At 43.0% G+C, this 144179-nt stretch overlaps 1 protein-coding gene across 1 annotated transcript; it reads left to right on the top strand.

The window, feature by feature from the left end:
• The first annotated feature begins 55650 nt into the window (after nucleotides 1–55650).
• LRP12 (LDL receptor related protein 12) lies at nucleotides 55651–132457 on the top strand. Its single transcript, XM_056522563.1, has 8 exons — nucleotides 55651–55857; nucleotides 73947–74027; nucleotides 112290–112346; nucleotides 114121–114256; nucleotides 115783–115985; nucleotides 121329–122421; nucleotides 128613–128745; nucleotides 129929–132457. Exons 2-8 carry the CDS (start codon nucleotides 73958–73960, stop codon nucleotides 130775–130777), a joined length of 2541 nt encoding a protein of 846 aa, XP_056378538.1. The 5' UTR covers nucleotides 55651–55857; nucleotides 73947–73957; the 3' UTR covers nucleotides 130778–132457.
• The last annotated feature ends 11722 nt before the right edge of the window (nucleotides 132458–144179 follow it).

Raw genomic sequence — 144179 nt, 5'->3', positions numbered from 1 at the left:
CGGCACAGAAGAGAAGTAAATGCAATCAACAACATTCTGAGCTATCTTGCAAGAGCAGTGCAGCTTAGGCTAGGTTCACATTTCTGTTTGCATCCGCCCCGATAAAGGGGTAATCCGCCCCTAGACATCTTATCCCCTATTTAAAGGATCTCCCTGCTGCACCGGGTATTCGTTTAGAGCATCTGGTGCAGCGCTGGAGGCTCGTGATGTCACATCCCTACCCCGCTCGTGATGTCACGGCCACGCTCTCTCAACGCAAGCCTATGGGATAGCTGTCACGCCCCCTCCCATAGACTTGCATTGAGCAGGCACGGTCGTGATGTCACGAGCCTCCTCCCCGCATCACCAGTCATGCGGCATGGGGCGAACTACGCTCCGTGCACAAGTTGTCTGGGGTGCCGCAGTGCTCCAGCGACGGGACCCCCCGATCAGATATGTTATCCCCTATCCTTCGGATAAGGAATTAGATGTCTAGGGGAAGAGTACCCCTTTAATCTCTTGGGGACCAAGCCCATTTTGACCTTGAGGACCAGACATTTTTTTGCAATTCTGACCACTCTCACTTTAAGCATTAATAACTCTGGGATGCTTTTACCTTTCATTCTGATTCTGAGAATGTTTTTTCGTGACATATTCTACTTTATGTTAGTGGTAAATTTTCATCGATACTTGAATCATTTCTTGGTAAAAAATTCCAAAATTTCATGAAAATATTTTTATAATTTTGAAACTCTCTGCTTGTAAGGAAATACCAAATAAATTATGTATTGATTCACATTCAATATGTCTACTTTATGTTGGCATCATAAAGTTGACATGTTTTTACTTTTGGAAGACATCAGAGGGCTTCAAAGTTTTCAAGTAAATTTCAAAATCTGAATTTTTCAGGGACCAGTTCAGTTTTGAAGTGAATTTGAGGGTCTTTATGTTAGAAATAACCCATTATGGACCCCATTATGAAAACTGCACCCCTCAGAGTATTCAAAATGACATTCAGAAAGTTTGTTGACCCTTTGTTTCACAGGTGTTTCACAGGAATAGCAGCAAAGTAGAGGCAAAAATTCTAAATCTTCATTTTTTACACTAACATGTTCTTGCAGACTCATATTTTTTTATTTTATAAGGGGTAAAAGAAGAAAAAGTCCCCCAAAATTGGTATCCCAATTTCTATCGAGTAAGGAAATACCTCATATGTGGATGTTCTGCGGGTGCACTAGAGGGCTCAGAAGAGAAGGAGCGACAATGGGATTTTGGAGAGCGACTTTTACTGAAATTACATAAACAGGGACGAATTGCTAACTCCTAAAAACCAAGGGAGGAAAAAACATCAGAAGAATAAAAAATGCATTGTCTTTCCCTTTGCCAACTCCCCAATTAATCATCTGATCAGGAAAAGCATATTCGATAACTGGTTCTATTTTGAAAATGATGAAGAATTGGAAGAGGAAGCAAAGGAAAAATCTGTCATTACATTCAGAAAATCTACCACAATAGGAGACATAATCAAAAAGCATAATAAAAAGCGCCAAGGTGAGGGTGACCGCTGGCGGACAAAAATGACACCAAAAGGAAATTTCACCTGCAGGAATTGCAAATTTTGTAAATTCAACCTGTCCAAAAGAAACTTTTCTATAGGGGGTGTCAATATTTTTGTCAACCAGCTCATCACCTGTCAATCCACTCACATAGTGTATTGCTTAATATGTCCATGTAAGAAATTTTACACAGGAAAAACTAAGCGCAAATTGAATGCACGTGTGAGAGAACATCTCTATTCTCTCCGATCAGGCAAGGGGTCGCCTCGCTTTATCGCCCATATGAATGAATGTCATGGCGGTAACAGCGAGGGTCTCAAATTTGCCGGTCTTGAAAGAATAGAGAACATTCCCGCAGGCACAGATAAACACGCCTACCTATTACGCCGTGAGGCGTTCTGGATCATTAGGCTTAAAGCTATGGGTCCGACGGGAATGAATGACAAACAAGATCTGTCAGCTTTTCTGTGAATCGGCTACCTTCGCAAGGTGGTTTTGTTTTAAGTATTTGACATATACTGTCGTTTTTTTTTTTAATGGTTTGTGTTTTTTTATTGTATGCACTATATGTATGTGTTTACGGTCACCACGCCCCCTACCTGTTTTAAGACTGTATAAATACTTACCCACCTGAGTAGGTAGGCGTACACCTTATTGGCCGGAAGAAGCGTCAACCCGTGACGCGAAACTAGTCGCCTCTGGTGGTGTGTCCCCGCGTCTTGATAGCAGCTGCTCTCGCTCCCCACGTGTAGTGACCGTATTTTATCTTCCACTTTGCCGGTGTGAATAAAGGACAAGAATTTATATACTGCTACCGGATGGTGAGTGCGACATCTTAATTCTTCGTATAAATACAGAGATTTGTAAATTACTTCTATTAAAAAAATCTTAATCCTTCCAGTACTTATTAGCTGCTGAATACTACGGAGGAAATTATTTTCTTTTCAGAACACAGAGCTCTCTGCTGACATCATGACCACAGTGCTCTCTGCTGACACCTCTGTCCATTTTAAGAACTGTCCAGAGTAGGAGAAAATCTCCATAGAAAACATATGCTGCTCTGGACAGTTCCTAAAATGGACAGAGATGTCAGCAGAGAGCACCGTGGTCATGATGTCAGCAGAGAGCTCTTTGTTCCAAAAAGAAAAGAATTTCCTCTGTAGTATTCAGCAGCTAATACTGGAAGGATTAAGATTTTTTAATAGAAGTAATTTACAAATCTGTTTAACTTTCTGGCACCAGTTGATTAAAAAAAAAGTTTTCCACTGGAGTACCCCTTTAAACACAAAAGGGACAAACCTATTCCAAACCACATGCATAGCCACCACACCGAAAACCCCTGGGCTATATCATTCCAGGCGATTGAGGTACTTAAAACAGATCAGAGAGGTGGAGATGTGGATAAACTACTCCTACAGAAGGAGGCAAAATGGATCTACCGCCTCCGCTCTGTAGCCCCAAGAGAGCTAAATGAAAGGTTATCCTTCTGCTCATTTAATCATACATGTGTCTAAAAATCTTATATGTGTCTGGTAGATTCAATATCCAGTTCAAAAAGTTCTTACTAATTGTTAGTACATCATTCCGTCCCTTTATATTGACAATCTTGCCATATGCTAATCCAATTATTTGGCTATCCCATTTTATCATGGAATCCATGATGAGTTTGATCTCGTCCCTTTTGATCTAAAAATATTAGGATTATCAGTCAGTATACGGTCAATTATATATGGGGTGTTATTATGCCCTCTATAGGTGGATAAGGTACATTAAATTGATCAAATTGCACTAATACTGTGGATTTGTTCCCGCTGTGACTATCAAGTCACATTTATCTATTATATCTTTGTTAGTCCATAGCACCTAAGTGCTGAGCATCTCCATTGTGCATATTATGGATTTTCTATGCAATCATCTACTAGAACGCATAGCGTTCCACCTGACGGCTGGTTACCATAGCATGCGCTTTATTTACTTTTTGCACATTACATCTGCTGGTGCTGTCATAGGCGATTGTCTATCTGAGCCTGATGCCTTTCACTTATGCATCGGAAGTGGGCGCCTCCTCCATGCGCATAACCTCTACCGATTGGAATGCGCATATTATTGCATGAGTCACATAGTGACCACCTATTGGCTCCTGGTGAGTTCCACTAAAGTCTGGGAAGTGTGCGCTCCAACTATGCGCATCACTTCCGCTGTGTGGAACGCTTAACACCAGCACGAGATGGGCGGCGTCCACCTCCGGGCGCTAAGTGTCTGTGAATGGCGCCGGTCACAGTGCTTATCTAACACAGTCACTTAGACTGCAAACTTTTCCCTTTTGCACTTCATGTTATGCATTTAGTCAACAAGAGAGGAAGTCAGCTTCTCCTGATCGAAGCGCCCGGCAGTCTCCACAAACAGTATGCAGGAAAAAAGGCAGGAGCCAGCACTATGAGTCTTCAGGTTTATTCGAGGTAAAAACAAGGAGCAGGATAGTTACACATACCAGCACACCGGGAAGAAAGTGACGCGTTTCAAGTCACGTGACCCTTCGTCAGACTTACGAAGGGTCACGTGACCTGAAACGCGTCACTTTCTTCCCACTGTGCGGGTATGTGTTACTATCCTACTCCTTGTTTTTACCTTGAATAACCTCAAGACTCATAGCGCTGGCTACTGCCTTTTTTCCTGCATTATGCATTTAGTGTTTGACCATCCTAATAGTGTGAAGATGTTGAAGTATATAACCTCAACATCACACACTTATCTATAAGGGAACTGCCCATATCTATTATATATATGTTAACCTGTTAAGGACGTAGGGCGTACCTGTATGCCCTATGCCCGGTCCCGGTGTTTAAAACGGGGTCAAGCCGTGACCCCGCATCACACCAGGTCGGTCCCAGCTGCTATTCATAGCCAGGACCCTGGGCTAACAGCGCGTGGCATCAATCTTTGTGCCGCGCGCTGTTAACCCTTCAGATGTGGCGATCAAACTTGACCGCTGCGTCTGAAAATGAAAGTAAACGCTTCCCGGCAGCTCAGTCGGGCTGATCGGGACATCGCGATAAAATCGCGATGTCCCGATCAGCTAGGACGCAAGCGGAGGTCCCCTTACCTGTCTCCGCGGCGTCCGATCGGGGTTTGATTGCTCCTGGCCTGAGCTACAGACTTGAGCAATCGAGCCCCTATCTCACTGATCCGTGCAAAGCTATGCCTTTGCAGGGATCAGCATAAGAGATCAGTTTGCGCAGTGCTATAGCTCCCTATGGGAGCTAGAACACTGCAAAAAAAGTTAACAAGGGTTTAACCCCTTCCCTAATAAAAGTTTGAATCACCCCCCTTTTCCCATTAAAAAAACTGTGTAAATAAAAATAAACATATGTGATTTCACCTCATGTGGAAATGTCCGAACTATAAAAATATATCGTTAATTAAATCGCACGGTCAATGGCGTACGCGCAGAAAAAAATCCAATAGCGTATTTTTGGTCACTTTTTAGATCATGAAAAAATGAATAAAAAGCGATCAAAAAGTCTAATCAATACAAAAATGGTACCGATAAAAACTTCAGAACACGGCGCAAAAAAATGTGTCCTCATACACGGAAAAATAAAAAAGCTTTAGGGGTTAGAAAATGAGAATTTTTAACATATAAATTTTCCTGCATGTAGTTATTATTTTTTCCGAAGTACGACAATATCCAACCTATATAAGTAGGGTATCATTTTAACCGTATGGACCTACTGAAAAATGCACTGCTTAGAAACGGAAGCCCCCAAAAGTTACAAAATGGCATTTTTTCTTGAATTTTGTCGCACAATGAATTTTTTTCCGTTTCACCGTGGATTTTTGGGTAAAATGACTAATGTCACTGCAAAGTAGAATTGGTGGCGCAAAAATAAGTCATCATATGGAATTTTATGTGCAAAATTGAAAGCGTTATGATTTTTAGAAGGTGATGAGGAAAAAATGAAAATGGAAAAACCCTGTGTCCTTAAGGGGTTAAGTGCTATTGTCCCCTTCACTGCAGCTATCCTCTATACAGGTACCTCAAGCATTCAATATTCTAGTAACTGCATCATTTTGCTGCTTTATTTATTTTCATTCAGTTATTTCCCAGCCATTTATTCATTTTATTATTGGTCATAGTGGATATTCTATACTTATAGATCATTTTATTTTTAATTCTAGCTGTTCCCCAGTATCTTATATCTGATGGGCTAATCGGCCATATTATAAGGGGAACATGCGGTATATCCTACAGACTCTTCTCTTGAATATATAAGTTTGGTAAGAACATCACTAAAGAGTGCTCGGCTATGTATTGTGAGGGGTTGAATTGTCCATCTAAGACTGGGTTCACACCACGTTTTGTTAAATACGGTTCCAGTATACGGCTGGGAGGAAGGGGGCGGGGCTTAATCACGGCGCCTGCACTCAGCCGTATTCAGGAACCGTATTTAATGTATGTCTATGAGTCGACCGGAGTGAACCGCAGCCTCCAGTTGGCTTCGTTTTCGTCCGTACGCGGTTTCCCGACCGCAGGCAAAAACGTGGTCGACTGCATTTTTTTTTGCCTACGGTCGGGAAACCGCATACGGCCGAAAGCCAAGCCGACCGGAGGCTGCAGTTCACTCTGGTCGGCTCATAGACATACATTAAATACGGTTCCCGAATACGGCTGAGTGCGGGCGCCACGATTAAGCCCCGTCCCCTTCCTCCCAGCCGTATACGGGAACCGTATTTAACAAAACGTGGTGTGAACCCAGCCTAAGCCATATTTTTGTTTTTATACAGCCATCTAATTTGGGGGTACTATCGCATTACTGTCTCCAGATAATCCATTTCCAATAATAAGGTAGAGGCTTATGCATTTTTTTACAGTTCTTTACTGTTATTGCATTTAAATCATCAGTAAAGTGAATGGTATTCTCCTAATTTTATTTTAGGACACCACTGTTGATGCATAAATACTACAGTATTCATCCAATGCCATCCTTATTACATCCGACAAGCGAGCACATTATAAGAAACTGCTGGATATAAATTGTTCTACTTTACTGTGCATATATTTATCTTTTTATGCATGCGAGACAGATAATTTGGTGTTATCATTATACCTCCATTTTTTCTATGCATACACCTCAACATGATTGTTGACGACTGATCATGACCGTGTCTTGACTATGACCGACAGTGACTGTGTTATCAAATTTTTATTTTTTTTATTTTTTTTTTCTTTCACCTCAAGCACATTTTATTGTTTTTGTATAATCTGTAATATGTTCAGAATTTCACCTTCACCCCTGATGAACCCATCTGAAACATATGGGAGAAGCGCGTAAGATTCGATGGTCCCGATCAGCCCGACTGAGTTGCCGGGAAGCTTTTACTTTCACTTTAGAGGCGGTGATCAACTTTGATCGCCGCGTCTAAAGAGTTAATACCGATGAGAAATTTGTACATAATAACCCCACTTGATAATTACCTTAGAGTGGCTATTGTATGCCCTTTTCCCCATTCACACTTATAGTACTTTCTCACCAGCACTGTGAATGTTTACATGGTGTGTTCAATAAAAAAAATGGTAAGAATAAATTCTTTTTTTGTGTGTTCTTAGTTTACGCAGACTGTGATTGTCTATTGTTGTGACTTAGATGAAGATCAGATCACATTTTATGACATATTTGTGCAGAAATCCATATAATTCCAAAGGGTTCACATACTCTTGTTTGTTACTATGTAATGGCTAAGGCTGGGTTCACACTACGTTTTCTCCCATACGGGAGCGCATACGGCAGGGGGGAGCTGAAACCTCGTGCTCCCGTATGTCATTCATTTCAATGAGCCGGCCGGAGTGAAACGTTCGGTCCGGTCGGATCATTTTTGCGCCGTATGCGCTTTTACAACCGGTCCTAAAACCGTGGTTGACCACAGTTTTAGGTCCGGGGAAAAAGGGCATACAGCGCAAAAATGAGCCGACCGGACCAAACGTTTCACTCCGGCCGGCTCATTGAAATGAATGACATACGGGAGCGCATAGAAAGGCATACGGGAGCGCGAGGTTTCAGCTCCCCCCTGCTGTGTGCGCTCCCGTATGGGAGAAAACGTAGTGTGAACCCAGCCTAATTTTGTCTGTACATGTGCCCCCTGTATTGTGTTGCGGAATATATTGGTGCTATATTAATAATGGTTATAATTATTATTAGATAATTTCCTAATATATCTCCCAGTCTATTTCCAAACCAGACATAATAAAGTAATGAGTTGTTTACTTGGCTTTATCCTCTACTAATTATAAACTCAATTTCATACTGTATACAATTTATTGTGAGCCAGGTTTTTACCTTATTGCTCATCTCTTTAATGCCTGAGGGTTTGAATTGGAGAAATCCATTTAGTAAAAGCAAGACCAAAACCCGTGCACACAATATCACAATGGACATGGTTGTTTCCCAGACTAAATATTTTTGGAATACCTCTGCAACCCAATGCACCTACGAAATAAACAATCTGAGCCGAGAAGTGATTTATTAAATTGCATCCATTTCCAGGATGTGATTTTACATTATTAAAACCTGATTTCTGAGCATTTATAAGGCTCCGAGTCAGCCAAGTTACTGCTGCCATGTTTAGTCGTCGTAATAATCTTGTCTAAATTAAAGTCAATCAAAGCTGTTTAATTAGGAGTGTGTGGTGGAGGAGCAGAGCCATGCAGGGGAGGACGGAGCAGGCGCTGCATACTTTACAACCTAGGGGACAATGCTCGTTGTCGGATGATGATGCCCTTTCTTGTAGATTACACTTGTTCAAAAAAAGGTTGGAAGTTTAGCAAAAATAAGTCTTCATTAACGTATTAAAGGGGTACTCCACTAAAAAAACTGGTGCCAGATCGTTAAACAGATTTGTAAATTACTTCTATTTAAAAATCTTAACCCTTCCAGTACTTATCAGCTGCTGTATGTTCCAGAGGAAGTTATTTTCTCTTTGAATTTCCCTTCTGTCTGACCACAGTGCTCTTTGCTGACACCTCTGTCCATTTTAGGAACTGTCCAGAGTAGGAGCAATTCCCCATAGCAAACCTCTCCTGCTCTGGACAGTTCCTGACATGGACAGAGGTGTCAGCAGAGAGCACTCTGGTCAGACAGAAAAGAAATTCAAAGAGAAAAGAACTTCCTGTGGCGCATATAGCAGCTGATAAGTACTGGAAGAATTACGTTTTTTAAATAGAAGTAATTTTCAAATCTGTTTAACTTTCTGGCACCAGTTGATTCAAAAAATGTTTTCCAGGCGAGCAGGATAGGTTTGCTATGGGGATTTTCTCCTGCTCTGGACAGTTCCTGACATAAACAGAGATGTCAGCAAAGAGCACTGTGGTCAGACAGAAAAGAAATTAAAAAAGAAAAGGACTTCCCGTTGAGCATACAGCAGCTGATAAGTACTGGAAGGATTACGATTTTTAAATATAAGAAGTTTACAAATCTGTTTAACTTTCTGGTACCAGTTGATTTAAATAAATAAAAAAATAGTTTTCCACCGGAGTACCCCTTTCAGGTACGTTCACATGTACAGGATCTGCATATTTTGTGCAGCTAATTTTACTACTCATTAACTTCAATGGGTAGCAATATCAGTTGCAGAAAATATACAGCAAAAAATATGCACCAGATCCTGTACATGTGAACATATTCTTAAAGGCAATCACACATGGTGTATGTTTTCCACCTTAAGTCAGACAGGGACAGTGTGTGATAAGTTAGCAGCAAAGAGGCCGGGCTACCTCCTGTTTTCCTAAGACTATAGTCATGGTCCACGATGCAAATAGGCCTTGACACACAGTGTGTAAGGCTGCTCAGTGTCAAACGGTGAGGCTGAATGAATAACGCCTTACACTCACTCAGTGTTCAGGAGAAGGGACTCCTATCTCTTGACAGGAGTCCCTGCCCCTGTATTATTCCAAATTGACCTTTGAATCTGAATCAAATTCAAATTTTGGGAGATTCACTCCTCTGTAGAAAACATGTTCCTGTGCAGTGCAGCATTACACCAACCTGCACCAATCCTTACATTTTATCTTTGAGTTTTTCAGACCCAATCTCAGCACCCTAAAGATACTCAGCCTAGCCACTGTGGGCAGAACCCATAGGGAAGCCAATCTTAAGACTTGATAACCTACCCACATATATTATGTCACAGCACCATCTCATGTTTACAGCTGTGATACAGCACCTATAAAAGTATATAGGACTCTATTGTATAATGTGGAGTTTTAGCTCAGTAGAAATGGGCAAAGGTCAGGATACAGCAGTTTGAGACTATATCACTATATTGTAAAACAGTGACAGGAACGGGTATTAGGAGTTGCTATATTTCCCCAAGGTACCTGTCATATGTAGCAACCTGGTTTTAGGAACTGCATATCTCATCCAGGGAAAGCTGGGTGAGATATGGGAAGTCCAGGAATAGTGTGAAATCCCAAGCAGACTTTAGCTGCCAAGGGACATTTAGTAAAGTCTGTTTGCAGCCTGAATTTTTATAGAATGATTGGCAGGTTTGGTAGTGGGGCCAACCATTCCCTTCCTGGCCAATCCAGGTTTTCAGTGTGGCCCACATTTGCACAGGTGCTGTAGACAGCTGGTTAGTGAGCTTTAAAACAAGTTGTAACTCAGTCTGCAGTAAGAGGCTGCTAGCCTCTTGTTGGACACCTTAATGTTTACTGTTTACTGGTAGGACATCACCAGTATAGCCGGGGAACATTCTGTTCAGTAGGTACTTTGACAACTGGGATTTATTTAGTATATTATGCCATACGCTAAAATGCTGTACTGTGTTTTATGCTCAAGAATAAAAACAGGCGAAGCCCTTTTCAAACATTGCTTCTGTGTCACAGCCTATGACTGCTCTTTTGCCACTATTTGCCTTGCTCTACAGAGCTAATCTCACCATGTTATAAATACATATACTTGAAAAAGGTAGCGTGAGGCTACGGAAACATTGTGTTTGATCACCATGGAATAAATCACCGATTGTTTCATTTGGATCTACCTGTGTGCTGCATTTATCCTGGATATATATATATATATATATATATATATATATATATATATATATATATCTATATAGATATACAGTGGAGATCAAAAGTTTGGGCACCCCAGGTAAAAATTTGTATTAATGTGCATAAAGAAGCCAAAGAAAGATGGAAAAATCTCCAAAAGGCATCAAATTACAGATTAGACATTCTTATAATATGTCAACAAAAGTTAGATTTTATTTCCATCATTTACACTTTCAAAATAACAGAAAAAAAATGGTGTCTGCAAAAGTTTGGGCACCCTGCAGAGTTAATATCTTGTACTGACCCCTTTGGCAAGTATCACAGCTTGTAAATGCTTTTTGTAGCCAGCCAAGAGTCTTTCAATTCTTGTTTGAGGTATCTTTGCCCATTCTTCCTTACAAAAGTCTTCCAGTTCTTTGAAATTTCTGGGCTGTCTGTCACGCACTGCTCTTTTAAGGTCTATCTAGATTGTCAATTATGTTGGGGTCAGGAGATTGTGAAGGCCATGGCAAAACCTTCAGTTCACGCCTCTTGATGTAATCCCGCGCGGATTTCGAGGTGTGTTTAGAATCATTATCCATTTGTAGAAGCCATCCTCTCTTTAACTTCAGCTTTTTCACAGATGACATCAAGTTAGCATCCAAAATTTGCTGAAATTTTATTGAATCCATTTTTCCTTCTACTCGTGAAATGTTCCCTATACCACTGGCTGCAATACAACCCCAAAGCATGATTGATCCACCCCCATGCTTAACAGTTGGACAGAGGTTCTTTTCATTAAATTCTGTTCCCCTTCTTCTCCAAACGTACCTTTGCTCATTCCGGCCAAAAAGTTCAATTTTAACCTCATCGGTCCAGAGAACTTGTTTCCAAAATACATCAGGCTTGTCTATATGTTCATTTGCAAAGTTCCAATGCTGATTTTTGTGGTGAGGACGTAGAAGAGGTTTTTTTCTGATGACTCTTCCATGAAGACCATATTTGTACAAGTATCTCTTTATAGTGGAATAGTGTCCCACAACTCCAGTGTCTGCCAGATCTTTCTGGAGGAATTGTGCAGTCAAACGTGGGTTTTGAATTGTTTTTCTCACAATCCTGCGAGCTGTTCTGTGACTTCTGTCTGATATTTTTCTTGGTCTTCCAGATCTTGCTTTAACTTCCACTGTTCCTGATGACTGCCATTTCTTAAATACATTCAGAACAGAGGATATTGACATCTGAAAACATTTTGCTATCTTCTTATAGCCTTCTCCAGCTTTGTGAGCGTCAACTATTTTCAGTTTCAGATTTCTAGACAACTGCTTAGAAGAACCCATTCTGCAGGGTGCCCAAACTTTTGCAGACGCCATTTATTTGTTTTCTGTTATTTTGAAAGTGTAAATGATGGAAATAAAATCTAACTTTTGTTGACATATTATAAGAATGTCTAATCTGTAATTTGATGCCTTTTGTAGATTTTCCATCTTTCCTTGGCTTCTTTATGCACATTAATACGAATTTTTACCTGGGGTGCCCAAACTTTTGATCCCCACTGTATATATATATATATATATATATATATATACCTCCAAGCGAAAGAGCCAGCAAAGACCCCCTCTGTAAGTGCACGTGGTCAGCCAACTGGCAGGTCAGCAGTCCATAAATGTGCAATCTCCACCACAGCACAAATAATCAGAGGTCCAGGATCAAGTGGAAAGGCTTCCAAGTTTATTCACACCATAAATGTGATAGCGGTGCAACGTTTCGGCAAACTGCCTTTGTCAAGCATACAAATCATACAAAATGCAAAACTTAAATACATCAAGGTGCTTCCTGATAGGTTTACAAACAGCTGTGATACATTGTGATTAATGATTCCATCCAACCCTCTAAAGGTAATTGGTTCTCATGTGTGACATCATCACAACAAACAATGACTGCTGCAATAAAGTGCATATTCTCACTCTAGTGACCATACAATAGTTAATAAATGAATAGGGGGGAGTGTACATGGCATCAGAGTCAAGACTAGCTCTATTGATTATCAATAGCTGTCATATCAGTACTTACGATCGTTCCGTCCCTCCATGTGTCTATATGTTTGTAAACAATTGTATTGCGGCTGCGCGAGATCGCGCCTGCCGCGGCTCTCATATCGCAAGTTCCACTGTTACTATGCGCATGCGTGAACCCATGTAACACGGACACTATGGTTACCACAGACGCTTGCTAATGCGGCTGCGCAAAAGCCGCAGAGGGATACGCTCTTCTTTCGGTACAATACCGGGTCGTGTGTTCCCAACCCAATGCACATGCGTCAAGTCAAGGCGCAGCGCATAGGGCTCCAGGTTACCAACACTGATTAAACCTAGTGAAGTACGGGGAGTAGTAATCTATAAATAAATAACATAGCAGCGTGTGTGTCAATATAAAAGTACAAAAGATACAAAAGATCTTTTGTACTTTTATATTGACACACACGCTGCTATGTTATTTATTTATAGATTACTACTCCCCGTACTTCACTAGGTTTAATCAGTGTTGGTAACCTGGAGCCCTATGCGCTGCGCCTTGACTTGACGCATGTGCATTGGGTTGGGAACACACGACCCGGTATTGTACCGAAAGAAGAGCGTATCCCTCTGCGGCTTTTGCGCAGCCGCATTAGCAAGCGTCTGTGGTAACCATAGTGTCCGTGTTACATGGGTTCACGCATGCGCATAGTAACAGTGGAACTTGCGATATGAGAGCCGCGGCAGGCGCGATCTCGCGCAGCCGCAATACAATTGTTTACAAACATATAGACACATGGAGGGACGGAACGATCGTAAGTACTGATATGACAGCTATTGATAATCAATAGAGCTAGTCTTGACTCTGATGCCATGTACACTCCCCCCTATTCATTTATTAACTATTGTATGGTCACTAGAGTGAGAATATGCACTTTATTGCAGCAGTCATTGTTTGTTGTGATGATGTCACACATGAGAACCAATTACCTTTAGAGGGTTGGATGGAATCATTAATCACAATGTATCACAGCTGTTTGTAAACCTATCAGGAAGCACCTTGATGTATTTAAGTTTTGCATTTTGTATGATTTGTATGCTTGACAAAGGCAGTTTGCCGAAACGTTGCACCGCTATCACATTTATGGTGTGAATAAACTTGGAAGCCTTTCCACTTGATCCTGGACCTCTGATTATTTGTGCTGTGGTGGAGATTGCACATTTATATATATATATATATATATATATATATACACACACACCTTAATACCTATGTAAGGACCAACAGTCTCCTTGCTGGCACTTATACACATGGCCCTATTGCAGCTCTGTAAACCTTTAACCTCTTCAGGACGCAGGGCTTATGGATATGCCCTGCATTCCGAGTCCTTAGGGACGCAGGGCGTATCCATACGCCCGTGGGAATTCCGGTCCCCACCGCTAGCCGGTTGGGGACCGGAGCCGGATGCCTGCTGAAATCGTTCAGCAGGCATCGCGGCATATCGCCCAGGGGGGTCATGATGACCCCCCCCCCCTATGTCGGCGATGGCCGCAGATCGCTGGACAATTCATCCCAGCGATCTGCGGCGGATTCCGGGTCAATCGGGTCTCCAGTGACCCGGTGACCCAGAATTACAGGCTGTTCCGAACAGCCATAGCCAGCAAACGGGACGACCAATCCCGCAACCCGCTCCGCCCCTCTTCCGGAGGACGTGAACGGGTGCGGGAAGAGGACCCCGGCAGCTGGGGACCCCGATCTCCGGCGTCCCTGTTTGGATCGGGGCCCCAGGAGCGGCGGCGGCGAGGGACTGACCTGCAGCGTGGATCAGCAGTTGGAGCTGAGTGACAGCCTCCTGCTGTTGCTTTGCAACAGCTAGCAGCATGCAAAAAGGGCATGCTGGGAGCTGTAGTTATGCAACAGCAGGAGGCAGACCACCACAACTCCCAGCATTCCCTTATGGGCATGCTGGGATTTATAGTTTTGCAACAGCTGGAGGCACATTTTTTCTATGGAAAAATGTACCTTCAGCTGTTGAATAACTACAACTCCCAGCTTGCACAAACAGCTAAAGTGCATGATGGGAGTTGTAGTGGTGCATCTGCTGGTTGCATAACTACAACTCCCAGCATGCCCGTTGGCTGTCGGTGACTGCTGAGAGTTGTAGTTTTGCAACAGCTGAAGGCACATTGGTTGTGAAACTCAGAGTTTTTTTTTACCTAACTCAGTGTTTCACGACCGGTGTGCCTCCATCTGTTGCAAACTACAACTCCCAGCATGCACCATACATGCTGGGAGTTGTAGTTTTGCAACAGCTGGAGGCACACTGGTTGTGAAACACTGAGTTAGGTCACAAACTCAGTGATACATAACCAGTGTGCCTACAGCTGTTGCAAAACTAAAACTCTCAGCATGTACAGTCTGTCAGCGCATGCTGGGAGTTGTAGTTTTGCAACAGCTGGATGTGACTACTCCTCTTCTGAGACCTGTAGTGCGCCAGCAGAGTACTTTTCACCCCCATATTGGGTGTTTTCTGAATCGGGAGAAATTGGGCTTCAAATTTTGGGGGGTATTTTCTGCTTTTTAGGTAAAGTCTTTTTTTTTTTTACATTTGCAAAAGTCATGAAACACCTGTGGGGTATTAAGGTTTACTTTATCCCATGTTACATTCCCCAAGGGGTCTAGTTTCCAAAATGGTATGCCATGTGTTTGTTTTTTTGCTGTTTTGACACCCTAGGGGCTTCCTAAAGGTGACATGCCCTCCAAAAACCATTTCAGAAAAAATGTTCTCTCCAAAATCCCCTTGTTGCTCCTTCCCTTCTGAGCCCTATACTGCGGCCGCCGAACAATTAACATAGACATATGAGGTATGTGCTTACTCGAGAGAAATTGGGCTACAAATACAAGTAAAAATGTTCTCCTTTTAACCCTTGCAAAAATTCAAAAATTGGGTCTACAAGAACATGCGAGTGTAAAGAATGAAGATTTTGAATTTTCTCCTTCACTTTGCTGCTTTTCCTGTGAAACACCTAAAGGGTTAATACACTTACTGAATGTCATTTTGAATACTTTGGGGGGTGCAGTTTTTATAATGGGTTTTTTTATGGGGTATTTCTAATATGAAGACCCTTCAAATCCACTTCAAAAATGAACTGGTCCCTGAAAAATATCGAGTTTGAAAATTTTGTGAAAAATTGGAAAATTGCTGCTGAACTTTGAAGCCCTCTGGTGTCTTCCATAAGTAAAAACTCATAAATTTTATGATGCAAACATAAAGTAGACATATTGTATATGTGAATAAAAAAAAATGTTTGTAATATCCATTTTCCTTACAAGCAGAGAGCTTCAAAGTTAGAAAAATGCAAAATTTTCTTTTTTTTCATCAAATTTGGGGATTTTTCAACAAGAAAGGATGCAAGTTACCATAAAACCATTTTACCACTATGTTAAAGTAGAATATGTCACGAAAAACCAATCTCGGTTTCAGAATGATAAGTAAAAGCATTCCAGAGTTATTAATGTTTAAAGTGACAGTGGTCAGAAGTGCAAAAAACGGCTGAGTCCTTAAAGGGTACCTCTCATCAAATAAACTTTTGATATATTTTAGATTAATGAATGTTGAATAACTTTCCAATAGCATGTTAATGAAAAATATGCTTCTTTCTATTGTATTTTTCCCGATCAGTCCTGTCAGCAAGCATTTCTTACTCATGCTGGAGTCCTAAACACTCAGAGCTGCCAGCCTGCTTTGTTCACAGCCAAACAGGCTGTGAACAAAGCAGTCTGGCAGCTCTGAGTGTTCTCCTTTGTGAACAAAGCAGACTGGCAGCTCGTAATGTTTAGGACTCCAGCATGAGTCTGAAATGCTTGCTGCCAGGACTGGTAGGGAGACCCCTAGTGGTCATTTCTTCAAAGTGGAAAATTAAATAGAAAGAAGCATATTTTTTAATAACATGTAATTGGAAAGTTATTCTGCATACATTAATCTATAATATATCAAAAGTTTTTTTGATCAGAGGTACCCTTTAAGGTGAAAAAGGGCTAAGTCCTTAAGGGGTTAAGCTGTACAGAATATAAACTTCTTTAGTGCTCTACTATACACAGATGCAGAAATGTAGCATGCTTTCAGCACTTAAAACCCCAGTCATCAGATAGTATCACCAGGAAAAGTAGCATGACAGCATCATTTCAGCAAATATAGTATTAGCGTGCATTCACACATACCACATCCGCTGCGGATTTAATGCTGCGGATGTTCTGTAGATTTACTGATGCAGATTTGTTAAATCATTGCAAATAAATAGATGAACACGGCATCAAATCCATAGCAGATACAATACGTGTAAATGTCACTTAAACAGCACCCTTTCTAGTGAATGCATGAGCATGTAACACTACTATTCACGTAGCCATATAGTCCACTCCACATGGTCTAATGCAGTGGTCTCTAAACTGTGGACCTCCAGCTGGTTCAAAACTACAAATCCCAGCATGCTAGGTTTTGTAGTTTTGCAACGGCTGGACAGAAACAGTTTGTAGACCTAGGGGGGGATTTATCAAAACCTGTGCAGAGGAAAACTTGCCCAGTTGCCCATAGCAACCAATCAGATCGCTTCTTTCATTTTTCACAGGCCTTCATAAAAATGAAAGAAGCGATCTGGTTGGTTGCTATGGACAACTGGGCAAGTTTTCCTCTGCACAGGATTTGATAAATCTCCCCCCTAGACTTTAATGGATTATACAGATATTGCTGTCCTGATATAATCACCCTTAGGGTACATTCACACGGCCGGATTGCCTGAGGAATTTCCGCAGAAAATCTGCAGTGGATTTTGCAACCATTGACTTCAATGGGTCTGCAGAAAATCCGCAATAGAGGTAGATTTGCAGATTTTCCTTCGGACCCAAGTCAATGGTAGCAAAATCTGTTGCAGATTTTCCGCAACAAATACGCTGTGGAAATTCCGCAGGTAATCCGCCCATGTGAACGTACCCTTAAGCTGTTTTTGGATCATCCTAATGTCACCATGAGTTTGGTGACAGACTCAGCACTAGTATGTGTATTAGGCCCCTTTCACACTACAAAATTACTCTGTTTTAAAGATAGCTGTTTTAACCCGTTATAGCCCGTTGTTTTGTGACGGAAGATAGTAACATGCATGCACTGTTTCTCCCGTTACGATCTTCTGTCACAAAATAATGGCCGTTATTAATAACGGGCTATGACGGGTTAAAATGGCTATTAGAAAAATCCCATGAACTATAATGGGATTTTTTTACTGCCGTTTTCAGCTGATTTTCAGACGGAACTTCGTACAGATCTTTAAAACGGAGTAATTTTGTAGAGTGAAAGAAGCCGTACAGACACGTATATGGTTCTAAAATGAGTTTTTCTCCCATACATTCAGCGCTATTACTTGGAAGAACTTAAAAATAAACATAAAAAATCAGCCACATTTAAACCATCTTATCATTAAGACTTTCGATGTTGCAAGAAAACTTCCCTTTACTCAATACCAGGAAACCACTAAATAACAGACTAGTTCTCTATTTACTACATCAATTACTGTAACTTCCTTACCTCTTACTTTAGAATACAAATTACCAAGAAATCACGCTGTGTTTTTTTATTTACCGTATATACTCGAGTATAAGCCGAGTTTTTCAGCACGATTTTTCGTGCTGAAAACACCCCCCTCAGCTTATACTCGAGTGAACTCCCCCACCCGCAGTGGTCTTCAACCTGCGGACTTCCAGAGGTTTCAAAACTACAACTCCCAGCAAGCCAGGGCAGCCATCGGCTGTCCGGGCTTGCTGGGAGTTGTAGTTTTGAAACCTCCGGAGGTCCGCAGGTTGAAGACCACTGCGGCCTTCAACATCATCCAGCCCCCTCTCACCCCCTTTAGTTCTGAGTACTCACCTCCGCTCGGCGCTGGTCCGGTCCTGCAGGGCTGTCCGGTAAGGAGGTGGTCCGGTGAGGAGGTGGTCCGGGCTGCTATCTTCACCGGGGAGGCCTCTTCTAAGCGCTTCGGGCCCGGCCTCAGAATAGTCACGTTGCCTTGACAACGACGCAGATGCGTCGTTGTCAAGGCAACGGCTCTATTCCGGGCCGGAAGCGCTTAGAAGAGGCCTCCCCGGTGAAGATAGCAGCCCGGACCACCTCCTCACCGGACCACCTCCTTACCGGACAGCCCTGCAGGACCGGACCAGCGCCGAGCGGAGGTGAGTACTCAGAACTAAAGGGGGTGAGAGGGGGCTGGATGATGTTGAAGGCCACAGTGGTCTTCAACCTGCGGACCTACGGAGGTTTCAAAACTACAACTCCCAGCAAGCCCGGACAGCCGATGGCTGCCCGGGCTTGCTGGGAGTTGTAGTTTTGAAACCTCTGGAGGTCCGCATGTTGAAGGCCGCAGTGGTCTTCAACCTGCGGACCTCCGGAGGTTTCAAAACTACAACTCCCAGCAAGCCCGGACAGCCGATGGCTGCCCGGGCTTGCTGGGAGTTGTAGTTTTGAAACCTCTGGAGGTCCGCATGTTGAAGGCCGCAGTGGTCTTCAACCTGCGGACCTCCGGAGGTTTCAAAACTACAACTCCCAGCAAGGCCGGACAGCCGATGGCTGCCCGGGCTTGCTGGGAGTTGTAGTTTTGAAACCTCTGGAGGTCCGCAGTTTGAAGACCACTGAGGGCGAATGATGAGAAGAGGATGATGAAGGGGGGGTGTGGGGATGATGAAGGGGGGTGGGGATGATGAAGGGGGGGGGGTGTGGGATGATGACAAGGGGATGATGAAGGGGGGATGTGTGGGATGATGACAAGGGGATGATGAAGGGGGGATGTGTGGGATAAGGGGATGTGTGGGATGATGACAAGGGGATGATGAAGGGGGGATGTGTGGGATAAGGGGATGTGTGGGATGATGACAAGGGGATGATGAAGGGGGGATGTGTGGGATGATGACAAGGGGATGATGAGGATGTTAATGACGGGTCTGGATGATGACAGGGGGGGATGAGGTATTTCCCACCCTAGGCTTATACTCGAGTCAATAACTTTTCCTGGGATTTTGGGTTGAAATTAGGGGTCTCGGCTTATACTCGGGTCGGCTTATACTCGAGTATATACGGTAGTAAAATCAAACATGTCATTGGTTTTTACTTCCTATTTGTTTTGATCTTAAGCCATTTAGTTTTCCTAAAACATCCCTTGTGTTGTAGTCTGTATTAACATGGCTGTAATTAGGGCTTAAGTCCTGCAGTAATGCATGGGAACGGAGTTCCTGCACGTTTTCCCACAGCAGGAACACTGGGGGAGATTTATGAAAACCTGCCCGAAGGAAAAATTGCTGAGTTACCCATAGAAACCAATCAGATCGCTTCTTTCATTTTTGAAAAGGCCTCTGAAAAATGAAAGAAGCGATCTGATTGGTTGCTATGGGCAACTCAGCAACTTTTCCTCTTTACAGGTTTTAATAAATCTCCCCCACTGTTCCCATTGTTACGCCGAGCGCTCCGGGTCCCCGCTCCTCCCCGGAGCGCTCGCTTCACTCTCCCCGCTGCAGCGCTCCGGTCACATCCTCTGACCCGGGGCGCTGCGATTCCGCTGCCAGCCGGGATGCGATTCGCGATGCGGGTAGCGCCCGCTCGCGATGCGCACCCCGGCTCCCGTACCTGACTCGCTCCCCGTCTGTCCTGTCCCGGCGCGCGCGGCCCCGCTCCCTAGGGCGCGCGCGCGCCGGGTCTCTGCGATTTAAAGGGCCACTGCGCCGCTGATTGGCGCAGTGGTTCCAATTAGTGTGTTCACCTGTGCACTTCCCTATATCACCTCACTTCCCCTGCACTCCCTTGCCGGATCTTGTTGCCATTGTGCCAGTGAAAGCGTTCCTTGTGTGTTCCTAGCCTGTGTTCCAGACCTTCTGCCGTTGCCCCTGACTACGATCCTTGCTGCCTGCCCCGACCTTCTGCTACGTCCGACCTTGCTTCTGCCTATTCCCTTGTACCGCGCCTATCTTCAGCAGCCAGAGAGGTGAGCCGTTGCTAGTGGATACGACCTGGTCACTACCGCCGCAGCAAGACCATCCCGCTTTGCGGCGGGCTCTGGTGAAAACCAGTAGTGGCTTAGAACCGGTCCACTAGCACGGTCCACGCCAATCCCTCTCTGGCACAGAGGATCCACTACCTGCCAGCCGGCATCGTGACAGTAGATCCGGCCATGGATCCCGCTGAAGTTCCTCTGCCAGTTGTCGCTGACCTCACCACGGTGGTCGCCCAGCAGTCACAACAGATAGCGCAACAAGGCCAACAGCTGTCTCAACTGACCGTTATGCTTCAACAGTTACTACCACAGCTTCAGCAGTCATCTCCTCCGCCAGCTCCTGCACCTCCTCCGCAGCGAGTGGCCGCTCCTGGGCTACGCCTATCCTTGCCGGATAAATTTGATGGGGACTCTAAGTTTTGCCGTGGCTTTCTTTCCCAATGTTCCCTGCATCTGGAGATGATGTCGGACCTGTTTCCCACTGAAAGGTCTAAGGTGGCTTTCGTAGTCAGCCTTCTGTCCGGAAAAGCCCTGTCATGGGCCACACCGCTCTGGGACCGCAATGACCCCGTCACTGCCTCTGTACACTCCTTCTTCTCGGAAATCCGAAGTGTCTTTGAGGAACCTGCCCGAGCCTCTTCTGCTGAGACTGCCCTGTTGAACCTGGTCCAGGGTAATTCTTCCGTTGGCGAGTATGCCGTACAATTCCGTACTCTTGCTTCAGAATTGTCCTGGAATAATGAGGCCCTCTGCGCGACCTTCAAAAAAGGCCTATCCAGCAACATTAAAGATGTTCTGGCCGCACGAGAAATTCCTGCTAATCTACATGAACTTATTCACCTAGCCACTCGCATTGACATGCGTTTTTCCGAAAGGCGTCAGGAACTCCGCCAAGATATGGACTCTGTTCGCACAAGGCGTTTCTTCTCCTCGGCTCCTCTCTCCTCTGGTCCCCTGCAATCTGTTCCTGTGCCTCCCGCCGTGGAGGCTATGCAGGTCGACCGGTCTCGCCTGACACCTCAAGAGAGGACACGACGCCGTATGGAGAACCTCTGCCTGTACTGTGCTAGTACCGAACACTTCCTGAGGGATTGTCCTATCCGTCCTCCCCGCCTGGAAAGACGTACGCTGACTCCGCACAAAGGTGAGACGGTCCTTGATGTCTACTCTGCTTCTCCACGTCTTACTGTGCCTGTGCGGATGTCTGCCTCTGCCTTCTCCTTCTCTACTGTGGCCTTCTTGGACTCTGGATCTGCAGGAAATTTTATTTTGGCCTCTCTCGTCAACAGGTTCAACATCCCAGTGACCAGTCTCGCCAGACCCCTCTACATCAATTGTGTAAATAATGAAAGATTGGACTGTACCATACGTTTCCGCACGGAGCCCCTTCTTATGAGCATCGGATCTCATCACGAGAGGATTGAACTTTTGGTCCTTCCCAATTGCACCTCGGAAATTCTCCTTGGACTTCCCTGGCTTCAACTTCATTCCCCAACCCTGGATTGGTCCACTGGGGAGATCAAGAGTTGGGGGTCCTCTTGTTCCAAGAACTGTCTAAAACCGGTTCCCAGTAACCCTTGCCGTAACTCTGTGGTTCCTCCAGTAACCGGTCTCCCTAAGGCCTATATGGACTTCGCGGATGTTTTCTGCAAAAAACAAGCTGAGACTCTACCTCCTCACAGGCCTTATGATTGTCCTATCGACCTCCTCCCGGGTACTACTCCACCCCGGGGCAGAATTTATCCTCTCTCTGCCCCAGAGACTCTTGCCATGTCTGAATACGTCCAGGAGAATCTAAAAAAGGGCTTTATCCGTAAATCCTCCTCTCCTGCCGGAGCCGGATTTTTCTTTGTGTCCAAAAAAGATGGCTCCCTACGTCCCTGCATTGACTACCGCGGTCTTAATAAAATCACGGTTAAGAACCGCTATCCCTTACCCCTCATCTCTGAACTCTTTGATCGCCTCCAAGGTGCCCACATCTTTACTAAATTGGACTTAAGAGGCGCCTATAACCTCATCCGCATCAGAGAGGGGGATGAGTGGAAAACGGCATTTAACACCAGAGATGGACACTTTGAGTATCTGGTCATGCCCTTTGGCCTGTGCAACGCCCCTGCCGTCTTCCAAGACTTTGTCAATGAAATTTTTCGTGATCTGTTATACTCCTGTGTTGTTGTATATCTGGACGATATCCTAATTTTTTCTGCCAATCTAGAAGAACACCGCCAGCATGTCCGTATGGTTCTTCAGAGACTTCGTGACAATCAACTCTATGCCAAAATTGAGAAATGTCTGTTTGAATGCCAATCTCTTCCTTTTCTAGGATATTTGGTCTCTGGCCAGGGACTACGGATGGATCCAGACAAACTCTCTGCCGTCTTAGATTGGCCACGCCCCTCCGGACTCCGTGCTATCCAACGCTTTTTGGGGTTCGCCAATTACTACAGGCAATTTATTCCACATTTTTCTACCATTGTGGCTCCTATCGTGGCTTTAACCAAAAAAAATGCTGATCCCAAGTCCTGGCCTCCTCAAGCAGAAGACGCCTTTAAACGACTCAAGTCTGCCTTTTCTTCGGCTCCCGTCCTCTCCAGACCTGACCCTTCCAAACCCTTCCTATTGGAGGTTGATGCCTCCTCAGTGGGAGCTGGAGCTGTTCTTCTACAAAAAAATTCTTCCGGGCATGCTGTCACTTGTGGTTTTTTCTCTAGGACCTTCTCTCCAGCGGAGAGGAACTACTCCATCGGGGATCGAGAGCTTCTAGCCATTAAATTAGCACTTGAGGAATGGAGGCATCTGCTGGAGGGATCAAGTTTTCCTGTTATTATCTACACCGACCACAAGAACCTCTCCTACCTCCAGTCTGCCCAACGGCTGAATCCTCGCCAGGCCCGGTGGTCTCTGTTCTTTGCCCGATTTAATTTTGAGATTCACTTTCGTCCTGCCGATAAGAACATTAGGGCCGATGCCCTCTCTCGTTCCTCGGATGCCTCAGAAGTTGAACTCTCTCCGCAACACATCATTCCACCTGACTGCCTGATCTCCACTTCTCCTGCCTCCATCAGGCAGACTCCTCCAGGAAAGACCTTTGTTTCTCCACGCCAACGCCTCGGAATCCTCAAATGGGGTCACTCCTCCCATCTCGCAGGTCATGCGGGCATCAAGAAATCTGTGCAACTCATCTCCCGCTTCTATTGGTGGCCGACTCTGGAGACGGATGTTGTGGACTTTGTGCGAGCCTGCACTATCTGTGCCCGGGATAAGACTCCTCGCCAGAAGCCCGCTGGTTTTCTTCATCCTCTGCCTGTCCCCGAACAGCCTTGGTCTCTGATTGGTATGGATTTTATTACTGATTTACCCCCTTCCCGTGGCAACACTGTTATTTGGGTGGTCGTTGATCGATTCTCCAAAATGGCACATTTCATCCCTCTTCCTGGTCTTCCTTCTGCGCCTCAGTTGGCTAAACAATTTTTTGTACACATTTTTCGTCTTCACGGGTTGCCTACGCAGATTGTCTCGGATAGAGGCGTCCAATTCGTGTCTAAATTCTGGAGGGCTCTCTGTAAACAACTCAAGATTAAATTAAATTTTTCTTCTGCATATCATCCCCAGTCCAATGGACAAGTAGAAAGAATTAACCAGATCTTGGGTGATTATTTGCGACATTTTGTTTCCTCCCGCCAGGATGACTGGGCAGATCTCCTCCCATGGGCCGAATTCTCGTATAACTTCAGGGTCTCTGAATCTTCCTCCAAATCCCCATTTTTCGTGGTGTACGGCCGTCACCCTCTTCCCCCCTTCCCTACCCCCTTGCCCTCTGGTCTGCCCGCTGTGGATGAAATTTCTCGTGACCTTTCCATTATATGGAAAGAGACCCAAAATTCTCTCTTACAGGCTTCTTCACGCATGAAGAGGTTCGCGGATAAGAAAAGAAGAGCTCCTCCCGTTTTTTCCCCTGGAGACAAGGTATGGCTCTCCGCTAAATATGTCCGCTTCCGTGTCCCTAGCTACAAGTTGGGACCACGTTATCTTGGTCCTTTCAAAATTTTGTGTCAAATCAATCCTGTCTCTTATAAACTTCTTCTTCCTCCTTCTCTTCGTATCCCTAATGCCTTTCACGTCTCTCTTCTCAAACCACTCATCCTCAACCGTTTTTCTCCCAAATCTGTTCCTCCCACTCCTGTTTCCGGCTCCTCGGACATCTTCGCTGTCAAAGAAATCTTAGCTTCCAAAAAGGTCAGAGGGAAAACTTTTTTTTTAGTGGACTGGGAGGGTTGTGGTCCTGAAGAGAGATCCTGGGAACCTGAGGACAACATCCTAGACAAAAGTCTGCTCCTCAGGTTCTCAGGCTCTAAGAAGAGGGGGAGACCCAAGGGGGGGGGTACTGTTACGCCGAGCGCTCCGGGTCCCCGCTCCTCCCCGGAGCGCTCGCTTCACTCTCCCCGCTGCAGCGCTCCGGTCACATCCTCTGACCCGGGGCGCTGCGATTCCGCTGCCAGCCGGGATGCGATTCGCGATGCGGGTAGCGCCCGCTCGCGATGCGCACCCCGGCTCCCGTACCTGACTCGCTCCCCGTCTGTCCTGTCCCGGCGCGCGCGGCCCCGCTCCCTAGGGCGCGCGCGCGCCGGGTCTCTGCGATTTAAAGGGCCACTGCGCCGCTGATTGGCGCAGTGGTTCCAATTAGTGTGTTCACCTGTGCACTTCCCTATATCACCTCACTTCCCCTGCACTCCCTTGCCGGATCTTGTTGCCATTGTGCCAGTGAAAGCGTTCCTTGTGTGTTCCTAGCCTGTGTTCCAGACCTTCTGCCGTTGCCCCTGACTACGATCCTTGCTGCCTGCCCCGACCTTCTGCTACGTCCGACCTTGCTTCTGCCTATTCCCTTGTACCGCGCCTATCTTCAGCAGCCAGAGAGGTGAGCCGTTGCTAGTGGATACGACCTGGTCACTACCGCCGCAGCAAGACCATCCCGCTTTGCGGCGGGCTCTGGTGAAAACCAGTAGTGGCTTAGAACCGGTCCACTAGCACGGTCCACGCCAATCCCTCTCTGGCACAGAGGATCCACTACCTGCCAGCCGGCATCGTGACACCCATTAGCAGGAATCTGCAGGATCAGGATGATTTTTTCCCAGGACTTGCCCCCCGGCTGTAATAAAGATGCATTTTGGCTTCCATATTATGGCTGCAGTAGTCGTACCTACTGCAGTTCTACTGATCTAAGCTTTGGTCGCCATGGGATTCTAAGAAATGACACCTGATGTTGTATTTATATGTAATTTCTTTTTCTTTCAAACAAAACATTTATATTTTCCATTTTCAAATTTACAAATAGAAAGCTATGGAAAACTTCAAACAAATAAATAGTGATATAACTATCATAAAGATAATGAAGCAGGAGACTTCCGGTCCCGGAACTGCCATGAGAGGACGCGGGTAACTGCTCTCCCCAGCCTGCCTTCCCCTGTACTGGCAATTTACCTGCCTTTTGTTGCCTAATGCACCATGTGACATCCCGCCTCACCTCTTCATCGTTTGGACATTTCCTACGTCGCGGTCAGAAGGCAGCCAAAAATCATAGTGCAGTATAAACTACCTGTTACACCCATGAGTCTCCTAGTGAACCACCAAACCTTTTTCAATTTTTTACATAAACATGAAGAATGACATTTCATTTGATCCATCCCTCCACTCTCAATTACTTTTATCACCAAAACATGTTTTTATCATTGTCTCTTCTTCTAAAATAAAACTTAATTGTGCAGCAATATAGTAGAGTTAAAAATAAGGGATACCCAGCCCCCCTTCACTAACTGGGGGGTCCAGAAAGACTTGCTTTATCCTCACCCGTTTCCTCCCCCATATCAAGTCATTAATTATTCTTTCTATTCCTTTTTGTTTACAAACTTATGAATATAACTTGGAGAAGTTTCCTTTATCCTGGTTGACCTCCATGTCTGTCCTAAACATCCATCATTGTCCCTCTACCTCGGATGGACTTGTGAAGATGGGACTTCATGAAGACTGTCACCAAATATTTCCCCTCCTCCTTTTTACTGCTTTCTTGTATGATTTATTTTTGCCTGTTTTTTTGGCATTATCTTTTATGCCATTTGTTTTCTTTTTCTCTGTTGTAAAAATTTTGAAAAAACTTTATTTAATAAAATAAGCAATTATAATTTTTTTTTTATGTATCTTTAAAGGGGTACTCCGGCCCTGAGACATCTTATCCCCTATCCAAAGGATAGGGGATAAGATGTCTCACCGCGGGGGTCCCGCTGCTGGGGACCCCCATAATTTGGTATTTGCCACGCACCTGTTTGAGCTACACGCCGCGGTAACAGCTCACAAACTGCCGGGTGTTGACCACGGGGCCGGAGTATCGTGACGTCACGACTGCGCTCCCGTGTGACGTCACCAAGATTGTGGGGGTCCCCAGCGGCGGGACCCCCGCGGTGAGACATCTTATCCCATATCCTTTGGATAGGGGATAAGATGTCTCAGGGCCGGAGTACCCCTTTAACTCAACAAGGGGCAGCTTTCAACAAATGCAAAACCATAGGGAGAATTACCATTTTACTAAGCAGAATTCTATCTGCCATATTAAGTGGCAGTTTACTTTTAATTTTATTTATTAATGGCGTTAAATTTAATTTGGTAAACTCTTCTATATTCCTAGAAATTTTTATCCCCATATGCTCCAAATTTTGATTAGCATTTAGGATATGGATATTGCCTATATTCTCAGAGATGTCTCCAGCCGCCATTTCAGATGATCGGATCCCCGCGGCAGCCTATTTAAACGTTCGCCAATTTAAACGTGCGTATTGCCGCAGATGCCGTGATCTGTATTGATCACGGCATCTGAGGGCTTAATGGCAGACATTGGCGTGATCGCTGATGTCCACCATTACCGGCGGGTCCCCGGATGCTGATAGCAGCCGGGACCTGCAGCGCATGACGCGAGCACCGCTCCGATGCTTGCGGTCATGTACAGGACGTAGTACCTCTGCACCAGGATGTACATTTACGTCCGTGGTCGTTAAGGGGTTAATATCTACTTGGTGTTCCTCTGATATTCTAGGAAGATTTATTCAGATATTCCTTTACCGGTTAACGACCATGGACGTCATTACTCGAAGCCCGTGTCATACCGGCCGGCCCCCAGCTGATTCCTGTAGCTGGGGGCCAGCGTTAATAGCCGACATTTTAGGGAGGAAATTTAAATGAAAACCCCAATTTTGCGCACTTTGGAGGGTTTTGTTTTTACACTATCCAAAAAAAAATGTAATAAAATGTGACAAAAAAGCAGCATTTTTGGACTTTTAATTTTTTTTTTTTACGTTTACGCCATTCCCCGTATGGGATAATTAACATTACATTTTGATAGTACGGACATTTACGCACGCGGCGATACCAAATATGTTTATAGAAAAAAAATGTATGCTTTTTGGGGGTGAAATGGGAAAAACGGAAAATGTTCATTTTAATGGGGGAGGGGATTTTTCACTTTTTTTTTTAATTTTGTAACTTTTATTTTACACTTTTTATGTCCCCATAGGGGACTATCTATAGCAATCATTTGATTGCTAATACTGTGCAGTGCTATGTATAGGACACAGAACTGATTAGTATTATCGGTGATCTTCTGCTCTGGTCTGCTCGATCGCAGACCAGAGCAGAAGACCCCGGGAGACGGCCTAAGCCAGGTGAGGGGACCTCCGGCCGCCATGCTGGATGATCAGATCGCCACGGCAGCGCTGCAGGCGATCCGATCATCCATTCAAAGTACCGCACTGCCGCAGATGCCGTGATCTGTATTGATCACGGCATCTGAGGGGTTAATGGTGGACATCCGCACGATCGTTCCGATGCTCACGGTCATACACAGGGCTGTCCGGGCATGCTGGGAGTTGTAGTTTTGCAACGTCTGGAGGTCCGCTGGTTGAAGATCACTGTCCTATACTTTACATTGTATTCTAGCTTCTCCTCCTTTAAAATTGGGTGTGTCTTATATGCCGGAGCGTCCTATATGGCGAAAAATACGGTAATTTTTACCAAAAAATTTACTGCGTAGAAACGGAAGCCCCCAAAATTTACAAAGTGGCATTTTTTCTTCAATTTTGTCGTTCAATTATTTTTTTTTAAAATGACTGATGTCATTACAAAGTAGAATTGGTGGCGCAAAAAATAAGCCATCATATTTTTTTTTAGATGCAAAATTGAAAGGGTTATGATTTTTAAAAGCTAAGGAGGAAAAAACTAAAGTGCAAAAACAGAAAAATGCTTGGTCCTTAAGGGGTTAATTTCTAGCTCAGTTTTCACCCTCTCACTACTATAAAGACCTTGATAAAATTCCAGTATCACCTGTTCGTTCTCTCCTTTATTGATGACCAGATTTCTGGAAGCGTTTCTAAGTGCATATATGCTGTTTAGATTTTTGATGATTCCAGAAAAACATTTACCAGGCTTACCTCCTTCCACGTATTTCTGCTGGCCTTTGAAAAAAAGAGTGTGGAGCTTTGTCAATTTACAAATTATTATACCTCTCTTGTGCCCCACAACCCTATCCCAGAATTCAGGTGAAGAATTTAGGGTGAATTTGCTGCTCAAAATAATAAAGTGAACACTAAGATAACACATCCTAGATCTGAATGAATGAACTAATCGTATGAAATACTTTCGTCTTTACATAGTTGAATGTGCTGACAACAAAATCACACAAAAATTATCAATGGAAATCATATTTATCAACCCCTGGAGGTCTGGATATGGAGTCACACTCAAAATCAAAGTGGAAACCCGCACTACAGGCTGATCCAACTTTATGTAATGTCCTTAAAACAAGTCACAATGAGGCTCAGTAGTGTGTGTGGCCTCCACGTGACTGTATGACCTCCCTACAATGCCTGGGCATGCTCCTGATGAGGTGGAGGATGGTCTCCTGAGGGATGTCCTCCCAGACCTGGACTAAAGCATCCGCCAACTCCTGGACAGTCTGTGGTGCAACGAGACATGATGTCCCAGATGTGCTCAATCGGATTCAGGTCTGGGGAACGGGCGGGCCAGTCCATAGTATCAATGCCTTCCTCTTGCAGGAACTGCTGACACACTCCAGCCACATGAGGCCTAGCATTGTCTTGCATTAGGAGGAACCCAGGGCCAACCACACCAGCATATGGTCTCACAAGAGATCTGAGGATCTAATCTCGGTGCCTAATGACAGTCAGGCTACCTCTGGCAAGCACATGGAGGGCTGTGCGGCCCCCCAAAGAAATGCCTCCCCACACTGTTACTGACCCACTGCCAAAGCGGTCATGCTGGAAGATGTTGCAGGCAGCAGAATGTTCTCCAAGGCATCTCCAGACTCTGTCACGTCTGTCACATGAGCTCAGTGTGAACCAGCTTTCATCTGTGAAGAGCACAGGGCATCAGTGGCGATTTTGCCAATCTTGATGTTCTCTGGCAAATGCCAAACGTCCTGCATAGTGTTGGGTTGTAAGCACAACTCCCACCTGTGGACGTCGGGCCCTCATACCACCCTCATGAAGTCTGTTTCTGACCGTTTGAGTGGACACATGCACATGTGTGGCCTGCTGGATGTCATTTTGTAGGGCTCTGGCCCTGCTCCTCCTTGCACAAAGGCGGAGGTAGCGGTCCTGCTGCTGGGTTGTTGCCCTCCTACTGCCTCCTCCACGTCTCCTGATGTACTGTCCTGTCTCCTGGTAGCGCCTCCATGCTCTGGACACTACGCTGACAGACACAGCAAACCTTCTTGCCACAGCTCACATTAAAGTGCCATCCTGGATGAGCTGCACTACCTGAGCCACTTGTGTGGGTTGTAGACTCTGCCTCATGCTACCACTAGAGTAAAAACACAGCCAGCATTGAAAGGTGACCAAAACATCAGCCAAGAAGCATAGGAACTGAGAAGTGGTCTGTGGTCACCACCTGCCTTCATCTTGGCATGCGCCCCCCCCCCCATCTCCACCCTTTGGGGCGGGTGGAGATGGGTTACTACCTCATGATATTTTCTGGTGTCCTCTGTTCCCATCAACTGCCTTCCTGTCCCCAGGTGCTTTTATGATCTCTTTCTGTCAATCAAGTAGATCCTGTGGTATGGACTTCTTAACCAATGGGTATAAATGGCCTCCCCAGGACAGAGGAAGGTCCCCCATGACAGCACTGTGCAAATTCCCCTGCAGATGGCGCTATGCATTACCCATCTACAGGAAAATTACCAGTGACCACACAGATGTAATTGAGACAGGGGACCTCTACCAGTATGTCATGTATTTTGGCTTTTTAAACTATAGTGGCCACCTGGTACCGTGAGATTTGGCCGTAACCTTTAGATTGTTTTGGAACTTTCTCAATATCGGCCTTTTGTTATTGTAGAAATAGGAATATGCTGGAATTGATGTCAATTATGAATTGTTACATAATTTAATGTATTTTTTTAAGTGATCTCTGAATGAGCAGTTTAAACTTCATATAGAGATGACTTGTCCGAGACAAATAGGAGTCTTACATGTTGGACTTAAACCCAATATGCCCGACAGGATTAAGATTTTTAAATAGAAGTAATTTACAAATCTGTTTAACTTTCTGGCACCAGTTGATTTAAAAATAAATTGTTTTCCACTGGAGTACCCCTTTAAGGCGAAAACCTTTTGCCAAGATGGGGCAGTTACAGGACAGGACCACCACATATGCAGTTGGTACGCCTTGTGGCCACACCTTTATCAAGTAGAGGAGTGAGTTGAGACCATGTGAGAAGATTAATGCATTGCCAAGTTGCAATTTTTTTTAGATGAAGCCCCAGCATGAAACCGTATAGGACAATATATCTGTGAATTAGACATGACAATAAATGCATAAAAACACGTATCTGCAGGTCTTGCATCAGATGATATTGTTGCTTAAATTTGACCTTAACCTTATAGTAAAATCACAATTTTAACTGATGTGAGGCCATTGTAGTACTCCTTTTTTCTACATTATGCAACCAAAATATATTTGCTCTCAAAGTCTAGAATATTTCCCACACTTATAAAAGTGTTAGGCTGCATCCACACCACTATTTGTTCATCTGGTAGCCAGATCAATGGCGTAACCCATACATTTCAATGAGCCGGAAGGAGTTAGTAAGCGACTGTGGCTATGTCCCTACTAGTTTTTTTGCCTATTTTAAGGGGTTGTAAAATAACCCCAAAATGTCTGTTTTATGACTGAAAAACAAACACAAATAGCATATGAATTATGCAGCAATAATAGTTATGGCTAGGGATGAGCGAATTTTAGAAAAATTTGATTCAGCCGAATAGGGGTAAAAACTGACCCTGTAAGGCCCTGCTCTCGCCCTATTAATTCCCTTCTTGACAAGTGTTACTCGCCCTAAAAAGAGCAGCACTACACATGAACCTCTCCCTATTTCCACCTAAAAACTCTGGGAAATAGCAGGGTTTTTAGGTTGAAATAGGGAGAGGTTCCTGTGTAGGCGAGAAACACTTGCCAAGAAGGGAATTAATAGTGCGAGAATAGGGCCTTACAGGTTCAGTTTTTACCCCCACCTTTTACAATGGACCATACATTGTTCCTTCCACCTTTTAGAGGTTTTTGCATCACATCAATACTTAGTGGTGTAGGTGGCACACAGTGTTTTTTGCACACCTTTCCTTCTGTTTGATTTCAAAAAATGTTTGGGTCCATATATTTCATGCCCTCTTATACCAGAGACAGTATGGATCTGCTGCGTAAAGTTAAACCCCTCGAGCTGGATTCCACGACATACTTGGCCAGCATCGATGTTGAGTCATTATATTCATCAATTCCGCATGAACAGTGTTTGGAGGCTACACATTATTTTCTGAAAACCCGGGGTAATCATTTCCACCCACACAATACATTTGTGATTGAACTTCTCCAATTTAACCTAACACACAATTTCTTCCTTTTCGATGGCAAATTTTACCACCAGCTAAGGGGGACGGCGATGGGGAGCCCATGTGCCCCATCGTACGCAAATCTCCTCCTGGGTTGGTGGGTAGACACCATTGTCTTCCCTGAAGTCACGCCCTGGTGGAGCGAGAAGATCCTCCTGTGGAGCCGTTACATAGACATTCTCATTCTGTGGACGGGCACCATAAGGGAATTTTCGACTTTCATTAACACTCTTAATAATAATACGATTGGTCTGAGTTTCACACATGAAATTCATCTTAGTGAGATTGCCTTTTTGGATTTCCTTCTCAAAAAAGAGAACAACAGGATAACCACCACAGTTTACCGCAAGAAAACATCTACCAATAGCCTATTGCATTGGGATAGTTTTCACCCTGTGGCTTTAAAGCGCGGCATCCCCAAGGGCCAATATCTAAGGATGCGCAGAAACTGTTCCTCCGAGGGGGAGTTCCACCGGCAATCACGAGATCTATTTAATAGATTTACCCATCATGGCTATCCAACAGAGCCATTGAGGAAGGCATTTCATTTTGCTGCCTCACAGACACGAGGTGACTTGCTAGTACCCAGACAGAGACAGACCGAGTCTGACGCCATTCGTATTATTGGTACCTTTGATGACCAGGCTGACCGCATTAAAGGTATTCTGATGAAATATTGGCCAATTCTCCTGGTGGATGAAGACATCAGGGACATCATCCCAAAACGTCCGATTGTCACTTACGGTCCCTCAGGGATAGGTTGGTCCATAGCCACTATCAGAGACCGACCCCTGAGGGATCATGGCTACAACACAAACCTAATGGCACTTTTAAGTGTGGTGGCTGTAGAGCTTGTCCTTCAGTATCTAGGACAAAAACCTTTACTAGTGCCACCACAAACATCACGTATTCAATGAGAGATTTTGCGAACTGCCGCACTAAGGGATTGGTCTATTTGGCAAAATGCACCTGCCCTCTTGATTATGTAGGCAAGACCAAAAGAGAATTTCGGAGAAGGATTCTCGAGCATCTTAATGACATCTGCCATCAGAGGGATACCCCACTTCGAGGCCCATGGGGGAAGCCCGAAAGCACTCTTGTTCTGTGCCATTGAGGTGGTCAGACCTCCCTCTAGGGGAGGTGACTGGGATAACCAGATCCTAAGAAAGGAAGCAAACTGGATTTATCGATTTAGGTCACAGGCACCACAGGGCCTAAATGAGAGGCTTGACTTCACTTGCTTCATAGATACCTAACATTTAATTAAATTAATTTTTCCTTACCCTCTGGACTTTAATTGCATACCCCCCTCTCCCCCTTTCCCCCTATTCAGTCCGGTCATTATCCTCAAACTGCCTATTTCAGCCATGTTATTATCGGCACGTAACAGTGTCATGGCCTCATTTACATTAGGAACCTTACTATCGACTATCCCTACTTCATTATTTTTCCTCCTAATTTTCCTCTGGTCCTCTATCTTTTATTACTCACTCCACCCTTCTTTCCATGGCCACATATACTATCCATATATCCTGATAGGGTATAAACAGGGTCCTAGGTGAGGGATAGGTTCCAGGAGGGGTCGCCCTTTTTAGGGCGAGTGCTCTGCATAGATAGGTAGGGTCAGCTAAAGGGAAAGGTTCCGGGCGGGGTCGCCCTTTTTAGGGCGAGTGCTCTGCAGTTTAGATAGGTAGGGCATTACTCGCATAGGGCATTATTAGGGACAGCATATCCCCTGTTTTATTACAGTTTAGCCATTACCTCTTCTCTTATACCTTGCCTCTATTTCCATCATCTTACCACCAAGGCATCATGGGATACCCCACAGCACAATTTGCCCCATTAGTCCTATTGTATACCTAACCTAATTCTATTGTATACCTAATGCCTACCTGCCCATTATCCACCCTTTTCATCTACCATTATCTACCCCCTATCCATCATATCTATACTTATACCATCCTCTTCCTTACATTACCCTCTAATTCTATTACCTATATCAGCCCTAGTATACATATATTCTTTATCCATCTCCCTCTCTTGGACACATAAGCACAGCTTTAACCCCTCCCCCCCCCCCCCCTTAATTTTATGCTCTCCACGCAAATGTGTTATGATCATTTGCTACTAACATCAGCACACATACTCGCACTGGCTATCTACATGTGCAGAGTCAATTCATTACTATTGTCTAATCATGCGAGCGGTAGTATCGCCGTCTGCACGTTCTTTTGTTTACATGTGGTACCTAACTACGGCGGCTTTCAGCCCTGTTAGCCTATGCACGGTGCATGCGCATCTTTCGAATTGCCAAGACCTTCATCGATATTCTGGTATGGAGACGCATGCGCTTTATGTAGTTTATATACACATGTGTGTTCTTTGTTTACAAGGGGGGACCATGTGCTATTGGCCGAACCGGGCGCATGCACCATGCTGTCCTACCACGGCATGCTATTGTTTAGTGCGAGTGCGCCTGCGGCACACAGTGCCGGGCACATGCGCACTATTAAGAAAGGATGCCACGCGCCTGGAATGTTTTAGTGACCGCACTTCAGCTCCGCCTACCAATGGGCGGAGCCTATCTATTTCCGTTTTTTGGCGCCAAATATCAGTAGTTATAAACACATTGGGGTTGCTATCTGGCTGCTGCTGCCAGGAGGGGACTTGCCGTCATCATACGGCCAACCAGGTCATTTATCCCGCATCAAGGGCGCTATCTTAGGGTCTGAGTAAGTGGTCCCCATCGGACTGGACATCTTATTTTCTACACTAACTGGCGGCTTTGTACCACAGCTGCATATCTTGGTTTAATTTCTTTCCTACATTTGTATCCCCTGATGAACCCCGCATAGCTCCAACTATCTATTATCTTATATCAAATAATATTAAGTTAAGTTTTAAGCGAGCTAACTATTGCCCTTCTGTGATACCATATATTTTATCCTAAGAAAAGTTACATTTTAGCTAATGCATATCCTCAATACTCATTTGTGGTCTGATGAGGAATTTCTGTAACTGGGGAGCAGTACCTTAAATATTTTTTGCTGTATCCATATTTGTAAAGTGTTGGTGTGGCACCATGGTTAATCTACTTCGATGCATTAGGCATTGGTGGGTGGAAATCCTGGCTGATCCATGCCTCATTCATCTTGACAAAGGTCAGTCTCTCCACATTTTTGGTGGACAGGCGAGTTCTCCTCGGTGTTACAATGGCCCCCGCCGCACTAAATTTAATTCGGTGTTAAAAGCAGGTGTCTAGGTCTTTTAGTGCTCACTCTAACTGTCCCGTATTAGCTTTAGAGTAAAACACCCCAGTACACTTGCAACATAAAGTGTACTCTCTCTCTCTCTCTCTACTGTCCATGTCTATCTGCCTGCCTGCAGTGATGTGGGCTTCAGGTGAATTGATCAGTAACACATACAGACAGACACCGTCTGCTCTCTCAGGAAAAAATCCCAGCAATGGCGATAGCTGACGAATATATAGGGCTGTGACATCACAGGGCTGGCTGGCTGTGGATAGGCTGCATCCGCCTACCTGCCTTCCCAGAGTTCCTTGCCCCATGTCCTCACACGTGTAGCCTCCATTTTAGATCCCCTAGAACCTGGACCATACTAAATGGAGTTTAATGAAGTGATATGTTTTATCAAATAGCGGCGATATTCGGATTCGTTATGAATTGAATTTTTCATGAAATTCGTAACAAATTTGGATTGGTCCGATTCAATTCGCTCATCTCTAGTTATGGCCATAAAATGAAGTGTTGGGCCTTTTTTATCGGCTGTATACATGCCAAATAGGGCCATATTTTGACATGCATTTTAAGCCCAAATGAAAATTTGAATTTTTTTGTGCTATAGCTTTTACTACAGCCCCAAAAATGGGTAACAAATACAGCTGAAAACTGGGCAAAAAAGTTTGAATAAATGGGGCAAATACCATTAAAAAATGTTCAAAAATATGTCTGAAAAATGTTTCCAGCCATAAAATACCACTCAACAACGTTGTGGAAACATAACCTAAGAGTCCTTTCACAAAAGCAGACTATTGGCCAGTACAAGCACCAATTTACTATATACAAGTCGATTGGTGGTTCTTGAATTTACATGGCTCAGTTGTCGCAAGTCCATGGCCACACAAGCAATTTCTGGATTGTCCATGTGGCCGTTTACCTCTATGATTGTTGGCAGCACATTCTCTGTTTATACGGATATGTGCTGCCGACAAATGATGATTTTTTTATGCCCATGTAAAAGATGTGACCATGAGCAATAATTGGCAATAATGGAGAACAAACATTCCTACAACCATATGTTCAAATCATCATTACCCAAAAATGGCCATAATTAAATGCTAAATCCTAATACAAGGTCCTTATTGCAGATGAAGTTGGCAAGACAGGCCTCTAACCACTGTGCCGGCCCGTACATAGATAAGGGGAAGTGAGAAGCAGAAGTTGCCCTTTTGACCAGGCTGGTCTTTGAAAGCTGCAGCTTCTTCTAATGTGACCCATAACAGAGATAAAACCCTTCTCTTTGGAGGACCCCTGCAGCTCGCCATATTTCTTGTATCCACTTTGGACCTCTTTCCATAACTCATTTATATACAATGCTCCTCTTAGTCTTCTCTACAAGTTTACTGCCAAATGAACATGCTGTGCAAAATCCTTGAATAATTTTCTGAGTTACTGGGGCTGTCATCGCATCAAAAGAAATATAATTGTACATGTCAGGATTCATTTCAATATATTTAAATATCCTTCTTCAGCTTATGGATCTCCACACAATGATCACTTGAAAACTCAAAGACTGAAAGTTTGCTCAGTGGATATAAGGCTTTCAATGCTGCAGGGATTGTTAGACCGCTTTGAAGGACACTGCTGCTGAGTCGTTGGAGCTGAGCACGTCATCTGCTACACTGTCTCAGCAGACCTTGACACGTTACAATACCTTGACGCACTGCCGAGTGTTGACTTTACAAGGTTATAAAGCACTTACATTTACTGTTACTTGGTACAGTCCCTCTTTTAGATTCATTGCTTTTATGGTGACTCAGTACGGGAGGTGTTACCCCGTACCCTTGCTGCCCTGTCAGGCAGCCTCCTGCAGTGTCCCCTGGGTCCCACCCTCCCCCTGCATCTGTTTATGGTAATTGTATATAATCCCTATGTTATATGTAAGAGTGTTATACCTTTAAGACTGTTTACCATGTGATTTGTCATGTGAGGAGGTATCAGTGACCATGTGACCTAGGGGTGACCAATGGGACCCACCAGAGTCTCCCCCATATAAGCCCTCTACACGCTCTCTTAGTCTTTGCTGAGGTCATGTCAAGTCGTGCCTTAGTGTGTGCCCAGAGTCATAGGAGGCCTCAAGTCCAGTCTGCAGCCACAAGCTACAAATCTGCAAGTATGCTACAGTCACAGTCTTCAAGTCAGTCAAGTCAAAGTCATCTGTCTAGTCAATGTGGCCTGCACTAAATTGTCCACCTCTACTACAAGTCCAAGAAAGCCCTTAAGGTCTCTGAAGTCACTGGCCACCTCTGTGGGCCTAGATGAACTGTATAGACTTTTCCACCAGTCTAACCTCAGTAAAGCTACCGTTGTCCATAACTTGGCGTCTGAGTCCTTGTTGCCCCCGTGCCTAGCCCAGGATCCAGTGGTATACCTTCGGCAGGTATTGAGGATAAACGAATACATGCCTAACGAATACAAGGGGCTAATGCCATCTGCCCCTAGGGAAATTCCATCTGCCCTTTGCATCACAACCCATACCACAACTTTCTTCCTTGAGTGGTACAATGCAACTGGAGAATGGAAAGTGGCATGTGTGCATGCAATTGGGGGGTTGCAAGGGTCAAACCATCCCGTACCCTTCCTGCCCCAGTGTCGGGGCGGTGCGATGGGGGGGGCGGGGCGGAGTGCGGGGCATTATGGGATTATCGGCAAGGTAATTGCCGATACCGATAACGTCCAAAATCGTGAATATCGGCTGATAATATTGGCCAAACCGATAGTCTGTCGATCCCTAACCGATACCGATAATATGTGAACTTTGAGGCCGATAGCCGATAACTTATACTGATATTCCAGCATAAGTTGTCGGCTATTCAACCGCCCCCCCACCCCCGCAGAAGCCGCTGCAGATCAATGATTTAAAGCGGGTGCTTTAAATCAATGAACTGCAGCAGCTTTTCTCCCCCTGCCTGTCCTGGGGTCCTCCCTAGTCCATCCACCGCCGCTGCCCCATTGCCTCCCCAGTCCCCGGTTTTATAATTAGCTGTTCCCGGGGGCCACGCTACTTCTGGCTCCACAGGTGTAGTGAAGAAAACTGTGTCTTGAAGCATTCTGTGACCGGCGGCGTCCTGAGCTGCGCAGCTGCGCAGCACACAGCAATAGCGCAGGACGCCGCAGGAGCCAGAAGTAGCGTGGACCCCCGGAACAGGTAATTATAAAACCGGGGAGGCAATGGTGCAGCAGCGGCAGCGGTCTTGGGGCGTGGCGGTCTCAACGCGGGGCGCGGCGGTCTCAGTGGAGGGGCGGGGCATTATCGGCATGGTAATTGCCGATACCGATAATGTAAAAAATCGTGAATATCGGCCAAACCGATCATCGGTCGATCCCTAATTGCTACTTCTGCACTCCCTAAAGTTACACCACAGCCTGGTGTGCATAGATGTGCACATGTGTGTGTGTATGTACATACATCTGTCGTTGCGATCCTGAACCCCCTCGACAGGTTCATGAATATACCCAATAAAGGGCCGTGGGATAATGCGAATTACTATAATAATGGCAGCAGCTTTTTCTTTCACCAGCAAACTCCAGTAAGACCAGTCCGGTCTGACAAGGGTCTAGAGAAGAAGAACTGGGAACTCAGAAAACGAATATATTAACTCTGTGAAGGTTTTTCAAGGCTTTTTATATTTAGAGCAGAATAAAGCCGGTTCCTTCCTACTCTGAATTCATTTTGTAGGCCTAGGCCCATGAGAGAGGTGAGTCTTCTGTAGTACAGGTATAATGTGCACAGCAGGGAGCCATCTGAATGAGGTCACCTTGCTGTGGAGGATAGGCTCACACCGTTTGATCAATGAACCTCACATTTAAAGTCTGGTAAATATAGCAGTAATGTCATGAAAAAGAATTGAAAAATTCAGCGTCGGCAAATATCTAGGGTAATGCTGCATCTTTGTGTTTTGCTGCTTTTGCATTGCAGTCACAGCACATTTGCACCTGCTGTCTGACCGCATTTTATACAGCACTATACGTGGCTCATGAATAACTTCTAGAGAAGTACAACTATCCAGGGATGGAACAAGCTCTCTTGGTACCTAACTAGGCTATAATGAGAAAGCTGGGCAAGCACCACTGTGGGAAACTATTGGTGAAACATGTAAAATAAATATACGAGAAAATAAATAAAAAGTTTTTTTGGGGTGCACATCCAAACTAAACAAATTGTGTCAAAAAAGAGAAAAAGCGAACGGCACTCACCCGTTAAAACCTTCAAATCTTTATTATAGCTTAGATTAAAACAGTGTTTCCCAACCAGGGTGCCTTCAGCTGTTGCAAAACTACAACTCCCAGAATGCCTGGACAGCCTTCGGCTGTCCAGGCATGCTGGGAGTTGTAGTTTTGCAACAGCTGGAGGCACCCTGGTTGGGAAACACTGAATTAAAACTATGAGGCTCTCCTTGTTGATCAGTCAGATCCATGCTGACCATGGACTCTCTGCCAATCAACATGTTTTTAATCTAAGCTACAATAAAGATTTGGACGATTTAATGGGTGAGTGCCGGTCGCTTTTTCTCTTTTTTGGTACCTAAGCTGGGGGTTTGATTCAGAGTCCCACCACCCTTCCTCCATGATAGCTGGCAGTCGGACAGTCATAACTGGCATCAGCCAAAGGCCCCAATGGAGAAAGATGGGCCGGCTACTGCTCCGTACCCAGAGGTACTTTGGTATAAGAAAATAGTATTTAACCCCTTAAGGACAAGTCCTTAAAATCCGTAACTCTTTTATATTTCCATCTACAGACCCATATAAGGGCTTGTTTTTTGCGTGACCAATTGTACTTTGTAATGAAACCTCTCATTTTACCATAAAATTTATGGCGAACCCAAAAATGTTTTTAGTTTTTAAGGAAAACCACAATTTAGCAAATTTTGGAGGGTTTCGTTTTCACACTGTAAACTGTACAGTAGAAATGACATGTGTTCTTTATTTTGTGGGTCAATACGATTAAAATAATACCCATGCCTAGATACTTCTATATTTTTGTACTGCAAAAAAAAAAAAAATCTAAAACTTTTTGTACAAAATCAGTAATCTAAAATTGCCCTATTTTGACCACCTCTAACTTTTTCATTTTTCTGTATATAGGGCGGTATGAGGGCTAATTTTTTGCGCCGCCATTACAGATGATCGGATCGCCGCGGCAGCACTGTGGGCGAACCAATCATCTATTTTAACGTGCGCATTACCGCAGATGCGGTGATCTGTACTGATCACGGCATCTGAGGGGTTAATGGCGGACATCCGCGCGATCGCGGATGTCAGCCATTACCGGCTATCAGCCGTGTATGACACGAGCACCGCTCCAATGCTCGCGGTCATACACAGGACGTAAATGTACGTCCTGGTGCGCGAAGTACCGCCAAGCCAGGACGTACATTTACGTCCGTGGTCGTTAAGGGGTTAAAATAAACCTCAAGATATATAACTTGCTTATATAAGAGTATTACAAATTGTACTGTCTTCAGCATGCTTTTAAGGGATTCCCCTGACAGGAAGTTGTATAGTCCTTTCATTTTCAATGTTGTATTGTCTCAGCAGCTCTCTGGCTCCTCCCTCTCTCCTGAGATAAGGCATTACCCTCTGCGATCTCAGTAGGCATGGTTTGATCTGGTCTCTGAGCTCTAGCCCTGCCCCTGAATGATGTCATCACTTCTGACCATCCCCTATAGCTACATTTTTATCTCCATGACATATATATATATATATATATATATATATATATATATATGGGATATTTATCAAAACCTGTGTAGAGGAAGAGGAAGAGTGGTGCAGTTGCCTATGGCAACCAATAAGATAGCTTCTTTCATTTTTCAGAGACCATTTTTAAAAATGAAAGAAGCAATCATATTGGTTGCTATGGGCTGCTGCGCCACTCTTCCTTTACACAGGTTTTGATAAATCTCCCCCATATATCTTTATAGGTATATTTAGGACATTTCTTTTTACCGTGTTGACTTGTGCTGAACAATGCGAAAGGCAGAGGAGCAGACAGGGAGTGAAACAGTGAGATATGCAGTTTATGGGTTTTTGATGTGTATTTTTGTGTGTAATACTAAAACATGTAAAAAACGTGTAGTTTATGGGGACAGGGAGAGCAGATGCAGATGTTACATGGTAATATACCTTTTCTCTGCTGCAACCTGCTTCTGTGGGTACTGCGGTGCCCCACGGGGTGTGATGTGAGGTGTAAGGAGGCAGATATTATGGCCCCGGGGGTAGATGGTATTAACCCCTTCTTGTTGTGATGCCAGGGCGTGGTTTTCCTATATAACCACCCGAAGGTAGTACCGCAAATCGAAGGTTAGGCAGGCGCAATAAAGAGTCTAAGGCCCAGTTAAGGGTAATGGTAGCTTTACTGAGGTAAGACAGATGGTACAGTCTATGCAGTTCAACCAATATCCCAGAGAGGTGGCCAGTGACACAAGGAGACCTCGCAGGCTTGCTGGGACTTGAAGTGACTTGACAGACTATAATGTAGGCCCCGGTGACTATAGATGACTTGACTTGAGATGGTGACAGACAATTGAGATGACTTGACTTACTTAGGACCGACTGGTGGCTGCAGTAATTTAGACTTGAGGCCTCCAATGGCCGGACACAGGAACCGGAACACTTGACTGCACTGGACCTCAGCAGGAACTCAAGAGAGCATGGAAAAAAAGACAGATTACAGCCCCTCCCCATATTATATAGGGGGATGTGCAAGGAGCCCATAGGTCACTTGGGAGGTCACCTAGTCACTCCGGTTCTCTGGGTAACAATACAATCATGTGGTATGGAATTAAAGGTATATTACACTTATAATACATAACTACATATAACCTGTAAATACTATAGGGTTTGCTGCAGGAGAGGACACGCAGGGACTCTGCCTGACAGGGCAGAAGTACAGTACGGCAACATCCCATACTGGGACATTACAGTACAAACTATATAGTATTTCAATGTATATCCCATCTATTTCTTGGGGTATCTTGTCAGCGTCCCCCATTATGTACCAATCTACACGTCTTTTTTGTGTTTCCTGTCTGCTGGTCAAGGTCAGGCTCTTATGTCCTTTACTATGAGAGATTTAGTGCCTATTTCTTTATGTTGACTGTCTATTAGAATAAAACCCTCTGGAGAATCCCTGAGTATACACATAATATGTCTTATTATGAAGAACCACATGAGAACCAGTAGTTTGTTCTGTTTTTTAGTTTTTATTGTTATCACAATAACCTTGTAATTTTTATTCTCCAGTACTTGGTATTATGTATATCTCTCTTTGTCATGCTATATAGTACTTCTGCTCTTTGTCTTTCTGTTATTATTGTACAAAATTTTATTTTTATTTGATTTGATCCAATGGGGACAGGGACTGATTTTTATGATGTTTCTATGATTTGAGTGAGGAGAAGCTCTGTACAGTGTTTTAGAATATGTTGGAGCTTTATACATAAAAGGTTATCATTATTAAAGGGGTACTCCTGTGGAAAACTTTATTTTTTTTAAATCAACTGGTTCCAGAATGTTAAACAGATTTGTAAATTACTTCTATTGAAAAATCTTAATCCTTCCAGTACTTATTAGCTGCTGAATACTACAGAGGAAATTCTTTTTTTTTTTTTTTTGGAACAAAGAGCTCTCTGCTGACATTATGACCACAGTGCTCTCTGCTGCCATCTCTGTCCATTTTAAGAACTGTCCAGAGTAGGAGAAAATCCCTATAGCAAACATATGCTGCTCTGGACAGAGATGCCAGCAGAGAGCACTGTGGTCACGATGTCAGCAGAGAGCTCTGTGTTCCAAAAAGAAAACCATTTCCTCTGTAGTGCACAGACCCTAAAAAGTACTGGAGAGATTAAGATTCAAAGTTTAGGCAAGTGTTGGTATGGTGACGCCACTGTGGCGCTTGCCTGAACGTGTGCACCTCCACCCTTACCCCTCCAATTGAAGTCTATCGATGAAGGGAATGGACGAGCCGCCATCATGCATCATGATGCAGGCACACTAGCTCCCGGCCCTGGTAAGGAAGAGAAGACAGGGCTCTGCGCAATGTGCCCATCGCTGCAAGTTAACAGAAATGGAGATATGGGTGGGGGCCCTGCAACAGAAAAAAGTTGTCCCTAAAGAAAAAGGTGCCGTAAAACGTAACTTTTACTAGGAAATTCTTAATAAAAATGTAAGCAGAGAGCCCTGTGGTCATGATGTCAGCAGAGAGCTCTGTAGTATACAGACCCTAAAAAGTACTGGAAAGATTAAGATTTTTTTTAATAGAAGTAATTTACAAATCTGTTTAACTTTCTGGCTCCAGTTGATTTAAAAAAAAAAAAAAAAGTTTTCCACGGGAGTACTCCTTTAACCCCTTAACGACACAGGACGTATATTTATGTCCTGCGCCCGCTCCCGCGATATGAAGCGGGATCGCGCCGCGATCCCGCATCATATCGCGTCGGTCCCGGCGCTCATCAACGGCCGGGACCCGCGGCTAATACCACACATCGCCGATCGGGGCGATGTGCGGTATTAACCCTTTAGAAGCGGCGGTCAAAGCTGACCGCCGCTTCTAAAGTGAAAGTGACCCGGCTGCTCAGTCGGGCTGTTCGGGACCGCCGCGGTGAAATCGCGGCGTCCCGAACAGCTGGCAGGACACCGGGAGGGCCCTTACCTGCCTCCTCGGTGTCCGATCGGCGAATGACTGCTCCGTGCCTGAGATCCAGGCAGGAGCAGTCAAGCGCCGATAACACTGATCACAGGCGTGTTAATACACGCCAGTGATCAGCATAGGAGATCAGTGTGTGCAGTGTTATAGGTCCCTATGGGACCTATAATACTGCAAAAAAAAAGTTTAAAAAAAGTGTTAATAAAGGTCAGTTAACCCCTTCCCTAATAAAAGTTTGAATCACCCCCCTTTTCCCATAAAAAAAATAAAACAGTGTAAATAAAAATAAACATATGTGGTATCGCCGCGTGCGTAAATGTCCGAACTATAAAAATATATCATTAATTAAACCGCACGGTCAATGGCGTACGTGCAAAAAAATTCCAAAGTCAAAAAAAGCGCATTTTTGGTCACTTTTTATACCATTAAAAAATGAATAAAAAGTGATCAAAAAGTCCAATAAAAATAAAAATCATACCGATAAAAACTTCAGATCACGGCGCAAAAAATCAGTCCTCATACCGCCCTGTACGTGGAAAAATAAAAAGTTATAGGGGTCAGAAGATGACATTTTTAAACGTATACATGCATGTAGTTATGATTTTTTCCAGAAGTGCGACAAAATCAAACCTATATAAGTAGGGTATCATTTTAACCGTATGGACCTACAGAATAACGATAAGGTGTAATTTTTACCGAAAGATGCACTGCGTAGAAACAGATGCCCCCAAAAGTTACAAAATGGCGTTTTTTTTTTTTCGATTTTGTCGCACAATGATTTTTTTTCCGTTTCGCCGTGCATTTTTGGGTAAAATGACTAATGTCACTGCAAAGTAGAATTGTCGATGCAAAAAATAAGCCATAATATGGATTTTTAGGTGGAAAATTGAAAGGGTTATGATTTTTAAAAGGTAAGGAGAAAAAAACGAAAGTGCAAAAACTGAAAAACCCTGAGTCCTTAAGGGGTTAAGTTATGACTGGTGCTGGGTTGACGCATTGACTACTGGGCATTGACTACTGCATGTGGTTTCTTCTGTTTGCGGCAACTGCAACTTAGTAAAGTACATGGCCTGTTTTCTTCAAGCTGGGAGACGCCATGGCCGCCAAACCTGCATTGGAGGCTTCATCATTGGAACAGAAGTACAAAAAAAAAAAAAAAAATAAGCTAGTAGATTTGCTGTATGACGGACACCAACTGAGCCATAGGGACCCCATTGTCTTAAATAGGGTTCAGTGGTTTGCAGCACAATGGCCATGATTTAACTGGACATTACCGGACAGAACAATACTGCTTGCTACATTTTAGGGCACATTCCTACTACGAAATCTTCACCCAGAGATATTCAAGGCGATTTTGTCTGAAGTGGGCCCTGGAAAAACAAGCCTTGCTAAGACCGCTCGGAAATGCGCCGTCTCAATAGATGGCAATGCACTTCAAAACAGAATTCGTTGAAAGAAAGATTTAGGGTGGGTTCACACTACGTTTTCTCCCATACGGGAGCGCATCCGGCAGGGGGGGAGCTAAAACCTTGCGCTCCCGTATGTGACCGTATGCGCTCCCGTATGTCATTCATTTCAATGAGCCGGCCGGAGTGAAACGTTCGGTCGGCTCATTTTTGCGCCATATGCGCTTTTACAACCGGACCTAAAACCGTGGTTGACCACAGTTTTAGGTCCGGTTGTAAAAGCGCATACGGCGCAAAAATGAGCAGACCGGACCGAACGTTTCACTACGGCCGGCTCATTGAAATGAATGACATACGGGAGCGCATACGGTCACATACGGGAGCGCGAGGTTTTAGCTCCCCCCCTGCCGTATGCGCTCCCGTATGGGAGAAAACGTAGTGTGAACCCACCCTTATCTGGGTTCAGGAATTGCCACAGCAGAACATCCACTTCAGAAATTCTGTGGTGTGAATGGTGCAGGAGAATCCTATTAAGAACATCCAGAAGGCTGCTGCAACATATTTTCCAATTGGAATTCCAGAGCGGAATTCCACTTCGAAAATACGCAGTATAAATGGGTCTGAAGCCTTTCGATGGGAAGGGTTGCCCCTAAAGTCTGAGGACACTTCAAAAGTGACTTGCATTTGACACAACTGTTGTTAACACCTTTTCTAAGGTAAGGTTTATTACTGCCGCTTTACATAGCATTTGTAGCTGTTTATAAGAGACACGTTGCAGTAAAACGAAATACTTAGGAATCACCTTACTACAAACTGTAAAACCAAGTCAGATCTCTCATCTTCCTTGTAGTTTCATTGCTTTATCGACCAAACTGGTTACATTTAAATAACCAAAGAGTTTACTATGAGACCTTTCATTGTTGGCTGAGCAATTGTCATGGCTCTACAGAGAACAATGGCCCTGACAGGGCAACAGATGGGCAAAAAAACAGACACGCGTGCAGCTGATGAATGGAATGTATGCAGGGAAAGAAACGAGCAGCCCGGAACCTTTGTATAGAACATTCCTTCTTGTTGCTTTTAGAGGGTCAAAGTCAATCGCTGTATGTTTTGTAAGAAAATCATCGTTTTGAGTTACATTCACAACGCATTTTTATGGTTTCTTTCAGCTGAAGTGTTTTACTGTGATGGTCACATTTTTACAGCAGCAGCCATATTTTATAGTGCAATCAGTATAAAAGTGTTTCATCTCCATAAGCTCCATAATACAGACCTGTAGGGACTCGTGTGCCATCCTATAAGACTTGTTCATGTGCATGAGGCTTTGAAGGCAGGGGTGGAACTATAGGGGGTGCAGAAGGTGCTGTTGCCGCCTGAGGGGACCAATCAGGTCTCTCTTTCCTTTATGAGGAGACCAGTACATTAAAGGGGTATTCCCATCTCAGTGTCTTCCTGTAGCTGCTTCTCTGTAGTGTTCGGAATGAGGGGTGGGCACCAGCACCTGATTCACAGTTAAGGCAAGTGTTGGTATGATGACGTCCCCCTGGCGCTTGCCTGAACGTGTGCACCTCCACCCTTACCCCTCCAATTGAAGTCTATCGATGAAGGGAATGGACGAGCTGTGATCGTGCATCATGACGCAGGCACACTAGATCCCGGCCCTGGCCAGGAAGAGAAGACAGGGCTCTGTGCAAGTGTGGTCGTCGCTGCAAGTTAACAGGGGGCCCTGCAACAGAAAAAAGATGTCCCTAAAGAAAAAGGTGCCGTAAAACGTAACTTTTACTAGGTAATTCTTAATAAAAATCCACAAAAAAAATAGTGAATCTACTCATGCAACAATCACCAAAGAACAACAAAAACCTGTTAGGGTTTAATACATCCATCTTGGAAAATGTAAGTACCGTATTTTTCTCCGTATAAGACGCACTTTTTCTTCCCCAAAACTGGGGGGAAAAAGTCGGTGCGTCTTATACGGCGAATACACCCCTATCGCGGCGGTCCCTGCAGCCATCAACGATCGCGGTGATGCCCTGTATTAACCCTTCAGACGCGGCGATTAAAGCTGACCGCCGCGTCTGGAGGGAGAGTGACACTAACCCGGCTGTGCAGTCGGGCTGTTCGGGACCGCAGCGATTTCACCGCGGCGGTCCCGAACAGCCCGACTGGATAGCCAGGTTAGTGCTTACAGCACACCGGGAGGGACCTTACCTGCCTCCTCGGTGTCTTCTCCGTTCAGGGATCCCCTGTATGGCCGGCGCTCTCCTTCCTCGTCGTCGCGTACGTGCCTCGGCGTGCGTAACGACGTGATGGCAGCGACGGAGAGCAAGGATACCCTGCTGGCAGCAGAAACGTTCCAAGGCGACGTGGACATGGCGATAGCAATGGATCCAGGGCAGCAGTGACGGGTCCGGAGCGGCGGGGACACGCGAGTATTACCTCCTATGCAGTGGTCTTCAATCTGCGGACCTCCAGATGTTGCAAAACTACAACTCCCAGCATGCCCGGACAGCCAACGGCTGTCCGGGCATGGTGGGAGTTGTAGTTTTGCAACATCTGGAGGTCCGCAGGTTGAAGACCACTATTGGGTTCAAAATCTTTATTTTTTTAGATTTTGCACCAATAAATTGGGTGCGTCTTATACGCCAGTGCGTCCTATAGGATGAAAAATACGGTAATCTTACAGGAGTTCTCCCATAATAGGGGAACTACACATTAATCCCTAGCATACACACCTGGTTAATAGCCCCACAGGTATGTAAAAAACACAGCGTATTTACAATATTTTAGGCCCTGTAACAGATTTTGCATTTGGGCCCACATCTGCAGGTTACGCCTCTGCTTCAAGGTATTGTTCTTATTGAACAATCCTTACTTGTTCCCAAAATGTCCCACAGCGAGCAGCAATAATTTGTTAGGGGAAACCCAGCAGTAAGTGTTCAGTTTCCCTAAATGAGCATGGACTTGTTTATGAAAAGATCCACAGTAGGCTTAATAAAAAAAAAAAAAATATATTTAAGTTAAAGGGATAATGCATAATAAACAAAAAGAAGCTTCTACTTACCTCCCTCGCAGCCTCTGGTATTGGCACCGGATCTCCACTGCAGCCGCAATGTCACATGTCACATGGCCACTCAGCCAATCACTGATGTCACTGGGGTTGGACAACGCTGCTGTGATTGGCTGATCAGTGATGTAGTGTGGCGTCTGCACCTCCAAGAAGGGTCCTAGTGGGTGGATTACTAGTGATCACACAATTATGCTGCTGCGGATAGGTGTTAAATGCTATTAGTGGATTAACCCCTTAACGACGCAGGACGTATATTTACGTCCTGCGCCGGCTCCCGCGATATGAAGCGGGATCACGCAGCGATCCTGCATCATATCGCTTCGGTCCCGGCGCTCATCAACGGCCGGGACCTGCGGCTAATACCACACATCGCCGATCGCGGCGATGTGCGGTATTAACCCTTTAGAAGCGGCGGTCAAAGCTGACTGCCGCTTCTAAAGTGAAACTGAAAGTGACCCGGCTGCTCAGTCGGGCTGTTCGGGACCGCCGTGGTGAAATCGCGGAGTCCCGAACAGCTGATCGGACACCGGGAGGGCCCTTACCAGCCTCCTCATGAGAGTACCCCTTTAACGATGCAGGACGTATATTTACGTCCTGCGCCGGCTCCCGTGATATGAAGCGGGATCGCGCCGCTCATCAACGGCCGGGACCCGCGGCTAATACCACACATCGCCGATCGCCGCGATGTGCGGTATTAACCCTTTAGAAGCGGCGGTCAAAGCTGACCGCCGCTTCTGCAATGAAAGTGACCCGGCTGCTCAGTCAGGCTGTTCGGGACCGCCGCGGTGAAATCGCGGCGTCCCGAACAGCTTACAGGACACCAGGAGGGCCCTTACCTGCCTCCTCGGTGTCCAATCGACGAATGACTGCTCCGTGCCTGAGATCCAGGCAGGAGCAGTCAAGCGCCGATAATGCTGATCACAGGCGTGTTAATACACGCCAGTGATCAGCATAGGAGATCAGTGTGTGCAGTGTTATAGGTCCCTATGGGACCTATAACACTGCAAAAAAAATGTAAAAAAAAAAAAGTGTTAATAAAGGTCATTTAACCCCTTCCCTAATAAAAGTTTGAATCCCCCCCCCCTTTTCCAATAAAAAAAAATAAAACAGTGTAAAAAAAATAAAAATAAACATATGTGGTATCGCTGCTTGCGTAAATGTCCGAACTATAAAAATATATCATTAATTAAACCACACGGTCAATGGCGTACGCGCAAAAAAATTCCAAAGTCCAAAAAAGCGTATTTTGGTCACTTTTTATACCATTAAAAAAATGAATAAAAAGTGATCAAAAAGTCCGATCAAAACAAAAATCATACCGATAAAAACTTCAGATCACGGTGCAAAAAATGAGTCCTCATACCGCGCTGTACGTGGAAAAATAAAAAAGTTATAGGGGTCAGAAGATGACATTTTTAAACGTATAAATTTTCCTGCATGTAGTTATGATTTTTTCCAGAAGTGCGACAAAACCAAACCTATATAAGTAGGGGATCATTTTAACCATATGGACCTACAGAATAATGATAAGGTGTAATTTTTACCGAAATATGCACTGCGTAGAAACGGAAGCCCCCAAAAGTTTCAAAATGGCGTTTTTTTCTCGATTTTGTCTCCCCAATCTCCTGAACAAGCCCCAGTCTCTCATAGGAGCTCCATTTGTTTCTATGAGAGCATCAGAAATGCTCAAGCAAAGTACTCAGGTCTCTTCGGCGCTCTCACCGAGAATAAATGGAGCGCGTGCTCCTTTGACACACCCGGGGCCCATTCAGGAGATCATGGGGGGTCCCAGGGGTCAGACAACCCCCCAACTGCCATCAGACACGTATCCCCTATCCTGTGAATAAGTTACTTTTTGCTGAACAACCCCTTTAATTCTGCGTGAATTCTGTGTTAAATGAAGCACATTGCTAGCATGCCGATACTGTACTTTATGGGGGAGTCATGTGATAACACTATAATTTAGGGGGTCACTCCGATAGCACGATGGAGGCACGCTTTCTTTGCACTTTCATCTCCCAGTTACAACTGCATCCTCTGTTCTGCTCAGTACTGTACTACATAGTTACATTGGGAAAGACAGGAGATACGCTGACTAATAGAGGTTCCATAAAATGCTCTGTGTTTTCATCAGCTGTTCCGTACACTATTGTAGGCAGCAGCAAAAGTAGCATCTGTCGCAGAAAGCCACGGGCCCATTTGTTTCCAGTATTTTGTGTGCTCTCAGCAGCAGAATGTGTAATCACTGTTATAGCAGTCTTCCATTATCGCTACGATATGTCATCGCTTTTCGATTTGTGGGGATTCGAAGGATCCTGAGAATTTTTCTTATTATTCATACTAAGAGCCGATATGTTGTCACTTTTGGTGATATGAAAACCCATTTAGGATGCATTCACACACACCGGATCTCCTGCGGATTTGAAGTTCCAGATTCGCAACCAGTGCTGTGGAGTCGGACAAAATTTTGGGTACCTGGAGTCGGAGTCGGCAAACAATGCACCGACTCCTACTAAATTTAGATTGGAAAAAAAAAAAGCAAGTATAAATGTCCCAATTCACAAAAAGTTATAATTAATGACTTCTCTACTGTAAGAATAAAGACCAATGCATACAGTGCCTCATGTAACCGCAAAACGAACACGTTAAGTGACCGTGAAGAAGCTTTTCATGTGCTTCACTATATGGCACGCAACGCACAATTAGGAGCGGCAATACTTATACTTTCCATAGTGTTGTGTTCTGCTGTTACAGGGAACCCATGGGTAACCTAGCCTCTCACTGATAAGGGGTTAAGGAAATATGTTTTTGCAGGACTAGAGACACTTGTATAAGTGAAGGGAATAGAGGGTCAATAGTTCAAGACTGAAGCTGTAAACCATAGGAAAAACTTCTGCCATTCAGCTAAGGCTATAAAAACTTGTAAACTCCGATTGTTAGCTTAAACATTAAACATGAGTATTGGATTCTACTAGGGAAATCCTGTTTTATAATAAATGCCCCTTCCTGGATCCTTCCACTGCCCTATCTTCAGCAGCAGATCAGCACACAAAAAGGAGAAGGCAGCAGCTTCTGCCCAACTACCTCTCTCTGCTAGAAGAGCTTAGAAGAACTTGGTGGAACAGCTTCTTGGATTCAATTGTAAGTGTTTATAAATACATTCGCATATTAATACAGAGGAGTCGGAAGTACAAAAAACTGCAGAGTCAGAACATTTATCTACCGACTCATCAGCAACTGCAGATTTTACAAGGCAACTGTAATCCGCAACTGTAGATTTTACAACTGCGGATCCGCGATAGCGGATCCGCAGTTGTAAAATCTACAGTTGCGGATTTACAAGGCAATCTCATACATAAGAATTGCCAGTGTGTGTATACAATGTAAAGAATACCTATGGTCTCTCTTGTCTCTACATGAATTCTTTATGAAGTAACAATTCTGGATCAATGTTTCTTATAGCTTTATATTGTATTGCTCCTTTGTTATTCTTAGGCTAGGTTCACATCACAATTTAACCATCCGATTATCGGACCGTAAAATCGGACGAAATCGGATTGCAAAAAATCGTATGCAATCGTATGTAAAAATTTCTTTCCTATCCGATTTTAAAATCGTATCCAGAAATCGTACAGATGAAAATTCCATCCGATTTTCAATATAAATCGGATCTTGTTTTTAAAATGAATATGTATGCCAATGGCAATAAAGTTTTATATATATTTGAAGTGTATGTGTTTTGAAGTCTACTGCGCATGCGTACAAAAAAATGGTGTGCGATTAATCTGATAGAATCGCACAGTCACACGATTCCATGCGATTTACATAGACATCAATAATAACTAAAAAAAAATCGGACACGATTTCGATCCGATTTTGAATCTGGATGAAAAATCGTGGTCAACCACAATTTTACCTCCGATCTTATATCGTGCAAAATCGGATGCGGATCAAAACTGATGCATTTGTTGTCTATCATTAATGAATGGAAGTCAATGCACACGACTTGTACGATTTTGCAGATTTGTACGATTTCAAAGTTAAAAATCGTGAGAAGAAGGATGGTAAAATCATGATGTGAATGCCCCTTTTCTTGAAAGGTTTGACTAAGTAGCCCACTGGGTGTTACCAGGTAGGGGGGTGTCAATGCACTGGTACTATCCAATCAGAGCTGACAGTGTGACACAGTCAGCTTGTAACTCCCATTTGGCTATTTAGTTGTACCTTTCTAATAAAGGGATTATCCACCATAAAGTGACTTTATTACTTACCTGCCAGAAAAGTAATGGACATGCTTAGGAAGGATCCCTGCTTGTCTTGGGCCTAAATGGCTATGTTGTGAGTCCACCATAACACTGCTGCTTTCTTTTAATGAACTGGCCATTTCCTGTTGGAGTTCCCTTCCTCCAACTACAAGTCACAGGATCCCTTGTTTAAAAAAAAAGAAAAAAAAACACAAAGCACTCCTATGTACAGAACCGATATTATTCGAATGAATTAGTAATGGTGCTGTGTACGCTAACCTTGTATGGTTGTGCAAGACAAGGCACAACACTCATGTCAGCAGGTGACCACGCAGCAGATTTCCCACGCTAGCTTGGCGTGCAGACAGTAGAAGATTTCACACAATGGATTTCGGATCTAATGCGTCCGCGATGCCAGTACAGTAGTATTCCAATATGACTTGTCATTTCAAAGTAATTTTGGAATACTACTCCACTGGCAGCGCAGACGCATTAGTTCCGAAATCCATTGTGTGAAATCTTCTACTAGGATCCCTTGTTTGTAAGTGTGAGGTCACTTTTCTCCCTCCCACACATCAGTCACCCCTCCCATTGCAGCACAGTTAGGCTCCCTTTCATGCATGCTGTGCTTAAGACTACAATTCCCTGCAGCTCTGTGGAAAATGATCTCCCTCCCACCCATTGAAGCACTGACAGGCTCCCTTTCAACACCTGACAAGTGATGTAATGTCTTAGGCCGTACCGCAACCTGGGAAAAGCCTGAGACGTAATTTTGTATGCTGCTAAAATGAAACTCTGGGGGGAGAAATAACATGAGAATTGAGAGACCAGTCATCAAACATAGGTACAGATACTATATTACGAACTACACTAATTTTATAGCCCCTGTAGCATAGTCACATAAAAAAAAAAAAAATATCCCTTTAAGAATAAAACAGGAACGGTACAACAAAGAGCTATAAGAAGAGATGATCCACAATTGTTATTTCATGGGGAATACAAGAATTTACTAAAATGTAAAACAAAAAGGTAAGGAGATGGTATGGGTTTACTTCAAAAGGCATGTTCCTTATAGGTTACAAAAAAAAAGATTGTCACATTATATCATTTTTAGCATTTTAATAGAGCAGGTAACCTTTACCAATACTGCAATAGTATACATACATATATATATATATATATATATATATATATATATATATATATATAAATACATTCTACAGTGGTGGCCACTAGGGGTCCCCCTTCTGGTCAATACACCATCCACCTCCTATTGCTAATGATGTTCTGTCTCTAGCAACCTATTGCCAAGACAGACTACAGGAGGTGCAGTCGCTTCTCTGTTGCTGTGTGAAAAACAGTATCAAAAGCAGCTGAAAACAAGGTCCAAATGAAAAAAACGAAGGCAGAAAACAAAAATGTTACTTTTTTTTAACTGTTCAATAAATATCTCCAATGTGTGACAGAAACGTAATGTGAACGTGGACCTAACGTGCTTTTTCTTTCTGTTTTACGGAATGTTCACATATGCATATTTACCTGCAGAAACATACCCTTGCGCATGCACGAACATACCCTTAGGAAGAAAAACAAAACAATGGACGTCTGTGGGAGAAAAACGCCGACCCTAAAATATGCTGAAAATGAAGCAAAACCGTGGCGGAAATCAAAGTTTTGTTTATAAAGCGTTTATTGTACCTATTGACTTACACACAACATTTGGCTGCAGTATTTTATTTTATTTATTTTTTTGCAAAAAATACAGAATTTTTTAGGGTTTATTCTGTCGCACTACATCAGTGTTCCCCAACCAGTGTGCCTGCAGCTGTGGCAAAACTACTTTTGCAACAGTTGGAGGTACATTGGTTGGGGAACTATGGTGTGTGTGTATATATATATATATATATATATATATATATATATATATATAGTTATAGCAACGTTTGTGTAAATACCAGTGTTTCCCAACCAGGGTGCCTCCAGCTGTTGCAAAACTACAACTCCCAGCATAAATCCCTTTGATGAAGCAATGGGGGAATTCTCTCATTGCACTTCATCAGTGTTTCCCAACCAGGGTGCCTCCAGCTGTTGCAAACTACAACTCCCTGCATGAATCCCTTTGATGAAGCAATGGGGGAATTCTCTCATTGCACTTCATCAGCGTTTCCCAACCAGGGTGCCTCCAGCTGTTGCAAAACTACAACTCCTAGCCTGCCCGGACAGCCTTCGGCTGTCCGGGCATGCTGGGAGTTGTAGTTTTGCAACAGCTGGAGGCACCCTGGATGGGAAAGACTGGTATATACTGTAGCTCTTCCCCCCCCCCCCCATCCCTATAGTACACTGTAGCTACACTGTGACCCTACCTCATTAGCTTTGTGTCTTTTATAGCTTTGCCCATATTTCAGCCGCCAACCAATCACAGCTCTCCTTACACGCTTTCCCGTGCCCCGTGCCGAGCGCAGATGAGCCGCCGCCTATGATTGGTGCGTTGCGTGCCGCCCGGCCATTGGCTGTGAGTAGGCAGATGGGCGGAGCCAGTCGCAGCAGGGAAGTGTTTTCGCAGGGCGAGTGTGTATCGCTGCCAGCATCCGGTCTGTTCTCCGTGCTCTCCCGTTACCTGGCGGCGGACCGAGCGCGGATCACGGCTGGGAGGTAGGTGTCCCGCCGCGGGCTGCGATCACCGTCATCCCCGGGGTCTCACCATGGCGGTGTCCTCCATAGAGAAGCCTATTGTTCCCCCTGTGCTGCGCTTCTACAGAGAACCCTATTGTATTCAGACCCTGTACATTGTATATACATAGAACCCTATTGTATTCAGACCCTGTATACATTATATACATAGAACCCTATTGTATTCAGACCCTGTACACATTATATACATAGAACCCTATTGTATTCAGACCCTGTACACATTATATACATAGAACCCTATTGTATTCAGACCCTGTACACATTATATACATAGAACCCTATTGTATTCAGACCCTGTACACATTATATACATAGAACCCTATTGTATTCAGACCCTGTACACATTATATACATAGAACCCTATTGTATTCAGACCCTGTACACATTATATACATAGAACCCTATTGTATTCAGACCCTGTACACATTATATACATAGAACCCTATTGTATTCAGACCCTGTATACATTATATACATAGAACCCTATTGTATTCAGACCCTGTACACATTATATACATAGAACCCTATTGTATTCAGACCCTGTACACATTATATACATAGAACCCTATTGTATTCAGACCCTGTACACATTATATACATAGAACCCTATTGTATTCAGACCCTGTACATTGTATATACATAGAACCCTATTGTATTCAGACCCTGTACACATTATATACATAGAACCCTATTGTATTCAGACCCTGTATACATTATATACATAGAACCCTATTGTATTCAGACCCTGTACATTGTATATACATAGAACCCTATTGTATTCAGACCCTGTACATTGTATATACATAGAACCCTATTGTATTCAGACCCTGTACATTGTATATACATAGAACCCTATTGTATTCAGACCCTGTATACATTATATACATAGAACCCTATTGTATTCAGACCCTGTACACATTATATACATAGAACCCTATTGTATTCAGACCCTGTACACATTATATACATAGAACCCTATTGTATTCAGACCCTGTACACATTATATACATAGAACCCTATTGTATTCAGACCCTGTATACATTATATACATAGAACCCTATTGTATTCAGACCCTGTACATTGTATTCAGACCCTGTACATTGTATATACATAGAACCCTATTGTATTCAGACCCTGTATACATTATATACATAGAACCCTATTGTATTCAGACCCTGTATACATTATATACATAGAACCCTATTGTATTCAGACCCTGTATACATTATATACATAGAACCCTATTGTATTCAGACCCTGTATACATTATATACATAGAACCCTATTGTATTCAGACCCTGTACATTGTATATACATAGAACCCTATTGTATTCAGACCCTGTACACATTGTATATACATAGAACCCTATTGTATTCAGACCCTGTACATTGTATATACATAGAACCCTATTGTATTCAGACCCTGTACACATTATATACATAGAACCCTATTGTATTCAGACCCTGTACACATTATATACATAGAACCCTATTGTATTCAGACCCTGTATACATTATATACATAGAACCCTATTGTATTCAGACCCTGTACATTGTATATACATAGAACCCTATTGTATTCAGACCCTGTATACATTATATACATAGAACCCTATTGTATTCAGACCCTGTATACATTATATACATAGAACCCTATTGTATTCAGACCCTGTATACATTATATACATAGAACCCTATTGTATTCAGGCCCTGTATACATTATATACATAGAACCCTATTGTATTCAGACCCTGTACACATTATATACATAGAACCCTATTGTATTCAGACCCTGTACATTGTATATACATAGAACCCTATTGTATTCAGACCCTGTATACATTATATACATAGAACCCTATTGTATTCAGACCCTGTATACATTATATACATAGAACCCTATTGTATTCAGACCCTGTATACATTATATACATAGAACCCTATTGTATTCAGACCCTGTACATTGTATATACATAGAACCCTATTGTATTCAGACCCTGTACACATTATATACATAGAACCCTATTGTATTCAGACCCTGTACACATTATATACATAGAACCCTATTGTATTCAGACCCTGTACACATTATATACATAGAACCCTATTGTATTCAGACCCTGTACACATTATATACATAGAACCCTATTGTATTCAGACCCTGTACACATTATATACATAGAACCCTATTGTATTCAGACCCTGTACATTGTATATACATAGAACCCTATTGTATTCAGACTCTGTACATTGTATATACATAGAACCCTATTGTATTCAGACCCTGTACATTGTATATACATAGAACCCTATTGTATTCAGACCCTGTACATTGTATATACATAGAACCCTATTGTATTCAGACCCTGTACATTGTATATACATAGAACCCTATTGTATTCAGACCCTGTACATTGTATATACATAGAACCCTATTGTATTCAGACCCTGTACACATTATATACATAGAACCCTATTGTATTCAGACCCTGTACACATTATATACATAGAACCCTATTGTATTCAGACCCTGTACATTGTATATACATAGAACCCTATTGTATTCAGACCCTGTACACATTATATACATAGAACCCTATTGTATTCAGACCCTGTACACATTGTATATACATAGAACCCTATTGTATTCAGACCCTGTACATTGTATATACATAGAACCCTATTGTATTCAGACCCTGTACATTGTATATACATAGAACCCTATTGTATTCAGACCCTGTATACATTATATACATAGAACCCTATTGTATTCAGACCCTGTACACATTATATACATAGAACCCTATTGTATTCAGACCCTGTACACATTATATACATAGAACCCTATTGTATTCAGACCCTGTATACATTATATACATAGAACCCTATTGTATTCAGACCCTGTACATTGTATATACATAGAACCCTATTGTATTCAGACCCTGTATACATTATATACATAGAACCCTATTGTATTCAGACCCTGTATACATTATATACATAGAACCCTATTGTATTCAGACCCTGTATACATTATATACATAGAACCCTATTGTATTCAGACCCTGTACATTGTATATACATAGAACCCTATTGTATTCAGACCCTGTACACATTGTATATACATAGAACCCTATTGTATTCAGACCCTGTACATTGTATATACATAGAACCCTATTGTATTCAGACCCTGTACACATTATATACATAGAACCCTATTGTATTCAGACCCTGTACACATTATATACATAGAACCCTATTGTATTCAGACCCTGTATACATTATATACATAGAACCCTATTGTATTCAGACCCTGTACATTGTATATACATAGAACCCTATTGTATTCAGGCCCTGTATACATTATATACATAGAACCCTATTGTATTCAGACCCTGTATACATTATATACATAGAACCCTATTGTATTCAGACCCTGTATACATTATATACATAGAACCCTATTGTATTCAGACCCTGTACATTGTATATACATAGAACCCTATTGTATTCAGACCCTGTATACATTATATACATAGAACCCTATTGTATTCAGACCCTGTATACATTATATACATAGAACCCTATTGTATTCAGACCCTGTATACATTATATACATAGAACCCTATTGTATTCAGACCCTGTATACATTATATACATAGAACCCTATTGTATTCAGACCCTGTACATTGTATATACATAGAACCCTATTGTATTCAGACCCTGTACACATTGTATATACATAGAACCCTATTGTATTCAGACCCTGTACATTGTATATACATAGAACCCTATTGTATTCAGACCCTGTACACATTATATACATAGAACCCTATTGTATTCAGACCCTGTACACATTATATACATAGAACCCTATTGTATTCAGACCCTGTATACATTATATACATAGAACCCTATTGTATTCAGACCCTGTACATTGTATATACATAGAACCCTATTGTATTCAGACCCTGTATACATTATATACATAGAACCCTATTGTATTCAGACCCTGTATACATTATATACATAGAACCCTATTGTATTCAGACCCTGTATACATTATATACATAGAACCCTATTGTATTCAGGCCCTGTATACATTATATACATAGAACCCTATTGTATTCAGACCCTGTACACATTATATACATAGAACCCTATTGTATTCAGACCCTGTACATTGTATATACATAGAACCCTATTGTATTCAGACCCTGTATACATTATATACATAGAACCCTATTGTATTCAGACCCTGTATACATTATATACATAGAACCCTATTGTATTCAGACCCTGTACATTGTATATACATAGAACCCTATTGTATTCAGACCCTGTACACATTATATACATAGAACCCTATTGTATTCAGACCCTGTACACATTATATACATAGAACCCTATTGTATTCAGACCCTGTACACATTATATACATAGAACCCTATTGTATTCAGACCCTGTACACATTATATACATAGAACCCTATTGTATTCAGACCCTGTACACATTATATACATAGAACCCTATTGTATTCAGACCCTGTACATTGTATATACATAGAACCCTATTGTATTCAGACTCTGTACATTGTATATACATAGAACCCTATTGTATTCAGACCCTGTACATTGTATATACATAGAACCCTATTGTATTCAGACCCTGTACATTGTATATACATAGAACCCTATTGTATTCAGACCCTGTACATTGTATATACATAGAACCCTATTGTATTCAGACCCTGTACATTGTATATACATAGAACCCTATTGTATTCAGACCCTGTACACATTATATACATAGAACCCTATTGTATTCAGACCCTGTACACATTATATACATAGAACCCTATTGTATTCAGACCCTGTACATTGTATATACATAGAACCCTATTGTATTCAGACCCTGTACACATTATATACATAGAACCCTATTGTATTCAGACCCTGTACACATTGTATATACATAGAACCCTATTGTATTCAGACCCTGTACATTGTATATACATAGAACCCTATTGTATTCAGACCCTGTACATTGTATATACATAGAACCCTATTGTATTCAGACCCTGTATACATTATATACATAGAACCCTATTGTATTCAGACCCTGTACACATTATATACATAGAACCCTATTGTATTCAGACCCTGTACACATTATATACATAGAACCCTATTGTATTCAGACCCTGTATACATTATATACATAGAACCCTATTGTATTCAGACCCTGTACATTGTATATACATAGAACCCTATTGTATTCAGACCCTGTATACATTATATACATAGAACCCTATTGTATTCAGACCCTGTATACATTATATACATAGAACCCTATTGTATTCAGACCCTGTATACATTATATACATAGAACCCTATTGTATTCAGACCCTGTACATTGTATATACATAGAACCCTATTGTATTCAGACCCTGTACACATTGTATATACATAGAACCCTATTGTATTCAGACCCTGTACATTGTATATACATAGAACCCTATTGTATTCAGACCCTGTACACATTATATACATAGAACCCTATTGTATTCAGACCCTGTACACATTATATACATAGAACCCTATTGTATTCAGACCCTGTATACATTATATACATAGAACCCTATTGTATTCAGACCCTGTACATTGTATATACATAGAACCCTATTGTATTCAGGCCCTGTATACATTATATACATAGAACCCTATTGTATTCAGACCCTGTATACATTATATACATAGAACCCTATTGTATTCAGACCCTGTATACATTATATACATAGAACCCTATTGTATTCAGGCCCTGTATACATTATATACATAGAACCCTATTGTATTCAGACCCTGTACACATTATATACATAGAACCCTATTGTATTCAGACCCTGTACATTGTATATACATAGAACCCTATTGTATTCAGACCCTGTATACATTATATACATAGAACCCTATTGTATTCAGACCCTGTATACATTATATACATAGAACCCTATTGTATTCAGACCCTGTATACATTATATACATAGAACCCTATTGTATTCAGACCCTGTACATTGTATATACATAGAACCCTATTGTATTCAGACCCTGTACACATTATATACATAGAACCCTATTGTATTCAGACCCTGTACACATTATATACATAGAACCCTATTGTATTCAGACCCTGTACACATTATATACATAGAACCCTATTGTATTCAGACCCTGTACACATTATATACATAGAACCCTATTGTATTCAGACCCTGTACACATTATATACATAGAACCCTATTGTATTCAGACCCTGTACATTGTATATACATAGAACCCTATTGTATTCAGACTCTGTACATTGTATATACATAGAACCCTATTGTATTCAGACCCTGTACATTGTATATACATAGAACCCTATTGTATTCAGACCCTGTACATTGTATATACATAGAACCCTATTGTATTCAGACCCTGTACATTGTATATACATAGAACCCTATTGTATTCAGACCCTGTACATTGTATATACATAGAACCCTATTGTATTCAGACCCTGTACACATTATATACATAGAACCCTATTGTATTCAGACCCTGTACACATTATATACATAGAACCCTATTGTATTCAGACCCTGTACACATTATATACATAGAACCCTATTGTATTCAGACCCTGTATACATTATATACATAGAACCCTATTGTATTCAGACCCTGTACATTGTATATACATAGAACCCTATTGTATTCAGACCCTGTATACATTATATACATAGAACCCTATTGTATTCAGACCCTGTATACATTATATACATAGAACCCTATTGTATTCAGACCCTGTATACATTATATACATAGAACCCTATTGTATTCAGACCCTGTACATTGTATATACATAGAACCCTATTGTATTCAGACCCTGTACACATTGTATATACATAGAACCCTATTGTATTCAGACCCTGTACATTGTATATACATAGAACCCTATTGTATTCAGACCCTGTACACATTATATACATAGAACCCTATTGTATTCAGACCCTGTACACATTATATACATAGAACCCTATTGTATTCAGACCCTGTATACATTATATACATAGAACCCTATTGTATTCAGACCCTGTACATTGTATATACATAGAACCCTATTGTATTCAGACCCTGTATACATTATATACATAGAACCCTATTGTATTCAGACCCTGTATACATTATATACATAGAACCCTATTGTATTCAGACCCTGTATACATTATATACATAGAACCCTATTGTATTCAGGCCCTGTATACATTATATACATAGAACCCTATTGTATTCAGACCCTGTACACATTATATACATAGAACCCTATTGTATTCAGACCCTGTACATTGTATATACATAGAACCCTATTGTATTCAGACCCTGTATACATTATATACATAGAACCCTATTGTATTCAGACCCTGTATACATTATATACATAGAACCCTATTGTATTCAGACCCTGTATACATTATATACATAGAACCCTATTGTATTCAGACCCTGTACATTGTATATACATAGAACCCTATTGTATTCAGACCCTGTACACATTATATACATAGAACCCTATTGTATTCAGACCCTGTACACATTATATACATAGAACCCTATTGTATTCAGACCCTGTACACATTATATACATAGAACCCTATTGTATTTAGACCCTGTACACATTATATACATAGAACCCTATTGTATTCAGACCCTGTACATTGTATATACATAGAACCCTATTGTATTCAGACCCTGTACATTGTATATACATAGAACCCTATTGTATTCAGACCCTGTACATTGTATATACATAGAACCCTATTGTATTCAGACCCTGTACACATTATATACATAGAACCCTATTGTATTCAGACCCTGTACACATTATATACATAGAACCCTATTGTATTCAGACCCTGTACATTGTATATACATAGAACCCTATTGTATTCAGACCCTGTACACATTATATACATAGAACCCTATTGTATTCAGACCCTGTACACATTGTATATACATAGAACCCTATTGTATTCAGACCCTGTACATTGTATATACATAGAACCCTATTGTATTCAGACCCTGTACACATTATATATACACATAGAACCCTATTGTATTCAGACCCTGTACACATTGTATACATAGAACCCTATTGTATTCAGACCCTGTACACATTATATACATAGAACCCTATTGTATTCAGACCCTGTACACATTATATACATAGAACCCTATTGTATTCAGACCCTGTACACATTATATACATAGAACCCTATTGTATTCAGACCCTGTACACATTATATACATAGAACCCTATTGTATTCAGACCCTGTACACATTATATACATAGAACCCTATTGTATTCAGACCCTGTACACATTATATACATAGAACCCTATTGTATTCAGACCCTGTACACATTGTATATACATAGAACCCTATTGTATTCAGACCCTGTACATTGTATATACATAGAACCCTATTGTATTCAGACTCTATACACATTATATACATAGAACCCTATTGTATTCAGACTCTATATACATAGAACCCTATTTTATTCAGACCCTGTACATTGTATATACATAGAACCCTATTGTATTCAGACCCTGTACATTATATACATAGGACCCTATTGTATTCAGACCCTGTACACATTATATATACATAGAACCCTATTGTATTCAGACACTACTCATTATATACATAGAACCCTATTGTATTCAGACCCTGTACACATTATATATACACAGAACCCTATTGTATTCCTATAGACACCATACACATTATACTGCACATGCATAGAACCCTATTGTAGTGTCACGGACAGTCATACACAACTTTCATTGTTCCCCCTGTAATTATATACATACTGTTGTATTGTGCCCCCATTTATAGACCCCCAGTTCCCCAAACTGTATGATTGCCCCTACCACATTGTCCTCTGCCCTGTCGTCCATGATGTGCACATTATGGGGCTGCTCATAGATTTTACACTGGGGGCCTAGATTGGCAGCGTCATCTGTTGGCTTTAGTGGAAAATGGTTGTAAAGAGCGTCTCTTGCTCTGGAGGACTTGTCCAGTCCTGCATTCCACAGACAGTCCCTTTATTTGATTGGACATTGTGTAATACTTAATTTGCCCTGTGGCGGTGCTGCTTTAGCTTACAGCTGATCACTGGGGGAACCAGATGCTTTCTGATCAGCTTATTGGGGGAGATTTATGAAAGTCTGTGCCGAGGAAAAGTTGCCTAGTTGCCCATGGCAACCAATCGGATCGCTTCTTTCATTTTTGTTAAGGCCCCTGCAAAATGAAAGTACTCATCTGGTTGCTATGGGACACATTTTTCCGGCACAAGTTTTGATGAACCTCCGCGCTTTGTCCCATGACCCTAGGGATTGCCTAAAGCTGAGAACCCCATGTTGCAGTATATTTGCCTCATTGTATGTCTCGCTTCCATGTCCGCCTGGTGGCAGCTGGTCACATGACACAACATGGCGTCAGTATGTATACAAAGTAAGGTTGCCGGCCTCTATTGGTTGCCACAATCACATGACTATTTCAGTGATGGCCTTTCCTTAGAATAGCTCATCAATATCTGTGTGGATCTGACAACTGGATCCCTCACCAATCAATCAGATCGGCATATACATAGAACAGAAACTGACAGTGCCGCACATATCGTAGTGGCCGTGTTTGGTTACTGCAGCTCGCCTCCTTATTTACTTCAATGGTAGCTGAGCTGCAGTACCCAGCACGGCCACTATACAGTGTAGTCCAACTTTTTGTACTGTACATGCGGGCACCATGGCTCAGATTGGCAGGGGGGTATGGGTTTTTGACCCCCACCGATTAGATATTGATGGTCTATCAGTTAGATCTCCTTGGCTTTTTAGAAGCTGCATGATGAGTCCAATGTGTTCTAGACCAAATTGTGGTGGGAGAAGACATGGGGGTCTCATTACTTAGGGTACCTTCTTAGGCTGGGTTCACACCACGTTTTTGCAATACAGTTCCCGTATCAGGTTTTTGATTTAAAGAAAAAAAAAACTGATTCCTCAAAACCTGACTAAACTGTATCAAAACGTGTAAACTGTATCAAAACGTTTGACAAATGATGTCCTGTTGCATCTAAGAAAAAAATTTATAAGTTTTTAACTTTTCATTCCAAGAAAAAAAACTGTGCAAAGTCAAAAACCGGATGGTGAAAACCGGATGGAAACTTACGCACATACAGTTCTGTACGGTCCCCATTGACTCCCATGTTAAAATAAATTAAAAAAATTCAATACGGTTTTTCACCCCGACCAAAAACTGTGGTAGGCTACGGTGTTGGGTACGGGAAAAAAAACCTGACAAAACTTTACAGGATGCAAATCGGACACAACTGGATGCATCGTTTGGCATACGGTTTTCAATGGAGAGTCAATGCATACGGCTTTCAATACGGTTCCGTATGGTTTTCAAATTGAAAATGTATATGGGAACTGTACTGCAAAATCGTGGTGTGAACCCAGTCTTAGATATCTAAATAAAAATGTTGGAGGGGGGGGGGGGGGGGAGAGAAAAAATTATACAGGATTGCCAGATGTATGTGAACAAGCCCCTATCTAGTAGTCTGAGGTCCCCACTGATCAGATAACTTATTCATATATCCTGGAAAATCCCTTTAATGAAGCAATGGGGGAATTCTCTCATTGCACTACATTAGTGTTTCCCAACCAGTGTGCCTCCAGCTGTTGCAAAACTACAACTCCCAGCATGAATCCCTTTAATGAAGAAATGGGGGAATTCTCTCATTGCATTTCATCAGTGTTTCCCAACCAGGGTGCCTCCAGCTGTTGCAAAACTACAACTCCCAGCATGAATCCCTTTAATGAAGAAATGGGGGAATTCTGTCATTGCACTTCATCAGTGTTTCCCAACCAGTGTGCCTCCAGCTGTTGCAAAACTACAACTCCCAGCATGAATCCCTTTAATGAAGAAATGGGGGAATTCTCTCATTGCATTTCATCAGTGTTTCCCAACCAGGGTGCCTCCAGCTGTTGCAAAACTACAACTCCCAGCATAATTCCCTTTGAAGCAATGGGGGAATTCTCTCATTGCACTTCATCAGTGTTTCCCAACTAGGGTGCCTCCAGCTGTTGCAAAACTACAACTCCCAGCATGCCCGGACAGCCTTCGGCTGTCCGGGCATGCTGGGAGTTGTAGTTTTGCAACAGCTGGAGGCCCCTGGTTGGGAAACACAGTTCCATGTTTCTGTCTTCTAATTTGGTGCCAACTCTTAAAGATTTGGGGACGTCTTTTAATGGTATATTTAAGCAATTAGAGATGAGCGAACTTACCGTAAATTTGATTCGTCACGAACTTCTCGGCTCGGTAGTTGATTACTTTTCCTGCATAAATTCAGCTTTCAGGTGCTCCGGTGGGCTGGAAAAGGTGGATACAGTCCTAGGAAAGAGTCTCCTAGGACTGTATCCACCTTTTTTCCAGCCCATCGGAGCACCTGAAAGCTGAACTAATTTATGCAGGAAAAGTCCTCAACTGCCGAGCCGAGAAGTTTGTGACGGATCGAATTTACTGTAAGTTCGCTCATCTCTAGAAGCAATCTGCCTGAATGTTAGGGCTGCTTTGCCGAAGCTTTCTAGCTATTGCAAAACTACAACTCCCATCATGCCCTGACAGCCAACGGGAGCTGTATTATTTGTAACTGCTGGAGAGGAACAGAGTTAGCATGTGATGCAGTAACACAACCTACATTCTATACATCATTCATGCGCTGCCTATATATATATATATATATATATATATATATATATATATATATATATATATATATATATAATGTTTATCTGTCCACTTGTCAGGTTGCATTACCTGCTTTTCTTCATCATTTATATATGATATATCTAGTTATTTCAAATAATTTTATACGCTGTTTTTTGCTTTTATAATTTATTCTCCGATGCCATCCAAGTGCGCGTGTGCCCGGCAGTGCTGTCTGAGAGCCTTGTGTGCTCAGTCATGCTGCTCAGTATAGTGCCAGGGCCAGAAGACCGACGATGCTTTAGGCTGCACGCTGTCAGCCATAGAACTGGAGGACCTGATCAGACCCATGTAAAATTAAAGGAGTAGTGCAGTGAAATATAACTTATCCCCTGGGATAGGGGATAAGTTATAGATCGCGGGGCGTCCGATCGATGGGACCCCCGCCATCTCCTGAACGAGGCCCTGGTAGTCTGCCGGGAGTGGCCATTCCAACCCCCGCAGGAAGCCGCAGCCAACATGCCCCCTCCATGTATCTATATGGGACACATGGAGGGGGCTTGTCGACCGCCGATCCGTGCGGGGTCAGCACACGCCTTCCAGTAGACTGCTTGGGCCTCGTTCAGGAGATCGCGGGGTTCTGATGCCCCTCGATCTATAACTTTTCCCCTATCCTTTGCATAGGGGATTAGCTATATATCACTACAGAACTCCTTTAAAGGGGTCCACCGGTGGAAAACTTTTATTTATTTATTTTTTTCAACTGGTGCCAGAAAATTTAACAGATTTGTAAATCACTTCTATTAATAACATTTCTTAATCCTTCCAGTACTTTTTAGGGGCTGTATACTAAAAGAGAAATCCAAAAAAGAAATGAATTTCCTCTGATGACATGACCACAGTGCTCTCTGCTGACCTCTGCTGTCCATTTGAGGAACTGTACAGAGCAGGAGAAAATCCCCATAGCAAACATATGCTGCTCTGGACAGTTCCTAAAATGGACAGCAGAGGTCAACAGAGAGCATCAGAGGAAATGCATTTCTTTTTTGGGTTTCTCTTTAGTATATAGCCCCTAAAAAGTACTGGAAGGATTAAGATATTTTTTAAATAGAAGTGATTTACAAATCTGTTTAACTTTCTGGCACCAGTTGATAAAAAATAAAACACAAAACCAAAAAAAAAAACAGTTTTCCACGGGAGTACCCTTTTAAACAGATCTGTAAATTACTTCTATTAAAAAATCTTTACCCTTCCAGCTGTATGCTACAGAGGAAATTCTTTTCTTTTTTGAATTTCTTTTTTTGACCTGTCCACAGTGCTCTCTGCTGACACCTCTGTCTGTATCAGGAACTGTCCAGAGCAGCATAGGTTTGCTATGGGGATTTTCTCCTGCTCTGCACAGTTCCTGATACAGGCATCAGGTGTCAGCAGAGAGCACTGTGGACAAGCCAAAAAAAAAATTAAAAAAGAAAAGAATTTCCTCTGTAGCATACAGCTGCTAATAAGTACTGGAAGGGTAAAGATTTATTTAATAGAAGTAATTTACAAATCTGTTTAACTTTCTGGCACCAGTTGATTAAAAAAATATATATATATTTTCCACCGGAGTACCCCTAAGGGGCTGGGATATGTTCAAATGGCTTATTTTTTGTGGGCGCCAGCAGAAATTGCCAGCACTTTGACTGCTCAGTAATGCGCCATCTACATAGACGCAGTGCATTTCTGAGTGGATTCTGCAGAAAGAATGGACATGTCAGATAATTCCGCAGTATACATGGGGCGTACGGAAATTCCACTATGTGAACAAGCCCTTTGTCTCCCATTGCATGGGTGGCGGGATACATTTAAACATCCCAGGCAATCTCGTAGCCCTGAGACTCACATGATCAGACAGCTTCCCAAAACTTTGATCCCAGTGATCCCCTGCAAGTCTATGAGGCTCCTGCATCAGAGTTCTAGGAAGAAAACATCCCAAAATTATGCAAAAAAAAAAAAGTTCCATTAAACATGGTGGGATCCACTGCCTCTGTTATGGCCGCTTGAATGAACTCCTATATGGCCAAACTCCAGGAAGATGGTCCGATCTTATAAAGTGCGGAAAATGCATCTCATTAGTATTAAATACCTTGTCAATGACCTTTATTTGTAGTTCTCATCATTGCTGTCCAAATCCCCTTCCCAGGCCTCTATAGTTTTGTGCAGAGAGACTTTTAGGCTCGGTCCACATTTGTATAATATGGTTACATTTGTGACCCCAACCGATAGCTGTCAGTTTCGGTCACCAGACCCATGGTTGGGCCAGTACTTGTGGTACTTCGTGTTATGCCAGTGTGAACCCAGCCTTAGGAGAAGTGGGGACTTCAGCTCTTTCTGTAACTCCTATGTTCCGGAGAGCATCTGTCAGAGCTTGAGGTCTGTGGTCCACCATGACTAGTACGTTGTCAGTAAATCCCATTAATATTAGGGTGTCCGTACACATTAGGTTAACAATGGCAGGACTCCCTCCCTTCGAGGGGTTTACATGCTAGTATCTATATGTTCACTGTGACATTGTTATGTTGATTTATTTCTTTGTTTTTGTATTCAAAATTTCTTCAATAAAAATTTACAGTAAAAAAAAAAAAAAAATGGTAGGACTCAACTAGTTCAGCTGGACTGGCCAACCATCAAATATTTCATGTGCAGAAATACGCTTATAACGTAATATAGTGTTAAAAGTCCATGAAATTAGTGCAGTTGGGTTGGTACTGATTGGGTGTAATCACAGGGTACCAAACAGCTGGGATTAAAGGCAGAGGGTCCCTACCTGCCTTTGTGTCATCCAATTGGTACTCTGAAGTTATGGGACGATAACACTGATCAATGCTATGCTTATGGCACAACGTTGAACAGTCTTATTAATGTAAGTAAGTTTGCAGGTAATAATTCCCTATGGGAGAAAAAATAAACTTGTAATAAATTTGAATAAGCCCCTTCCTTAAAAAAAAATTTCTAATCAAACCCCCCCATCTTTCCTATTTTTAAATAAAAGGTCTGAACTATTAGAACGTTTATCAAACCACACAGTGAATGAAGTACAGTAAACATTAAAAAAAAGTCCAGAATTGATCATTTTTGGTCCCCTCATATACCAGAAAACAAAATGAATAAAAAGTAATCAAAAAGTACCATCAAAACAAAAATAACGATAAAAAATAAAGATCTTGGCGCAAAAAATTTCCTTTGTACAGTTCCATATACAGAAAAATAAATGTTATAACCATTTTAAACCTACTTAGTAAGACAAAACCTATATTAGCTCTTTTTAAAGGAGAAATGCAGCGCAAAACTTTTTGCCCAGGCTGCAAAAAAACGGAAAAAAAAAAAAATTTAACTCACCTTCCTACGTTCCCCTGTTGCACCGATATCGGCATCCCGTTCCTCTGCTGCTGCTCTGCTCCCTGCTTCTTAGGATCAGAACGTCACACTGCAGTCAGCGTATCGCCGGCCGCAGCTATGTTGCGCCTCGACCAGTGACATGTAAGGAGCCTACGCAGCAGGGAGAAGGCGGGACCCAAGCTACTTAAATGTCAGTGCGCTCAGACTATCACCCGGCCGAGGCGGGACATAGCCATAGGCTGACTGCAGCGTAAGAAGCAGCAGCAGCGGAGGAACAGGATGCCGATATCGGCGCAACTGGGGACATAGGAATGTGAGTTTAAGTTTTTTTTTTTTTTTTGCAGGGGGGCTTAAAAGTTTTGCGCTGCATTTCTCCTTTAAAGGCCATCTGCGGCAGAAAACAACTTATCCCCTATCTGCAGGATCGGATATAAGTGTTTGGTCGTGGGGGGGGGTCCGACCGCTGGGACCCCCGCAATCTCCTGCATGGGGCCACGGCTCTGCAGCGCAGGAAGCATGCCGGCCGCAGCATGACGTTGAGGCAGACACGCCTCCTCCATGTAGTTTTATGTGGGAGGCGGCGTACCGTCGACCTTCCTTAGGTCGACGCTACGCACATCAGCACGCTCAATGAGTGCTAATGCGGGGGCCCTGTTCAGGAGATAGCGGGGGTCCCAGTGGTCGGACCCCAGCGATCAAACACTTATCCCCTAACGCTGCAGTTGTCCTTTAACTTTAAAGTGTACTGCATAGAAACAAAAACCCCAAAAGTTGCTAAATATTTTTTTTTTTTTTAACTTAGCTTCAATTTTGCCCCACAAATTAGTGTTTTGGGCCGTGCCATAGATTTTGTCGCAAGAGAAGTGATGTTGTTAAAAATAACAATTTCTCACGCATAAAACAAGCCCTCATATGGCCCTGTAGGTTTAAAATTATGAGTTTAGGAATTTTAATAGGCGAGGAGGGAAAAAAAACACAAATTAATTGAATAGGCTGCGTCCTTAAAGGGGTATTGCAGGGAAAAAAGAAATGTTTTTATATATCAACTGGCTCCAGAAAGTTAAACAGATTTGTAAATCACTTCTTCTATTAAAAAATCTTAATTAGAGATGAGCGAACTTACAGTAAATTCGATTCGTCACAAACTTCTCGGCTCAGCAGTTGATGACTTTTCCTGCGTAAATTAGTTCAGCTTTCAGGTGCTCCGGTGGGCTGGAAAAGATGGATACAGTCCTAGGAAAGAGTCTCCTAGGACTGTATCCACCTTTTCCAGCCCACAGGAGCACCTGAAAGCTGAACTAATTTACGCAGGAAAAGTAATCAACTGCCGAGCCGAGAAGTTTGTGACGAATCAAATTTACTGTAAGTTCGCTCATCTCTAATCTTAATCCTTCCAATAATTATCAGCTGCGGAAGTTGAGTTGTTGTTTTCTGTCTGACAACAGTGCTCTCTGCTGACATCTCTGCTTGTCTCTGGAAATGCACAGAGTAGAACAGGTTTGCTATGGGGATTCGCTTCTACTCTGGACAGTTCCTGAGATACGTGTCATCAGAGAGCACTTGGACAGAAAAGAACTCAACTTCAGGAGCTGATAAGTACTGAAAGGTTTAAGATTTTAATAGAAGTCATTTACAAATCTGTTTAACTTTCTGGAGCCAGTTGATATCCAGGAAAAAACTTTATTTTTATTTTATATAACCGCTTTTAGAGGTCAAAACAATTCTGCTGTTAAAGGGTTAAAGTGCGGCGTTAGTCGTGTGTATTGGTGAGTACAAATGAATTGCTATTTAGGCGTCTGCTGTGTGTGTATATATCTGACAAATGACATGGCTCTGTATCCTGTGGGGATCACTGATAGAAGCGCACTGCAGATGTGGTTCCTCCTAGGGATACACACCTTCAAATGTAAGTTTGTACCCCGCCACTGCTTGTGGCTGACATTGCTGACCAAGATCATAAAATTGGACTTGTTGGACTTCATCACTTCTAATATTTAATCCCCTGATGGAAGTGTCGGCACAACCCCATACATATGATAGTCAGCCGACTCAGATCAATTCCATATCAAGCTATGTGGTTCGAAACGGATGTATCCTTTTTGAATACACACATATATTTATGGATTTTTTTGTCATGATGTGTATAATCCACCCAGATCACGGCCCCCATCATGATAAACCACCCCCTGCTTTTATTTGTATTATTTATTAGTTTTCTACCTTGATATTGCTCTGTATTTTCTGCTCAGTCTGTCAGATTCACAGACTGAGAAGGGGTGTTCCCCAGCAGGCGTGACATCATCTGAAGCCATACAGGGGAGAACTTCCTCCCTCACTCTGCTACACACAGCCCAGAGCAGTTCAGTGTGTGAGATGTGCTATGATTGTCTAAGGCTGCAACCCTTAGGGAGACACCTAGTGGCAGCTTTTTAAAAACAAATAAAACATAGACAACTTCTTTTTTTTTTTTTTTAAAGCAAAGTATATTAGAAAGATTTACCATAAGTAGTGCAATAGAAAAAATTAGTTTTGACAGTGCAAAATGAAAGTTATCAATTAAACATCTGGAGGGAGGGCCACAGTATGGAGGCCACAGAATCAAAGGAACTGTGTATCTACAGCTGTTGCAAAACTACTACTCCCAGCCAAAGGCTGTCCTGGCATGCTGGGAGTTGTGGTTTTGCAACAGCTGAAGGCACCCTGTTTGGAAAAGATGCAACTTATTCAGCACAGTATTGTTTTCTGTGAGTAGAGCTTTGTGACCATAAATATATAAATGTTGTTTATTTAAAAAAAAGTGTTTTCCATGTGACAACCTGTATATGTGATTTTTCTGTCAGACTGTAATTGTTTGTATTCCTACAGGCAGCTTTGTCATGGGACTGGGGGAGCAGTCTCTACAAGGATGGGTGTCCTGGCTGCTGCTGTGCCTGCTCAGGATGGCTGGTGAGTATTATCCTTTCTTCTCTTTATAGCCAACATACAATTAACCAGAGTCAATGGAAAAATAAGAATTAGGTGGCGCTTCCAGGTCCCTCAATTGGGCTCTTACTTAAGCAATCACAAAGCACAATTCACCAAATCTACGCTCACTGGCCATTTTATTTTGCCTTCAATACCTTGGTTATAATGAGTGGTTATTTGAGTTACTGTTGCCTTTCTGTCCTCTCGAACCAGTCTGCCCATCCTCCTCTGACATCAACAAGGCACTTTCACCCACACAACTGCTGCTTACTGGATATTTTTTCTTTTTCGCACTGTTCTCTATGAACCCTAAAGATGGTTGTTTATTGAAATCCCAGTAGATCAGCAGTTTCTGAAATACTCAGACCAACCCATCTGGCACCAAGAACCATGCCACATTCGAAATCACTTAACCCAAAGATAATACGGGGCATACAGGTACGCCCTGGCCGTCTGGGTCTTTAAAACACCAGGAACGATAAATTCCTATGAAGCTGGCACCGGAGCTGCGTTCGCTTTATAAATGGTGAGAACTGGCTGCTAAAAGTAGCCACAATCTCACCGTTAATGACGGGCAGCAACAATCTCGCCGACCCTGCGATCAATGCTGATCACAGCGTCGAAAGTGAGATGCCAGGAGCTTATCGGACTCCCGCGATTTACTACTGGGATCCTGGGGGTCTGATGAGGTTAAATAGCTGAGGAGGACTCCCTTACCTTCCTCCAGCCTCTGAATTGACCCTGCAGGGATGCAGCCCGGGAGAGCCAGGCTGTATCAGTGGAGCGCCAATCTCCCTGTTCAATAGCAAAGCATTGAACAGTGAATGCAATCTAGTGAATGCATGTATTAGTCCCCTATAGGGACTGAAGTGTCAAATAAAAAAAAATTCTAAAATTTATATAAAAGCCCCAGACAAATCTTAATCCTTTCAGTACTTATCAGTTGCTTTTTACTACAGAGGAAGTTCTTTTCTTCTTAAATTTCCTTTCTGTCTGACCACAGTGCTCTCTGCCGACACCTCTGTCCATGTCAGGAACTGTCCAGAGCAGGATAGGTTTGCTATGGGGATTTTCTTCTACTCTGGACAGTTCCTAAAATGGACAGAGGTGTCAGCAGAGAGCACTGTGGTCATGCAGAAAGGAAATTCAAAAAGAAAAGAACTTCCTGTGGAGCATAAAGTAGCTGATAAGTACTGGATGGATTAAGATTTTTAAATAGAAGTAATTTACAAATCTGTTTAGCTTTCTGAGACCTGTTGATTAAAAAAAAAAAAGTTTTCCAGCAGAGTACCCCTTTAATGGAGCAGCAGTGCACACGTATGACCGCTGGGGCCCAGGTTCTCATGATCCAGTGGTTGGATCCCTATCAATCAAACACTTATCGCCAATCCTTTGTACAGGTTAGTTTTTCCCAACCAAAGTGCCTCCAGCTGTTGCAAAACTACAACTCCCAGCATGCCCGGACAGCCAAAGGCTGTCCGGGCATGCTAGAAGTTGTAGTTTTGAAACAGCTGGAGGCTCCCTGGTTGGGAAACACTGGTATAGGTGTGTAAAGCTACCCTACAGAAGATATGTTGCAAAGATAAGCTTGAGGTGATCTTTTTGTCTAATCACCTGTATTAGGTTTTGATGGAAAATGTGATTGATACAGGATGCAGCGCAGTCTCTTCGAGACTGGGATGATCCATTGGTTGCCTCGGCCTTTGTAATGTCTTAATAGTGGATTTATCCTATAGATTTACCAGGTGTTTGGAATTACATTCAGTCAGTGTCATATACCGGCGATGCAGACATGAAAACTGAATTCTTTAAGGGTTAAAAGTGAATCACTGTCCCATAAATATGAATGGGAGAGGTGTCTGAGTGTGCTCTTTGACCATTGAAAGGCCATTCGAGAGGGAGGCTAATCTGTAAGCAACAACTATTGTGTAGCTTTGTTCTCCGTATACTAGTGTTGGCTTTCACTGTAATCCTGTCTGTGATAAAGAGGAGACTGCAGGGAAGTGATCTGTACAGAACAGGAAGTCTCGGTTTAATGTTAGGCCTAGTGGTCAGAATAGAAACTGCAAGATTTCAGGGTTATTTTTATCATCTAGAATTGAAAATTAGGAATAAACCGAAATTCATAAAAACTTGATTCAAACCATAGGTCATTTTCTTATGACCCCTTCCCTTTAACCAGTCCCATACTTCTGCCTGCAATCACCTTAGAATATGTCAGTAGAAATACTCTGTCCTTCCTATCAGCGCCAATGTCACTTCTGTGCGTTGTTATACATGTATTCTCTGCTGCTAGAGCTCATCTGACATTATAAATTACATTCCATTAACAATGACGGTGCCATCTTCATTCCTCCGAAGAAACCGTCTGAGACACGCTTCAAAGGGGCTGCCCTGGATTAGGAAAAGGCGCCACAGCTGTCCACAGGTTGTGTAACTCAGCCATTCACATCCATACTGGCTGTAGACAGGTGTGGGGTTTCCCTTTTTTGTTTTTTTTTCCCTTTTTTGTTTTTTTTCCCTTTTTTGTTTTTTTTCCCTTTTTTGTTTTTTTCCCTTTTTTGTTTTTTTTCCTTTGTTGGTTTTTTTCCTTTGTTGGTTTTTTTCCTTTGTTGGTTTTTTTCCTTTGTTGGTTTTTTTTCCTTTGTTGGTTTTTTTCCTTTGTTGGTTTTTTTCCTTTGTTGGTTTTTTTCCTTTGTTGGTTTTTTTCCTTTGTTGGTTTTTTCCTTTTTGGTTTTTCACTAGGTAACTTCTTTTATGTGGTTTCAAATTGCACATTCACCTTCAACTTGTCCCTTCTGATGTCCTCTTATACCAGTGTGGTGTCGGTGGGGAGAGGAGAGAGTACCCCCCCCCCCCCACCAGAATGCTCTTTCTTCTTCACTAACTCCTGTGTAAAACTTATTTTTTTATTTATTTATTTATTTTTTTACTCAACTGGTGCCAGAAAGTTAAACAGATTTGTAAATTACTTCTATTAAAAAAAATCTTAATCCTTCCAGTACTTATTAGCTGCTGAATACTACAGAGGAAATTCTTTTCTTTTTGGAACACAGAGCTCTCTGCTGACATCACGAGCACAGTGCTCTCTGCTGACATCTATTACTTATAGATCACCGTGGTGATCCAAAAAAAAAAAACTATTTTGCATATATAAAAACCTTTGTACTTTTATTAATTGCTTCACACTTAGAACAAACAGATTAAAATTCCAGTGCCAATCTCTCCATATAGTAACACAATAGGTGCCAACGTGCCCGTTGTCCTCTTGACAAAGCTGCGTCTGGCAGCGAAACATGTTCAGGGGGGCTGAGAACTGATTTTAAATACATTGCTGTCTCCATTCGCATTGCACACTGCAGGTGCATGCGACATTCATACAATTAGTTTCAGGTAGCCAGGTTGGCACCTATTGTGTTACTATATGGAGAGATTGGCACTTGAATTTTAATCTGTTTGTTCTAAGTGTGAAGCAATTAATAAAGTACAAAGGTTTTTATATATATATATATATATATATATATATATATATATATATATATATATATATATATAGGAAATAGGTTTTTTTTTTTTTTTGGATCACCACGTTGATCTATAAGTAATAGTGATTAAATTCACCCGCCATATATAGGTCTATTGGTTGTTTGAGAACTCTGCTGACATCTCTGTCCATTTTAGGAACTGTCCAGAGCAGAATATGTTTAGTAAGGGGTTTTTCTCCTACTTTGGACAGTTCTTAAAATGGACAGAGGTGTCAGCAGAGAGCACTGTGGTCATGTCAGCAGAGAGCTCTGTGTTCCAAAAAGAAAACCATTTCCTCTAAAGTATTCAGCAGCTAATAAGTACTGGAAGGATTAAGATTTTTTAATAGAAGTAATTTATGAATCTATTTAACTTTCTGGCACCAGTTGATATATATAAAAAAAAAAAAAACGTTTTCCATGAGAGTACCCCTTTAAAGCGTTATACTCATTGCTTAAACTTCAACAGCAATCACGAAGCCCAAGGCTAACTCATTCAGGAGAATTGCCAAAAGTCCCTTGCTCAGATCCCATGCAAGTCTATGGGACTTCTGCCAATTCATCTCATAGCGTTATTCTTGGGCTACAGGATGGCCTGGGAAATTTAAACATATCCCGCCGCTGGTGGGTCACAAAAGTAACGTCATGTATACTTCTCAACAACACTACTACCCCGTGACTTAAATGTCCACGTCTACATTTTCCCTGAGAGAGTCCCTTGAAGGAATGGACTACAGGGCCATGTGCTTTCTATTACCATATTAGAGGAAGGAATGTGTCTGCGCGGGACGGCAGGATCTGTACAATGTAAGATGTGTTTTGCTGGAAGAGGAGCATTGTTTTCTAGATTCTGGCTGCCCAGCGATGGACGCTTCATGGTGTTTCCCAGTAGAGTTCAGAGACTGTTCATGGATGACTCTGCACAGGACGGTCAGGGTTGGATTTCCCATAACCCCACGTCTGGAATGTATGATGTAATGTTTATTCTGAACTCTCTGCATGCCCCGGCTTTCTGAGGAAGTAACAGTAGTAGGATTCCCATAACTTATTTATTTTTGTATTTAACAGGAAACCACCAGTAGTTTAGGCGACATGATCTCATGGCATTGGGTCTAATGTTAACGTGTTCCCAGAAGCCACGTAACTCTGAATTGCTTTGTATGTTCTCCCAGTGAACGCCATTTGTTTCAGGCTTTTCTGCAGCTCCTGAAACAGTCTGATAGAAGTCTTGAAAATAACATTGGGGGGGAGATTTATCAAAACCTGAGCAGAGGAAAATCTGCCCAGTTGCCAATAGCAACCAATCAGATCGCTTCTTTCACTTTTAACCAGGCCTCTGCAAAATGAAAGAAGCGATCTGATTGGTTGCTATGATCCCCAGATATATTCAGTCAGAGCAGGGGGGCAGAGATTCTTCTTCACTTACGTGGAATTTATATATATTTTTTTTTTATTAAATTTTTTTTTTTTTACTCAAATGGTGCCACAAAGTTAAACATATTTGTAAATTACTTCTATTAAAAAAATCTTAATCCTTCCAGTACTTACTAGCTGCTGAATACTACAGAGGAAATTATTTTCTTTTTGGAACACAGAGCTCTCTGCTGACACCTCTGTCCATTTTAGGAACTGTCCAGAGCAGCATATGTTTGCTATGGGGATTTTCTCCTACTCTGGACAGTTCCTAAAATGGACAGAGGAGTCAGCAGAGAATACTGTGCTCCTGATATCAGAAGAGAGCTCTGTGTCCCAAAAAGAAAAGCATTTCCTCTGTAGTATTCAGTACTTGAAGGATTACGTTTTTTTTTTTTTTTAACAGAAGTAATTTACAAATTTGTTTAACTTTCTGGCACCAGTTGAGTAAAAAAAAAAAAATTCCACCGGAGTACCCCTTTAACCCCTTAAGGACGCAGGACGTAAATGTACGTCCTGGTGCGGTGGTACTTAACGCACCAGGACGTACATTTACTTCCTGTACATAACCGCGGGCATCGGAGCGATGCCCGTGTCATGCGATCTCGCGGGCATCCGCCATTAACCCCTCAGATGCCGGGATCAATACAGATACCGGCATCTGCGGCAGTACGCAATTTCAATGAATTATCTGATCGCCCGCAGCGCTGCTGCGGGGATCCGATCATTCAGAACGCAGCATGGAGGTCCCCTCACCTGCCTCTGTCCGGCTCCCAGCGTCTCCTGCTCTGGTCTGAGATCGATCAGACAAGAGCAGAAGATGACCGATAACACTGATCTGTTCTATGTCCTATACATAGAACAGATCAGTATTAGCAATCATGGTATTGCATGAATGGTCCCCTATGGCGACTATTCAAGTGTAAAAAAATAAAAAAAAAAAAATAAAAAAAAAAAAAAAATTTTAAATGTAAAATTAAAAGTAAAAAAAATTTGAAAAATCCCCTCCCCCAATAAAAAAGTAAAACGTCTGTTTTTTTTTCCCATTTTACCCCCAAAAAGCGTAAAAAAAATAATTTAATAGACATATTTGGTATCGCCGCGTGCGTAAATGTCTGAACTATTAAAATAAAATGTTAAGTATCCCGTACGGTGAACGGCGGGAACGTAAAAAAAAGTCCAAAATTGCTACTTTTTTTTATACATTTTATTAAAAAAAAAATTATAAAAAATGTATTAAGTTTTTTATATGCAAATGTGGTATAAAAAAAAAAACAGATCATGACGTGAAAAATGAGCCCTCATACCGCCGCTTATACGGAAAAATGAAAAAGTTATGTCATCAAAATAAAGGGATTATAAACGTACTAATTTGGTTAAAAAGTTTGTGATTTTTTTTAAGCACAACAATAATATAAAAGTATATAATAATGGGTATCATTTTAATCATATTGACTCTCAGAATAAAGAACACATGTCATTTTTACCATAAATTGTACGGCGTGAAAACGAAACCTTCCAAAATTAGCAAAATTGCATTTTTCTTTTTAATTTCCCCACAAAAAATGTTTTTTGGTTGCGCCATACATTTTATGATATAATGAGTTATGTCATTACAAAGGACAACTGGTCGCGCAAAAAACAAGCCCTGATACTAGTCTGTGGATGGAAATATAAAAGAGTTATGATTTTTAGAAGGCGAGGAGGAAAAAATGAAAACGAAAAAATTTAATTGTCCTTCAGGCCAAAATGGGCTGAGTCCTTAAGGGGTTAAAGAGGTACCCCACTGCTCAGCATGTAGAACAAACTGTTCTGAATGCAGGAGCCAGCATCGGGAGCGTGTGACATCATAGCCCCACCCCCTCATGATGTCTGTCACGCCCCCTCCCATAGACTTGCATTGAGGGGGCGGACGTGACACCATGAGGGGGTGGAGCTATGATGTCATGAGCTCTCGGCTCCAGTGTTTGGAGCAGTTTGTTCCAAACGCTGAGCAGCGGAGTACCCCTTTAAAGCCAGACCGAGGTTTCTCTAAGGCCATGTTTACACGGCGAAATTTTTAAATGATTTGGAAATTCTGTTGCAGCATAGTCCCATTGTTTTCAATGTGATTCACACGGCCAAATTTCCGCTGTGAATCATCTGCAATGGATATCCTGATTTCGACCACCACAGAAATAATTAACATGTCTGGAATCCTCTCAGAAATGCATTCCCATCTATGACAGCGCGTTTCTGAGCAGTCCTAGCGCAGGCATGTTCTGCCGGCGCCCGGCAGAAGTTCCTGAGACAGAGGTGTCAGCAGAAAGCACTGTTGTCAAACAGAAAAGAACAACTCAACTTCAGCAGATGATAAGTACTGGAAGAATAAATTTATTTTTTTTTTTTATTTTTTTTTAGAAGTCATTTACAAATCTGTTTAACTTTCTGGAGCCAGTTGATATGAAAAAAAATAGTTTTTCACTGGAGTACCCCTTTAAACACACAGTTCTATGCTGCCACCTCTGCCCTTGTCAGGAGCTGTTCAGATTAGGAGCAAATCCCCCATTGCAAACCTCTCCTGCTCTAGACAACTCCTGACACGGACAGAAGTGACAGCTGAGAGCAACTGTGGTCAGACTGGAAAGACTACATGACTTTCCCCAGGACATACAGCAGCTAAGTGCTGGAAGGCTTAAAGGACATCTGTAGTGCTCTGAACTAGATCGCGGGGGGGGGGGGGGGGGGGGGGGTCAGAGCACTGGGCCCCCCCCCCCGCGATCTCCAGTACGGGGCTGCGACAATGTACAGGAAAGGGGGCGTTCCGCTGCTAGCACACCCCTCCATAAATCCCATAGAGATACATGGAGGGTCGTGCCGGCTGCTGCATCATTCGGGGATGGAACGCTGTACATTGTCGCAGCCCCGTACTGGAGATCGCGGGGGGGGGGGGGGGGCGGCATCGCTTGGACCCCCCGCAATCTAAAACTTAAATTACAGATGTCCTTTAATTAAAACAAAAAATTCACTAAAATAAACTCTGTGGGGGAGATTTATCAAAACCTGTGCAAAGGGAAAGTTGCCCAGTTGCCCATAGCAACCAATCAGATCGCTTCTTTCATTTAGCAGAGGCCTAGTTGAAAATGAAAGAAGCGATCTGATTGGTTGCTATGGGCAACTGGGCAACTTTCCCTTTGCACAGGTTTTGATAAATCTCCCCCTGTAAGGATAGAATTTCTCAAATTTTGTGGGAGTTATTTTATTATTTTTACATTTCGGATTCCTGTAATACAAAGCTCTTCCTAGGCCTGATAAACACAGTAGAACAAAGAGTCCGCCAGGTCGTCTTATTTTCCTTTGATTTACGCCAGCGTCTGGTTTGTTTCTCCTGTTGTGTATTAGGGTTCTTTACTACCCGAGGATCCTAGACAAATGATTGTCTCATCTGGAAATCCATTATTCTCCGTGCCTCCCGGCATGTCGTTTTTTTTTCCTTTAAGAAGGCTTGTTATTTCATGAGCGATTTACAGCAAACTGATCAATGTGCAGAAAGTTACATTACAGCAACAGGACAGAAGTCGTATTGAAGCGAATAAATTGTGCTGCGGCGGGGACCATTCCACACCGCGTGAAGGCATCTTGTCCTAGCGTTACAAGGACACTAAAACCGCTTGCTTTCAGATTGGTGCTTTACTGTTAGACCTCAGGGCATCGGACTCCTGTAAGGTGATGAGAAGTGTTAGTGTGCACTTTACTACACACGATCACAGCGTATAGGTCACTTACATGACGGTATACTACGGTACTAGACTGTCAAAGTCTGCATGGCTCACTAAGATACCTTAAAGGGAAACTGACAGCAAGGTCCTCGCAGTAACCTGAATATACATATAGGAGGACATGTATCATTATTTGTGTATGGTAGAAGCAGTTTACCCCTTTTCCCGAATTCTAGATTATGTGCAGAAGCGCTAAATGTATCAATCAAGCGCAATGAGCTTCATAAATTGCGGGTAAATATAGTAATCTCCTCAATCCACTCTTTGGAGAACAGAATCGATGATTTAGAGCATCTTGCTACGTTAAGTCCAAGATGGCTTATATTTGCGCAAAAAAAAACAGCTCTTGCGGCAACATTTTTGGTGTAAAGGAAAAGTACGCAGTTAATAAATCCATGCGTACTATAGATGTCACTCCAAGGTACCCCGATTCAGCCACATCTGGAGGACATGCTCTACCAAAATGTGCGCAAAAAAAGGGCTTGCGCAAAATTTTGCACAAAAAAATACACACAAAACAGGGGTAAAATCTTTGATACATGTCCCCCATACTGTATATACCAGTGGTCTCCAACCTGCGGACCTCCAGATGTTGCAAAACTACAACTCCCAGCATGCCCGGACAGCCAACGGCTGTCCGGGCATGCTGGGAGTTGTAGTTTTGCAACATCTGGAGGTCCGCAGGTTGGAGACCACTGGTATATAGTGTTGGTGACTCTGTTTCTATCGCCTCTTACTGGGTGAAAATCATCGGTGCAGCCGTTCAGGAGATATTCCTCATGTTTCTTATGTGCACTGGAGGCGGCTGCTGCTGAGTACAAAGCTTTTTCCCATCCACTTCAGTATTGTGTTTTAGTTTTTTTAAGTAGAATTGGGTGCACACTCTCTCCTCTGAGCATACCTCTGGGAGCAGATGGAGAGAGTTGGCATCTGATTTTCCAGGCTTCTGTCGGTGTGTGACCGGAGGTTGAAGGGTGCAGCGGCAGCACTGATAAAGGATGCTTGGAGCCTCCGTCTATGGATCTGTTTGATGGTCTGCAGGGAATGTCTTCGCCAAACAGTAGATACACCGCTGTATGTGTGGCCACATTATCAGGTGTAGCCAACATTGCATGCCACACCAAACGTAAGCGTTTCCAGCCTTTACATTAGGGGTTAAAGGGTTGTCAGGGAGCAGAAAAGGTCCTACCTGTTTTGCTCATGGGCCAATCCTCATGTGAAGGCAAAACCACACGCACACATGGTGTCCAATAGCTGCAAGATATCACCGCAACATCAGTAATATCATGCAGGTATGAGACATCGTGTGTGTAGGGCTGGGCGGTGTACCGGTTCATATCGAATACCAGAATTTTTGTGCTGCACAATATGTATTTTTCCCCATAGCGCAATACCGGTTTAACCCCTCCCCCTCGGGAATGAATAAATTATCAGCCCAGCGCTGTGCTGTCCCCACATCGGGGAACTAATCATATGTGACCCGCGAGCGCTGTTCTGCCCCCCCCAATTAATTATCAGCGCAGCTACCCTCCTCTTCCTCCTGTTTGTTGCGGCGACTGGCGCTGACACTCCAGATGTTGCAAAACTACAACTCTCAGCATGCCCGGACAGCCAACGGCTGGAGGTCTAAAGGTTGAAGACCACTTCTCTATACTGTGTGGTATCCCTATGCCCGGGCTGCAAAAAATAAACAAAATAAACTATAATTCACCTCCCGTTGGTCCGGTATTTGCCTCACCTGCTTCTTGGGGATGGGAACGTCGGACAGCCGTCAGCCTATCGCCGTCCGCAGCGGTGTTCCGCCTTGGCCGGTGATAGGTTGAGCGCACTGTCATGTAAGAAGCCGGCCAGAGCTCCTTACATGACAGTGGGCTCAGCCTATCAGCGGCCGAGGCGGAACATCGCTGCGGCCGGTGATAGGCTGAGGCTGTCCGACGTTCCCGTCCCCAGCGTAAGGCCGACGTAGGAACATGCGTTAGTTTATTTTGTTTACCTTTTGCAGCCCGGGCATAGGGATACCGCACAGTATAGTGTCAGTGCTGGCAGCCGCAACAAGACGAGGAGGGCAGCGCTTGCGGGTGACATGTGAGTATTTACCTCGCTGGGCTGATAATTAATTTGGGGGGGGGGAGGAGGTAATACCGTTATATACCGTGGAACCGCCAAAAGTTACTAAAATACTGTGATGCACACATTTGATCATACCGCCCAACCCTACATGTGTGGGCATGGTTTTGTCCGTCCAAGAATGATTTCGGACGAGTTAACATTCATCCTACAGCTTTTGAACCTTTTAGAGCCCCCAGACATTTGTTCTCTATTCCGTTCCTCGCTTTGCCTTTAAAAACTGCATCGGAGAACCTAAACGTGACAACATTCTTAGTCATAGGAATGCATGAGTGGGTTTTGTTGTTTTGGTCAAGGCCTAATATTTGGCTTTGTTCCCTGCTAGTCCACCACAGTTTCTCATATCCAGATATAGCACAAAACTCAAGCTCCAGCACCTCAAGTCTTTATATCGGCACAAGTGATCATATCGGGACCAAAAAGAACTCTCCCTTCCCAACGAGAAGGTGGTGCTTCACAATAGTGCAAAGCCCAAAGGAACTTGAATATAAAGAAGAAACTTTGAGCACTCCCCACGAAAGATCTTCAATTTGATGTCTTCTTCACGTTTTGTTCAGAGATAAACAATAGAGAGGGTTGTACAGCGGAGTGGTGGTGCCGGGGAGGTGGGGGCCCTTCACAGAGACTACAATTGTTTTACGCCATTCTGGTACTTCCACAAAGAACTGGCAGCAGGTTACCTGATCTTGTGACTATACCCTAAAATGTGCAATGTTGTTGACCTTCTACAGACTTGAAAATCATCAACAGAAAGTTTCACGTCCGTGTGGCTCACATTTGTAATTAAGATTTATTCCTGGGAAAATCGTCAGGAAGTTTCCGAAGCGTTGTGCTGACCGAGAGTGACACTAGGAACAGTGTGGTTAGTGCAGCAATTGGCCCCATGGGAACATCCGCAGATCCTGCTTTTGGATATTGACAGCTAGTCAAGCCCGTGGATCACTGTGACTCTGTTAGGCTGGGTTCACACTACGTTTTTCAACTTTGGTTCCCGCATAAGTTTTCTATCAAAAACCGTATGGGGGAAAAACGGATGGAACAGTATGGGAAAAAGTAAACCGTATGCGTTTTTAAACAGTATACTGTTTTTAAAAGTGCATACTGTTCCGTCCGTTTTTATATAAAAAAAAAAAAAAAAAAAAAATTTTGAAAATTATGTCCATTTTTAATGGGAGGGGTCTTGGGTGGGGACTTTAGGATGCAAATGCGCATGTGCAAAGAAAAACTCATACAGTTTTGCCGTATGGAACCGTATACATGTGCGTTTTCCATTGACGTCCATGTTAAAAAAAATAAATAAAAAAAAGGTATGCGGTTGCAATATGGTTTTAAAACTGGACTCAAAACCGTGGTCCAACACTGTTTGGAGTACTGTTTAAAAACGTATTGCAAGCAAACCGTACGCAACCGTATGTATCAGGGTGCATACGGTTTGCAATGCTTTACCTATGTATACAGTTTTCAATACCGTTCCATATGTTTTCACTAATGAAAATGTATGCGGGAACCGTAGTTTAAAAATGTAGTGTAAACCCAGCCTTAATGTGAACCCAGGAGAAGGTTTAAGAAGCGATTTAGGCCATGTCCTTCTGTTTATAGATGCCACAATTGGCTTATATCCCGAAATGGCTTGGTTCATCTCTTCTAAGTTGAAATCATATGGGGCAATGATGAATAGACTGATTGTCTTATGTGAAACCGGATATGTGTCCACTAAATTGAGATATTACTAAATATTCTGGAATAGAGATTGAAAGGGCTGTAAAAAAAAAAAAAAAACTGAAAATTTGGGTGAAAAGGTGTGTATTTATTTTTATTTTCTTTTAATTATATTTATAACGTAGAGTTTAAACAATATCACATTTAAACCTTCATGAAAGATACACTGTCAAAAAAATAAAGGGAACACTGAAACAACACAATGTAACTCCAAGTCAATGACACTTCTGTGAAATCCCACTGTCCACTCAGGAAGCAACACTGATTGACAATCAACTTCACATGCTGTTGTGCAAATGGAACAGACAACAGGTGGAAATTATAGGCAATTAGCAAGACACCCCCAATAAAGGAGTGGTTCTGCAGGTGGTGACCACAGACCACTTCTCAGTTCCTATGCTTCCTGGCTGATGATTAGGTCACTTTTGGATAGGGGATACGATGTCTAACAGCAGAGTACCCCTTTTAATGAGGCTCTGTGCAGGTGTCAATCAAGCTCAGTGCAGAGAAGCACTTCCTGAGTTTGGTCTCCTGCCAGGCCAGGAGGAGACCAAACTCGCCTAGTGGCTGTTTTTTTTTTTTCTATAACATTTTCGCCCCTTAACGACACAGGTTGTATATTTACGTCCTGTGCTGGCTCCCGTTATGTGAAGCGCGCTCAGTGGCTGAGTGTGCTTCATACCCTCTAGGTCCCGGTTGCCATCAGCAACCAGGACCCGCAGCTAATACTGTACATCGCTGATCGGGCTGATGTCCAGTATTAACACTTTAGATGCTGCAATAAAAGTTGACCGTGGCCTCTAAAACAGGAAGAAACAATTGCCGGTTAGCTCAGTGGGCTGTTCAGGACCACCGCAGTGAAATCTCTGCATTCCGAGCAGCTGAGAGAACAACACCGATCAATGCTATGCTATGGCATAGCATTGAACATTGTATGCAATCCAAGGGGTCTAAAAAAAGTTTGTGATTTAACCCCTTCAGTAATAAAAGTTTGAATCAACCCCCCCCCCTTTTCCCATTCTTTTACATCCCTGTACATGGAAAATTGAATAAGTTATAGGGGTCTGAATATGACAATTTTACACATGCCAATTTTGGTGTATGTAGTTATAATTTTTTTTTAAAATAGTAAAATAAAATAAAACCTATGTAAATTGGGTATCCTTGTAACCGTATGGCCCTAGAGAATAAAGGTATGGTGTCACTTTTTAACTGAATCAGAAGCCCCCAAAATGACAATGGTGTTTTTTTTTTTTTTTTTGGTTTTTTTTTTCAATTTTTCCCCACAAATCTTTTTTTTCTGGTTTTGTCTTTAAATTTTGTGGTGAAATGATTGTCATTACAAAGTACAATTGGTAACGCAAAAAAGGTTTCTATAGGTGCAAAATTGAAAGTGTTTTATGATTTTTAGAAGGTGATGAGGAAAAAGGAAAGTGCAAAAACTGAAAAGCCCTGAGTCCTTACATGTTGATGATTTTAAAAGCAAGTGAAAGGGAAATTGTCTGCTAATTACAAAAGGAACACTATATATTAAGTTTTATTATGTTACAGGTGCTCTTTAGTTGTTTGGCTGTGGTATTTTATATAGGGTTAGTTTAAGAGTTAGGTTCAATTTTGGAGAGACCCAAAGGTATTTAGCTGTCTCGTCCCCATCCCCCTCCCTCAGCTGATTTCCTGTGGTGTAGTTGGTTTGCAGCATATTGTATTTGTAACCCATCATGGCAGATGGAGCAGACAATGCAGGTGTCACCTATTTTTAGACTGACTGCTTTTTTATTTTAATTTTTGTTACGGCTGTAAGACTTCAATGAGGTTATATCTATTGCTGTTTGTCATTGTGATGTGTGAACCTTCTGCAAGTTCCTTACCTATATATACATACAATGCTCAAAATAATAAAGGGAACACTAAGATAACACATCCTAGATCTGAATGAATGAACTAATCGTATGAAATACTTTCGTCTTTACATAGTTGAATGTGACAACAAAATCACACAAAAATTATCAATGGAAATCAAATTTATCAACCCATGGAGGTCTGGATATGGAGTCACACTCAAAATCAAAGTGGAAAACCACAGTACAGGCTGATCCAACTTTATGTAATGTCCTTAAAACAAGTCACAATGAGGCTCAGTAGTGTGTGTGGCCTCCACGTGCCCGTATGACCTCCCTACAATGCCTGGACATGCTCCTGATGAGGTGGTGGATGGTCTCCTGAGGGACATCCTCCCAGACCTGGACTAAAGCATCCGCCAACTCCTGGACAGTCTGTGGTACAACATGGTGTTGGTGGATGGAGCGAGACATGATGTCCCAGATGTGCTCAATCGGATTCAGGTCTGAGGAACGGGCGGGCCAGTCCATAGCATCAATGCCTTCCTCTTGTAGGAACTGCTGACACACTCCAGCCATATGAGGTCTAGCATTGTCTTGCATTAGAAGGAACCCAGGGGCAACCGCACCAGCATATGGTCTCACAAGGGGTCTGAGGATCTCATCTCGGTACCTAATGGGAGTCAGGCTACCTCTGGCAAGAACATGGAGGGCTGTGCGCCCCCCCTAAGAAATGCCACCCCACACCATTACTGACCCACCGCCAAACCGGTTGTGCTGGAAGATGTTGCAGGCAGCAGAACGTAGGGCTGGGCGGTATACCAATTCATACCGAATACCGAAATTTTTGGGCTGCATGATATGAATTTTTCCCATACCACAATACCGGTTGGTCCCCTCCCCCTCGGGAAGGAATGAATCAGCCCAGCGCTGTCCCCACATCGGGGAACTAATCATATGTGACCCGCCAGCGCTGTTCTGCTCCCCCCCCAATTATCAGCCCAGCGGGGTACTACTCTGATATGTCAAGCACTGTCCTCCTCCTCTTTTTTGGGGGCCACTGGTGCTGGAACTCACTGTACGCCAGTGGTCTCCAACCTGCGGACCTCCAGATTTTGCAAAACTACAACTCCCAGCATGCCTGGACAACCAATGGCTATCCGGGCATGCTGGGAGTTGTAGTTTTGCAACAGCTGGAGGTCTGCAGGTTTGAGACCACTGTTGTACGCTGTATCCCTATGCCCGAGCTGCAAAAGATAAAGAAACTAAATTTTAACTTGCCTACATCAGCCTTACGCTGGGGACTGGAACGTCGGAGAGCCGTAAGCCTATCACCGGCCTGAGCGATGCCCCGGCCAGTGATAGGCTGAGCCCACTATCATGTAAGAAGCCCGGGCATAGGGATACAGCGTACAGCAGAGTTCTCAAACCTGCGGACCTCCAGCTGTTGCAAAACTACAACTTCCAGCTTGCCCGGACAGCCGTTGGTTGTCCGGGCATGCTGGGAGTTGTAGTTTTGCAACATCTGGAGGTCCGCAGGTTGGAGACCACTGGCGTACAGTGGGTTCCAGCGCCAGCGGCCCCCAATAAAGGAGGAGGGCTGTGCTTGACATATGTGAGTAGTACCCCGCTGGGCTGATAATTAATTGGGGGGGGGGAGCAGAACAGCGGTGGCGGGTAACATGATTTTTGGGGGGGCGCAGAACATCGCTCGCGGGTCACATGATTTTGGGGGGGGGTGAAGAAATACCGTTACATAGCGTGGAACCGCCATAAGTTACAAAAATACCGTGATACACATATTTGGTCATACCGCCCAGCTCTAGCAGAACGTTCTACACAGCGTCTCCAGAGTCTGTCACGTGCTCAGTGTGAACCTGCATTCATCTGTGAAGAGCACAGGGCGCCAGTGGCGAATCTACCAATCTTGCTGTTCTCTGGCAAATGCCAAACGTCCTGCATGGTGTTGGGCTGTAAGCGCAACCCCCACATGTGGACGTCGGGCCCTCATACCACCCTCATGGAGTCTGTTTCTGACCTTTTCAGTGGACACATGCACATTTATGGCCTTTGGGGGTGTCTTGCTAATTGCCTATAATTTTCACCTGTCTGTTCCATTTGCACAACAGCATATGAAATTGATTGTCAATCGGTGTTGCTTCCTGAGTGGACAGTGTGATTTCACAGAAGTGTCATTGACTTGGAGTTACATTGTGTTGTTTAAAGGACAACTGCAGTGGCATTACACTTATCCCCTATCCACAGGGGACCCCCCGATCTCCCTAACGGGGCGCCGCCGTGAGCGCTCATGGTGACGTAGCGTCGACCTAGAGGTCGACAGTGACGCCCCATCTCCTCCTCGTCCCCAGACAGTTCTATGGGGGAGGCACGAACGCTGCCTCCCCGCCTCTCCCATAGAGATGTATGGAGGAGGCGTGCTGGCCGCAACGTCATGCTGTGGCTGGCACGCCCCCCTGCACGGGAGAGCCGCGGCCCCATACAGGAGATCGCCGGGGGCCCCAGCGTTCGGACCCCCCGTGATCAAACACTTATCCCCTATCTTGAGGATAGGGGATAAGTGTTTGTAACGTTGCAGATGTCCTTTAAAGGAGAACTCCAGAATATAAAAGTGACACTTGGGGACTGGCACTGCTTTAGAGTGATGATCTCCAAACTGTTGACCTCCAGGTGTAGCAAAACTACAATTCCCAGCATGTTTGGAGACCACTGCTCTAGGGGGGTAGCACCTCCATAGGGCAGCACTGGATGGTGCATGCTGTACACCTCTTTCACATTTAGGAATATATCTATTTCTCTCAGAAGCCTTTACATTCAGCAATACAGTAGAGCCTGGAGAAAGTCTATGGTTGCTGTAGTACACCTCGTACTATACCCGGAAATTGTACAAAGCCTTACTACAGTGGTCTTCAAACTGTGGCCCTCCAGATGTTGCAAAACTACAATTCCCAGCATGCCCGGACAGCCGTTGGCTGTCCAGGCATGCTGGGAGTTGTAGTTTTGCAACATCTGGAGGGCCACAGTTTGAAGACCGCTGCCTTACTATGTAACCGCTTTTTCCTCTGACAACTTTTCCTTTTGACCCGCACATGCACACTCAGCCAAGCATACATGGGTTCTAAGTGAGGGATAAACTGCTGCTTATAGGGGATAAGATTTCTGTACTCCTATAGAAGACAAAGGAGTACAGATCCGCAACAAATGAACATGTTATTGTGTGCACAGGATAGAAGAGATCCTATGAACCGGCTATGTATGGCCTCTACCGTCAGCGTGAGATATATACAATGAGGTATCCTGTACCGTGTTTCTCCGAAAATAATTCCGGGTCTTATATTATCTTTAGCCACGAAAAACACACTAGGGCTTATTTTCAGGGTAGGGCTTATTTATTTACGGTATGTACATTGAACAACATACCGTACATTGCCCCCCCAACATCACCCCTCCCCCACCCGCCTGCCGGTTTATCAGCCCAGTGCTGCACCCCACATCGGGGGACTAATCGTACCGTATGTCACCTGCTTCTCTACCCTCCCCCCCCCTCTGCCAAATAATTATCAGCCGCTGCGCTGTACTCTGTATTCCTGTGCCCAGCCTCATGGTCCCTCCGCTGTTCTTGCTGCTTCCTGGTGTTGGGACGTCTCAGAGCCTTGAGCCTATCACCGGCCGCAGCGATGTCCCGCCTCTGCCAATGATAGGCTGAGCCCACTGTCATGTAAGAAGCCGGCCGGTGATAGGCTGAAGGCTCTGAGACGTCCCAACACCAGGAAGCAGCAAGAGCAGCAGAGAACAGGGACGCCGGTTCCTTAGCAACGGAGGACGAAGGTAAGTTAAAGTTTGTTTTTTAATATTTGCAGCCCTCCCCGATAATCCAGCTAGGGCTTATTTTCGGGGTAGGGTGTAGTTTCAGGGAAACAGGAAATATATATGTGTACAATCATTTTACCAAGTGGATCAGGGTGAAAACGGGCACCACCATCTCCCGGTAATATCACATTGACATAATGGTGATCATGGTGTATGTCCGAAATAAGTGAGGAACCTGAGGAAGAAGGTTGCAATACCTTGGAAACATGGTCAGGTTTTTTTTTTTTTGGTCTAATCTTTTATTTGAACGATCTGTCCATGAGACAATTCATCCTTTGTCCGTATACATCAGGGAGCCCTGAATTTCTTCTCCCACACAGATTTTGGATTTCATGCACTCTCCCGGATCTACGGTTGAAGCTTGCTGTCCCAGAATACCTTTTGTCATGCTGGACTGATAGATGTCTTATTGTTACAACACTATCAGGTTGTCATCACCTGTCCTCTGCAAGAACAGATTATACCTGGCTAATGGCACATCCTGCTCCCTATTTGTTTACTTATTTTTTATACATTTAATCATTGTGTATATAACACATCAACGATCTGTTTCCGTAGACACCGGGGTTAACCCACAATTTTACCTTTCATAAGTTGGTGACGTGTTGTCTGATGACTGCCTTGGAAGGTCATCCGAAGTGAAGACTTTTTAGTATGTTCTCTTTTTTTGACCAGGTGGGACAAGTGTAACGTCTGGTGTTCTTGCTTCTTGCCTCCTGTTGTCATGCTCAATTGTCCTTTTGGCAGAAGAAATCAGTTTTCACTGTCAAGTAGAAGTCTCGGCTTTATCAAGATATGTGATCAATTGGAAATGATACCAAGTATTCGGAGAACCTTTAGCACTTAGTATGTTTTAAAATCTTAGTTTCTTCTTGTAGAATTACAAGAACGATGAAGTAGAGCTGGGCGGTATGACCAAATATGTGTATCACGGTATTTTTGTAACTTATGGCGGTCCACGTTATATAACTGTATTTCTTTCACCCCCCAAATCATGTTACCCGCCCACGCGTGTTCTGCTCCCCCCAAATTAATTATCAGCCCAGCGGGGTACTACTCACATGTCACCCACAAACACTGCCCTCCTCTTTGTTGCGGGCCGCCGGCGGATGGAACTCTATACTGTACGCCAGTGGTCTCCAACCTGCGGACCTTTAGATGTTGAAAAACTATAACTCCCAGCCTGCCCGGACAGCCGTTGGCTGTCCGGGCATGCTGGGAGTTGTAGTTTTTGCAACAGCTGGAGGTCTGCAGGTTGGAGACCACTGCTGTACGCTGTATCCCTATGCCCGGGCTGCAAAAGATAAAGAAAATAAACTTTAACTTACCTATGTCGGCCTTAAGCTGGGGAAGGGAACGTCGGAGAGCCGTAAGCCCATCACCGGCCGCAGCGGTGTCCCGCACGGCCAATGATAGGTTAAACGCACTGTCATGTAAGAAGCCGGCATCTTACATGACAGTGGGCTCAGCCTATCACTGGCCGGGGCGGGACATCGCTGAGGCTGGTGATTAGGCTGACGGCTGTCCGGCGTTCCCGTCCCCAGTGTAAGGCCCGACGTAGGTAAGTTAAAGTTTTTATTTATCTTTTGCAGCCCGGGCATAGGGATACATCGTACAGCAGTGGTCTCCAACCTGCGGACTTCCAGCTGTTTCAAAACTACAACTCCCAGCATGCCCGGGACAGCCGTTGGCTGTCCGGGCATGCTGGGAGTTGTAGTTTTGAAACATGTGGAGGTCCGCAGGTTGGAGACCACTGGCGTACAGTATAGAGTTCCATCGCCGGCGGCCCGCAACAAAGAGGAGGGGCAGTGTTTGTGGGTGACATATGTGAGTAGTACCCCGCTGGGCTGATAATTAATTGGGGCGGGGGGGGGGGCGAGAGTAGAACAGCGCTGGCGGGTAACATATGATTAGTTCCCCGATGTGGGGGACAGCGCTGCTCTGGGCTGATAATTCATTCCCAAGGGGGAGGGGCCAAACCGGTGTTGCGGTTTGGGAAAATTTGTAAATTACTTCTATTAAAAAATCTAATCCTTCCAATAGTTAGTTGAGTTGTTGTTTTCTGTCTAACTGCTCTCTGATTACTCACGTCCCGGGAGCTGTGCAGTTCCTATGGGGATATTCTCCCATCATGCACAGCTCCCGGGGACGGGACATTATCATTGAGCAGTTAGACAGAAATCTTCTGAAGCTAATAACTATTGGAATGATTAGGATTTTGTAATAGAAGTAATTTACAAATCTGTTTATCTTTCCGGAGCCCAGTTGATAGATATAGATAGAGATATATATAAAAAAAAAAAAAGGTTTTGCCTGGAATACCCCTTTAAGGTCATTCTTTTATTGTCTCACTTTCTTGCGCAGATTTCGGTGGCCATCTGCCGGTTATATGTGCCCTTAGCTGACTTTACCGCGTTGTGTGAATCATCTCCTCTAACCATTACTTATAATGACAGCCGTGAATTAGTGCAATGGTTCTTTTTATTTTTAGATGAAGCGTTAGAGGGAATTTACTCTGCATCTTGTTCTTCCGTGTGTCCCTGAAGAATCCACTGCAACAAAATGTACTGCAGAATTGCCGTCTCTGAGAACAGTTGGCAGGCGCACAAAAGTTAAACAACGATGCCAACACCGCCATCTCCTCTTCCTTAATTCTGTTTGTTTGGTGTTGTAATCCCAGGGTGAGGAAAAATTTTGGTTTGAAAAAACAAAAAAAAACAAAACAGCCATAGAGGAGGCATCATGGGATGAGGACCATCGTACCCCCCCCCCCCCCCCCCCCCCCCCCGTTACTTAAACTAACATAGAAGACACGACAACTGTTGGGAATAAAGGCCACGGACGTTTATTGAGGGTAAATAATTTAATTAATCAGACAATTAATAAATAATCAATAACTGAATAAATAACCATTTAAAACCATAGTAAACCAACCAATAATAATAACCAGTGTATCCTTACTCCACCACAGCTGTCCAGCCAGAACTCTGGGTGACACCCCCCTTAGGAAATTAAATTAAACCATTAAAAACTATTGCTGTCCGCCATAAGGCGACGCCCTCAAAAACAGACCGTGACAGGGGGGGAGGGAGGGACGGGCACGCTGAATCTTCCACAGGTGTTACTTCAGACTGACCACTGGGCCATTCCAGCTGTTACTTAGATAGACTTCTATCTTCCCGCCGCTGAGGCGATTCACCAATCCTGATCCAGAGCCATTCTGCCCAGCAACAAGCTGGCCCTATGAGAAAACTCGGCACAGAGGTTAGTAACTGTATAAACTCATCCCTGTAAACATTATATTAACTATTTCCCATCCACTTGAACTAAACCTTTAGGGAGGGGATGATGACCCATCCCATGTGGCCCTTACATTACCTTCCAGGGCCCTAACATTTCATTCCACTAGGGTAAAATCTATGTGGGCGCCGTCAACGCTAACTGCCAGGGGAAAATTGGTGAGATAGATGTGGGACCCAAATCTTTCCGACATTTATGTCCAATTGGAAATACCCATTTCTTTTGAGTTGCAACACGTATCTCCTATCCTTGGGGGCGGCAGGGGATCAAATTCCCAGTAACTTATACCTTATCCACAGGTGACCCAACCAGGTCTCCCGGCTTCATCCATTCTATGTGGAGCCGTGGTTGACGCACCGGATGCCACTGGGCACCCCTCATAATCAATGGGAGTCCCAGTGTTTGGACTTTCCCTCCCACTGATCGTATCTCTTATCCCGTGAATTGGTAATGAAATGGCCCTTTATGGTTTCGATTAGTAACAATGTTTTTTTTTGTTTTTTTTTTTTTTAAGGAACAATCCTCTTCCCAGAAACCAATACCCAGCTGCAGTTGCTATAAGAGAAAAAGAAAACAAATGTTTTTCTAATTATCAATAATTCCCATAAAAATATATATTTTTTTCCCATTCTATGGATCCCTGGCATTTCCAGCTGCCAGGCTCCAACTAATCTTCTCTTTTGGGACACGTCTCGCCACGTACGTCATAGACGTCTGTTTTTGGGGCAAAGCGTTGTGCTTTACCGTGACATTGTCAGACTGACTCTTCACGCTAGGTTGCATGTGAACGGCTCCGTGTTTATTTGTATCCAGCTATTTCTGCTGCCTGCCACCTGCTGCACGTGTTTTCCTGCCACTTTATAGTCTGTCGCTGTTCATTTTATACACATCATATGGTGACTTTCTGGGATCGTATTAAACTGGGGCTCTCGGGGTGCAGCACAATTCAGGATATAAACCTGTGCATTATATACTTAGGAGGACAGAAATGGAGAGTTCTGTCAGATTTAGGGGGGGGGGTATTTATCAATTTTGCCTGTTGACCGTTTCTTTTTACCCTTTTTTTTTCACTTTGGTTTTCGCGGACATGCACCAAATTTATCATTTGGCGCAAGTTGTTAGTAATTTTGGCGCAAATGTTGAAATCAGCTGTTCACAGCGCCTTTTACACAGAACTTACCCCCACAGAGGACGCGTATTTTACCCTGTAGAGCAGCCATTTCGGAGCCCCTCCTGCAGTTTATCAGCAAGCGACATGAGGTATTTTCTTTTGGGGGTTTATAGTCACCAGGTGAAATGGATTTTATTTTCAACTTGGGTAGTTTTTATTTTTTTGTTACTTTAGTGCAGTGGTCTTCAACCTGCGGACCTCCAGATGTTGCAAAAACTACAATTCCCAGCATGCCCGGACAGCCGTTGGCTGTCCGGGCATGCTGGGAGTTGTAGTTTTGCAACATCTGGAGGTCCGCAGGTTGGAGACCACTGCTTTAGTGCTTTACCTTTCCTGAACCTGTGCGGCCATGTCCAATGCTGGCTCAACGGAGGGTGAAGGTTCCTCAGAGACAACTATGTCGCAGGATAGTATTGAGCAGCCCCGGAGGCGTCACTGATTTCACACAAAAAAAAATGTTTTAATGTATTTTGACGCCTTTACATTTTCTGACATTGCTAAGTGTGTTTTCCATGTGCAAAATTTCTTGGCGGGGATTTGCGCCCAAAAAAACGGGATCGATTGGCGCAAATGAATTACTGACTAAAGTTAAAGTCACATACAGGACCGTGTGATTTTGAGAAAGTTGTAAAAATGACAGTGGGGAAGATGCGCCAAACTTTGGCACAAGAAGACACTGCGCCAAAGTATTGCGCCAAAGTTATGTGAAAAAAAACACAAATCCTTTGATAAATACCCGCCTATGTGTATAGCATAGTGGGTATTAGGGGATATAGGAATTGGGTTGGTATAAAGAGATATATTGTATGGGTGCCTACAAGGAGATATAGTATACAGGGATGTATATGGAGAGAGAGGGTACAGGGAGGCATATAAGGATATACAGGGGTGTAAGGGGTCATAAGGAGGTATAGAATACGAGGAGGCATGGGGGGGATATATAGGTAAGGAGATGTAGGGTATGGGTTGTATAAGAAGATACAGGATAGGGCTGTAAGGGCAGATATTATTCAGGGGTCTGTAAGCAGATAAAGGATATTGGGGTATAAGGAGATATAGGGTATGGGGGTATAAGGAGATATAGGGTATGGGGGGTATAAGGAGATATGGGGGGTATAAGGAGATATGGGGGGTATAAGGAGATATGGGGGGTATAAGGAGATATGGGGGTATAAGGAGATATGGGGGTATAAGGAGATATAGGGGTATAAGGAGATATAGGGGTATAAGGAGATATAGGGTATGGGGGGTATAAGGAGATATAGGGTATGGGGGGTATAAGGAGATATAGGGTATGGGGGGTATAAGGAGATATAGGGTATGGGGGGTATAAGGAGATATAGGGTATGGGGGGTATAAGGAGATATAGGGTATGGGGGGTATAAGGAGATATAGGGTATGGGGGGTATAAGGAGATATAGGGTATGGGGGGTATAAGGAGATATAGGGTATAAGGAGATATAGGGTATAAGGAGATATAGGGTATAAGGAGATATAGGGTATAAGGAGATATAGGGTATGGGGGGTATAAGGAGATATAGGGTATGGGGGGTATAAGGAGATATAGGGTATGGGGGGTATAAGGAGATATAGGGTATGGGGGGTATAAGGAGATATAGGGTATGGGGGGTATAAGGAGATATAGGGTATGGGGGGTATAAGGAGATATAGGGTATGGGGGGTATAAGGAGATATAGGGTATGGGGGGTATAAGGAGATATAGGGTATGGGGGGTATAAGGAGATATAGGGTATGGGGGGTATAAGGAGATATAGGGTATGGGGGGTATAAGGAGATATAGGGTATAAGGAGATATAGGGTATAAGGAGATATAGGGTATGGGGGGTATAAGGAGATATAGGGTATGGGGGGTATAAGGAGATATAGGGTATAAGGAGATATAGGGTATGGGGGGTATAAGGAGATATAGGGTATAAGGAGATATAGGGTATGGGGGGTATAAGGAGATATAGGGTATAAGGAGATATAGGGTATGGGGGGTATAAGGAGATATAGGGTATAAGGAGATATAGGGTATGGGGGTATAAGGACATATAGGGTATAAGGAGATATAGGGTATGGGGGGTATAAGGAGATATAGGGTATGGGGGGTATAAGGAGATATAGGGTATAAGGAGATATAGGGTATGGGGGGTGTAAGGAGATATAGGGTATGGGGGGTGTAAGGAGATATAGGGTATGGGGGGGGTATAAGGAGATATAGGGTATTGGGGGGTGTAAAGAGATATAGGGTATTGGGTATTGGGGGGTGTAAAGAGATATAGGGTATGGGGGTATAAGGAGATATAGGGTATGGGGGTATAAGGAGATATAGGGTATGGGGGGTATAAGGAGATATAGGGTATGGGGGTATAAGGAGATATAGGGTATGGGGGTATAAGGACATATAGGGTATAAGGAGATATAGGGTATGGGGGGTATAAGGAGATATAGGGTATGGGGGGTATAAGGAGATATAGGGTATGGGGGTATAAGGAGATATAGGGTATGGGGGGTATAAGGAGATATAGGGTATGGGGCTATAAGGAGATATAGGGTATGGGGCTATAAGGAGATATAGGGTATGGGGGGTATAAGGACATATAGGGTATAAGGAGATATAGGGTATGGGGGGTATAAGGAGATATAGGGTATGGGGGGTATAAGGAGATATAGGGTATGGGGGTATAAGGAGATATAGGGTATGGGGGGTATAAGGAGATATAGGGTATGGGGGCTATAATGAGAGATAAGCATATATGGGTACAGATCTAGGCTACAGGGGATGCAAGGAGATTTAGGGAGATGAATAGAGGGAGAACTCTCTGAGCATTTGGCCTTTTTGCCCTTGGCTCCCAGTCTCACTGTTTTTGTTTTCCAATACAGACTTTAAGTTCTTTTATCTTTATAGTTTTGGACCAGTTTATTCTTTCCCCGTGATTTTGTTTGTAATGATGGTAAAAAATAAAATCCACCCCGATCCATGCAAAGTCTCCTCTTGCTTTTTATATGTTAATATTCTGTTTCCAAATCTGCGGAGCGGACACACCACAAGTCCTCATCCTGGACAGCTGCCCGTCCATATGCAATTCATATTTTTAGCTCTCGGAGCATTTGCCAGTAGAAATCTCCTGCCATCTCCTCCATCTTGTCTGCGTGAGCTGTCCGTCACGCCACATTTCTGTCAGTCTTACCTGCAGAGTGCCGGCATACAGATTACTTTTTTTTTTTTTTCAAAAGGATGATTTTTTTTTTTTGTTCTATATGCAGAGAAACATAATCAAAAGAAAATAGATGTATAGATGTATATAGAAAGAGATATATAGATAGTATTATAATTTTATTATTAATATATATATATAATTTTTTTTTCTTTTCTTTCTTCACGCTAGGTTGCATGTGAACAGCTCTGTTTCTTTCTTTCTTTCTTTCTGTCTGTCTGTCTGTCTAACCTAGATTTACTTCTAGTAACTTTATTGAAGAAAGCCATAGTTGGCCTTTCCCAAGCCTGAATGGCTGATAATACAATAGGGTTCCTTCTTTTTCCCCAGTAGTCACATCAGAGCACTCACCCCCAGTTCAGTCACTGCAGAAGGGGCTTTAGTTCCTATTTTTCCCCTAGTATTCTACTATCACTTTTGACTGATCTGCAGGATAACTGAGTGGCTGGTGGGCGTCTCAATGGGGTAGGGGGTCAGAGGCACTCCTGATCTACAGGGTGGGCCATTTATATGGATGCACCTTAATAAATTGGGAATGGTTGGTGATATTAACTTCCTGTTTGTGGCACATTAGTATATGTGAGGGGGGAAACTTTCAAGATGGGTGGTGACCATGGCGGCCATTTTGAAGTCGGCCATTTTGAATCCAACTATTGATTTTTCAATAGGAAAAGGGGCATGCGACACATCTTACTTATTGGGAATTTCACAAGAAAAACAATGATGTGCTTGGTTTTAACGTAACTTTATTCTTTCATGAGTTATTTACAAGTTTCTGACCACTTATAAAATGTGTTCAATGTGCTGCCCATTGTGTTGGATTGTCAATGCAACCCTCTTCTCTATATACTGCTATATACTACTATATACACCGCAGGAGAAATGCTAGCACAGGCTTCCAGTATCCATATACACTGCTATATACTACTATATACACCGCAGGAGAAATGCTAGCACAGGCTTCCAGTATCCGTATACACTGCTATATACTACTATATACACCGCAGGAGAAATGCTAGCACAGGCTTCCAGTATCCGTATACACTGCTATATACTACTATATACACCGCAGGAGAAATGCTAGCACAGGCTTCCAGTATCCGTATACACTGCTATATACTACTATATACACCTCAGGAGAAATGCTAGCACAGGCCTCCAGTATCCGTATACACTGCTATATACTACTATATACACCGCAGGAGAAATGCTAGCACAGGCTTCCAGTATCCGTATACACTGCTATATACTACTATATACACCGCAGGAGAAATGCTAGCACAGGCTTCCAGTATCCGTAGTTTCAGGTACTGCAGAATGGGCAAAACAAAAATTGGAACAGGACTCTCAGTTTACGCAGAAGATTTTGTTCAGTGATGAGGAAACTTTTATGTGAATGGTGAAGTGAACAAACAAAACCACCGCTATTGGTCTGACACTAACCCACATTGGATAGATCCCTTCAAGACTGTTGGAACACAAAAATTGATGGTATGGTGTGGTATATGGGGTGCAAAGATAGTGGGGCCATTCTTCATCAATGGAAACCTCAAGGCCACTGGATATGTGAAATTGCTACATGATGATGCGTTTCCCTCTTTATGCACTGAAGCTGCACGGTCCCTGAGTTTTTCCAGCAAGATGGTGACCACCACATTATGGGGGTCAGGTCCGAGCATTCCTAGATGAACAGTTTCCTGGAAAGTGGATTGGTTGCCGTGGGCCAGTTGAATGGCCCCCAAGGTCTCCCGATCTGACCCCTTTAGACTTTTATCTTTGGGGTCATCTGAAGGCCATTGTCTATGCTGTGAAGATACGAGATGTGCAGCACCTGAATTACGGATCCTGGAAGCCTGTGCTAGCATTTCTCCTGCGGTGTATATAGTAGTATATAGCAGTGTATATGGATACTGGAAGCCTGTGCTAGCATTTCTCCTGCGGTGTATATAGTAGTATATAGCAGTGTATACGGATACTGGAAGCCTGTGCTAGTATTTCTCCTGCGGTGTATATAGCAGTGTATACGGATACTGGAAGCCTGTGCTAGCATTTCTCCTGCGGTGTATATAGTAGTATATAGCAGTGTATATGGATACTGGAAGCCTGTGCTAGCATTTCTCCTGCGGTGTATATAGTAGTATATAGCAGTGTATACGGATACTGGAAGCCTGTGCTAGCATTTCTCCTGCGGTGTATATAGTAGTATATAGCAGTGTATATGGATACTGGAAGCCTGTGCTAGCATTTCTTCTGCGGTGTATATAGTAGTATATAGCAGTGTATACGGATACTGGAAGCCTGTGCTAGTATTTCTCCTGCGGTGTATATAGCAGTGTATACGGATACTGGAAGCCTGTGCTAGCATTTCTCCTGCGGTGTATATAGTAGTATATAGCAGTGTATATGGATACTGGAAGCCTGTGCTAGCATTTCTCCTGCGGTGTATATAGTAGTATATAGCAGTGTATACGGATACTGGAAGCCTGTGCTAGCATTTCTCCTGCGGTGTATATAGTAGTATATAGCAGTGTATACGGATACTGGAAGCCTGTGCTAGCATTTCTCCTGCGGTGTATATAGTAGTATACAGCAGTGTATACGGATACTGGAAGTCTGTGCTAGCATTTCTCCTGCGGTGTATATAGTAGTATATAGCAGTGTATACGGATACTGGAAGCCTGTGCTAGCATTTCTCCTGCAGTGTATATAGTAGTATATAGCAGTATATAGAGAAGAGGGTTGCATTGACAATCCAACACAATGGGCAGCACATTGAACACATTTTATAAGTGGTCAGAAACCTGTAAATAACTCATGAAAGAATAAAGTTACGTTAAAACCAAGCACATCATTGTTTTTCTTGTGAAATTCCCAATAAGTTTGATGTGAAAAATTCCCAATAAGTTTGATTGGAAAATCAAAAGTTGGATTAAAAATGGCCGACTTAAAAATGGCCACCATGGTCACCACCCATCTTGAAAAGTTTCCCCCCTCACATATACTAATGTGCCACATACAGGAAGTTAATATCACCAACCATTCCCATTTTATTAAGGTGTATCCATATAAATGGCCCATCCTGTATTTAACTTAAAGGGGTACTCCAGTGGAAAACTTTTTTTTTTTTCTCTTTTAAATAAACTGATGCCAGAAAGCTAAACAGATTTGTAAATTACTTCTATTTAAAAGTCTTATTCCTTCCAGTACTTATCAGCTGCTGTATGCTCCAGAGGAAGTTCTTTTTTTTTTCTTCTTCTTTTCTGTCTGACCACAGTGCTCTCTGCTGACACCTCTGTCCATGTCATGAACTGTCCAGAGCAGGAGAGGTTTGCAAAGGGGATTTTCTCCTACTCTGGACACTTCCTAAAATGGACAGAGGTGTCAGCAGAGAGCACTGTGGTCAGGCAGAAAGGAAATTCAAAAAGAAAAGAACTTCCTCTGGAACATACAGCAGCTGATAAGTACTGGAAGGATTAAGATTTTTAAATGGGAGTCATTTACAAATCTGTTTAACTTTCTGGCACCAGTTGACCTGAAATAATTTTTTTTCCACTGGAGTGCCCCTTTAAAGGCCCAGATAAAGCTAGACAAGCACTGTATTTGCCTATGCTTGTCAGGCATAGGAGTTGTATGGAGTAACTGGGCATGTATCTGACAGCTGCTTGCAATGGGTGCCTCTGATGGAAGGCTGCAACTTACGGCACTGTAAAGATATATGGTATATTCCCCGAAGAAGCGTCCATGAGAAATGCGTCGGCTGTTGCGAAATGCTGTCCGTACCCTGTTATACTAACTCTTATGTGTAGCTGGTTGCTGTTGTTCTCACTATTCTTTGGTATTTTCTGTAATGTTGGGGGGGGGGGGGGTCAACGTATTAAATGGATCTAAGCTAATACATTTGGACTGTATTACTTTGTTTACCAAGTTATATACCACACAGTTGCATCAGATATGTATATAGTATTTGTTTAGCCCTAAGTATATGTGCCCTTTCCCCCCCTTTTTTTGTGTAGATGTAATCTTTATGTATTTTTTTTATTTTTATTCATTTATTTATTTATTTATTTTTCATTTCAGATGGAATTATTTTATTTTTTTTGCACTGTGATCTGCTAGTGTTTTCTATAGGTTGGTAGCTATTCTGGTTTGCAAGGACTGGTTATACAAGCCAGAATGCTATGAGGACTTGACTGTTGTAGTATGTGGGTATGCGTGACTCTTCATGGGGGAATACAACCACGCCTCCATGACTCTTTAGAAAAGGAAACCCCTCCATGACTCTTTACTAGTGTTTTGCATGTGATGTGTTCTATGCCCAAATTAATCCCCTTACAGAAGTTTTTACCAGACTGTGGGTCTGCAGCTGTTGCAAAACCACAACTCCAGCATGCCCTGACAGCCTGCGGCTGTCAGGGCATACTGGGAGTTGTAGTTTTGCAAAAGCCGGAGAGTCGCAAGGCCAATAAACATTGCCCTACAGTGGTAGTTTTTAAAGGGGTACTCCGGTGAAAAACTTAATTTTATAAAAAATTTTATCAACTGGTCCCAGAAAGTTAAACAGATTTGTAAATGACTTAATTAGAAAATCTTAATCCTTCCAGTACTTATTAGCTGCTGAATACTACAGAGGAAATTATTTTCTTTTTGGAACACAGAACTCTCTGCTGACATCACGACCACAGTGCTCTCTGCTGACCTCTCTGTCCATTTTAGGAACTGTCCAGAGCAGCATATGTTTGCTATGGGGATTTTCTCCTACTCTGGACAGTTCTTAAAATGGACAGAGATGTCAGCAGAGAGCTCTGTGTTCCAAGAAAAGAATTTCCTCTGTAATATTCAGCAGCTAATAAGTGCTGGAAGGATTAAGATTTTTTTTTAATACAATATCTGTTTAAACTTTCTGACACCAGTTGATTTAAAAAATTAAAAATAAAATAAAAAGTTTTCCACCGGAGTACCCCTTTTAAGTAGTGGTAGTCTCTCTCTTTAAAAATCAGAAATGCAGCTTCAAGCTGGAGCGTCTCTTCGGAGTGTTCCCATAGTGCCGTGCTGTTAGAAATACATTCCCGGTAATTACAATTACATAAAATATTTACAGGGACAAGATAATGGGAAGGCGAGCCCGGCCCAAACCGGCTTATTAACTCAGACTATGCAAATTCAAAGTGACATCTTAAACCCATGGCGGCGGCCGGTGGCGGGGAGCGCTAGCGCGTCTTACATTCGCTTCGTGTTGCTGCTCTTTTTGATACTCTGGGTTAGAGAATAACTGAGCAGCACTATTCTCTCTATTCTCCGTAATCCTCCATAAGCCGGGTGTTTAAAAATGCAGCAGCCCTCGGGCAGACAAGCTGGATGTTGTATTACCTCGTACCTGAGGAATCCACGTATTGAAATAAAACCCACTCGCAATCCCGGCTTGTATCCTTCTATTTTCGGCTTCCTTTTACGCCTTCATGCAGCCGTGTTCTTCAAGGTTTCTTATTTCTCAGAAGTTTATGGTATGACGGGGCTGCGTGCTTAGTGTAACCTCCTTGTGGTGGAAGCATACTATGGGATCATTGTCCACTAATTCAATCATCGCTTCCGGTTGCTAGGGGTAGTGACCTAGGTCGTTAGGGGGTGGGGCCTGGTAACACAGTGGGGGAGATTAATCAAAACCCTGTCCAGAGGAAAAGTTGCCCAGTTACCCATAGCAACCAATCAGCTCACTTCTTTCATTTTGCAGAGGCCTTGTTAAAAATGAAAGAAGCGATCTGATTGGTCAATCTCAGCAACTTTTCCTCTGGACAGGTTTTGATGAAGCTCCCCCAGTATTCCTACTATTTTTGCCACTTTATCTGCCTTTTTAGCCCCTCAGTCTGCCCTTACATGTCCCCCTCTGTCTCCTCATACCCTCCAAAGCCTTTTTGAAAATGCTTCCGGTCTGCAGCACTGAGACCGCGGCCTGGAGTTGTCCGGAATCAGGCGCCACTTTTGTCCTTGGCGCCTCTGGTGACATCACGGGAGCCCACCCTCCTGGCCAGAAGCTGACAGATCTTCCTGGTGCAGGAGGAAGGCCATCACTAAGGTCTGTCAGCTGCTCCTTTTTCCCTACAGTGCAGCTCCTAGGTTAACCCTTCAGTTGCTGTCATTTTTTTCTTCAGTTTCTGTCCCTTCGCTTTTATCCTCTGTTAACCCTTCAGGTGCTTTCCCCGCTCTCTTGCCCCTGTTAACTCTTCACAATGCTGTTCCCATTTCCTCCCGCCCTACTGTTAATTCTTACCTGATCCCCTAATCCTTTTTGGGGTGTTTTATGTGATTAATCGTTTAATCGAACCAATAATCGGCTAACTAATCAATTTTTAGAAATACTGTTAGTTGCAGCCCTATATGAGATTGGGGAAAAAACTGAGCTCAGTGACTTTAGGGCCCCGTGCACATGATGTTTTGGGGGTTTTTGGTAGGTATATGTCAAGATACCTTCCAAACGGTATCCTGCCTATATCAGGCATACCTAGACATTAATAGACCGGTTCATAAAACAGACCAAACGTAGTACCTAGTAGACTATGTTTGGTCTATCTCATAGTCTATAGCTGTACTGGATAACTTCTTGAACATACCTGCAACAGAGACACCTGAATCGTGATGTAAGTGGGGCCTTGCATCATGTCTTCCATTTACAGAGGCCTCAATACACTACAGTGAAGGAAAAAGTATTTGATCCCCTGCTGATTTTGTACATTTTGTTCAAAAACAAAGAAATGATCAGTCTATAATTTTAATAGTTGGTTTATTTGACTATAACCAAAATAACTTAATTGCATTTTACTCAGTGAACTAAGTATTTGACCCCCTATCAATCACCAAGATTTATAGCTTCCATGTGTCTCTTTTGGGGTGCAATACAGTTCTCGTATACATTTTTTATTTGAAAACCGTACGGAACCGTATTGACAACCGTATGCCAAAAGATGCATCCGGTTGCATCAGTTTTGCATCTTGTATGGTTTTGTCAATTTTTTCTCCTGTACCCAAAACCATAGCCTACCATGGTTTTTGAGTCAATGTGAACCGTATGTGCGTACGATTCCATCCAGTTTTCACCATATGGTTTTTGACATTGCACAGTTTTTTTCTTTCTTTCTTCTTTCACATTTTTTCTTGGAATTTCAATCAAACAAGTGAAACTTTATTCAGTGTAAATTATCCCGTACCGTGAACGCCGTAAAAAAAAAAAAAAAAAAAAAAGCAAAATTCACCAATTTTGTTACAAATATTGGAATAAAAAAGATTCAAAGGTAGCACGTATCGCAAAAATGATACCAATGAAAAGTACAGCCCATCCCGCAAAAAATAAGCCCTTACTCAATCGTGTCAGACAAAAAGTAAAAAAGTTATGGCTGTTGGAAGATGAATGGCAGAAAAAGAACATAGAAAGCTATATAAAATGGGTATCGCCATAATCGTACAGACCCACAGAATAAATATAACTTCACTTCACAACAGTAGGTGCGAGGATTTACAAATAGAAGAAACACAAAATACCTTTCAATCTCCCTCGGTCGGGGGCTCATGTAAGATCTCACCTTGTGGAGTTACAATGATCATTAGAACAGTGAGGAATCAGCCCAGAACTACACGGGAGGATCTTCTCAATGATCTCAAGACAACTTGGGCCATAGTCACCAAGAAAACAATTGGTAACACACTACGTTAAGGCCATGTTCACACGTAGGAATTCTGCACTGTATTCAATGGGAAACTGCTGCACTGTGCACACGGGGGAAATTCCGATTGCGCTGTCTGCAGAAAGAATAGACATGTCCATTCTTTCTACCGCCCCCTGCAGGGAAATGTATTGCAGTCTATGGAGATGGCGCATTTCTGAGCGATGTTAGCAGACTGTGCGGAATGTCCACATAGAGGTTTTCTGTGTGGACATTCCGACGTGTGAACATAGCCTAAGAAGGACTGAAATCCTGCAGTGGCCATTAGATCCCTCTGTTGAGGAAAGCACATGTACAGGCCCGTCTGAAGTTCCCCAATGAACATCTGATTCTTTCTGATTCAGGCTTTATCTGTATTTTTCAGTTGTCCTTCAGCTAGTGGTGGAGCCTATGGTATCACATTGGGACCCCTGCAATCTTCTGAACGGGACCCTGTCTGCTTACCAGTCCTTGGCATGCTCTGGCCCCCACCTTCCTGGCTGAGCGCATGTGACTGCCCGCTCAGCCAATAACGGCCCGCCGCAGCCAGTGATTGACTAAACGGCTGTCACTTGCATCTGGCTAGGAATGCAGCGGCCGGGCTGCGACAAGGATCGGTAAGTAGATGGGGGGGGGGGGCAATATTTTTTTATATATGCAAGTTCCCACCCATCTGACCAGGAAAATGTGTATAGTCAACAAAGTAGTAAAATCAAGATGTCACTGCCTCAGTAACGGGGTAATGTGACAACAAGATAAAAATAACTTAGAAACGGTGCACTCAATGCTAGAAAATAAATAGATAAATTTATATAAAAACTACCGGTATATATTTTTCTTTCCTTTTTTAGTGTTGTAAAGGGGCATTATGTGATGTATATGTTATGCACATCCAGTATGTATTGTATAGATGTGGCGGTAGTTGTACAGAGCTCTCTGTGGCGTCTGGTTTTTGTTGTACAGTCGTCTCTATGATCTGTTCACTCCTGAGGCTTCTCCAGGGTTTGTCTGGAATCTGACCCCGTTCTTTCCCTTTCCTCGCCCTCTTGCAGTGTTTTTTTCCCCCTCTGTTGTGTCTTTAGAGTTGAGCTGAAATATGAGCCTTTTACTACGTGTACACGCCGGCGGAGATCGATATTACGCTACAGACAGGCCAAGACGAGCTGCCGGAGACCATGTTTCCCTGAAGAAAGATGAGCTGGGTTATTTATCATGTTCTGGTTCTCATCCTATATGGGTCAATAATCCAGCGGATGATATTCTACCCTTACGTCAGGCCTGGATGAACCAGTATGGCTCTGGTGGTGCTTTAAAAAGAATTGGCAAAATATTTGTCCCCTAATACCCACTGCCGTGTTATGGTTCTCAGGCACCCTGATTGGGAAACACTGATTTACAGAATTGCCCTGTACATGGATCGGCATTGTCGTCTTTGCCTTGACTTCCAACCCCAAAAATATTAAAGGGGTACTCCTGTGGAATTTTAGTTTTTTTGTTTTAAATCAACTGGTGCCAGAAAGTTAAACAGATTTGTAAATTACTTCTATTAAAAAATCTTAATCCTTCCAGTACTTATTAGCTGCTGAATACTACAGAGGAAATTATTTTCTTTTTGGAACACAGAGCTCTCTGTTGACATCACGAGCACAGTGCTCTCTGCTGACATCTCTGTCCATTATAAGAACTGTCCAGAGCAGCATATGTTTACTATGGAGATTTTCTCCTACTCTGGACAGTTCTTAAAATGGACAGAGATGTCAGCAGAGAGCACTGTGCTCGTGAAGTCAGCAGAGAGCTCTGTGTTCCAAAAAGAAAATAATTTCCTCTGTTGTATTAAGCAGCTAATAAGTACTGGAAGGATTAAGATTTTTTTAATAGAAGTAATTTACAAATCTGTTTAATTTTTTGGCACCAGTTGATTTAAAAATAAAAAAAAAGTTTTCCAACGGAGTACCCCTTTAACAGCACCTTGATGTCTTAATTCTCTAGTTTGGTGAAGGTCCCAGGAGGCAGACCCCCCAACCCATTATAATGTTATGGCATATTCTAACAATATATCGTATAGTCAGATGGCAATACCTCTTTATAAATGGTTAGACTGCTGATATCTATGAAAATCTACATAGCTACCCTACTCTAAACTTTACCCTACCCCCTACCCGTTACCCTATCCTAAAGGATACTCTACCCTATACATTAGGGATTTAAGAAAAAATCGATTTGCACATTTATCGCGATTTTTCATTTGGCGATACTGAATCGATTCAAAATATTTTTGAATCGATCCTTTTAGGGATGTGGAATTTGTATCTCCTGACGCCCGAGTGCGGCGCTCTGGGTGTATGGACTGGGCTCCCGACTCCTGCCCGCTCCGTACTCTGCGGCCCCTGGCTGATTTCAGTAGCCGGGGGCCGCTGATGCATCACCGCCGCTAATATCCAGCATGCGGCGCTCAGAGGGGTGTATGGAGCGGGCTCTGAACTCCTGCCCGCTCCATACTCTGCAGCCCTTGGCTGTTTTCAGTAGCCGGGGGCCGCCGCTAATAGCCATCATGCTGACATCTGTGTCTAAAGGGACCTGTGAATGCTCCCTGGTGGGCTAGTGGGGTGGATCACCCCCCCCCCCCCCCTGCAGCGCGATCGCGGGTGAGCGATCCACTGTGGAGGTAGCCGGAGGGCTTAACTCTGTTCCCTCCTGTCCCGGCTCTGTCATTGATAGATCCTGGCTGGACTAGGCTCTATCAATGGATCGCAGATCAATGGAGTTCAATAGAACTCTATTCATCTGTCTGAGGAATCTAATGATTCCTGCTGAAAGTCTAAGTGTATTAAAAAAAAAAAAAAAAAGTTGTATAAAAGACATTGTTTTTGAGACAGAATCGGGATATATCGCGATGTATCGTCACCTAGACGGTATTGCGATATATCGGGATATATCGAATCGCCACACTGGTATCGCGAATCGTATCGCCAAATTCTTGGCAATTCACACCCCTACTAAACATTACCCTAAACTTTACCCTACCCTACAGATGATCACCCAGCTTTTCTAGACTTTTTATTGACTTTTTTTTTTTTCTCATGTCATTCCCTGTCCTTAACAATCAGTAAATGAAGTACAGAAAATGGATTAGAGGCAAAGTCAATTGTAATCCTAGCCACCAGTCATTTCAATTAAAACAAATTTTATTTTATTATACTTACATATCTGAGCCACTGATTTTTTTATTTTTTTTTCTAGTGCCATTGGCTGAGCAGTATTAGGAATGTGATCATTTAATAGTTCAAATAATTCAAAGTATGTTTGTATTTTTATTTTATTTGGAAAATGGGTGGTTAGAATTTTTTATTTTTTTAATGTTTTTTTTATTTTGAGACCCCCCTCTTCCTTTGGGCCTATTATAAGCAATCATTCATTGCTTTTATAGAACAGAGTATTTAGTGTTACTTTTATCAATGAGATCGGCATTCTATTGCTGCAGCCTGACATGTGTTGTCTGTATCGGTTACACTGTGTCCTATTGCTGATCTGAAGACCGATCTGCACCAGGCGAGCAGGTATGGATGCCATTCAGTCACATTATGTTGTTATCAGTAGTTACCAGCAGGTGTCAGCTGCAGATAGCAGCCGGTACCCGCTGGGTAAGATGCGGGCCGGGCTCCCAGGCTCATGCAATATACCCCCCTTACCCAAACCACCTCACAAGGGACTGACAAAAAAAAAAAGGGCGCAGGACAAAATGGTGTTTTTAAAATAAAGCAACTGTTATTCTGATGCACGACACCCCCATTTACGTGTCAGTCAATTATAAATTTAGTTGGGTGATCAGTGACTGGCTGAGTTTCGAGGAAGCATCTGCATTGGGGCAGTTGGGAGCCCAAAAAAATCATTTATAAAATGTTCTACTTTAATCTGTAAATGAAAAATTCTCAAATTCCAAAATCTGCACAATTTAGATTTACTTGGACGATTTACTGTGATGTGATCCTACCCACGTGAACTTGCCTTATGAAGATCCTATTGATTGTCAGACAACTTTTTCCAGAAAAAAAAGAGAAAAAAAAACAGAACTAAAAAAAATGACTTTGTTTTTCAAAGGGGTACTCCAAAATAAACTGGTGCCAGAAAGTTAAACAGCTTTATAAATTACTTCTATTTAAAAATCTTAATCCTTCTAGTACTTATCAGCTGCTGCATGCTCCACAGGAAGTTCTTTTCATTTTTGAATTTCCTTTCTGTCTGACCCCAGTGCTCTCTGCCAACACCTCTGTCCATTTTAGGAACTGTCCAGAGTAGAAGCAAAGCTCCATAGCAAAACTCTCCTACTCTGGACAATTCCTGACATGGACAGAGGTGTCAGCAGAGAGCACTGGGGTCAGACAGAAAGGAAATTCGAAAAGAGAACTCCCTGTGGTGCATATAGCAGCTGATAAGTACTAGAAGGATTAAGCTTTTTTAATAGAAGTAATTTCCAAATCTGTTTAACTTTCTGGTTCCAGTCTATATTTAAAAAATTGTTTTCCAATGGAGTACCCCTTTAAATGTTTTCCATTGCTGCATAATATGTCTAATTTTTTGCTCTTTCATTTCCCAGAATACGGCGCCCATGCTGAGCACTCGGAAAATGTTCATCTTTCAGGACTCCCACTGGGTAAGTGATTAACAAAATAAAAAATATTCAGCCTGGAATACCTTGTGAGCAAAAAAAGTGCCAAAAACCAAGAGCAATTTTTATAACCTATAAATAGCCGCTCGGTTCTAGTTTACCGCAGCCCGTAACGTAAGAAATTAAGCGGCTGGATTCTGAAAATATTCAGAAAAGATTAAAGTGACATCTGCCTCGCTCTGAGCAGATTTCACTTAACTAAATCGACTGCCTAATTTCTGCCTACGTAAAACCCCCGGCTGCTGGGAACGTATTTGTATTCAGTGATTCTGTGAAATGAAAATTGTTGTCGGGGACTCTGAGAAGGAAGAGCGGAGGAAAGACGGCGGCGTTACCTGGTTACCGACTCGAGACGGAATGAAACTTTCTGCGCACGGATAATACGCCCAACATTAAGAGGCGAAGTGACTAATACCCATTATCTCGTGACAGTGTCGCCTGTCAAGAAATGAAGGATATCAGGATAGAGTCCGCCTGTGATCGATACTACAGCAACATGCACAGGCCGATAACTAAACCATTCTGCTTGCCTCATCCGCATACAGTGATCACAACGTGGTATGTTAATAGGGCGGACGCTCTGCCATAGCGGTTGGGGACGGAGGTAACAAAGATCCCAGCCATTTAACCTGCGGTCAATACAGAGAATGGATCCATCTGCCACCTAGTAGCAACGCAACTGCAGGTGCCGATAGGTTTATAGCAGTGTTTCCCAACCAGTGTGCCTCCAGCTGTTGCAAAGCTACAACTCCCAGCATGAGGGCATACTGCGAGTTGTGGTATTGCAACAGCTGGAGGCACACTGGTTGGGAAACCTTGGTTTATGGTATAAGAAAGAGAGTTCTGTGGGCACCTGAAATGTGTCGCCTGTGTACGGTTGTAGCCTGCAGATTTATATAAAATAAATTAAAGGATTAATTTTTTTATTTTTCAGCAAATCCTGACCATTTTTTGTTCTCTGGTGGGTGCTGATGAGTTGTCCTAAAGACTGGGGCTGTCTGGTCTGCCATACACAGCACACCCAAAGCAGGGTCTAATACACTGTTTCCCAACCAGTGTGCCTCCAGCTGTTGCAAAACTACAACTCCCAGCATTCCTGAGCAGCTGTTGTCTGTCAGGGCATTCCCCTGCATCACCCGCATTCTATGTGGGGCTGTGTCTCCAGTTTCGGAAACCTCCAGGTTTCCGGGACTGGGGACATGAAGTCACGCGACGCCCCCTCCCATAGACATGACTGGGGGGCGTAGCATTATGTCACATCTCCAGTCCCGGAATCCCGGAGGTGCTGCAGCCCCCCCCCCGCAATTAGACATCCCCTATCCTTTGGATTGCTGATAAGATGTTTTTGCCTGGAATACCTCTTAAATATTGGCATAGCACTTTAAGACATAGTTTCCCAACTGACGTGCCTCCAGATTTTGCAAAACTACAACTCTCCGCACGCCCAGACAGCCAAAAAAAGTTTTCCATAAGTTAGGAGCGACTGGCTGACCGTCTTTTGGTAAAGTACTGTTCACCTTATACTTGTAGTGTGACGTATGGCCATGGATGTGCAATGTGGTTTACAGTGAAGTGATCTCACAGCGCCATCTGTTGGCAGAAACCAGACTTGCATTGTACTTCCAACTTTTATTGGATCAGTAATAAATAATTGCTCCTTGTCTTTATCGCCCTCTGCTGACCTGTAAGTGGACTGCGGCAAACAATTGCCTGTGCCTGTGATTAAAGTAAAATATATAATCTTGTCTCCTCCTTGTAGCTTGTGGAGGGATTCCTGAACAGATCAGGCAACCTAGCGGTATCATCACCAGCCCGGGATGGCCGATAGAGTACCCGTCCAGAATAAACTGCAGTTGGTACATCCGTGCCAACCCTGGAGAAACCATCACAATCAGGTAAGTGCTGTGCTGCCATGCTTATATTTGTCATGCCGTTAACTTACCAATAAAATATTGTGACTCTGTGTTGTACAAAGGACATGATTAACCCTTTAATGACACAGCCCATTTTCGGGACAAATATGTTTTTGTTTTTTGCTTTTGTTTTTTTTATTTTATTTTTTTATATATATATTTTTTTTCATTTATTTTTCTTAGGGTCTATTCATACGTGCAGATTTGAGGCGCAGATTTGAGGCGCAGGATTTCAAGCTGTGTTCAGTCATTCAGTTTACATTGAAATCCTGTGCATCAAGTCTGTACGTGTGAATAGACCATTAATGGGTGAAGGGGAATTTTTTATTATGTATTTTTGTACATTTTAAAATATTTATTTTTATGTTCAATCATTAGACTGCATGTGCTGTTCAGTATTACGTAATGGGGCTGTACCGATACCAGTATTGATAATAGGACCAGAACCAGACATTTGCACAGGGACTCCTGCATATCTCCCCAATACTGAATCTGATACTTGCAGCCAGGGTACTACCCCCGGCACTTGCGCAAATACTGCAGTACCTTTTTAAAGCATGTGAAATTCACATGATATGAATGTCACATATCCTTTTATAGGCTCCATAGGACACCATGTTGCAGACGGTAGAACAGGTCCAGACTGCAGTCTTTTGGCCTGAAGTGACGTACCTCATGTCTTACTAGTATTCTGCCATTCAGGAGTCTTATAAAATTCTGGAAGTACTGTGAGTCCTGCTCTAGGACTCCTGAATTGCAGAATACTAGTGTGACATCTACTACTTTTCTTCATGTCTCTAATATGGCTACTGCACCAAACTCCTTAGCGGACTGGGAAAGCTGGGTGACTGCCCATGGGGGAGCTTTAGTGGTCTTCTGCAGATTGGAAATACCAGGAAAATGTAGGGAGATCCAACTCCATGTATACCATATTATTAGTCTATGGCACTGTTTCCCAACCAGGGTGCCTCCAGCTGTTGCAAAACTACTCCCAGCTGTATTTTATTTTTTTTTATTTTGGGGGGGCGTTGTAGTTTCGCATCAGCTGGAGGCACCCTCGTTGGGAAACACTGGTCTATGGGGAGTTTATGTTAGCAACAACGCCAATATCTCCACAGCGGCTGCACCGATGTTTGCACGGTAAGCGGCATATTTGCGGCTCCTCCAGTATCCCGCTCCCAGCCTTTGCTGCAGTCCCCTTCCTGCTTCTTGTGATAGACTCGTCACATTGCGGATCAGCTATTCCCCGGTCGCAGCAATGTCCCGCCTCGGCCGTCGATAGGTTGAGCTGCAATATGGTATATAGGCACCAGTAAAAATGGCCAGGCCCTGGCCCAATACATCACATCCAGCATATCCATGTGAGGAACTTCCGTAAAATCCAGGCCAGGTTACTTAGGATGAACGTTACTTATTCATTCATTTCCAGTGTATTCTATCACATGTGCAGGTGAATGTTTGACTTTCCTTTTCTAACGTATTTTCCTTTTTTTCTCTCTAATGTTCAGTTTCCAGGAGTTTGACCTCCAGGGATCGGCCACCTGCAATTTCGACTGGTTATCTATAGGTCCAACTCAGAATTCCGATGGGGCCAGGGCATGCGGCTCTACCATCCCAGCACCATATACCTCCTTACAAGACCACGTGTGGATCAAGTTTCATGCAGACGACCACATTACAAGAAAAGGATTTCACCTATCTTACGCTTCAGGTATTGATGTCATCTGTGCGCTCAGGGGGCTTGTAGCTTATGGGGATGGATTCTGCCTAATATTTGCATTATGTAACACTGTGTCAGAATACATATGACCGATCAGAGAGCAGGTTAAAGGGGTACTCCGGCACTAAGACATCCTTTGGATAGGGGATAAGATGCCTGATCATGGGGGTCCGCCACTGCGCCTGGTCCCAGTATTTAAAACTGGGTCACGCCGTGACCCCGCGTCATACCGGGTCGGTCCCGGCGGCTTATGATAGCCGGGACTCTGGGCTAATCTAAAACGAAAGTAAAAGCTTCCCGGCAGCTCAGTCGGGCTGATCGGGACTATCGTGACAAAATCGCGATGTCCCAATCGGCTAGGACACGAGTGGAGGCCCCCTTACCTTGCTCAGTCGTGTCCGATCGGCGTTTGATTGCTCCAAGCCTAAGATACATGCTTGAGCAATCAACCCCCTATTACGCTGATCCATGCAAAGCTATGGCTTTGCAGGGATCAGGGTAAAAGATCAGTGTGTGCAGTGTCATAGCCCCCTAACCCCCCTAACACTGCAAAAAAAAAAGTGAAAAAAAAGTTAATAAAAGTCATTTAACTCCTTCCCTAATAAAAGTTTGAATCACCCCCCTTTTCCCATAAAAAAAACAGTGTAAATAAAAAAAAATTTGGCATTGCCGCGTTCGTAAATGTCTGAACTATAAAAATATATCGTTAATTAAACCGCAGGGCAAATGGCGTACGCGCAATTAAAATTGCGTATTTTTGGTCTCTTTTTACATCATGAAAAAATGAAAAAGCTATTAAAAAGTCCAATCAATACAAATATGGTACCGATAAAAAATTCAGAACACGACGCAAAAAACGAGCCCGCATCTAGTTATGATTTTTTCCAGACGTACAACAGAATCAAACCTACATAAGTAGGGTATCATTTTAACCGTATGGACCTACAGAATAAAGATAAGGGGGGAGATTTATCAAAACCTGTCCAGAGGAAAAGTTGCTGAGTTGCCCATAGCAACCAATCAGATTGCTTCTTTCATTTTTCACAGGCCTCTTTAAAAATGAAAGAAGCGATCTGATTGGTTGCTATGGGCAACTCAGTAACTTTTCCTCTAGACAGGTTTTGATAAATCTCCCCCAAGGTGTCATTTTTACCGAAAAATTTACTGTGTAGAAACGGAAGCCCCCAAAAGTTACAAAAGGAAATTTTTTTCTTCAATTTTGTCGCACAATGATTTTTATTTTCCGTTTCGCCGTGGATTTTTTCGTAAAATGACTAATGTCACTGCAAAGTAGAATTGGTGGTGCAAAAAACAAGCCATCATATGGAATTTTATGTGCAAAATTGAAAGCGTTATGATTTTTAGAAGGTGATGAGGAAAAAATGTAAATGCAAAAAACGGGAAAACGCTGAGTCCTTAAGGGGTTAAACTCAAATAAAACATAGAAAACTTTTTAAACAAAGTACATTAGAAAGATTTTTTTTTTTTTTATTTACCATAAGGAGTGCAATAGCAAAAATGAGTTTTAATGAGAGCGCCCATTTAATGAAAAATAGTCTTGCATGGTCCATTTATTCTGCTGCAATGGGGCTTTATAAAGAAAAGACCACTATAATAAGGCAAAACACATTAAAATGCAAAAAGTAGTGGCTCTTACACCTAATAATGGCTGTCCGGGCATGCTGGGAGTTGTAGTTTTGCAACACCTGGAGGCACCCTGGTTGGGAAACACTGCAGTAGAGTTTAAAGCTGTTGTTGCCCCATACACAAGAACTTTGTGGCTTGGCAGAGCATTCGTGTTTTCGGAATGAGGGGGGAGGTGTAAGCCGCCGTTAGACAAGTCAGGCGGGAGCCTATCTCCCCTCAAACAAAAGTTCAGATATGCCCGATCCTTCTGTCCCTGATGTGTGTGGAGAGTCGGGAGGCCTCCATACACAGCAACCTTTCCCAGCAAAATCTGGGTCCGCCAACATTTCCCCCATGTATGAACCTGATATCTAAGCGTGTCATAGTGGCTAACGTTGTATGATTATTTTGGCGCACCTTTGGACACTTTCATTCGACTTTACTCCCCATATTGGTTGGCTTGGGGCTGGTTCCCATCTATATCACAGCGGCATGCTGGGAGATATGTTTAAATGGTACCTAAATGTATGCTGTGGTACACCCATAGGGGGAGATTTATAAAAACCTGTGGAGAGGCAAAGTTGACTAGTTGCCCATAGCAACCAATCAGATGACTACTTTCATTTTTCACAGGCCTTGTTAAGAATGAAAGAAGCGATCTGATTGGTTGCTATGGGCAACTGGGCAACTTTGCCTGTCCACTCGTTTTGATAAATCTCCCCCATAGACTTTCATCATTTTGTATGTCCGTCTGGACCCGTTTCTGTTTCCCTGTAAATTTGTGTACGATTATTTTGTGGGATAGAAAAGTTCTGCGCGCTCCACTTTTCTGTACCACAGAAAGAAAATGGGGGAGATTTATCAAAACCTGTGCAGAGGAAAAGTTGCTGAGTTGCCCATAGCAACCAATCAGATCGCTTCTTTCATTTTTAAAAAGGCCTCGGAAAAATGAAAGAAGCGATCTGATTGGTTGTTATGGGCAACTCGGCAACTTTTCCTTCAGACAGGTTTTGATAAATCTCTCCCAATGGGCCTCGTTTACTTGTGTAGGGTTTTTACTAGTGTGAAATGTTTCAGACTTTTAGGATTCCGCTCTATTTACTATGGGGATCACAGATTTACAAGTTGGGAACATTTTTCTGACCAGCTTTTTCTAAGTGGAAATTTCCAGCCATTTATTCACAGGATTATCTGTGAATTCAATAGTAAATATGTCGGGTTGTGAAACCACGTCCCTTTACAACAGACCACACCCTTTTTTTAAAATCTTTTCGCAATGTCGGTTTAGGGTGCATTCACACCACGTTTTTGCAGTACAGTTCCCGTATACGTTTTCTATGTGAAAACCGTACGGAACCGTATTGAAAACCGTATGCATTGACTCTCCATTGAAAACCGTATGCCAAAAGATGCATCAGGTTGTGTGTGTCCGTTTTGCATCCTGTACAGTTTTGTCAGTTTTTTTTTTTCCCGTACCCAAAACCGTAGTCTACCACGGGTTTTGGTCCGGGTGAAAAACTGTATTAACCTGTTAAGGACCAAGGGCATAAACTTACGCCCCTAGTCCCGCTCCCATGATATAACACTGGGTTACACAATAACCCTGCATCATATCACGGCGGGCCCGGCGTCATAGTGAAGCTGGGACCCGCCGCTAATAGCGCGCGGCACGGCGCCCTATTAACCCTTTAGCCGCGCGCTCAAAGCTGAGCCGCGCGGCTAAAAGTGAAAGTAAAATGTGCCGGTTAGCGCAGGGAGCCGTTCGGGATCGCCGCAGTATAATCGCTGTACTTCAGGAGGAAGGTCTCTTACCTTCCTTCCTGCAGTCCTATCGCCGAATGAATGCTTCAAGCCTGAGATCCAGGCTTGAGCATTCAATCGCCGAAAACAATGATTGATGCATTCCTATGGAGATGCATCAATCAGTGGTAAAGATCAGTACATGCAATGTTATAGCCCCCCCTATAGGAGCTATAATATGGCATAAGAAATGTGTAAAAAAATCATTAAGCTTTTCAATGATCTCTTCCCCTAATAAAAGTTTGAATCACCCGGCATTTCCAAGAATAAAAAAAAAACTGTGTAAATAAACATATGTGGTATTGCCGCATGCGGAAATGTCCGAATTATAAAAATATACCGCTTTTTAAACCGCATGGTCAATGGCGTACACGCAAAAAAAATCCCAAAGTCCAAAATAGCGCATTTTTGGTCACTTTTTATATCATGAAAAGATGAATAAAAAGCGATCAAAAAGTCTGATCAATGCAAAAATGGTACCGACAAAAACTTCAGATCACGGCACAAAAAAGAGTCCTCATAGCGCCCTGTACATGGAAAAATAAAGTTATAGGGCTCAGAAAATGACAATTTTAAACGTATAAATTTTCCTGCATGTATTTATTTTTTTTCAGTAGTAATATAGATCAAACCTATATGAGTAGGGTATCATTTTAACCGTATGGACTAAGAGAATAAAGAAAAGGTGTAAAGAAAAAGTTACAAAATGGCATTGGACTGATGTCATTACAAAGTAGAATTGGTGGCGAAAAAAATACGCCATAATAAAGATTTTTAGGTGCAAAATTGAAAGAGTTATGATTTTTTAAAGGTAAGGAGGAAAAAACGAAAGTGCAAAAAACTAAAAACGCCTGGTCCTTAAGGAGTTAAAAAAAAAAAAAAAAAAAATGTATACGGTTTATCATGGGAGTCAATGGGAACCGTACAGAACTGTATGTGTGTACGGTTCCATCCGGTTTTCACTATACGGTTTTTGACTTTGCACAGTTTTTTTTCTTGGAATTTCAATCAAACAAGTGAAACTTTTTATTCAAAATGGAGTGAATAGTTAAAAAACGGATGCAACCGGACATCATTTTTCAAACCGTATACGGTTTTAAACTGTATATGGGTTGAAATTTGTACACACTTTTTGATACAGTTTAGTCCGGTTTTGAGGAATCAGTTTTTCATCAAAAACCTGATACGGGAACTGTATTGCAAAAACGTGGTGTGCATGCAGCCTTAGTTGGATTTTCCTAGTGCACACTTTTGCACCAAAATAACTTTTAGAAACCCAACACTAACCAGTGGGTTTTAGTAAGTAAATGAGGGCCAATGTGTATAGTGTACACCATACCTTTTTATTTATTCATTTTTTTCCCTGCTTGTTTTACAGTTTTTACAAAAAAAAAAAAGTTTTTTTTTAGTGTATGCAAGTGGCTTCAACACTGAGCCAAATTGGTCTTTTGTTACATCAGTTTGTGGTGTGTGTGTGTGTGTGTGTGTGTGTGTGTATATATATGTGTGTGTATGTGTGTGTGTATATGTGTATGTGTGTGTGTATATATATATATAATATATATATATATATATAATAAATATTTTTTTTTTATATTATGAACTCGCCCTTAATTTGAACCAAAATGTTGCTCCAGAATCTTCCCCGCTAAGTCACGTAAGAAGCCTCCTTTGTCGGGTGAGGAGCAAAAGTGTCTAAATTACATATTCTGCAAATTGGGAAGTGCTGAGGTAGCCAGTCACACCTGAGCCCAAGTTACTGGGTGCTCACCGACTAAAGCACTTACAGCGTTAGTGTTTTTTTTTTGTTTTTGTTTTTTTTACTTATATGGGGTTCTAGAGAAGACACAGTAGAATCTTGCCAAAGTTGTTGCTGTTTCATTAAAATATTATTTTTTTTATTTTAAGGAAAGAAAAAATGCGAACGGAACAAATTTCGTTGCGACAACGGAAGATGTATCTCTGAAACCTTAAAGTGCAATCACATGGATGACTGCGGTGATGGATCCGATGAGAAACTCTGTGCCAAGCTGAGTCACACCACAGAGGCAGTCTTTCAGCCCTGCGCTAGTAGTCACTTCCAGTGCCTGTCGCGTTTCACTAAAGCCTACACCTGCCTGCCCAACTCTGTGAAATGTGATGGGAATATCGACTGCCTGGACCTGGGAGACGAGATCGACTGTGAATTACCTACGTGCGGTCAGTCGCTGAAGTACTTCTATGGTGCGTTCAGCTCCCCCAACTATCCCGACTTCTACCCCCCTGGCAGTAACTGCACGTGGCTCATTGACACCGGAGATCGCCGAAAAGTTATCCTGCGTTTTACAGACTTCAAGCTGGATGGAACCGGTTATGGGGATTACGTAAAAATTTACGATGGGTTGGAAGAAAACTCACGTAAACTTTTGCGAGTTTTAACTGCATTTGATTCTCACGCTCCCCTCACTGTAGTCTCCTCTTCAGGTCAGATCCGGGTTCATTTTTGTGCCGATAAGGTGAATGCAGCCAGAGGATTTAATGCCACCTACCAAGTGGACGGCTTTTGTCTTCCGTGGGAGATTCCCTGCGGCGGAAACTGGGGCTGCTACACAGAGCAGCAGAGATGTGATGGCTACTGGCACTGCCCCAACGGAAGGGATGAGCTGAACTGTTCCATGTGCCAAAAAGACGAATTTCCTTGCTCCAGAAATGGGGTCTGTTATCCGCGGTCAGACCGCTGCAATTACCAGAATCATTGCCCCAATGGGTCGGACGAAAAGAACTGCTTCTTCTGCCAGCCCGGAAACTTTCACTGCAAAAATAACAGATGCGTCTTCGAGAGTTGGGTGTGCGATTCGCAAGACGACTGTGGGGATGGGAGCGACGAGGAAAATTGTCCTGTTATTGTGCCCACGCGGGTGATCACTGCGGCGGTGATTGGCAGCCTTATATGTGGGCTTCTGCTGGTCATTGCTTTGGGATGTACCTGCAAACTCTACTCTCTCCGCATGTTTGAGCGCAGGTAAGTGACCACATTACATAAAAATTACTTATTGTAGATTTTTTTGTCTTGTGTTTGTTTTTTTTTTTTTGTTTTTTTTTTACTTTTTATGAATTTAAAACATTCTTAAGCTATGTTCACAGGGTGGAATTGCTGCTTTTCTGCTCAAATTGGTGCTTTCAAAACACAGATTCCGCTTGAATTCTAAATCCCATTAACTTCATTTGGACTCTGAACGGAATTCTGTAAAATTTTAAAGAAATTTCTTATTATTTTGTGGAATCCTAAATGTGGGAATTCAGCTGCATGTATTGGGCAATGGAATCTCTATTGAAAGATAATGTGCTCAGAAATGTTGCCATGTGAACATGGCCTTAGAGGTTAAAGGGATTTCCAAGATATTTGGAGAAAAAAATTATTGTGCTGGATGCAAGGAACCAAGGGGGGAACTTTAAGTCTGGCATTTTACATGACTGCCTAGGGCAGTGTTTCCCTATGAGGGTGCCTCCAGATGTTGCAAAACTACAACTCCCAGCATGCCTGGACAGCCTTCGGCTGTCCAGGCATGCTGGGAGTTGTAGTTTTGCAACACCTGGAGGCACCCTGGTTGGGAAACACTGCCCTAGCGGTACTCTAGTATTTAAAAATGTGTTTCCTATCCACAGGATAAAGGATAAGTCCTAGAGGTTGGCCAAACACCAGTCTCTAGAAGGGGCTTACTGCTTTTTATTATTGCATTCAATGTACAAGCAGTTAGTTCCCCCTAGTGGCAGCGGCAAGAATTATCATCAAACTATCAAAGGGATTTGGAGTAATGTTTAAAAAAAAAAAAGACTAAGGGCAGGGTCACACAGGACGCATCTGTAGCGTACTTCACTGTGCGGATGTGTCCTCAGCAGTCAGAGTGACTGCATAGCGAGCTCCCGGATGCGGGCGGGTAGCTCTGTGTGACCGCTTGTAGCTGCGGATTTCTACAGCGAGAAATCCACCACAACGAACGGGCACACAGAGCTACCAGGCTGCAGCCTGGAGCCTGCTCTGCAGTCCCTCTTGTGACTGCCATAGGCGCATCCGCAGTGTGATATACGCTGCGGGTGTGACCCTGCCCTAAGGGCTATTTTTATTTTATTTTTTTCCAACTGTAATTTTTATTAAGGATTTCGAAAATAGAGAAATACACTAATTCAACAATCATCAAATGAAGCAAACCAAGAATACCCGGGAAATATAGCATGGAAGGCATAGAATATGCAATTACCAGCCAGAGAAAAGGCAAAAACAGGCAAAATCCACTCACAGTGCATCCAAACATGAAGGGAAAGCGATAGAAAACAATCGGGAATAAGTCCAGAACTAAGCACAAAATGCTTATAAATATAAAAACACAAAGCAGCAGACAAACACACTGGAGAAGACAGGGGAGAGGGAAGAACACCAGGACAAGAAAGGGGGGGGGGGGGGAGAATAGCTCAAGGAGGTTTGCCAGTCAGTAAAGCGTTCCCATGGGTCCCAGACTGACATAGATGGCACAGTATTGTTAAGAGAGGCAGTCGGAGACGGATCTCACGGATACGGGCTACCAAAAGATCGCTCTCTGAAGTGGGGAGCATCTGCTTCCAGTACCTAGCGATCAGAGTTTTGTCAGCCAAGGATATGTGCATAAAAAGCTTAAACCACTTCTTGGATAAGGCCCTATGGGACAGATGCACGAGGTAAACCAGTGGGTTAAGGGAAACAGATACCCCCAAAACAGAAGAAATTGAACGAGGCACCATTCCCCAAAAGCCCAAAAAATATGGAACGTGGACCCAATCCCCAGCCCACAACGCCAGCACTGTGGAGGAATGGAAGGGTTCAGTCTATTGACCAACCCATGAGCATTTTAAACTGGGTTTTCTTTTAAGCTGTACAGATCGAGGCCTTAGAAGCCCTCACCCAGATCACCCGCCATTGAGGAATAGTTATATGGGTATTCAGAACCTCCTCCCAGCGACTCATATAACATTGTGCAGGGTCAGCCCCGCCTAAAGGAGATTTGACAGTGGAGTTAATAGCCAAAAGGAGGACCTTCACCAGCTGTCCCCGACAGCATAATTATTCAAAGCCCGTGGGCAGGGAAACCCCCGTGGAACCCAGGACGGAGGACATATAGGTCCTCATTTACTATTGTAAACCCAACATGTTTTGTCTGGTTGTGCGCCAGAAATTGTCTGCCCCAGATTTGAAAAAAACCCGACTAACTCTCCATTTTACTAAGAAAACCTGCAAAAGGGGCATGGTCGTCGAGAAAGGAGGTGTGGTCTCCAAAAAGGGGCGTGGTCCCGACATTTTCACAGAAACCCAACATATTTACTAAGGTTTCCACAGAAAATGTGGTGGATTTGAGCTGAGGAAAACCCGACAGATGAGAACATGTGTAAAAAAAACAAAATGTAGGAAAAAGTGGAAAATGTAGGGAAACCTTAGTAAATACTGTGGAAAATAAATTGTAGGGAATTAAAACCCACAAAGAAAACTACACAACACTCTTAGTAAATGAGGGCCAAAGTGATTATAAAACCGCTCGGGAGAGGAAAGACTATTCCTGGAGATCCCGAAGGGCAATTTTAGATGAACGCAATAGAACCATATTTTTGGTTTTTATATTATGGCCAGAAGACTTAGCCTAACAGAAAGTCTTGTGACCCGAACAGAGTCCTCTGGATCTACGATGCTGTCCTTTTTGGTCACTAGACCTATAGTTAGGCCGGGACTTGCAGGGTGTAGTATTCTTGTCGGACGCCAAAATTAAGGTGTATAAAGGAATTTGGCTGCTACCGCTGCTAGGAGGGGATCAGCCTTCTTCTATCTGCCACCCCCCTACCTCATCCACACCAAGGATACCACCAATGGGTCTGAGTGAGTGGTCCTCATTGGACTGTGCATCATTTTATTGTTGGCAGTAAATATTGATCAGCCACATTGCATATTTTTTGCATGTTCCACTGATTCCATTTTTCCTACCATTATTTCCCCTGATGAACCCCGCATTGCTCTGTCTTATCCAGATAGGAGGGGGGGGGGGGACGCATTGGGAGTAAGAATAAATTGTGTCTTTTGACACAACTTTGTGCTGTGTAGGAAATCCATTTGTTTTGTATGGTAAGGGTTCAGTATTGGGACAGTATCAAGTCAGTCTCTTGACCCTACTGACACTGTATTTTGAGTTATTCTTACATTTTTGAGGACAATTTATTTTACTAGTTATAATTAAAAGTTATCTTTTAATGAGCTAACATTACTCTTGCTGTGAAATTCTGTATAAAGGAATAAATGTGCGCAGAATGATGGTAAGTAGACATGATGATTATGGGTAGGTCTCATAGATCAGTGCAGTACATATGTACTGCATTGATCTGTATGAGGGATCGAATGATTGCTTATACAAGTCCCCTAGTCGGACTGTAAAAGCGTAAAAAAATTAATGCTTTTAGAAAATAGACATAAACCCATTTATTGCTATTCCCATTTTCCAAGTAAAAAGATAAATATTTGGTATCAACTTGTGCGGGATTGTCTGAACTATTAAAATAGAACATTGAACATGCATGGTGAATGGCATAAAGGGGAAAAAAATACCAAATGCCAGAATTGCATGTTTTTGCTCACCTAAAAAGCAATCAATGTTTGATCTACACCAAATTGGTGACAACAAAAACTACAAATCACGCCACAAATGCATTTTTTTTCATTTTTTAAAATATTTTTTATTTTTTTTATGGCCGATTTGAAAATTCATGAAAATAATCGTTCATTGCAGGCCTTGTTTGTTCTTTGATTGGGTGAAGCATATGGTTATAGAATGACACAGTTAAGGTTCTTTGGTGTTATTCCGCCTTGATTGTTCTAATTCTGATTGACTTCACTGCTATTGAGAAGGCTAATATATACGAGGAGTTGTCTTTTTTTTTTTTTTATCTCCATTTCCATTCTCTGGGGGCAGGGTCACACTCTGTCATGGTTCGATGAAACAAAATTACCAGTAAGTTTAATTGCCAGTACATGTGTCAAGAAGGCGGAGCCAAGCTGCTGAAGTGCCACAGCCTTGCACACCACCTCAAACTGTCTTCCTTCCAAGCCTCTCCTTGATTAATGTACAGGATTCTATACATCCGTTAAAGAGGTTTCTGGGAGATGAGGCGAGCAAGGAGGCGTGCCATGCTGTGGCACTTCAGAAGCTCAGCTCTGCCTCCTTGACACTTAGCTGAAAAATAAAAAAGGAAATTTTATAAGTTTGGCAACCACCATCAGCTCTTGAAAAGGTACAGTTTGTGTTTATATCCTAACATCTGTCCAATGATGTCTCCAGCTCTGAGCAGCAAATACAGCAGATTACTTTTTGATTAAAAAAATGTTTTTATATAGACTTTGTCCACTTATTTGCCTCTTCAGTAACTGATGATAAATGTTTGTCCTTTCTGTTTTTCTTTCTATTTTTTGCACTTATTCTTCCAGCAATATATTTAGCACCACAAAGATTTTATCATCCGTCATATCTTATGGCATTAAAGGGTACCTCTAATCGTGCTCCCGGGGGCTGCTTCTTATTCTGTGACTTGCTTGCATACTGTTGCAAACTGGAGACAGAGTTGCTAGAAGTCCCAGTATGGGACTCTCTGTAATTCCCTCCTCAGATCGTGATGGTCTGCAAGTAATTCAGGGGATCATATGTGGCCCCGATATTTTCAGACTTATCCTGCTGCTGGGGATACAGTTTGAGGAACTTTTTAAAAACGAATATATACATATAGATAGAGAGTGTGAGAAAGATAGATAGATAGATATAGATAGGTGAAATAGAATGCAACACACCACTGTTGCAGTCAAAACAAATAGATTTATTCCATAGCGTGCAGAGGACTACGTTTCACCGGTCTCACACCGGCTTTATCAAGTGTGAGACCGGTGAAACGTAGTCCTCTGCGCGCTATGGAATAAATCTATTTGTTTTGACTGCAACAGTGGTGTGCTGCATTCTATTTCACCTATTTGGATTGAGGAACCGGTGGACACAGGCTCCAAGTATGCGAGCACCCCATACTGACTATCACCTGATTCTACTTGATGTGCTGCTTCTATTTGGATTTTTTTTAGATTTAGATAGGGATATATATACACAAATTTACAACGTCCTTCGGGGGACAGCCTCCTCTGAAAAAGCCCTCTTGTTGGGGAATCACTTAAACATAACTTTTAATCTATTGTTAAAATGTAAATTATAGAAAAAACACATGTGAGGTTAAAATTATCAATACTACTCCCTTGCTTAGGTATATTATGGAGTTGGGATATGTATGTTACTGATTAGCGATAAGCGAACTTACAGTAAATTCGATTTGTCACAAACTTCTCGGCTCGGCAGTTGATGACTTATCCTGCATAAATTAGTTTAGCTTTCAGGTGCTCCCGTGGGCTGGAAAAACTGGATACAGTCCTAGGAGACTCTTTCCTAGGACTGTATCCACCTTTTTCAGCCCACCGGAGCACCTGAAAGCTGAACTCATTTATGCAGGATAAGTCATCAACTGCCGAGCCGAGAAGTTCATGACGAATCGAATTTACTGTAAGTTCGCTCATCTCTATTACTGATTAAAATTATTCTCCAATAGCCGGAGGTCTCTCGCTTTCCTTATGCACGTGTGTACTTTGTACACTTTGCTATTGGATATTTATCAGATGTATCCACCTACATATCTCAGTATGTGTGTATTACAGATGATTATTGCTATCCAAATAGGAGGTCTCTCATACCTTGCTTGTAAAAATGTGTACTTTGTACACTTCACTATTGGATGCTCATCAGATTTATACCCCAACATCTTCCTTTATTAGAATCTCTTATTATATAGAGCTTTGAGGAAGCACTGTCTTAAACCGAACACCAGCCTACCTGACGTTTCGCCATACAATGGCTTTGTCAAGGGTTACTGAGGCATACTTGTGTGTCTTATCTATGATTTACATTTTAACAATAGATTAAAAGTTATGTTTTAGTGATTCCCCAATAAGAGGGCTTTTTCCTGAGGGGCTGTCCCCCGAAGGGCGTTGTAAATTGTCAATTGCCCTGGGATTCACAAGGGATGAGTTAGAATAGATATACACAAACACACACAAAATGTTACTAGACACGGTCTTACAATTAATCCTAAACATAATCTTATTTCTCCTTAAAGGTCCTTCGAGACACAACTTTCACGAGTGGAAGCGGATTTATTGAGAAGGGAAGCCCCGCCGTCTTATGGACAACTCATTGCTCAGGGTCTAATCCCTCCAGTAGAGGACTTTCCTGTGTGCTCTCCAAACCAGGTACAATCTGCAAAAAGTCACAAAGGCCCATTTATACCAATGTCATGGTTCATACAGCTGAATTCCGCGCCTAGTAATTCCGTGGTGTGAACATACCCTAATGGAGACACGGAGAGGAATAGATGTTGGCCAAATGAGCATTTTTACACTGATATCCTGTTCTATAATAAATGATCACCTTATTCCAAGATCTGCTAGCGATCATCCAGAGCAAGAAGGTAGTGTAAAGGCTGATACATGCATAAACCTTAGGTGTGCACCTTTATTAGTTTTAGATATTTTCTTCTTGGTTTAAAAACCAGCAGAAAGCACACCTGTCTTGTTGGTGATGGTCTGACCGCCTTAACACCCTTCACCCCTTCAATCACTAGAATGAAAGTCAATTGTCCCCCAAATGAATGGAGCAGCAGTGTGCATGCATGGCCAGCGCTGAAGTCTTTCTGTTTCGTTTTTTTTAACTGGGTGCAAAACTACTTCACAATCTGTGGGCATTCCGACCCCACCAATCAGCTAGTGAATCCCCCTACACAGGTTCCACTTTAGATCTTGGGATAACAACATTAAGGGTAGGGTCACACCTAGCGCATCTGCAGCGTATTTTTACGGTAGTTACAAGAATGAGCTTCCTGCTGTGGCTGGGTAGCTGTGTGTCCACTCTTAGCGGTGGTTTTCCCACAGTAGACAGAGTGCCTACTCATAGCAGATGTGCAGATGGAAATTCGCCATTGCAAGCAGACACAGACCTACCTGGCTGTATTTAAAGCTGCGGATGCCCCACGTGTGACACAACCCTTAAGGTATCTTTACATCTTTGGCTGTGAGTGGCTGATTGACAGGCAACTGACACCCAGCACCCCCCCCCCCCCCCCTTCCTCTCCAATCGGCCCTTCTGCACCACTACGCTTTTGGCACGGGACTGGGGCAGCGCAGTTTCCATTGAGTAGCATGTGTTGGTTTTCTGACTCAAAAATCTATCTGGTACATCTGATGCAGGGTTGTAAAGATCCAGGCACAAGCTGGAAAAACAACTAAGTTCACATCAATAGAACAGATTTCAGCCACATAAATCTTCAAAAGTGCTACCTAGGGCTTCATTCCATCCATTGCAAACAGCAATAAAATGTACATATAACCAGAGATCTTAACTAATGATGACTAATTATTGTCCCTTTTATCTTCTTAGGCCTCTGTTTTGGAAAACTTGAGAATTGCAGTGCGCTCTCAGCTGGGTTTCACATCCATTCGACTCCCAATAGCAGGCAGGTCCAGCAACATTTGGAATAGGATTTACAATTTTGTACGGTCCCGTAACTCTGGTTCTCTGTCTTTGGTATCTACCAGTGGAGATGGTTCGACAAGCCAAGGAGCTAATCGAGAAGGGGACCGTGGAAACACCCACAGAGGACTTTTCTCTGTGGAATCTGATGAAACAGATGGGGAAAATGACAGAAGAGATGCTCAAGGGGCTGTTGGCGGTGTTGCTGCTCCTTTGCCTCAGAAAACTCCCCCTGCATCTGCTGTGGAAGCTACAGTAAGTGGCAGCGGGAGCTCTACTACCCCAGCGTCTAACAGTAGACCATCCGATAATGTCAGGGAGACCCCCGCTCCGGAAGCTCCTGCTATAAGTCCAGCCCGCCAACAGCTCAGCAGCGCTCTTAGTAGAATGACTCAAGGCTTGCGTTGGGTGCGAATTACTCTTGGGAGGTCAAGCTCTGCTGGTCAGAACCAAAGCCCCTTGAGGCAACTTGACAGCAGCGGAGCTGGAAGAGAAGAAGACGACGATGTGGAGATGTTGATTCCAGCCTTAGACTTTGACCTCAATGACTGCACTAGACCATTACTTGATCTTGCCTCGGATCAGGGGCAAGGACTTGCACAGCAGAGTGCAACATCTCAAGGAGCAAGGCCCTGCGGTCGCGACGGTCCTTGTGAGTGTTGTGGCATAGTCCACACCGCTCAGATCCCAGACACCTGCCTGGAGGCGGTGCTGAAGAACGAAACTAGCGACGACGAAGCATTGCTACTCTGCTAGACGCACCTTCGGCACTTGGGATTCGTGTTTTGGAGCAATATCTAGTCACCGTTTTGTACTTCACAGAAACCAACAAATGCTTGGAATATTCAGGAAGTAAAAAAAAAAAAAAAAAACTAAAAAAATACAGGAACTAGTTCTGCATCTTGGCACTTGTGGTTACTACCGTGAATATCTGTGTGCGGTGATATATTGGTGGACGATCCACGAGCTTTTACCGGTACGGAATTAGTCTAGTTTACCCTGTGTATTGGTTAGTTGTGTATGTGGCTCTGTAAGCAGTGGATACTTGCACCCAGACACAACTAGTAACGCAGGAGACTTTGCTTTTGGGTGTATAGCGATGACCCACTGGTACAAAAATCACAATGGCAGAAATTGAACCTGGATCCCGATTATACAACTTTTTTCTAATTATTTCATTTATTGAGTTTTTTTTTTTTTTTTTGTTCTTGTTTTTTTATTTTATTTTATTTTTTTACTTTAATGGAGTATAAATTATATTTTGTATGGGTTGTTCCCATCAAATTTTCAACCCCCACTTTTTTTTCCCCCTTTTAAAAAATGCATCAAATTATTTCTTCTATTCATTGTATAGTCTTATCGTCGCCTAAGCACAGATGCGCAACCACCGTGTTATAAGTACGTAGTCTATAAATTCGCCAGGGATGGGGAGCCACTACATTGTTAATATTTACAGGCTCCAGCATGTATTTGTGGCTTTCTGTTTCCTTGTGAATGACTAGATTACATGGTTGTGAATACTGGCTTGGATTACAGATCCGCTTTTTTTTTTGGGGTTGGGGAGGGGGGGGCGGTTCAGGAGTGACCGGGTCCTACTTGGGAACTCTTTACTTGAAATCACATCGGCAGGCACTTAAAGCTTATCTTGATATGGTACTTCCAAAAGTGTTGGATTAGAAGTGTTGCACAAAAATGGAAACCTTTTTCTTTACTCAAGGCGTAGTACCTCCTTTTGTCCAGCGCAGCACTGTTCTTAGCTGTAAAGATGGTACAGTATACTACAGAAAGTCCAGTGTAAGGATATACACATTAAACAAAATGGCGAATAAATTTTGTTTCTTGCTATAGGAAAAATACTCCTTTTATATTGTCCATTGAAGTGAAACTTAAAGGGTAAAAATGTACTTAAAAAAATTGAAAGGGTTCCTGTTGTCTGCAATTGGAGGTGGGAGTCCTATTGGGAACTACATATTTTCTCCACTGTATTTTCTCACTTATCTAGTGGCGATTTCTAATATTGCATATAAACGGTAAGAGGTTTGGCTGGATCGTAGAGCAGTCACATATTTGTTCACATGTTGCATGCAACTTTGCCTGCATTAACCTTAAAAATTAATGCCGGCAAAGTCACATGTGACCTACAAACAAAAATCCATCAAAATAATAACAATAATTATTTATATAGTGGCAGCATACAGTGATCCCTCAACTTACAATTGCCTCAACATACAATAGTTTCAACAGACAATGGTCTTTTCTGGACCATTGTAACTTGAAACCAGACTCAACATACAATGCTACAGACAGTCCAGATCTGCGAAACGTGTCAATGGCTGGAAGACCTGACCAAGCAGAATGGGCATTTTACTTGTAAAACCCCTGTATTACTGAAGTGTATCTACTGACTGTGACTGGTATAACACCAAAGAAAGAGAAATACTGTGTAGAGTGCACACCACATAAATATAATAATCAATAATCTTTATTATTTACCAAATACAATACAGAATACACATAAAGGGCTAAAACCAATTAAAAAGCTAAACAAAGCATGACCCAACATGGGAGAGGGGCCATGAACCCCCCCTCACCAATGTCCTGTCCCTGTAATATACTCACTCAGGGACAGGACATTGGTGAGGGGGGGGGGGGTTCATGGCCCCTCTCCCATGTTGGGTCATGCTTTGTTTAGCTTTTTAATTGGTTTTAGCCCTTTATGTGTATTCTGTATTGTATTTGGTAAATAATAAAGATTATTGATTATTATATTTATGTGGTGTGCACTCTACACAGTATTTCTCTTTCTTTGGTGTTATGGTAGTCTTTTTATACTGAGTAGTAGCACCCATTGTGTATTCGACATGTGGTGAGCCCCCCATTCTTTTATAATGTACTGACTGGTGTCTGGTAGCGCCCCCTACAGTACAGGGAGGTATTACATGTAATGTGCTCTTTACCTGTGTCAGGGTTAGCTGCTCTACTGAAGACCAGGTAAGGGCGACTCCATGTTACTTTTTTAGGACATTGCATGTTCTGTACAGGACCCTGAAGAAGCTCCTCTACGTAGCCCAGCGTTTCCCAACCAGGGTGCCTCCAGCTGTTGCAAAACTACAGCTCCTAGCATGCCCGGACAGCCTTTGGCTGTCCGGGCATGCTGGGAGTTGTAGTTTTGCAACAGCTGGAGGCACCCTGGTTGGGAAACACTGACATAGACAGTGATTTACAGCTCCCAGCAGATTTCTTACTTTTATATGTATGATCTTACTTTATCTGTATTAGTTATTTATTTATTTTTGTTTAATCCTCCCTTCTTCCTATTTTTGGCCATTTTGGTGGCTTCAGAATTAATTACCAGGTTTCCATAGAGTTATGGTCTCAACATACAATGGTTTCAGCATACAATGGTCATCCTGGAACCAATATAATATTGTAACTTGAGGGACCACTGTATTCCGCAGAGCTGTATACAGTAGGGATCGACCGATTATCGGTATGGCCGATATTATCGGCCGATAATCACCATTTTGGGCATTATCGGTATCGGCAATTACCGCACCGCCCCATTCACCCCCGCACCGCGTCCGCCAACCCGCCGCACCGCGTCCGCATACCGCTATATCGGTCGGGCCCCTCCCCCACCCTCCGAGTCAATAAAAAAAAAATTAAACTTACCCGTAATGGGGGTGGTCCGGGCCATCCATCCTTCCTGTAGTGTCCGGCGGCATTCCAGGTGGAGGGTGAACTGGTCCGTGCTGTCCTTCTTCTCCGGGGGTGCTCTTCTCCACTCCGGGCAGGCTCTGGCCTAGTACGCTGCGTAGACGCCGCTACCCCATGAAGTCAGGTGCGTCACTGCGCAGCGGCGTCTATGCTGCGTTACTAGGCCGGAGCCTGCCCGGAGTGGAGAAGATGACCGCCGGAGAAGAAGGACAGCCCGGACTGGTTCACCCTCCACCCGGAATGCCGCCGGACACTACAGGAAGGATGGATGGCCCGGACCACCCTGACAGGTAGGGGGAGAGAAGCGGATGGTGGCGGCGGCGGCCTATGGCACTGCAAAAGCCAATGCAGTGCATTGATTTGAAGCGCCCGCTTTAAATCAATGATCTGCAGCAATGTCGCGGGGGGATAAATAGCCGATAACTTATACCGGAATATCGGTATAAGTTATCGGCTATCGGCCCTAACCTCCACCGATTATCTGTATCGCCCCTAAAAAAACGATATCGGTCGATCCCTAGTATACAGCTTGTCATCACTCAAATTGGTCCCTGTCCCCATTGGGGCTCACTATCTAAATTCACCTATCAGTATGTTTTGGAGGGTGGGAGGTAACTGGAGGAAACACGCAAACATGGAGAGAACATACAAATTAATTGCAGATGTTGCCCTTGGTGGGTTTTGAACCTAGGACTCCAACAGTATTAACCACTGAGCCACCGCACTGACCAAAATTGGATTATTTATGACAATTATGCTGCAAAGCGCCACCATTTTTGATTACATGACACGAGCAAGTTGAGTGAGACTGGGCTGCAACACTGCACACACAAAAACTATTCTTGGAAGAAGGCAGCCATGTTTTTCTAATACTGTTACCCCTTACCAAACCTGCCCTTATGCTCAGGCATCAATATAAAATCTTGGGGATCCAACTCTCAGCACCCCGCTTTGTTGCAAAGCATTGTTCACCCAGGCACAGCTTCATACATATAGTAACTCCTATGCCTGAAGGGGACGTGGCACTTACTGGTTACAGCTGATCGACGGGGGTGCAAAGTCAGACCTTCATCAGTCCCATATTGGTGGCCCGGTGTGAAGATTGGCAATCAGTCCCACTAAAACTTAGTGGCCGTTTTGTGGGTTGGACTAATTTGTATCCTATAAATTTGCTAGAATTCATTGACCTGTCTGATATGTTAAACGGTGCGTTGTGTTCCCAGTTTCCTTATATTGCTGTGCGCTTTGTTGCGGAATTTCGCGACCAGTATGGTGCAACGAATCCGCATTGTCTGAATTCACCATTGTCTTGTTGTCCCGTGAAGCAGCAGCTTGGTGCCTCAGTATTACAGGAGACAATTCTTTGTTCTTTGCGTGTTTACACATGTCTACCATCATTTTCTATTATTGTGAGCTCTCACATCTGACTTGACTTGAATTTGCATTTAGTGGAACTTTTAAAAGGGAAATCTCTGTCCAGAATTATTATTAATTTTTTTTAAAGCATCTCTTAAAGGGGTACTCTGCCCCTAGACATCTTATCCCCTATCCAAAGAATAGGGGATAAGATGTCAGATCGCCGCGGTGCCGCTGTTGGGGAGCCCCGGGATCGCTCTGTGCGTAATGACGGGCGATACAGGGGACGGAGCCGCATGACGTCATGGCTCCACCCCTCGTGACATCACGGCCCGTCCCCTTAATGCAAGTCTATGGCAGGGGGCGTGACGATCGCCGTGCCCCCTCCCATAGACTTGTATTGAAAGGGGCGGGCCGTGACGTCATGAGGGGCGGAGCCGTGACGTAACTATGCTCCGGCCCCTGTATTGCGCGTCATTAAGTGCAGAACTCTCTCTCTCTCTGTGCAGTAATGATAGCTCAGTGCCACAGTGGGGATCCCGGGGATCCCCAGCAGCGGCTCCGCGGCGATCTGACATCTTATCCCCTATCCTTTGGGATACCCCTTTAATGCTGTTAAAATAAAAAAAAATTACAAAATACAAGCTGAGGCAAGCCCCATAATAACAAGCAAAATAAAAATGAAAAAAAAATTTACAATAAGAAAACAGAAACTGACTAGAAAAAAGAATGTTTCAGTATCTGGCTGTAATCAGGGAAAAAAATCAAAGTGAAACATTCCCTGTATCTCTGTGCAGCACCCGGCGTTCACGGCCACGACGCCTCATCACGCGCCCTCAGTGCAAGTCTATGGGAGGGGGCGTGGCACCAGATGTCACCACTCCCGCCACCCGCTCCAAGCGTTAGAAACAAAATGTTCCAAACGCTGGTCCAGCGGAGTACCCTTTTAAAGGGGGTTTTCCAAGATTAGGAAAAAATACCTAATTTATCAAAAAAATTTGCTCTATTTTTTTCGATTTAAGGTTCTTCTAAACTTAAGTGGAAACTTGGCTGACCCTGCTGATTTTGGTGGCCCTGGCTGACTTTCTAATGTGTATGGGGGCCTCCCAACACTTTTTTTGTTTTGTTTTTGTTTTGTTTTTTTTTTTTTGTTTTTTTGTTAAGCTGCCGGCAGAGAGAACTGCTTATCTCCCCCTCTCCTCATACACGACACATGAATGTTCGGCTGAGCTGTCTGTCCACGCTGGCTGTTCATGTGTATGACGTAAACTAGAGAGAGCTGGGGACACAGGTTTTGAAGGTGTATGGACACCCTTACTCATCAGATCATACATTTACTAGGTGTTATGAGCAGCGGTTGGACTTCACTTACAGGAAAGATTCTGTTTTCCACTTCTTTCCTGCCACGTGAAATCTTTCTACCTATTTTCCCTAGGTAGAATAAGTATTAGAATACATTCTTCTGTACGATGATTAGAATATTCCTGGTTTAGGGTGTGCCTAATACAAAGTTAATGGAACAGTGCTGAAGGAAAAAGAAGAAATACTATGCATTGCCTTGAATTTTAAGTAGGTCTTAATTTTTTCATTTGGTGGTTGTACTTTTAAAGAAGTATGCAGTCGTAAACACTTATCCCGTATCCCTGTACGGAGACTCGGCATTGCCGCGGCTAATGCGCGCGCCGTCTACCTCACTGAGGTCGACGAAACGCCCCCTATATACAGCTCTATGGGAGATGGGGGGGATGAACAAAAGCTGCATCTCCGCCTCTCCCATAGAGATACATGGAGGGGTGTGTCGGCTGCTGAGCCGGGTCCCATACAGGAGATCGCGGGTGATACCATTATTCAGACCCCCCCCACAATCAGACAGTTATCCTCTATCCCCAGGAGTGTATGGCTGCAGATCTCCTTTAAAGGGCTACTTCGCCCCTAGACATCTTTTCTCCTATCCAAAGCATAGGAGATAAGATGTCTGATTGCGGTGGGGGGGGGCAGCAGCTGGGACCCCCCCATCTCTGTGCAGCACTCAGCATTTGTTCTGAACGCTGGGTGTGGGGGTTGTGACGTCAAGGCCACGCCACTTGTAATATCACATCACGCCCCCTCAATGCAAGTCTATGGGAGGGGGTGTGGCCACACACCCTCCCATAGACTTGCATTGAGGGGGCGTGACATGTCACAAGGGGCGTAGCCGTAATGTCACGACCCCCGCACCAAGCGTTCGGAACAAAATGTTCTGAATGCTGGGGCAGTGGATTACCCCTCATATGTAAACTTGGTCTTCAATTGTGATGTGTGTGTGTATATATGTATGTGTGTGTATGTATATATATATATATATATATATATATATATTATAATATAATATGTGTGTGTATATATCACACACACACAGATATATCTCTGTGTGTGTGTTATATATATATATATATATATATATATATATATATATATACACACACACATATAAATATATAATACAAATATATATATATATATATATATACACACACACATATAAATATATAATACAAATATATATATATATATATATATATATATATATATACATATACATATATACACACACACACACATCACCTCAAGTCTTGCCTGACAATTGGTCGCTGGGTACTTTGGTGCAGAACTAATGTTTCCATAGTCTTTTGAACGTATATACTTCTGTGAACCCGTGTATGTACATTGCTATACGTATACACATACACTTACAGAAAAGAAAAAAAACACTATGCGCTTTCTTGGGTCTATTCAGGTGGTTTCTGCTTTTGCTACAGACAGATTTTGCTTATACTAATACCATTATTTTGTCTGGTTTCTTACTGGTTCATTGCTGGTTATGAGGGATTTTTCACACTGTGTTTTTTCTATATTTTGTAATGTAAAAAAATAAAATCGCAATGTAATATGACGGACCTGCGATTACATTGGAAACAGAAATCTGTTTTTATTTATTCTTTTTGCCATTTTCTTGTTGTTTTGGGGTTTTTTCTTTTTTATTGTTTGTTTTTTCGGACGTATACTGAACATTATTAATATGGAAGTTTGTGTTTTTGTGTCTGTATGCTATTTATTGAATTTAAACACTTTGAACTGCATTTTACAAGCATGTTTCAAGTCCTGTGCATATGTCCTGTGTAGTCAGTGAAACTGACCAAATGTTTTATGTCTAAACATTAAATTTACTTTTTTGCTAAACTTTGTATGGCTACATTGCTTTGCATTTATAGCAGTGTTTTCCAACGGGGCCTCCAGCTGTTGCAAAACTACAACTCTCAGCATGCCCGGACAGCCAATGGCTGTCCGGGCAAGCTGGGAGTTGTAGTTTTGCAACAGCTGGAGGCACCCTGGTTGGGAAACACTGATTTAGAGGGTTTTCCCATCAGGTCAGCCTCTATCTAAGTCAGATCTATGTTGTAGTGCCGGTTCTTTCCTCTTCCTCTGGTAGAGTTCTCTGCATGACAACCATGTTGGGCTAGGGTAACTTTGTTCGCCCCAGCCAAAAATTGCTGTTTCACTACACTGCATTGCAACCAATGTACTTGACTGCAATGCATTATTAGGGTTGTGTTGCTTTTAGCAGCAAACACTATAAAAAGTTTTTGGCCACTTAAGATTAAAGGGGTACTCCACTGGAAAACTTTTTATTTATTTATTTTTTTAAATCAACTGGTGCCAGAAAGTTAAACAGATTTGTAAATTACGGCTGTGTAGAGACAGAGTAGTTCGGCACCAGTACAGGATACTTCCCGTGCAATCACTTTTTAAGTCCCTTGTATATCGGGTACCGCTGCAGTGTGAACGGAGGCTGATAAGCCGGTTGTGCGGTGGTGCTAGCCACAGGTAATGCACAAATCGCCATGCAATATTGTAGAAAGAGAGGAAAGGATGCACTCACCACTTTGTTGCCGATAAAAAAGATGCTTTATTTGGACATAACTTCAGAGCGTGGAGGACAGGGGGTGCAGGACACCAAACACGGACAGGTAACAGCCGTTTCACCCGCGCATGCGGGCTTCTTCAGACCACACCTTCCTGTGACGTTCGGGCAGGTAAAGTACTCACCTGACCACAATGTCACAGGTCAGGTGATGACAATAATATCATGTGACATTAAAACCATGATAAAAACCTAACAAAAAACCAAATACACAATGCGACTCAAGTAACTATAATTATAGAAGAATACTAAGATCAATCTCATCATTCATGCCCTGGGGCCCCTGGGCAGAGGTGCGTAAGATCCATAGGGCTTCGGTTCTCAACAATCGCTTTTTCCTATCTTCACCTTCAATGACGGGTATTTTCTCTATGTAAGAGATGACGGGTATTTTCTCTATGCCAAATAAACTAAGAGATGACTGGTTTCCACCGTGCACTTCACATGTGTTGGATCACACGGGGGGAACCTTATAAGGACCGTAATGAGTATAGATGCTCCCGGAAACGAGTGTGCATAGGTCGAGTGGTACTACCCACCTAAAAACAACCACATCTGCAGGTTAGGGCATAAACAACAAAACTCGTACGGCAGCACATATAATCATTTATATGTATATCTATGCCACCTAGATTAATCCTTTGCTTTGTTTCTATCTGGGGGCACCATTTACTACTCCCGCATCGATAATTCCCGTTGGGGATAGATCTTTTTAACCAATTTTCACTTTTAAACATAGTCCGCTATCCTATACCATTAAACGTGCAATTGGTATCTCGTTCAAAGTGATCCAACACTTATAGAATACAGTAATCAGAAACCAATCATGGCTTATAAACGGGTACATAATTTAGGTGACCTCTTGACACACAGTAAATACTGTGAGAAGAAAAGTGAAAATTGGTTAAAAAGATCTATCCCCAACGGGAATTATCGATGCGGGAGTAGTAAATGGTGCCCCCAGATAGAAACAAAGCAAAGGATTAATCTAGGTGGCATAGATATACATATAAATGATTATATGTGCTGCCGTACGAGTTTTGTTGTTTATGCCCTAACCTGCAGATGTGGTTGTTTTTAGGTGGGTAGTACCACTCGACCTATACACACTCGTTTCCGGAAGCATCTATACTCATTACAGTCCTTAAAAGGTTCCCCCCGTGTGATCCAACACATGTAAAGTGCACGGTGGAAACCAGTCATCTCTTAGTTGTTTTGGCATAGAGAAAATACCCGTCATTGAAGGTGAAGATAGGAAAAAGCGATTGTTGAGAACCGAAGCCCTATGGATCTTACGCACCTCTGCCCAGGGGCCCCAGGGCATGAATGATGAGATTGATCTTAGTATTCTTCTATAATTATAGCTACTTGAGTCGCATTGTGTATTTGGTGTTTTGTTATGTTTTTATCATGGTTTTAATGTCACATGATATTATTGTCATCACCTGACCTGTGACATTGTGGTCAGGTGAGTACTTTACCTGCCCGAACGTCACAGGAAGGTGTGGTCTGAAGAAGCCCGCATGCACGGGTGAAACGGCTATTACCTGTCCGTGTTTGGCGTCCTGCACTCCCTGTCCTCCACGCTCCTGAAGTTATGTCCGAATAAAAGATCTTTTTTACCGGCAACAAAGTGGTGAGTGCATCCTTTCCTCTCTTTCTACAGATTTGTAAATTATTTCTATTAAAAAAATCTTTACCCTTTCAGTACTTATCAGCTGCTGTTTTGATCCACAGGAAGTTCTTTTCTTTTTTTAACTTCCTTTCTGTCGGACCACAGTGCTCTCTGCTGACTTTTCTGTCAATGTCAAGAACTGTCCAGAGTAGGAGCAAACCTCTCCTGAAAACCTCTCCTGCTCTGGACAGTTTCTAAAATGGACAGAGGTGTCAGCAGAGAGCACTGTAGTCAGGCAGAAAGGAAATTCAAAAAGAAAATAACTTCCTGTGGAGTAAAACAGCAGCTGATAAGTACTGGAAGGATTTAAGATTAAGTAATTTACAAATCTGAAGATTTTTAATAGAAGTAATTTACAAATCTATTTAACTTTCTGGCACCAGTTGGCGCCCTCCATTCATCTGTTGGACATCCGAAGCGTTGTACTTGGGTATCTGCAGCTATCCCATTGAGGAGAGGATGGAGGGGGTTTGTTGACCACAACTTCTTGCGGTGGTTGACACTGCTCTGTGCAGTACATGGCGGGGGGTCCCAGCCGTCGGACACTTATTCCCTATCCTTTTTGATAGGAGATATGTATTTCTAGGTTGGACTGCTACTTTTTAAGATGACCAAAATTTATAGATAGATAGCTGTGTATATTGAACATATATGTATGTATATGTATGTATATGTATATTTTTTTTTTAGCCCCAATTCATTTAAATAGTAATTGGGCATGCTTGTCCTCCACCAGCAGCTAGACCCTCAATATTCAATGTTCAAATGTGTACAGCACTGGGCACCAGTGTACAAGAAAGATATAGTGGAGCTGGAGAGGGTTCAAAGACGGGCAACCAGGGTAATACGGGGAATGGGAGGACTACAGTACCCAGAAAGATTATCAGAATAAGGGTTATTTAGTGTAGAAAAAGAAGGCTTAGGGGAGACCTAATAACTATGTATAAATATATCAGGGGACCATACAGAGATCTCTCCCATGATCTATTTATACCCAGGACTGTATCTATAACAAGAGGGCATCCTCTACGTCTAGAGGAAAGAAGGTTTCTACACCAGCACAGACGGGGGTTCTTTACTGTAAGAGCAGTGAGACTGTGGAATTCTTTGCCAGGGGAAGTGGTCATGGTGAAATCCATAAGAGTCCAGAAGAGACCTGGGCCTTTGGCTGTCCGGGCATGCTGGAAGTTGTAGTCTTGCAAACAGCTGAAGGCACACTAGTTGCGAAACGTTGCTGAAGTGAATGTTAATTAACAGGGGTATTCCAGTAAGAAACTTTTTTTTTTTTTTCATCAACTGGCTCTAGAAAGTTAATCAGATTTGTAAATCATTTCTACTAAAAAAAAAATCTTAATCCTTCCAGTACTTATCAGCTGCTGAAGTTGAGTTCTTTTGTCTGACCTCAGTGCTCTATGCTGACACCTCTGTCTGTCTCAGGAACTGTCCAGAGCATGAGAGGTTTTCTATGGTGATTTACTTCTACTCTGGACAGACAGAGGTGTCGGCAGAGAGCACTGTTGTCAGACAGAAAAGAACATCTTAACTTCAGCAGCGAAGTACTGGAAGGATTAAGATTTGTTTAATAGAAGTAATTTACAGATCTGTTTAACTTTCTGGAGCCAGCTGATATGAAAAAAATTAACTGGAATACCCCTTTTTATTTTATTTTATTTTTTATTTTTTTTACGTCTAAATGCTGTAAATGGCCACATCCAGAACATTATCCTGTCAGACTGCAGCATCATTTTTGTCCAAACTGAAGCACAGGCTGACACAAAGTCCAGGATTTGAGGGTGGGACCAGCACTACTCTGTGCTCACTCCTGTCTATCAGACTGCAACATGAAAACAGAGAGAAGACTGTTACAGAGCAGCCTGCAGTGATTGGATGAAGAAAACACACATAGTAGACTCAAGGAGGAAGAGGAGTTATGCAGGGTAAGGACAGAGCACAGGATGACGCCAAGTGAGCAACAGAAAGAAGGTATTTGTGAGGGAAATATAGATGCTATACACATAATCAGGATTAGCTACAGTGGTCCCTCAACATACGATGGTAATCCGTTCCAAATGGACCATCGTTTGTTGAATCCATCGTATGTTGAGGGATCCGTGCAATGAAAAGTATAGCACAGTGGTCTACAACCTGCGGACCTCCAGATGTTGCAAAACTACAACACCCAGCATGCCCGGACAGCCCTTGGCTGTCCGGGCATGCTGGGAGTTGTAGTTTTGCAACATCTGGAGATCCGCAGGTTGAAGACCACTGGTATAGGAAGTTATATTCACGTGTCACCGCCGCTCCGGACTATCACCGCTCGTCACCGCTGCCCTGGATGTTGCCGCGTCCCCGAGGTGTCCCCGACGCTCCGGCAAGGCCTCTGCTTCCCCAGCATCCTCGCTCTCTGTCGCCGCCATCGCTACGCACGCCGCTCCTATTGGATGACGGGACGGCGTGCGCAGCGACGTGATGACGACGATGGAGAGCGCCGACGATGCAGGGATCCCGAAGAGGACGCGCCGGAGCCCCGAGAACAGGTAAGTGATCGTCAGCGGACCACACGGGGCACCGTAAACGGCTATCCGGTGGCAGCTGAAGCAGTCTGCGCTGCCGGATAGCCGTTTATGCGATGGCCCCGACATACAAAAGCATCGTATGTTGATGCTGCCTTCAACATGTGATGGCCTCTGAGAGACCATTGTATGTTGAAATGATCGTATGTCGGGGCCATCGTAGGTCAGGGGGGGTCACTGTACTGAGCTACATATAACATTTTTTTTTTTTTTGTGGGAAATAAAAGGTACTCCTTAAGAAAAGTATTGAAGTTTTGTGTATTTAATATCCTCGTACCTATAATATGTTTAAAAAAAATATTCATCCTAGATGAACCAGTTTGTAATTTAGCATCATAACCTGTTTTGTTTTACTTTTGAGGACACTTTTATTGCTGACTAATTGATTTACACACATGAATGAATGCGGCCTTGACATATAGGATTATCCAGGTAACCGTTAACCAGCCGTCCTAACTACTGTAAAGAATTCCAGTGATATTTGGCCAATGCGGGACCCTCCCCCTAAAGTTCATTGCCTCTAAAAGGTCACGGTGAGACTTGGGAAAACAGGAACAACTCTCTTTACTTCAACTTTTTTTTCCCCTTACAGCTGCATATATTTAAACACGGTTTGAGCTTTCCTCAGGTGTTACTAAGAGGCTGTGACTAAATGTCCCCAATTACACTGACATTTAATCATTTTATTAACCTCAACAAATTATGCAAAAATCTTTTACACATTAAGGGTACATTCCCACACGGCGTATTTGCTGCTGCATATTTTATTTTCTCTGTTGAAGTCAATGGGTAGGAAATTATGCAGCACCAAATACGCAGCAAATACGCAGCAAAATACGCCGTGTGGGAACGTACCCTAAGTTAGTTACTTTTTAG

Source organism: Hyla sarda, chromosome 5 (assembly GCF_029499605.1).
Source record: "Hyla sarda isolate aHylSar1 chromosome 5, aHylSar1.hap1, whole genome shotgun sequence".
Lineage (NCBI taxonomy): Eukaryota > Metazoa > Chordata > Amphibia > Anura > Hylidae > Hyla > Hyla sarda.
The sequence above is the reverse complement of the archived record's forward strand: the minus strand, read 5'-3'. Positions and strand labels throughout refer to the sequence as shown.

What these genes read in the sequence shown, in the direction of transcription:
- LRP12 (XM_056522563.1), top strand. Translation starts at nt 73,958, where the DNA reads ATGGGACTGGGGGAGCAGTCTCTACAAGGATGGGTGTCCTGGCTGCTG. An exon ending in GTGCCTGCTCAGGATGGCTG is followed by an intron (nt 74,028 to 112,289) that starts GTGAGTATTATC and finishes TTCATTTCCCAG; the next exon opens with AATACGGCGCCCATGCTGAG. An exon ending in TCACCTATCTTACGCTTCAG is followed by an intron (nt 115,986 to 121,328) that starts GTATTGATGTCA and finishes TTTTATTTTAAG; the next exon opens with GAAAGAAAAAATGCGAACGG.